The sequence below is a fragment of the Talpa europaea genome, assembly GCF_964194135.1.
Source record: "Talpa europaea genome assembly, chromosome: 4".
In the NCBI taxonomy this organism is placed as follows: Eukaryota; Metazoa; Chordata; class Mammalia; order Eulipotyphla; family Talpidae; genus Talpa; species Talpa europaea.
Window position 1 is genome coordinate 15,402,158 of NC_140070.1, and position 120,546 is coordinate 15,522,703.

Sequence of the window (120,546 nt, forward strand, 5' to 3'; positions counted from 1 at the left end):
AACCTGGAAACAACCCAAATGCCCCAAAACAGATGACTAGATCAAGAAGATGGGGCATATATACACAATGGAATATTATTCAGCAATCAAAAAAGATAAACTCATGCCATTTGCAGCAACGTGGATGGAACTAGAATGAATTATGCTCAGTGAAATAAGCCAGAAGGAAAAAGAAAAATATCGGATGGTTTCACTTATAGCAGAAATATAGGGAAACCCAATAAGACATCAGTGTAAAAAAATAGTAACACTGCAAAACACAACAAAGCAAAAACAGACAATGATAAATCAGAGACATCCTGCTGGGGAGGAGGAGGGAGAGGGATCAGAGGGAGGGAGGGAGGAGCACAGGGGACTGAGGTGATGGTGCACGGGTGCATTGGGGAAGGAAACTATGGGGCCTGCACCTGAGGGGGTGGGGGGAAGCAAATGTTGTTTAAAAATGAACAATGATGTAAAAAATAAAAAAAATATAATTAAAAAATTAAAAAGAAAGACTTTTGGGTTATTTCCATTTTGGGTTTGTTTTTATTTTCCTGCCTTACACATTTTTTGGATTCCATTTTTATTTACAGTGTTTTGAAGAGTATCACCTCCTATAGATTTTAGCACTTAAGCTTTTCTTCCGTTCTTTACCCTCCTCACTTATGTAGTTGTCTTAAGAATACACGCCTGGAGCTCCGTATCAGATGATGTTCAAAATTTCACTTCAGCATCAAATATGATTTAAAAACTCAGGAGACTATCCTATTTAGTCCTATTTTCACCCATCTGATTTTCTTTACTTCCTGAAAGGCCAGGTTCTTTTTTGTGATGCTTTCCTCTCTATTTAGAGAAATTCCTTTACCTCATCTTGAAGAGTAGTTTTGCTAGTGAATTGGTAGAATTGTAGAATTTCTGATGACAAACTTTAAAAAATTTCAGGTTTTGAAAAATGTCATGACTCTTTCTATGACCTGCCTGGTTTCAGGTGAGAAATCTACTGTCATTTTTGTTGGCGTTGGTTATATGCTGCTTTTCTCTGTGTGCTTTCAATACTCTTCTGTCTTTAGTTTCAGAAGCTTAGTTATATTTCCTTAGTATGTTTTTTTTTAACTTGGGATTTACTTCATTTTTTCAATCTATAGCTGTATATCTTTTGCTAAAATTGGGATGTTTTTCTGAGTATCTTTTTCAACTCTGTATTTTCTCCTACTTTTCAGGCTTCTATCAAATAAATGGTAGCTGTTTTGTATTGCCCTGCAGACCCCTAAAACTCTGTTCATTTCTTTTTTCAGCCTACTTTCTCTTTTTTAATCAGATTAATGAATTCTACTGAACAAGGCCACTGACTCTACCCTATGCCATTTCTACCCCACTGTTGAGCTCTTCTAGCCATTGAAAAAAATTCCTTACTATATTTTCCATTCTAAAACTCTCATTTCATTGTTTTAAATATGAATTTTCATCTTTGCGGAGATTTTCTATTTTTTAGAATGTATTTCCAGAGAATGTGTAATTGCTTGTTGAAACAGTTGAATGATGGATGCTTTAAAAACCTGTCAGATGACTCCAATATCAGATTCATCATGGGATTGGCATCAACTAGTGGTCTTTTCTCACTCAACTTGTGACTTCCCTTGTTATTGGTTTGAAGATTGATTTTTTTTTTTAAATTGTATCCCTTTGGACATTTTGGATGTTATGGAACTGATAATTCTATTTAATAGACTTTTTAGAAGGCAATCTCTTTAGTGAGGTCTATACATATAGCATGAGATCTGAGGGGTGTTCAGCTTCCTTCTGGTTCTGCTGACACCTCTCTGGCAAAAGGAGCACGGTTTAATCTGCCCCGTGTGGACTAGTGTCATTGTTCAAGGTCAGCCTCCCTGGCAATCCCTCTATTACCTTCCTGGTGAAAGTGGAGCAGTGCCACCACTGCCTCTGAGTGGAGGTTTACATGAGCTCCCTATGGGTCTTGCTGACACCAGGGAGGGGGAAAAACCAAAACTGGATTCCCACTGCTCTGTTGTGTCAGGGTGACAGCTGTTACAGGAATGGGGTGAGGGAGGGGGCAAAGTTGATCAATTCCACTTTGCATGACCTCATACTTCCTTAAAGATGTTGGGTGGAGGTGGAGGCTCTGTCCACCATTGTCTCAGCCATAGATGCACAGGGAGAGGGGACAGTGCTGATAAACACCACCTCACTCTGCTTTGTTCATTCTCATGGCTGCCAGGTAAAGGAGATGCTCAAAAATGGTCCCACTGACACAAGGGGAGGGTGAAGCACAGTGGTTATCAGGCCTTCCTCACACTGCCTGGGTAACTCTCCATGCTGTCAAGTGCATGGAGACTCCGCTCCTTGGGCCTCACTGATACTGTCTTGGTGGCATCTAAGCAAGACTTCCTTCTGCCGGGCAGGGGATGGAACATGAGCTTCCTACTCTGTCCTGCTGAATTGGCAATGGGGGAGAGTTGCTGTTTTATCCTGTTAGGGTTTAGAAGGAGTAGGATAAATTATCAAAAAACTTTTCTGTTGTTTGAGTCCTCTTTTCAGATCCTTTGACTGGGAAGAATATTGTTCAGGGGCTGTAATGGATAAGCTTTTTTTTTTTTTTTTTAGAGTTTTTATTATCTGTGCCTGTTAGCAGATATGCAGAATATAGGCCAGAATGTATGGGCAGTAAGAAGGAAACCCAGATGTCACGGCCATGTTCTTCTGGGAGTCTGAAGGTCCACTTTTCAGTCTTCTTTTTGCTGTTTATTTTCTGTTCAAGGTGCTTTGTTGTGAGAAGGAAGACCTAGAAAGAATGGGGTTGCTTGTCTGGGTGAGGTCTGGAAATCCTCTAACTGGATTTTTGTTACATGTAAAGAAGGTTGGAATATATCAGGAAAAATTTGTTTCTATACATTTTGCACAAATCAGTTATTGGGTCCAGGGCATGCTCCACCTCTTCAACCTGATATTATGATTTCGACAATAATTGGTGTCCAGTTCAGGAATTCTTATGCAGGTGGACAAGGCTTCCGTAACCCAATTATTTTCTAAAAGCCAGTTTCTGTTCCTCTCAATATCCTGTTATCTTCCTGATGAATGAACCCCACTTCTGTCAACTTTATGACATCACAAGGGACCAAAGTCCTTAGTAATTTGAATGATTATTAAATGTATGTCTTTGCAATTCTGAAGTTGATAACGCCTTTATTAAGTAACTGCAGCTGATCAATGTTCTAGAAACCAAAGAACACAGATTATTTCACTGTAATTCTTAAATTCATTCATTCTTATTCTTTTGACACAATTCTATGTAAATATATAGTGCTCTGGGGAAGAATGTATGATCATGCTCTGATCTTGGCTGGTTTTACCAAGTTGCATGTGGAAAGATTTAACATTGAGCTAAGATAAAAATCCAGCTTAACAAATGATATATTTGGATAGCATTAGTTTTGTTTTGTTTTTTTTTTTTAGATACCTATAATAAATATTTCAAATTTTATTGCCTTTTGTCATAGCCTCTGAGCCATAATTCGTTACAGTCAACAACTCTGTCTTCTTTCCTTTCTCTTTATAGCTTCCCAGGTTTTTTCATCAGATTGCCACATACTTTGAGCGATTATAATGGGATCCAATGAAGGATATATAGCATCCAGGAAAAAAGAAAGCATGTGAGAGTATTTCCTGTGTGCATTGCAAAATAGATGTGTGTGTGTGCGTGTGTGTGTGTGCGTGTGTGTGCATGCATGCATGCCTTCGCTATTTCCTTTGGTTTGCCTAGGTATTGTCTGGAGAAATAAAAACATGTTAACAATCTGTGATAAGCTGTTTGAACCACTTCCTCTCTGCTTCTTCAGGAAATGAAACCGAAAGTCAGATGACCTAGCTGTTGTATAAAAGGAGTGCCAGTGCCACCTCAGTGACTTAGTTTGGAGGATTGTGCAGTTCTATTCATTTCTAGATCTTCTTTGAGGACTTACTTCACCCATCTTGTGACTTCTGGTGGCTGTTGGACTGTGATTAGGAAATTATTGACCACAGGTAGGAGGGAATTTTGTGCCTTTTGTATAAATGCTGCAGTGAGAAAAAAAAGGGAGTGTATGTTTAAGAGGCCACTTAAGAAAGAAAATTAACTAAAAGGGTCAAGTTAAAATCAAAAGTTAGACTTGGGACACAGTAGTGATGGTGGTCTCAGTCCCAAGACAAAATAATTTATTTGAAAATAAATTAATTTGAAGATCCATTTGAGACTGATGTTAAAGTGGCCCCTTTGAATTGAATTCATATTTTTAAAACATGCAAAGAGTTTCTGGTACCAGTTTGAGTATTTGAAAAATTGTGATACACAATTTTGCATAAAAATGGCAAATATGCAAAGGACACAGTCATATATATTTCTCTCTATATAATCTTTTAGTGAATATTTACATTTTGTTACGTCAATGATTGTACAATAATGAACTTGGCAGGATTAGGTAGAGAAACAACAGTGTTAACATCTACCTTAAATTGTGGATTGTCAAGTTGGATTTTAAATTGCTCTTGATTTTAAATTGTTATCTTGATTATTTCTCAGTTTAGTAGTTGAGAATTGTATTTTACTTTAGGGTAGGTGGTGATATAGGAGTCAACTAAATTGGGTTTCTCTGGACAATTAAGGCTAAGTTAATGTCATATTTTAAAAACTGGAAAGGAGAAAGTTCTTGTCTCTATAGTTATGTCTAAAATTTAATTGTGAGATTCATGGAGTATCCACTTTCCATCTAATGGCCACAGTAGTATTGCTACTGTTAGTATTAGTACTACTACTATTAGTAGTAGTAGTAGTAGTAATACTACTATAGTACTACTACTATTAGTACTACTACTATTAGTATTGCTACAATTAGGGAACAACAAGGGTCTTGCATCAGTTAAACTCATCAGTCTATTAACACATGACCTTGTGCAAGCTCTAAAACCTCTATGATTCTTTGATTAATCATTTGTAAAATTAGAGACAATTCTAACAACATGGAATTATTCAGAGGGCTATAGGATTGTGCAGAAAATGCTTTCCAGAAACCACAAACTTACATATTTAAAAATATTGATATTGTGTGGAAGTAAGCAAAGTCTAGATGCATGTTTATTAAAAAAATCAAGAATGAGAATTCAGTGAGATTTGTTTTTAGAGTTTTCCCTAGATCTTTGTGGTTGGGGTGCATCAGGAGAAAGAGTTACAGAAAAATGGCATTTGCACTCCCCATTGAGACAACTGCGATAGTCTAGAATATGGTTCTGGTTATTTCTTGGTACAACTGACAAATGGACAAATAAGATTTACACATAATCTATCTGCAGACTGGGGAAGATATTGATTGTCTTTAAGAGACGCATCCTGAGCGCTTGGTAGGTGCTCTATTCAAACACTGCCTTCCCAGGTCAGCTGTTGACCTTTGAAAGTGCTGCTGTGTTCCTCTAGAAAATCCTTTTTCTCTTTTTATCTGTCAAATTCCCGGTAAGCCTTCAAAACCAAGTTCAAATATTATCGCCTCTGAGAAGTTTATCTCCTACTTTATGCTTCTACCCCACCTAGCTCACTCATTAGCGTTAGTATAATCCTCCTGAAACCGGGGCTGCCTGGCAAGACTGGCTTTTTCCCAGGTCTGGCGGAGGGAGCCTTGGGGACCACAGGACTGCACCCGAAGTTGCTGCCTACAGACAGCCCCGCCGCCAGGCGGTACCAGTTTCAGTATTTGAAAAATTGTGATACACAATTTTGCATAAAAATGGCAAACCCGCTGGGGGGTCTGGGCTTAGAGGTTTGAGCTGTGGCGAATGTGAGGGTTTGGAGCCGGCCGCCCAGAGCTCGGCCTGCAGCCGCTCGCAGCAGGGCAGCAGCCTCCAGGGCGTGGCAGGCAAGGAGGGCCGGCTCTGGTGGGGCTTGATGGCTGGCCTGGCACTGGCCTTTTCTGGTGTTGATGCCTGGATTGATGGTAGAATGGACCAATGAGGTGCAAGCTAAGTGAACCACTCTAGTTCTTCAGCTCATTAGTTAGTTATTAGACACCAGGTGGGTTAAATGGACCTAGCATAGTACTGTTGGTCACTTAGAATTCAAAATGGTCTAACCAGTCGGCTATTAACTAGCGTGGGGGACCCTGACAGAGGCTATAAGGCCTGGCAGGACCCAGCTTGGGGCTCTCACAGTTTCTGGCCTCCTAAGAGAAGAAAGAAGCACCCAGCTGCTAACCTCCCAAGAGAAGCCGAGCAGCTTTGCAGTGACTGGGTGGCTGCTCCGACTATGGGTCCTGCTGCTGTCAACGCCTGAAAAGAGCAAGAAAGGCCCTGGGGCCTGTTTTCTCAAATTGCTGTTTATTGTTGTTGCAGCCAACCACTCACAAAGAGCTGTGTCCTGGTGTTACTAACACCACCTCTGGTGACCGGGTGATTGGCATTCTGAGTTCGAGTCACTTTTGAGAGCTGATAACAAGGTATGTCTACTGTCCAGCTGCTGTTATTGTCTGGTCCATTGCGACCTTTAGACTGTTGCTGAGGGCACCATCTCAGCAGCCCTACCTGTGAGCACCTCCAGTTGGGTGAGTTGGAATCCGCCCCACTACTTGCTGGCTGCTGGGAACTTCAGGCCAGAGCTTCAGGCCATCGTTGTGAGGATGGTGCCATCTTGGATGAGTGCCCTTTTTGGGAGGACTTCTGGACACTGTGGACACTATCTGGGGTGAGATAATGGGTCACCTGTGGCCTTAGAAACTTTTTGTATTCCCTGTTTGTTAAATAAACCCCATTATTCCCTGAGTCTGAATGGTCTTGCAACTGTGCGTGCAGGTGAAAACCCACAGTGACCTGTGCTCTATTGGACACTGTCTTTGGCCAAACCCCACCCACCTCATAGCACTGTTTCAATCCTATGACCTTTTTGTAATTAATCTGCTAATTTTTCATTCTTTTTCTAGACTGTGTGTTTCTTGAGACTAGTCATCTTGAGGATAATTCCTAGGGTAGTATTTGATTTTTAGATGGTAAAAAATGATTGGGTGCATTCATTAATGAATGAAATAAATAATCATCAACATGAAATTATATTTATAGGAAGTGAAAAAAGCCAGAACCAGGAAATGCTGAAAATATTAGGATTTGTGACAGATGGGGCCTACACTTGTACATCTCATTTTATAGTCATACTTTTACACTTTCTAAGGGAAGTTTATTCATTACTATTTTTAGAAAAGAAAACTGAAATGCAGTGAGATCAAATGATTGTCCAAATAATTATCACATTCTTCTTTGAAAATATTAGTGTTTGGTAGAAGAATGATAAAGACTTTAGATAATCCTCTCCAAAGCTTCATGATACATGATTCTGTGTAGAAAAGGGAGTGGTTAGTATCTAGAGGAGTGTGATAATGGAGTGAAATAGTTACAGAGGAGAGTAGAAAAAAGAGATAAAATTGAATGAATGAAACAGAGATAGCAGTAAGATTGTAGGGTAGAAGGAATGGAGTTCTATTTCCACACAGGGGAAGAAGCCAAGGCAGAGAGGTGAGGGAGGAGAAAATGGGATGAAGGGAGGTAATCTTTGGAAGAGTCCAAGAGAGAGTAAAAATGGATAAATCTGTAGCATAGAACAAATAAATCATGTAAAACTGGAGACAGTATAATTCTATTTTAGATGTTAGGGGGAGGAAGAGGTGGTTGGTGCACAAGTAGTTATAAATTAGGGTGGCAATAGAAAATTGAGCATTAAAACATGTACTTTAATAGTGCCTGATATGATCAGTGTGGAAAACTACCAAGATAATCGCTAGAATTTCATGTAGATCAGAGTACAGACTTTGAGAGAGGGCAGGAAATTTGAGTCCTGAGACAAATTAGTATTTTTTCTAGGCAGGTGCTAACCGCTTTTGATCTGATTGAAAGAGATTAAAAACAAATGCATTTACCAGTTCTAAAGCTCCATGCATAGTATCTGAGGCTATAAAGTTTTGGTTCAGTCATGATGCTAATGTTGAGAGAATAGGAATGACTGATTAGAGCCCACCTGGTTAAGTTCTTTAGCAGATCATCATTATCTGATATCAATGAATTATGCCCTTTACCCTTTCATTTGCTCCCCACATGCTAATAGTTTCAAAATCTACTTCCATACATATTTCCCTGGTTCCTGAACGTACATATCAACCATTTCTGTTTGTTGTTTGTTTTTGGCATCTAATCTCTTTCCTCCTGGCACAGACTAAATCTCTCTCCACAGGCTGTGTAAAATGTGGACTTTGGTTAACTGCCTGAAATGGTAGGGACTGATATCAAGGAAATAAATATTGCTTGTGATACACTTACTTTAGGTAAAGTTTTCAAATTGTTTCCAAGAAAGCAGAGGCTATTACCCTCTATAAAGGAGGAAGATATCACTTTGCTAGCTAGAGGAATTGGGGAGCTTTTCACTGTGTTGGAGAGTCTTGGAGCAGGTACTGCTTAAATATGTACTTTTTTATCTTCTTAAATGTATATCTGTATATTTATATCTATCTGTATTTTTTTCAGAAACATGTTTTGCCCTACCATGAATCTCTACCTTCCCTTGCTACTTCCTTGCAAAGAAGTTAGGGGAAAGTATAATGAAAAATTATCCTCATTAGCAAACTAGAGGTTGAGGAGATTTAGAGAGAGAGTAATCAAACATCTTTTGCCTTTCAAAGGAGTAAACTATATTGTGATAAGGTATTTTAAATAAAACAATAATTAAAATCTTTATTTTTATAGATCATGGCTTCGGCACATGCTTTGTTGAACAGACAATTAACCCCTGGTACCAGTGACAGTGACAGTGAAAGTGATACTGAAAGTGAAAACTACCATGACTCTGAAAGCTCAGAGAATTCATCATCATTTGACAAATTTGAAGACGCTCTTCTAAACTCAGAAGAGCTAGATTCTAGACAATCACCATATAAGTCTGAAATCAGTAAAGACAATAAAGCCACAGATATTAGACGCCAAGGCTTGGGAAAATCAGGTGAGGCTTTATCTGTATATGATTTTTCCTCTCATATAGAGTCTTCGACTTTTCATCAGTTCAATAGGATCAATGAATCCTTGGGGTTAGAGACTGAGAATGGTAAATTTTAACAAGTTTCTCATATGACTCTATAGGACTACAATATTATTGAATATTATAGGCATATATATGTATAAAATATAAATACTCAAAATTAGCTAAAGCAGTCATTAATTGGGATTAATTTAAAATTGAATATAAAGTCCTTGTTTTTTATTTTTAAAGGATTGGCTGACTGTAGGTTAACTCCACCAGACCTCTCATCATTGATTTTGAAAACTCTATTAAAATCTACGTAAGTAATCTATTCAAAGAAGTAATTAATTTAATATGTATGGCATATTTTCAAATTTCTTCTTGCTATGAATCATCTTGTAGAAACTGCCAATTTGGCAAGACATTTCTATTTTTGAAAATAGGTATTGTCTTTTCCTGGGAAAGGGTATGGTGTATGTCTTTTCAGTAACAAGAAATAAGATATAGAAAACTTTGAAGTTATAAGTAGAAAAAAGATCAACTTCCTTTTGAATATTGCAAGATTAATGTATCAATTCAATTGGCATCATGTCGCATATCAAAAAATTATGCAAATCTCACAAAATTATCTTGTATATTTTAACTCATGTCAAAGTATTATGTAATACTGTCCAGGATGAATACCCTAAATGAATGCATTATTTCATTCTCTTTATAATTATTTTCGGTGCCTGTTAATATGCTAGATACTAGCAATAAAATAGTAAAGAAAGAAAAAAAATCTGCCATATGTGATTTGTTATGCCTAATGTTATGTCATTTATCTCCATATTTCTATTTTCTAAACTATTGTAAGATATACTATAATATCTATGGACTACAGTTTCAAAATAAAACAAAAATTCTAAAACATCACTTAAAATAAGCACATATGACCTAAGCACAGTTTGGTTCTAACCAATTTGTAGATATCTATTTCATTAATTATCACAGCAACATTATGAAACATTAGCCCATTTCTCAACTGGAGCACAAGATAGGAAAGCAACTAATTCAAGTCCTAGAACTTGTAATAGATCTAGGAATCTTAACCTAGGTAGCCTGACTTCAGAATGAAGTACTACATTATGTGTTAGAATACGCAGAGTAAATCTGAAAGCATACACAGTGGAATTAATACATCTCTGCAATATTTCAGCTTTTAAGCAGCAGCATGTCATATTTTCCTGAATCTTAGTCAAAACAATTACAAATTGGGTAAATTATGTTGTTCATGTTTTATACAATAGCAGATGTTAGAAATGATGTAGATGAATTAAACTTCTGACATCTACTAACACAGGTGTAATTCTATACAGTTGCTTCGGGAAATTATTTGGTATGAGTTTATAACATAGAAATTGGTAATTTGTATGTCTATACCCTAGAATTCACCCGTGCATTAGAATATATCCACAAAAATGACCTTTGCTGCATAGTTTGCAATAGCAAAAAAAAAAAAAAAGGAAAGAAAAGAGAAAGATGTGGAATATATTATGATGTATACATATAATTGAATATTATGCAGCAATAAAGTTATTCCTGTGTAGCCTTCTGTAACCATATGCTAGAATTTTAATAGCATTTGGTGATCACATTTAAAAAGTTTCAGAGTACACATATGAGATACCATCTTACACCAGTGAGAATGGCACATATTAAAAAAACTAGCAACAACAAATGTTGGCGAGGGTGTGGAGAAAAAGGAACTCTTCTGCACTGTTGGTGGGAGTGCAAACTGGTCCAACCACTGTGGAAAGCTGTGTGGAGATTTCTGGACCTACTAAACATAGAGCTTCCATATGACCCAGCAATTCCACTCCTAGGTATTTACCCAAAGGACACAGAAACATCAATTCCAAAGAACACCTGCACCCCTATGTTTATAGCAGCACTGTTTACAATAGCTAAGCTTTGGAAACAACCCAAATGCCCCAAAATAGATGACTGGATCAAGACGATGTGGTACATATATACCATGGAATATTACTCAGCATTCAAAAAAGATAAACACATGCAATTTGCTGCAACATGGATGGCGCTGGAAGGGATCATGCTCAGCGAAATAAGCCAAAAAGAAAAAGAAAAATACCGGATGGTCTCACTCATAGCAGGAATCTAGAAAACTTAAATAAGGGACCAGGAAAATGAATAACTATAAGAAAGTGAAAATCAAAATCAACAAAAAACTATGAACCAGAGACACTTTTAGGGGGGCGGGGGCGGGGGCGGGAGGGGAGGGATTGGGGTCAGAATGGGGGGCTGCAATTGTATGGGGAATATAACAATAAAATTTATAAAAAAAAAAAAAAAAAAAAAAGATGTTGTTTTAATAATGAAACAAAACCAGGCAAATATTTATCATCATAAACACTTAAAAATTTAGGAAGACAATGATGAAAACAATTCAAGGCTGTGGTTGCCCTCAAGGAGAAATGTAGGGAAGTATATTTTGGGAACTTGGTTTGGGTGAAGCGTTCTTTTTTTTTTTTAAGATTTGTTTATTTATACAAGCTCTGGGGTACAGGCCAGAGGCACGGGAAAGTGGAAGAATTCACCAGAGACAGAGCGGGGAGCAGAACAGGCAGAAGGACCGAAAACACTGCTGAGGGGAGCAGCGGGAGAGACAGGAGAGGTCTGCCGTGCATTGTGGGTATCTCGCTGGCTGGCCGGGAATCAAAGCCATGCTGTGGTGGCCGCGGACAGCTTTACAGCGCTGTGCTCAACATGCTGTGCCACCGGGGAGGCCCTCGGTGAAGAGTTCTCACCTGTTTATCTTTCATTAATTTAAAAACAAAATGAGGGCCTCCCCAGTGGCGCAGGGGGTTGAGGGCAGCGCTGTGAGGCTGTCCACAGCCTCCACATCTCAGTTAGATTCCCTGCTGGCCAGGGAGAGTCCCACATGGCGTGGCAGACCTCTCCTGTCTCACCTGCTGCTCCCCTTAGCAGTGTATTTCAGTCCTTCTGCCTGTTCTGCTCCCTGCTCTGTCTCTGGTGCATTCCCTCAAACTCCCTTGCCTCTGGCCTGTACCCCAGTACTTGTATAAATAAATAAATCTTAAAAAACACAAAACAAAAATGAGGTGGTTTCATGCATATATTTGACCAAAGATAATACTTGTTTTATTTTTATTTTTTTAAAGATCCATTTATTTTATGCATACAAGAGCTGGGGTAGGGGCCAGAGATGTGGGGGGTGAGAGGATTCACCAGAGACAGAGTGTGGAGCAGAACAGGCAGACTGACTGATATACACTTCTGAGGGGAGCAGTGGGTGAGACAGGACAGGTCTGCTTAGCCATGTGGATTTCTCTCTGGCTGGCCGGGGATCGAACTCATGCCGAAGAGGCTGTGGATTGCTTCTTAGTGCAATGCCTAACCCCTTTTGGCAACAGGGAAGCCCCATAATGATTGTTTTAATTGTTCACACTTACAGTACAAATACAGTCAGTATCCAAATTTAAAATATGGGATACACTTTTTGCATAAATTTATTCCTACACCAGTGAAATGCAGTTTTCTATAGAATAAATCAGATCTTTTGCTGACGGGTTATTCTATTACTAGATGGGAATGCCTTGGATTGTTGTTACTGAAATATGGAATTTTATAATTGTTTTTCTTTAAATTTCTGAAGCTAGAAGAAAATTTGAATAACCAATTGAATGTGGAATTATCTCTCAAATTATCATTTTAAAAAATTTGCATTATGTGTTTTATGTTTTTATTCAGCATGGTTAGCTTGCTTAAAGACTTTGTTGAATCTGAATTTTTTTTGATTGATGGAGATTCATTATTCGTTGCTTGTATTTCGAATATGACCTTAAAAAGAGGACAAACTCTTCACTTCTTCTATCTTGTGGAAAAATTTCTGCATGATTTTATTCAGAAGGATGCAAAATTCGTTGTAGTTTTTTTTAAGGTAAAAAAGCATTTAATTTTCTACTCTTGTAGAGTCTAAGAAAAAAAATTAATAATGATTTTAAAATTTTATCACTTACTCTTTTTCTCTCTCAGCAAAATTATATCTCAAGTTTTTATTAGTAGGAAATTATACAATGTATTTTCAATAGGAAATTAGTGAGTGAATATTTATAAACATTTCTGCAGGAAGCTGAAAAATACATTTTAATCACCTTGAACAACTTCTGTATCATGTTAATACAATTTATACACAATACTAATCTTTAGGAAAATTTCTAATTACTCTGTTTTATCTCTAAGGTTAACATTTGTTTCTTTTTCTACAGGATGCAGAAAATTTATACATTAAATCCCCCGAACTCCAGGCCCTTCGTACCACACTGATTCAACATTTAGAGAACAATACCGATGTCAAGATTCGTACAGAATTTTCCAATTGCCTGTCTCCAGAATGGGAAATATTTCTTACAGAATGTTATCCGTTTTACCTAATTGTCTTAGAAAAGGGACTAACACCTCCTCAAACAGATTTTTTACACATTTTTATCCTTCATGCTCTTCAGAAGAAAATCAATATTGTACTACCTTTGGGATTGGAGTCAGATGTCCTGAGAATTTATGGATTTTGTGCCTCTAGTAGCTATTTGCACCAAGCATATTTTGCAAAGGTACGTTAGGTTAAATTGCCTAGAAAAAAAATAAGTAATGGAAAAAAATTAACCAATTGCATACCCTTTAATTGAAAAGGCTGGGCGTGGGGAGACTCTGGAGTGTTCCAATGTAGAAAAAGAGGGAGGCTTTTTTTTTTTAATATGGTTTTATCAGGAGAAAGGATTAAGTCTTGCTATGGGCCATTTTGAGAGATAGGGAGGAAAAGTATTGGCTACATAAGTGTAAAGGGAACAACAGGGAGGAACAATTCAGAGGGTTCAAAGATAAATGAGGACCACAGAGGAAATTTCTCAGTCAATGTCTTGTATATAAAAAACATGTATGTATGTATCCACACATTCCTATACACACCCATTTATAAACTCTCATATGTCACATGTATATTTTTGTGTATATATTTTAAGCTTACTTAAAGACTGTTGAGTCTGGGATACTTTTTTGTCTGTACTCTTACTTTTAAAATTAAGAGAGAGAAAATATTTTTACCATCTTATTTTTGAGTATATATATATATATATATATATATGTATTTTAAGATTTATTTATTTATTTATACAAGCACTGGGTACAGTCAGAAGCACAGGAGGGTGAGAGAATTCACCAGAGCCAGAGCGGGGAGCAGAGCAGGCAGAGTGATGAAATACAGTGCTGAGGGGAGCAGTAGGAGTGGCAGGAGAGGTCTGTCATGCTATGTGGGACCCTCGCTGATGGCTGGGGTTCGAACCAGTGCTGCAGAGGCTGTGGGCATCTTCGCAGCCCAGCGCTCAATGGCTGCACCACCAGGGAAGGCCCCTTATTTTTGAGTATATTCATGAAAATATTTGAAGTAGTTGCACCATTAAAAATAGATAGTTATGCATATTAAGGCTTGAGAACCTCGCTAAACAGGTTTTTTTTTTATTTTATTTTAAAAATAGGACAAAAGATCAGTGTGGAGCAATATAAAATACTACTACTAATACTAGTGGTTGGTTTTATTAAAAATAAATGCACTATAGCATTTTATATCCTAATTACCTCAGAAATGAATAGTTCAAACAAAAGGAAAGTCTATTTTACGAATTTACTGATTTTTATGTTTTTTCTATAGCCAAATGATTATGAATGTCATTTTCCATCTTGTGTTTAGTTTACCTAGAGGTTTGCAATTTGCATTTTTTGAACCATTTACTTATGTGATTGTTTTATAGCATAAGAAACAACTACGTGCCTTACACGTCCGCATAATAGACTATTGCCAAAAGTCACAGGAAACAGAAATACTTCTGTATGATCATTTGAAACTAAATTTGGAAGACTTGCAGAAAGAGGTAATAATACATGGCAACTAAAGTTCAATCTCTGGGAAACATACTGTTAATGATTTGTTGCTTCTTGAACACACATGCTTCCTCTACAAGCTTTCAAGTACTCACTGATTTTGTAGACTTGCATCTTTGGGATATGTTCTTCAAATTGCATAGCACTGTGACAAAATTTATTGTTTACTAAACTGTAGGTGTTTCATACAAAAATCTGTACAAAATACACAATAGTAGGAAGACTACTACTATGATAATTTTAAGATCTCAAACTTTTATTTTTGCAATTTGTGCAGTGATGACTAGATAATCGCATTTTTACAAAATAGGAATTTTTCAATTTCCTGGGGAGGAATGGTATCTGTGTAGCTAGTAGGTGGGAGTTAATTGATCCTTTGGTTATTTCTCATGAGGAACATGGCCTAAGTCAGTGGTTATGTTACCCAGCTGACTTCTTCAAACATGCCATTTGACATTGTTTTCCCTTCTATAGGTCATTCTTTTTGGAAGCCTAGGTATGAAGTGATGTAGTGACCAGGATCATAGGACTCTGGAATCAGTATGCTTACATGCAGGATATTTAGTTTCCCCAGCAGTCTGTTGGATACCTCCATGTGAACTTTTAATAGTCATTGCAAAGCTATCGAAGCTTAAATAGACCTTTATCCTAAACTCATTTCACTGGAGCCTCCCCCTTGTCAGTTAACGGCATGTCTGTTCCTTTGGTTGTTCAGTACAAAAACTGCGGGGGTTTCTTTGACTTCATAACTTTTTTTGACTTTTTCATAACTTTTTTTGACCTCATAAACTTAAAAACTATTTTGTTTTATTTCAGATACATGAAACCTTGTCCTTACTTCAGAACCTGTGGCCAGAAGTAGCTGATATAAGATGTATAGTCTGTGCTGTTTCATGCTCTGTGACACTTAAATTCTATGAAAAAATGCTACTTGATGCACAAGACTATGAAAACCTAAACACAAACACAGAAAATGACAGCACCCAGGTGGGATTCTTTCAAATATTAATTTAATTATTTAATGCTACTTCTAAAGATGTAGAAATGCTTACAACTTGTAGCTATAGATGTAAACTCATTATCAAATAGGAAATGTGTGCTTGTCATGTCTATGTTGACTAAATATTGAAATAAATGCATTGATCATAACCTTTTTGATTTTATTTATTGGTTTAAATTGTATTTTTAAAAATTGAGATAGTGTTGGTTTATAGTACTGTTTATGAATTAGGGGTATAGGTTCATACTTCTTCAGATGTATGCTACTACACCATGTCCACCATCTAAGCACAATTAATCCTCTATTATAGGCCATTGAACCTCTCCCTATTTTGTCCCCCCTACTTCTTTCCAGAAGCCTCAGTTCTATAGTCAGATTTGTAAGGTTTGTTTTGTCTGTTCCTTTATAGTCCACATAAGTGAAACATCTGGAGTTTATTTCTCCTTATGACCTATTTCACTTAGCATCATCCCTCCAGTTCTATCCATGTTGTCACAAATGGCAACAATTCATTTTTTCCCCCATAGCTGAGTAGCATTTCATTGTGTATATATATCATATCATATTAATCCACTCATCTGTCCTTTGATACTTGTTTCCCTATCTTGGCTGTTGTCAATGGTGCTGTAACACTATATGTCTTTTTAAATTAGTATTTTTTGTATTGTTAGAATAGACACCTAGGAATGGAATTGTTGCATAATCTGGTAGATTTGTTTTTAATATTTTGAGGCACTTCCATGCTGTTTTCCATTGTAGCTGGACCAGTCTGTATTTTTGGTTTAGTGATCATTTCTTTTTCGTGCAAAAGCTTTTTAGTTTGAAGTAACCTAATTTGCGTGTGTGTATGTGTGTGTGTGTGTATATATATATATTTAAAGATTTATTTATTTATGCATACAAGAACTGGGGTACAGGCCAGAGGTGCCAGGGTGAGAGGCTTCACCAGAGAGGGAGTGGGAAACAGAACAGGCAGATTGAAATACACTGCTGAGGGGAATAGCAGCTGAGTCAGGAGAGGTCTCCTGCACCATGTGGGTAGCTCTCTGGCTGGGGATCAAACTCATGCTGCAGTAGTTGCAGATAGCCTCATAGGTTGTGTCTTAACCCCTTGTGCCACCACAGAGGCCCCAATTTGTATATTTTTGCTTTTGTTTCCCTTGCTGTTGGAGTGAAGGTCCCAAAGATAACTCCGAGGCCAATGTTACTGTGTTTTGCCGGTTTTCTTCTGTTTTTATGGTTTCAGGCCTTATATCTTTGATCCATTTTGACTTAATTTTTGTATATTGTGTGAGATAGCTTAGTTTCATTCTTTTGTGTGTGACTGTCTAGTTTTCCCAGTACCATTTGTTTAAAAAACCTTCTTTCTTTAATGTATATGCTTTACTGATTTGTTATACATTAACTCTCTTTGTAAGTGTGGGTTTATTTCTGGTTCTCAGCTCTATTCCATTGATCTCTGTATTTTTATCCAGTGCCATTCTGTTTCAATTATAATAGTTTTACAGTATAGTTTGAAATCTAGACGTGTGATATCATTGTTCTTTTAAGTCAGGATTGCTCTTATAATTTGGAATCTTTTGTGGTTCCATTTACATTTAAGTAGTGTTTGCTCTATTTCTTTGAAGAATGCTAACAAACTCTTGATGGGGATTGCAATAAATCTGTATACTTAGCTTTAGGAGAGATGGTTGTCCTACGATTGTTAATTTTCAGATTTATGAGCAGGGAATATCTATCCATCTCTTTGGGTCTTCTATTATCTTTAATTTCCTTTAAATGATATCTTGTATTTTTCCTTGTTTAGGTCTTTCACCTCCTCTGTTATGTTTATCCCTAGGTATATAATTCATTTGGATGTGATTGTAAATGGTATAGTTTTCTGATTTCTTCCTCTTCTAGTTTGTTATTTGCATATAAAAACACCACCTATTTTGTATATTTGGTAGACTGCCATTCACTAAACTGCTATATTATTTTTTTAACAGTTTTTAGGGTTTTCTATATGTATTACCATGTCATCAGCAAATATAGATAGTTTATCTTTTCTTTCCATTTTGGATTTATTTTACATCTTTCTTTTGCCCAATTGCTCTGCCAGGATTTCTGATGCTATAATGAACAGTAGTGGAGAAAGTGTGTATCTTTGTTTTGTACCTCATCTTTGAGGAAAAGATTTTATTTTCCCACCACTGAATATGATATTAGATGTGGATCTTTATTATGTTGAAGTGTGTTCCTTCAATCCCCATTTTATTAAGATTTTATATATCATAAATGGAAACTGAATTTTGTCATTTTCTGTGTATCTAATGATGTGACCTTTGATTTTTATCTTTCTTTTTGTTAATGTGGTGAATTACATTGATTTTTGTAGGCAGGTCATCCCTGAATCCTTAGACTAATTCCACTTCTTCATGATACTAATTTATGATCTTTTTGATGTGGGTTGAATTCAGTTTACTAAGATTTTGGTTGAGGATTTTTGCATATACATTTATTAGGCATATTGGTCTGTAGTTTTCTTTTTTGTGTGATGATGTATTCTGAGTTAGCAGTTTTATCTTGATTATGTTATTCCTATCTACTTGCTTGTAGAGTTTCTGCTTTTAACTGTCTAGTCACCTTCAATAATCTTTCTTTTGAACTCTTGATAGCTTCACTTCTATGTCTCTTGGTCAGGTCTCATTATCTTAGATAACCAGGTTATCTAGTTTTATGGACTTATTTATTTAGTTTCTTCCCCAGAAGAAATTCAATATTTCTTTGAATAAGTTCTCTGTTCCCATTTCTTACTTCCCCTTCTGGGAAACCCAGAAGGGTTGCCTCTCTTAATAAATTCAGATAGTCCATAGTTCTTGATGTGTTTCTTCTTTTTCTTTTTCTCCTTTTTCATATCTTATTTCTCGTCTTTCACCTGGGTCTTTTGTGCCTTACTCTCTTCAAGATCATTGCTTTGATCTTCCACTTGTTTTCTTCTGCTTTAAAGCTTTCTCAAGCTGTTTGCTTCCTGAATGTCTATTATTGTCTTATTTAAAGTTTCACTACATATCATCTATTCACTGATTTTATTTCTGAGCTTATTAATTTTTTCAAATATTTTTTAGCTTTTCTAAGTTCTCTTGTATCACTTGGACTTGCCTTTTTGCATGTTATCCCTGAATTGCTTTACTATATCAATTTCAAAGGTTTCCTAGTCATATTCCACAAAAGACTTAGCATTTGTAAAAGCTGATAGGGATGGTGCTGCTGATGACCATGCTTATGGCTATGATAAAGATGAAGCTGGATAACTATCTATCTACTGTGTTGCTCAGAACCATTGTTTTCTTTAAAGAATACCGATAATGATGGTGATTTTACTAATAAATAATAACAGCTAGCTTTTTTCTGAATCATTATCATTAATATTAAGAACCATTTTACAAGATGGGTATTGTTATTCAACTTTGCAGATTACCAAGTGTTAAACAAATTGACTAGGATGCTTAGTATGCAGATTGTACTCCAATTCAGACCTGGTCTTTTTTGTAGGAACAGATGTGACAAAGCTTATTACCTTTCTTGTACTGTTGCTTTGAATCTGTAGTAAATAGATATCAAACAGGTGACTATCCTCTATCATTTTATAACATGACTATATTAAATCACAATGAATTTTGTGGGATATTTATTTTGAAAAAGTTATACTCCTAGGCAAAACAGCTAAGTGTAGAGTCTAGAAAAATAAATCATATACTTACTGAAATTTGTCTTTAAATGAAATCACTGAAAAGAAATCTATCATATGGCAAAATTGTGGATAAGATACTTTAAAATACTGTTATTACATATCTGAATTTTTACTTTTCCTATTGATCCTTTTTAAAATTCATGTTTTCTAGGACTTGAAGGAAATACCAACACTACGTGAAGTAGCAGATCTTTGCAGAATGCACTGCCTTAGTGTTATTTTCCTTCAACAGTTACCTCTGTCTCAAAGAGCTAAGAGTAGGATCATTACCTGTGTTTGGGATAGAAAGCTTACACCATTTCTAGAAATGGTAAGTGAAGCACAGGAAATTAATAAGTATTGTAAATCAATAAGGTAAAATGTAGAATACATAATACCTTGCTTTTTGTACTATCACATTTATTTTTGTATGTATTTTAAAAGCTGCTTCTAGGAAACAATACATGTTTCTAGGAAAAATAGTCACATTGTATATATATATATATATATATATATATATATATATGCTCAACAAGAAAAAGTACTTCAACTGCATATAAAATAATGCATAGTCCTAAGAATTCTTAGTAATCATGCAATTTCTTCAAAGAAACAATGCTCTATATGTATATGTATATATATTCATACATATATGTACATATATAGACAGTTATACATATATATTAATGTAGTAGGTAAACAACTGATATCAATTACATTTTATATTTTATTATTAATTTAAACAGGAAAAGGAATGTAAAAGATAATTGTCTGCTATTGTGCATCTTTAAAAATCTTAGTTTCTGTATTTAGCATAATGCTACCTAGTCTGATATTTTGTATAGTCTGTTGCAATTATTGGATTAATACCTTAGCTCAAGAAAAATACATAACCTATGAGCATTTTGGAGCAACTTTATTTAATCAAACTGCACATTATATCATCTCATTTATGAGATTTTAAGCCTGTTAAAACTAGAATTATTCCCATTACTTTTAGGATGGTGCAAGACAAAGGGATACTAAATTACATAAAGATAAAACAATGCCATTGCAAGAGATTAAGAAACATAACAAATTAAGGCATAGTTGTGTACTTGTAAAACTGCATTGTTGATTTTATTTAATTAATTAATTTTTTCCCCCCACCAGACAGACTCATTTTGGATTTTACTTATTTTTTTCTTTTATGGTCTTCCCCATATTGGATTTTTTTTGTTCATTTTCTTTTCTTTTTTTAATTATTTAAAAATTTAAAAAAATTTTTATTGTTTGCATCATTTCTCATTTTTAAACAAAATTTGCTTCTCCCCACGCCCTCAGGTGTAGTCCCCATAGAGTTTCCTTCACCAATGCGCCCGTGCACCATCACCTCAGTCCGCTGTGCTCCCTCCCTCCCTCTGATCCCTCTTCTGCCTCTTCCCCTGCAGGATGTCTCTGATTTATAATTGTCTGTTTTTGCTTTGTTGTGTTTTGTACTGTTATTATTTTTTTACACTGATGTCTTATTGGGTTCCCCTATTTTCCTGCTATAAGTGAAACCATCCAATATTTTTGTTTTTCATTCTGGCTTACTTCACTGAGCATAATTGCTTCTAGCTCCATCCATGTTGCTGTGAATAGCATGAGTTTATCTTTTTTGATTGCTGAATAATATTCCATTGTGTATATATACCACATTTTCTTGATCCAGTTATCTTTTTTGGGCATTTGGGTTGTTTCCAGGTTTTACCTATTGTAAATAGTGCTGCAACAAAACTAAAAATGGAGCTACCATATGACCTGGCAATTCCACTTCTAGGGATCTATCCAAAGGATGCAAAAACATTGATTCAAAAGAACACCTGTACACTTATGTTTATTGCAGAACTATTTGCATTGTTGATTTTATTACCTAGTCATTGTCAACTCAGTGGCATTATGCATGCAGGTGACATTTCTACTATGTGGTTACGAAACCCCATCGGGTATGTGAATGTGTTTTATTTGGCCCTTACTCATAAACAACTTTTAATTAAAATTCTGTAGTAATGACAATGAAATACCCACTTTTCTAGTTTGAATCCATTAAGGAATATTTATTGAGCTCAGGGCTGTGATGAGTTCAAAAGAATATTTTCATTTTCAAGCTGCAAGCTACTATGCAGAGTATAACTTAACTATGTTATTTTATAATGGAAAAACTGCAACATAAATATAATAAGTCATCTGTACATAGTCATTTATTTTTGTCAAAGCAGGGAAATTGTCATTATCTTTTGGTATTTACTCTAGTTCTTCTTTCTTAGTATAAGTCATGCATCCTATTGAGGGATACAAATAAGACCTCAACATTCTGGTGAGCTATTATTGTATTAGAATAAGCCTCTCTGCTTCTTTTTTCCCCCCAGCTAATGAAAAATAGATTTTTCATCCTAAAGCAATTAAAGGTTAAAGATGATTGGAAAGTGGATTTTGCTGGCCTACCTGACTTAACTGATAATATGTTATGGAAAAACATTGCTTATTACTATGAAGTTGAATATACAAGAGGTATGTTTTAGTTGTTTTTTATTCATTTTTTGGTGGGTAGGTAAGAGTTGTGTCTGACTAATAATGGCAATGGGCTATTTATCAGTTAAATGCAATTGGATAGGAAGTTTTCTAGCAGATTATTTCATGAGACATCTGCATTTTTACTAGAGGTAAAAATTCCTTTTTTCAAAATTAACAATGAGATAATGATCAGCTATTTTGTGGGAAAATGGAGAGTAAATTGAAGGGAACAAAGAAGCTATCCCAGAACACTGTGATGTTGCCTTTTATTATTTTTTTTTTCATATTTCAAATGTGTTATAAAATGGCACAAGAGTTTTGGTGTCGATTATTTTTAACAAGGCATTGTTCCTGTGGAAACTGAAAAAGAGTGTCAGATTGGAGTATTTTCTGGAGAAGGGAGATGTATGGTGTAGGAACTCTGCACCCTAATTTGCCTCACTGGGGTATGTCCCCCAGAAAGACCTTCTGAACCCCTCAGAAGGAGTCTTAACTCTCCATTTGCCACAGTGGAGCCATAAACTGACTTCTAATTGACCCAACTGCTGTGTTTTCTTAATAATAGAAAAATTTAAATATGTTTGGGTATTTGATATTAGGGAAGTACTATGAATTTTCTTTGGTGTGATTGTGACATTTGCTTTTATAAGGGAATATATTTTTGGAAGCTATAAACTGAAGTGTAGGGCTAAACTGTCACATGATTTGTACTATTCACTCTTAAATGGTTCAGAGAAGAAAAGATAAAAAGATGAGGCAAATATGATAAAATTTTCACTGTTGAACTTAAATGATGGATTTGTATAATGTAATTCATTATACTATTTTTATAATAGTATTTATTTTATACTATTAGATACTATTATACTATTATTATATGTTATACTATTTTATAATAGTGTTATTTATAATAAAATAACACATTGTTTTACTTTTTCTGTATGTTTGCAGATTTTACAATAAAAAGAAAAAAAAATTTTTAAAGATTTATTTATTTATACAATCACTGGATACAGTCAGAAGCGCGGGAGGGTGAGAGAATTAACCAAAGCCAAAGCGGGGAACAGAATAGGCAGACTGACAAGTACACTGCTGAGGGGAGCAGCAGGTGGCAGGAGAGGTCTGTGCACCATGTGGAACCCTCGCCGGCGGCCAGGGATCGAACAGGTGCTGCAGAGGCTGCAGGCAGCTTTGCAACCCAGCACTCAACCTCTGTGCCACCAGGGGAGGCCCAAGAAAAATATTTTTAAAAAGAAAAACATACCAGTAACTAAATTTGAAGATGCTTCACTTTCTTATAACAATAGTTACAGCATTAATATGTGCCAAAATCGATTCAGCATTTTTAAGCTTTGTTGATACTCACAGACGAAAACTTAAGTAACAACTTGAGTACTTGTAAAACATAAAGTATGGTTGACTATCAGTTAGATTTTAATTATTAATTTGAGTATATTTTCTTTTTCTACATAGGAACAAACTTGGAAATGGGTGACACTTTGATGCAGGAATATGTGAAGTTGTGGGACATAATTGTGACACTATCAGAGATTGACAATGTTGGTGAAGCCATTCCTGTGAGAATAACATCCAGACCGTTTCTTACACAGAAAGGATTGTCTAGAGGTACTGACAATCTTTAAATGTTGACTCACTCAGCACGGAGAGAGAGATTGACAGTATGATACTTGTTCAGAAAATAAACTGGCCTTTGTTTAAGTTTTGTTTTTTGGAATGGTTAGTCTTCCTTATTAGTGTCTACAACTTAAACACCTTCTTTGTCATCCCACTGTTTTGTTTGTTTCTATAAGTGTGCACACACTCACATACACACATGAGAACACAGGAAAGGAAGCAGCTAACATTTATGAAACACCCATTCTGCCATGTATTGTGCTTTGTCTGGTTTTAGAAAAGCCCTGCTTGTGGTTTTATCAATCTCAATTTACAGATAAAAACTTGGGAAGGTTTTCTTGAGTCATTTAGTGATTTCAGGATAGAGAATAGCTTTGAATTTATGTGAAATTGTGTTTGTCTCCATGTTATGCCTGTCTTACAAATTTCCTATGGAGAAACCAGTTTGAATTTAAGTAGTCCTCAGGAGATTGTAGTTGACAGATTTGACAGTCTATTTATGTAGAAAAATTAGGACTTAAATGAAATATATAAAGTTTCTTTTTAAATGTCAATCAGAGGCAGAGATTACTCTATTACAATACCATTTTAATATTGGTGATTAAATGTAGGTAATTTTTATTACTAGAGGTAATTTTTATAAGCTTTATAATATTTCTTTTGGTTTATAGAAAAATTGCACATTTTTTACTGTGGTTCAGAATAAATATTTGTCTTTTCTGATTGCATGGTGATTTCCTTCCTGATTTTATTTTTCAAATTCATTCAGCTTCAGTTCAAATTAAATTCTAACTCAGTTGAAGTATTATTTGTTTTGTAATAAATGACACAGATGTTTAGCTTTGCTATTCCGGAAATAGTTGCAGCACAATGTCAGATTATTAGTAGAATTTGATGTTCAGATATTTATTGTATTCTTAATTGCCACCAGGGTCAAAACAAGAAATTCATCAATCAGAACTCATTCCTCTGAAATCTGAGCTTGTAGTAGATTTTGCTGGAGATGTTTTGTCAAAATTATCTTTCCTAAACAGGTATTTATAAAAAAAAAAAAAAACTTTTCCTGTTTGTGACATTTGTATTTTCCTATTACTGAATATAGTGAGCTGCTTATTGTTGTATTTGTTGTGAATATATGATTAAAATTTCACACAGGAAGATTAATTTGATAAGAATTTTAGTAATTTTCTCTTGATGTTTGATTATTATGATTTAAAAATATACTTGCATATTTTGAAAACAACTTTCCTTAATTCCTCACAAATATTTCCTTAACATTTATTCTATAATAGATATGACAGGTTCATAATTAAGAGAACAGGTGGCTCGCTTTGGTGGCAGCCAGATATACAGATTAAAGACCAGATGCAGATTAATTATGTACATGAATCTTGAAATCATTAAAAATACTCCAGAGTAAAAAAAAATTTCCACGCACATATCAATGTGTGTGAATATCAAAACCATATTTTTAGTGCAACAAAGCAAGAATGAGGTATTGACTGTGATATCACTTATGTGCAATTTATTAAGTGACAGATATGAAAATGCATGGACATGACTAATGCAGTAGCTGTTACTTTTTAGAAGGGAGAAGAATGATATTTCTGATTAGTATCTAGGAGGCTTGAAATATATCTACAATGTTTATTTCTTTAAATAAATAAGGTCTGAAGAAAACCTGAAAAATCATTAGCATATAAGAAGTTGAGTGGTCCTTCTCTCCATTGTTCAATGTTGTGAGTTTAAACATCAGTTTTTTGCTAGCAGTTTTGAATTTATTTTTTCAACTTTCCTTTTGCTATAAATTCCCCAAATTATATTTTGATTCAATGCTCTGAATCCCTGGTTCTAATTGAAAATCTCTGAGACATCCCAAACTCTATGTGTAAATGCCAAACTTCTAATTTTTTTTGCAGGAACTTAATCTTCCTTCAGTGTCTCTTTCTGCACGCTATCTTCTAGTTTCTCAGGCCACAATTTTTGGAATCATCCTTGACTTCTCTTTTTATTTCTTAGCACATATCTAGATGTCAACCAAACTCACTTCTCTTCCCTCAAAAGAAGGTGGAGTACAACCTTTTCTTCCTTCTGCACAATCTACCATGCTCTCCCATCATTGCAATAGCTTCATAATCGGTCTCTTACTTTCCTGCTTCTGCTCTTGCTTCCTTCACTGTGTTTTCACCGTAATAGCCAGAGCGATTGTGTGTGTGTGTGCGCGCGTGTGTGCGTGTGTGTGTGTGTGTGTGTGTGTGAGAGAGAGAGAGAGAGAGAGAGAGAGAAGGGAGAGATATAGGTATCAGGTTACTTCTTTCTGCTTAAAACCTTCCAAGGAGTTTAAATTATTCAGATTAAAAAGAATGTCAAGGATCTCATGTCCTCTGTCTATCCAATTCTCCCTTCCCTTGCACCTCATTTCCTACTAAGCTCTTCCAAGCTCTCTTGCTCTGTGTCTGCATGGACTCCTTTCCTTCTCACAACCGGACTTATTGAGGAATCATTGATATATAATATTGTGTGTCTTTTTGGTGTACACCATGATGATTTGATACATGTATATATTGCAAAATGATTATTTCAGTTACTATTACAAAGTCATAGTACAGTTACTATTAACAAATCCATCACCTTATCTATTGCCCTTTTTTGTGCTGATAACATATAAGATCTACTCTCTTAGCAACTTTCTTTTTTTTCTTTTTTTTTCTTTTAATACTTTATTCTTTATTTTTCCCCAATTCTTTTTTTTATAATAAATTTTATTTTTATATTCCCCATACAATTGCAACCCCCTTATTTTGACCCCAATCCCTCCCCTCCCGCCCCCTTCTCTTAGCAACTTTCAAGTATACAAAGCAATACAATATTGTTAACTAAAGTCACCACACTGTACATTACATATCCATAACATAGTCACCTTATATCTGGATGGGGGTATCCTTTAATAACATCTCCACACCTCCTAAACCTGGCAACCGTCATTCTAATCTCTGATTCTCTAAGGTTAGCTTTTTTTTTTTTTAAGATACAACATATAGGTGACATACAGTATTTGTCTTTTTCTGATTTATTTCACCTAGCACAATGCCCTCTAAGTCCATGCTTGTTGCCACAACTGGCAGGATTTCTAAGGTCTAAACAATATTCCAGTTTGTGTGTGTGAGTACATGTCATTTTCCTTATGCATTCATTCATCATTTGGGCACGTAGGCCATTTCCGTGTCTTATCTGCTGTTTTTTTTGAACATGGCAGCTTAGTTCTCTCCCACCTTACAGTCTTTCTACTTGCTTGAAATATTATATTTGCTTGAAATATTATGACTCAGACAACCTTTAACCCATTGTTCAAACATTTTTTTAGCAAATCCTTCCTGATCATCTTATTTAAATTATACCATTTCTTTTCTTCTCTCAGAACTCACTCTCTTGTCTGTCTGCCTTATTTTTTTCTCCTTGGTTTTCATCATGTGGCATGGTATATATTTTGTCTTTATATGTCATTGTTGTCTGTAACCCTCTGTTAGTATATAAACTCCACAAAGATTTTTTTTAGGTGTACAACTGGATGGAATACAGTATTGTTAATTATATTTTCACTGTTTTTTTTTTTTTTGTTCACTGACATATCCTCAGCATTTAGACTAGCACAGCAAGCTTTTAATGAATATCTTGGAATGAATGAATAGTAGGTCCACGGGTGCCATTTATTCTCTGTCCTTGAAATAAGTACCTGCGTACAAGTGCATAAGACAAAATAATCCAGAACAGTCTTTTAATGTCAGAAATACCTTTTATATGTGGGGCTATACACACTTAATTATTATTTGGTACCTAATTTGATCCTCTATACAAATAAATTCTTGACTGGTAGTTTTTATCTTTATAAAAATTACAATTCTATAAATAGTCTTCCCACTTCTTGATTATTTCCTTATGGTATATATTATTTCTTTATAGTATATATAGTGTATATATATTTCCTTATGGTATATGTTATTATTTCCTTGTGGTATATATTAAGTTTTTAAAACTTTAAGTTTTATAGAAGTTTTGCTCATTTACATTTCAGGATGGAGACCTTGAAATAAGTCATGGCTTACAGTAACAACTTGAAAAATTGCATGTGTATTTATAATGTATGCCTTTGTTTCTTTCTGCAGTGATGACATGGCTCTTCTAGATCTTTCTAGAAGAGAATTTGATGACTGCAGACACTGGCGTTCTTTTAAACCTCTCAGTGATGAATTTGAAAGGACCAAGTGCATCAGTAGTGGTAAACAAACTAATATTAAGAAACATTTTCAGCATTCTCATTTAAGAATTGTATCATGTCTATAAGAAGCAATGACTCATTTAAGATTAATGAAGTTTAATTTGTCATATCCTTTTCTCCTTTTCTCTCTGATGTCATAAAATTTCTTTTTTTTTTTTTAAGATTTATTTATTTATGCATAGAAGAACTTGGGTACGGGGTGGGGGGAGGTGAGAGGATTCACAAGACAGAGTGGGAAACAGAACAGGCAGGTTGACTGAAATACATTACTGAGGGGAGCAGTGGGTGAGACAGGAAATGTCTGCTGTACCATGTGGGTCACCTCCCTGGTCGAGGATTGAACTTGTGCTGCAGTGGCTGCGGATAGCTTCACAATGCTGAGACTTAATCCCTTGAGCCACCAGGGAGGCCCTACCATACAAATTTCTAACACCTTTCATTGCAGAACTGAGATGAAGCTAATTCCTATGGTATGAAAAATGAGATTCCATTTCTTAGATTGCTACACTAGCTTATTTACCCTTATTTTTAAAGTTCCTTTAGTTCTTTGTTCTTCTTGGTTAGAAACTTCTGTTGTATTATTTAATAAGATTCAATGTTTTTATTAATAAGGTTATATTGGTCATGTTTGCCCACATTAGTAATTGTATTAATTACTTGTTCTAAAAAATTATTTAGCTATTTTATTTATTGAGTAAAATATCTTAAATATTCAAGTAATCTAGTAATTGGGACAGTAAAATATTATGGGCCAATATAGTTTTATAATCTTGGTATTTTCCTGGATTTCAAACTGGTATAGGAACATTATTAAAGGAAAATTAAAAATCATTTACACACATTGGGACTCCTTATGGCATGGAAAAATGGCAACCAGCTTAGTGTTGCAGATCTCTGACATACGTGTTCTGCATGTATCCTGTATATAGAGTCCTACTGTGTGCTCTGATTTATGCTATTTTCTGGGAGTATATAGGAAACATGAAAGGTATATTTTCCTCCTCACACAGTCCAGTAGGGAAAGAAGATATATAAAAAAGCATCACAGAGAGTTTTTTTAACTTTTCCCTATTATTAAGGTTTTGACATAACGCATATTTATTTATTTATTAAAAACTTCCTATTAAATTAGCATTGCATTATATTACTTTATATGTTTCAGGTGATTTGTTCTTGACCCTATGAGTAATGTCATCAACAATACCATAGAGCTGGAGTTTTTTCTTGTGGTTTTGTTGCACTGGATGAAAGTAGGCATAAGATCATCATTGACTTTTTCTATGGGCTACATTCATATGCCTAGTGTATCGTAATTAAATGAATATACAAATAAAAGAAGCTGGTCTGGATCCATGATATTGTAATATGACTCAATAATTTGAATTTCTATATCTCAGTCACTAATATTTCTATAATTAGATTAATGCAAACTTTAAGATTTAGTATCAAAGCCTTTCTCATGAGTCCTCTCTTAATAGAACTCTAATTTATAGATAGCATTGTCAACATATTTTTAATAGCTTGTTTTTAGCCAAATTCAAAGATTCTAAAAGAAGAGAAATACAGGTATTGCATTACTTTTATCATGCCTTTGAAAAATCTTTGACAGGAAGTGGATCAGCAAGCATTGTAAGAGACCGAGCTCGAGAAAATTCTGTGCAAAAGATGAGAACAAACCAGGTACAGTCTTGATCTAACAGGGCTCAGTCATGGTTGGGGTGTGGGGGGGGTCCTTAGGCTCTATTCTTTTCATGTAAGACTCTCATTAACAATATTCCGCATTGTATATATTTGTGATTTCATGTGTTAGCAAAAGAAAAAAAATTTCTTAAAAATTTATAATTGTCATAAGAAGTATACTCTAAATACTATGTATCATAAAAGATAAAACAATTTAATCTGTTTAGAAGGCTTATAAAATTAATAAAAGTATAAAGAAGAAACTAAAAATTCTAAGAAAACCTTCACACAAAGTTAAGCACTGTTAACATTTTGATACATTTCTCTGTAGATATTTTCCCTTTCATATTTTATTTATTTATTTATCAATTATTGAGGCAATATTGGTTTACAGTGCTGTATGTGATTTAGATATACAGGATCATATCCTTCAGATGTATGTTACCTCACCATTCCTACTACCAACACACCCATAGTCTTCCACAATAGTTCACTGCCCATTCTATTATTAAAAAACTTTTGAAACACAATTAATTACTTGAGACCCTTAATGTCCTATTTGATGTGCTTCTTTCATATTAGGAATGATAAACTAATGACGAGATACTAAATATTTCTTGCAAAAGTATGTGTTGTTCTGGAAACAATTATTTTAATTGCTGCATGGACATTTTTCTTTTTCTTTATTTTTCAAGACAAATGCAGGAACACATATTGAAAAAAATCAAAAGAGACAGGTGGCAAAAGAAGAAAAAAAAGAGGAAGAAAGATGGAATAACTTGTCCCCAAGTATTATAAAGGAAATTAGAAAAAATCTTAATTCTGGCATAAAAAAATTAGAAGACTTTCTCCAAACATGCACTGTTAAATCTGTAAAATTTATTGCAGAGATGGCAGGATTACGTGCTTGTTTCAAATTATGGAAAAAAAACTGTTTAAAACCAGGTATGTAAAAATACTAATTTTAGAAATTCCTTAAAAAATAAAATGAGAACAGAAGAATTGATATGTACAACATATTCTGATTCTTACTCCTTATACTGATTTTGGAACTCTGATGTCTAAAGAACAAAAAAATTCCTTTTGTTTGATCCAGTAATAGCTTCATAGTCATTTTATATGTCATAATTTTATGATTATTTTCTTTAATCCTTAGGATAATCATGTGATATGAGATCTATTATTAGTGTCCTTGTTATGCATACAAAGACAATGAGGATTAGAGAAGTGATTTTCCAACTTCTTAAATCAAACATGAGCATGTTAAATTTGAATTTTTGATAAACAACTTTTTATTTAATATGTGCCATCAATATATGCTACAACTGGATCTCTTGTATTTTTATTTGCTACTTTAACTCAGGAGACCTCACTCTTAAATGCGGTATAATATTGTTATTATGAGCTCCTCAATTATTAAGAATGAGTCATGTAAATATGCTTTCTAAAAAATCTGAACAGTAGAGTTAAATCAGCTTTGGGGGCTTGATTAATATCTTGTTTAACTTATGTCATCCATACCAATGTTTTATTTCAACAGAAGCAAAGTCCAAAGATATAAACATAATAATTAACTTGATGAAAAGGATTCACATAATCCATGAAAAATATTCAGAACAATTACAAAATACACATCGACGAAAATTAGCCAAATATTTAAAATATATTGGATTTGGCAACTTGGCATACTCATTATGTCATCAGGTAGATGCCATAGGAAATATTACATGACATTCATATATATATGAGTGTGTGTGTATGTGTGTTTGCATGAAGTATATTACGAAATATATTTGGAATTAGTATGTATTAAATTATATTAAATTAACCAAATGTTAGCCATGTATTATCTTATATAGACATGTCCATATAGGATATATTTACCTAGAATAAATTACCATATATTTACCTATATATATATAAAACCTTATATTTACCTAGAATAAATGTTTTATTGATACTAGAGGTGTTAAGGTCTGAAGGTCTATGTTCCCTCCAATTCATATGTAAAAACTTAAAGCACCCCTCCCACCCCCCGAACGATGGTATTTTTTTCTTTTAACATTTATCATTTTTTACATTTTTTAGACAATATTTGCTTCCCCCCACCACCTCAGATTGAGTCCACATAGAATATCCTTCCCCAAGGCACCCATGCACCATCACCTCAGTCCCCTGTGCTCCTACCTTCCTCCCTCTGATCCCTCTCTCTCCTCCTCCCCTGCAGGATGTTTCTGGTTTATAATTGCCTGATTTTGCTTTGTTGTGCTTTGTACTGTTATTATTTTATTTACACCGATGTCTTATTTGGTTTCCCCATATTCCTGTTATAAGTGAAACCATCCGATATTTTTCTTTTTCCTTCTGGCTTTTTTCACTGAGCATACAAATGATGGTGTTTTGAAATGTGGCCATTGCAAGGTGACTAAGTCATGAGAATGGAACCCTCATGAATGGAATTAGTGCTCTTATAAAAAGACCTCAGAGTGTTAGCTCATCCCCTCACCATGTGAGGTTGCAATGGAACAATGGCTGCTGAGGGACAGGCTTGAGCCAAGTCTGTCAGGGCCACGATTTTGGTCTTCCCAGTCTTCAAAACTATGGGAGATAAATGTTATTTATTTATTTATTTATTTATTTAAAAAAAATATTCATTTATGCATACAAGAACTGGGGTATAGGCCAGAAGTGTGTGTGTGTGGGGGGGTGAGAGTATTCACCAGAGACAGAGAGGGGAACAGAACAGGCAGACTGATGAAATACACTGCTGAGGGGAGCAGTGGGCGAGTCAGGAGAAGTCTGCTGTGCCATGTGGGTAGCTCCCTGCCCGGGGATTGAACTCATGCTGCAGTGGCTGCAGACAGCTTCATAGGTTGTGTCTTAACCCCTTGCGCCACCAGGGAGGCCCAAATGTTTGTTTTTTAAAGCCATCTCATTCATGGTATTTTTGTTGCAGCAGGCTCAATAAAATAAAACACAGGAGTTGCCCATCTTACTTAGAATAAACAAGGTTCCACATATTTGATCCCTATTGTTTTTGTATCTGTTTTTTTTGACTGAGTTATTCCACGGATGACTTTGGGCTTCTCCTCAGGTAATGCTGTAGCATCTCTCTGGGGAGCTTGAGGCCACCTTAGCCAGGGAGCCTTGTTCACCCCCATCACACTTAGTGCTCGCTATGGTCCTGCATCTTGATTGTCCAAGTGCCGTACTTAAAATGCCTGGCACTTAACACAGCTTTTCAGCCTTGCAGATATAGAAATGACTTAGACTGCAGAAAAACATCTTAAGGCAGAATGTGATATGAACTCATAGTCCAAATCTAACAATAGTATGGGCTAGACATCTCTTTATGTGGTCATTCTATATCTACTTCATATTCTAAGAATTTTATTTCCTATAAAGGGAGAGCTATGTTTCCTCATTCCTTTGAGGGACCTGAGAAGTGAGGAATAAACAATTTTCCTAAACTAAATTCAAAAGTTCTAGGCAAGGGGCCTCCCCGGTGGCGCAGGGGTTGAGCGCTGGGTTGCGAAGCTGACCGCAGCCTCTGCAGCGCCAGTTCCATCCCCGGCCACCTGCAAGGGTCCCACATGGCACACAGACCTCTCCTCCGCGCCCGCTGCTCCCCTCAGCAGTGTACTTCGTTCCTTCTGCCTGTTCTGCTCCCTGCTCTGGCTCTGGTGAATTCTCAGACCCTCCTGCGCTTCTGACTGTACCCAGTGCATGTATAAATAAATAAATAAATCTTTAAAAAAAAAAGTGATAAAAAAAAGTTCTAGGCAAGAAATTATTTCTCTCTTTAAAAAAATGAGGATGATGTACAGAAATTGGCTCCCCACAATAGCCAACTCTTCCAGATTTGAAATAAGATATTTTTTTGTTATTGCTTGACCAGAAGCTTCTCTTAGAGGTTTTTTTCCCCCTCCTTTTTTTTTTTTAAACAAGAAGGTAAATAGAAAAATATCATGGGTAGTTAAAATTTTTATCTCTATTTTTGACAACTTTTAAATGAAAGTTTTTCTTGCTTTAAGTCATCAATATTTCAATGCATGTTTGTGGTTGATTCTCAACCATAACATCTCAGTATTGACATTTATATTTTCCGATGCTTTGCTAATAATATCATAATTGTGTTATCAGAACTTCAAGAAGAAAAGCCATGTGAAATATGTGAGTTCTTTAATGATAAGAGTTTTTTGTCTATTGGTAGAATTCTTTGAATAAAATAATTTTAAGATAATATATATTTATTATATAGATCCTTATGAGAGTATTTCCTTAATTAAATATGTCCTTTTAAGATTGAGATGTGATTCTTAATTGAAACACACTTTTATTGTGTCTTTCTATGTATGGGGGGATTTTTTCCTATTTAGGAATTATTGAAGATTACGCAGATTTGTAATTAAATGATTTCAATTTTTATTTACTTATATTCCTCCGAAACATGGTATGATCACATAAAATGACATTTCAAAAATTACAATGATGATATAGCAATAATTTGTGTCTCAGGTATCAGAATTGATAAAGAGAATAGAAATCTTGTCCTCCTTTGCTTATTTTGATATTGGTTATACAATACTAACTTGTTCATATTGAAAGAAACATGAAATAATAATCTCATTAAAGCAAAGAAAATCTTACATGATTGGTAATAATTTCTTTGTCCAGATTAAAAAATTATGAAATAGCGTGAAAATCTAATATTTTGTGTTTGTTTTAGGTGAAGGAGTCAGGTACCAAGAAGGATATTTCTAAATATTCAGTTGACATGGGAGCAGCTCGGTTTCAATTAACATACATGGGCCCTTACTTATTTCGAGAAGAAAGACGTGATTCAGATCCCAGGGTGAATCATTTTATACCAGACATGTGGCAGGTATTTATTTATTTTTTATTTTTATTTCTTTAAAGATTTATTTATTTATGCAAGAGCTGGGGTGCAGGCCGGAGGGACTGGGGTTGAGAGCATTCACCAGAGACATAGCAGGTAGCAGAACAGGCAGATTGACTGAAATACACTACTGAGGGGAGCAGCGGGTGAGACAGGAGTCTGCTGAGCCTTGTGGGTCAGCTCCCTGGCCAGGAATCAAACTCATGTTGCAGTGGCTATGGATAGCTTCATAGTGCTGAGACTCAAACCCTTGCACCACCAGGGAGACCCATGGCAGGTATTTATTGAAAAGATCCATAGTTTGGAAAACTTGATAGGAGCCATTGGTTCTGATTTCATAGTGTGTGACAAATTTTGGAAATGTAAACCACTGTATTTAGAATGTAACATAATCTGAAAATATACTATGTCTTGAGCTAAGAGATAAAGGAATGCCTCTGAGTCAGTTAAATGACCGACTCCATAAATATATGGTATATTTTGCCTGTATAGATACATATACATATATCTGCAAGCTTTTAAAAATACATTGATATATATATATATAATTGTAATTGTATAACTGTAATACATATATAGTTGTAATACATAATTGTAATTCAGCCATTAAATCCCAGTGTGTCTCAGAAGAAACTGTAAATACTAATTAGCCTGATGTATAGTTGATGTTGTATTTGACATGAAATTTATATTTGCAAAATAAAATGTGATATCTTTTTCTCCTTTAGAGGGAGCTCCTTGATGTTGTAGATAATAATGAATCTGCTGTGATTGTTGCTCCAACCTCATCAGGGAAAACCTATGCTTCTTACTACTGCATGGAGAAAATCCTGAGAGAGAGTGATGACGGGGTAGTTGTATACGTTGCTCCAACAAAGGTACTGTGTCCATGTGGCACTCTGTGGCTTATAGTGTTTTCCTCCAGTGTAGCTTGTGCTCCTAATCGTAGGGAGGTACCATGGTGTGCAGGCTCCAGGACTGAGGCCCAGGTTTGAGTACCAATGTGCTGTGTGATCACCTCAACCACATTTGGTTCTCCTTAGTTTCTCACCTAAAATTCTCCACTTGCACAGAAAAGATAATAGGTTTACTTCATCTGATTGTTCTTAATATTAAATGTGCAATACATATAAAACACCTAATATATTGTCTGGGTGGAGATAATGATCAACAAGTGGTACCATTTCCAATTTTTAATTTAATTTAATTCCTTATTTAATGTTACTCAATTTATTACTCAAACCTTCATTGGCCCAACACTTATTATTATATGGCAAGACCTAACACTTTGGAAAATTTTGCTGAAGGAAGACATTTGATATTTGTACCAGGATTACATGACTTAAGAGAGTATAGACAAGTTCTTGAAAGAGTCGGAGAGAGAGAAGTAGCAGTCCTTAGTTTTACCACCTCTGTAGTTGGACATACATTTAGGAATAATCAAAGACTGTTGAAAGTGCTACAGCAATGTGAATAAAATAAGTCAACATGCTCTTGCTCAATCCGAATTCCCTCATCACCTAGAAAAGGATTCGGGGTATGCCTTTTGCTTTCCCTATGACTTAATTGCAGGCCTGAAAGAAGAGATTAGGAATGTTAATGTTGAGTGGAATCTATCATATGATCCATTTCTTTCACTAAACAAACATAGTGACCTTTTAACTGTGCTGATCATTGAGTAGCCAACTAGACAATTGCAGAAGAACATCGTCTAATTTCTCCCGTATACACGCCTATCACACTGATGGGGCATAGAATTGTTGGTGTTTGTTTTCTGGCCATCACGACAATAAACACTGCATGATAAATATAATATTTAGCAAAACTTGAAAGTGGAGCCAGTAGGAAGCATTTGCTGCAAAGTAATTCTTTTATCAAGAACTATACAAATTGCTATTGTGGTATCTTGCATGTAGATTATTCCAGACATTGCTTTGCTTTCAAAAGTTTTTTCAGTGTTGTTAGTAATGTCTCAATATTAGATTATGTCTTTTATTACTTAAGGCTCTTGTCAACCAAGTGGTGAGAACTATCAATGAATTATTTACCAAAGCACAGCCCAGTGGAAAGTCATTGTGTGGAGTTTTCACAAGAGATTACCGTAATGATGCCTTAAATTGTCGGGTACGTCACAGACATGCACACATACTGAATAATAACATACATCATGGCATTCCAGTAGGCACTGTAATGTATTAATATAGGATAAAAAAAATTTATAATTATCCCCATAAATGTACATTTAAATAAATTATTTATATGATTTACGTACTTAATAATTTGGTCACTATCCAAATAATTGTATTTTCTATACAAAGTAAAGTGTTTTTCTATTCTGAAATTTCAACATGAAGCAACTTTCTTCAAGTGTGATGTTTTTATATTTTCAATGTACTGTATGGTAGAATATTTCCTTAATGAAAGCAGGTTAACTTCTTTTGAATGTATCAACAATACATATATTACATAAATCTAATTTAATTTTCCACAAATGAGATTATTGTTTTAATGGTAATGTCAACCTAAACATTGTGTCATGTAAAATATTTAATGAATGTTTAGAAGTTAAAGCTGCAACTTTTATAAAAAAATCAAGGCAATGATTCCCTGAATTTTTTTCAACAGATATTGGTGACAGTGCCTCAGTGTTTAGAAATACTCTTATTAGCTCCTCAATATCAAATGTGGGTGAAAATGATGAGATATGTCATATTTGATGAGGTATGCTGCCTTACATTACTTTTACTTGACTACATATTTTTATGTATATAAAATATGTAACTTGTATATTTCAATAAAGATGGCATTTGTGTGGGTAGTTATTAAAATAGCCATTAATTCCACTTATGGAGGGCATAGATTATGTGTCATAAAGTGGCAGATTTACAAGATATTTGGAAGGAGAAAAATGGGACAAATATTAGATTAAGAGGAATAGTAACTGAGAAAATTATCTTAAAAATCATTGGAGATGCCAATGATTAGCAATAGGCATTTTTTTTTTTTTTGAGGCGGAGAACTTCTGTCCCTCTAAGCCAATTTTCTTTTAAATGGCACTTTTCTATTTACTTTTCACCATGTATGCACTGATGACTAAGCCACAAAATGTTTGTGTAAAATTAAATTTTATCTTTTGCCTCTTTGGTTAAAATACTGAGTGTCTCCTAGCAAGGTTTTCATCCTTGTAAATTCCTATATTTATCTCTGAGTTAATCACCCTTTAGCACAATGAATACAACTCATGTATTTATTAAAGAGATCTTGTTATCAGTGTATTTCTGATGTCCTTTATATTTGTTTTCCTTTTTCTTCTGTTTTGACTGAAAATTCCCTGAATGCTTTCCCTTACCTCTCCACAGTGCCTGCTTCATAGCGATCTATAAAGGATAAATACTTCAGGGAAAATCAGGGCTTTGGAAATTGAGTTATTTAATTTTTCCTCATTTATTATTATGTGAAAGATAGTGTACAACACGCACAAGGATCTTATTTTACTAAAAAGTTTATTATTACTTTAGAATTTTACAGACATTTATTTAAGACCAAGCCTTACAAAGTTGTTCCTCCCATATATTTTTGAAATTGTGTATATCATTGTGGCAAACTAATAAATACGGTCAATCACTGCTTTCATTTTGCCCCCATTACAGGCAGGAGCCTCCTGGCTTCTCTATATTTCTAACTCATGTTGAAAAAGTTTTGTATGTACCTGATCAGACTGAAGACAGGAGGAGTTAATTTATTTCCAATATTTTTATTTCTATTGCAGTGATGAGATTAGTGACAACACTTCTTTACTTTTAGAGATGTTATATCTATGAGAGTCTTCATAATTTAACCAATATTTATTTGTAAATAGATAATATATGTTCTTTCATTTACTTATTCTTGTATCTGAGGATTATTACCATGGCATGTAATGCTCTTTTAAAATTCAGCCTGTTGTAATACATAATAAAGCAAGTCATCTCTAGATATTTTATGGTTGAAGTCTCAAATTTATTTTTTAAAAAGATTTATTTATTTTATATATGCATACAAGAACTGGGGTACAGGCCAGGTGTACAGGAGAGTGAGAAGATTCACCAGAGACAGAGTGGGGAACAGAAGTGTATTTCCACTGAAATACACTGCTGAGGGGAGCAGCAGGCGAGATAGGAGAGGTCTGCAGTGCCATGTGGGAATCTCCCGCGCCAGCCGGGATCGAACCTAAACTGCAGAAGCTGCACAGCTTCACAGCGCTGCGCTCAACCCGCTGCGCCACCAGGGAGGCCCTCAAATTTACTTTAATGCTTCTCAATTATGTTGGACCCTGAACAACTTTGTCAGTGGGTAAATAAACTTTCCTGAATGTGGGAGAAGAAGGAAATAGAAATTTCTGGTAACACAATCTATTAACATTTTGGGGAAAACTTTAACTGGTTTTCTATTGAGGCTATATAACCGTCTTGCCAGGTTCACTGTCTTGGGGGAGAATTTGGAGCAGAAGTTTGGGAACATCTTCTAGTTATGATTCGGTGTCCCTTTCTGGCACTTTCTGCTACTATCAGTAATCCTGACCATCTCACTGAGTAAGTCTGAGTTTTATATTCATTATTGTCTCCACTGATAGATGGAAAATTTTACCCACTCATGGATTATTTAAGGTAATATCTAAAGCAAACAAACACCACCCCCTACCCACACACAAAGTAACACTTATTTTCTTCAGTTATATTTAATTAGAAAACATTTCCTTTCACCCTTTGACTAAATGTAATTTACACAGTTACCTGGCAAGAATTTTATTGAGAGTTACTTAATTTGCCTGTCTATATTTTGATGTTTAGATTCACAGAGAATTTTCAAAGGCAGTTTATACCTCTTCTTCCAATATACTATACCCATGACTTTCCTATGCAAAATACCAGTAAATGTTTACAAAATTGGTTAACACCTGTAGTAGAAATAGATATGACTGCTATATTTGGTAGTGTATTTCATGGGGGAACTGCAAAATATCAGTTCTTGATGAATATATAGCAGTAGGAACTGAGTAAACTATGTGAATATAAATTTAATTTTAATATATTCAAAGTTTAGGGAAAATTTTTATTTTTTAAAAATCGCATTTCAGTGATTTTTCTTAGAAAGTGATTTTTTTTTTTCTGTGACAATATAATACTTTTCTCTTTTTAATAACTAGGTGGTTGGCGTTAACAAAAAGATACTGGCAACATGTTGAGAGCACAATGGAAAATTCCAGACCTTCACAAAATGTCTCAAAAGGTTCAAAGAAACCAGTAAAAAAAAGAACTGTTGCATCATACAGAGTTAGACTGGGTATGACTATTTTAACATAAGAGAAGAAGAACTCAGAATTCTTGAGCTCTGGACATGCTTGCAACATATTAAAGTTTTATATATTAATACAAATTGTTCCTTACTCTAACTTTGAAATCAATTTTATTTTCCCCTAAAAGAAAATAAAGTAAGAGACTTGGCCTTAGGAGAAATAACATACTAAAATCCACACAGGTAGTAATTAGTGGATGTATTAAACTCGAAGTTCCAAATTTCCCCAAAATTATCTATTTTGAAATAATGTCAATTTCTTGCATTAAAAAAAGTGATAGACTACGGTTGAAGACTATGAGCAGGAAAAAAGTAAAGCACAGATACGCAGATACAGTATAAGTACATTGAATCCTCTTTCAAGGTTTTTCCCCAGTGCATAGCTCTGTTTCCAGTGGGTTCCTTCATAATTCTCCCTATGTCTGCTTGCAGTTGTAAAATCAGATTACATCCTTGTTTTGAAAGTAAACAGATCTTATTGATCTTTTCAATTCTGTATTTACAGTGTGGCACAAAGAGCGATACAATGATGTTGAAAAGTATGTGTGTTCCCTAAAGGATAATAAATTTCTCATTGAACATTATCACCCATTTGCTGCACTTACTGTCAATCATGTAAGTATCAACCACTTTGGAAAATGGCTAATTATCTATATTGTTAAAAATCTGCATATGAGATACAAAATTAGTAATTTCTTATTTTATGTTTCTTAGATAAAGAAGCGTGGAATCCCTTTAGACCTTGGATTTTCCCCTCGGGAAAGTATACTGTTTTATGATGCTATGGTACACATTTGGCCAGAATGGCCAAGAATGCAGGTTTGTGTGTGTTTGTGCATGTTTGTGTGTGTGTGTATGCACACACTCACTATACACTATGACATCTCTAATTCTTTGACTATGAGAGTTCATCTATAATGAGCAAGTTGATGAAACACATTTATTCTGATATAGCTAATGGCAGCATATTTCATTGTTAAGATTATAAACTAGAGGCAAATTAAATTTTCTCTCTATCTACTTTTTCTTCCTGCTGAAAAAGATAAGCTTTACTTTGTAGAGTTTGTATGAAGACTAACTGAATTTTTATTTGTAAAATGCTTAGAATAGTGCATTGCAATGGGAAGAAAATGTATTTTTTAAAAATAAACATATTAGACAATTTGATTTTTTACCTCTAAAACAAACTGCAGTCTTAAAAATAATTGTATGTAGTAGTTTCTAATAAAACAGAATAATATGTTACCATTATATAGAGAACAAAACTACCACCTTATAAGCAGTTAACTTTGTTCCTGAATTTGAATGGGTATTGATCACTTGAGGAATTTGCTTTATAGTGATGTAGATGGAAACTTTAAAGGGGTGATGACTTCATTTTCCTGGGGATTTGTGATTCTTCATTTTCAAGGAATTAGAACCTGAAGAATTCAGCTGCTTCAAAAATAAATTAGTCATCAAAAAGGCTGATGTGAAGAAATATGAAGAGGAACTTAAAAAGGAAATGATTTGTTGGGTTGAGCGGGACCCAAGCAAGGTAATTAAAACCCTTTAGATTCACTTAAATAGTAAAAAAAAAAAATATATGGAATGAATTGGACTTCTTCACTACTGGTGAATCACCCAAAAAATACGTGAGGATTTGAAGATGGCTATCTCATAACCACGCACTGCAATTTTACCCTAAATTTTGTTAGCTACATGTAGAAAAATGCAAACAGTTACTACTTGACCTCTAGCTTGGACAACCCACACATGCTGGTACCATGTTCTTTTTGAGTCACATTGAGATAATAAAACTAAAGTTGGGCAATTTTTTTCATAGAAGATAGGAGTTCTCCAATTTCTGACACTACTAGGTTATTTCCTTGTTTTTTCCCTGCTAGTATTTCCCCAAGCGTGACCATTCAGTTATTTGATACGTGAATGCCCACTTTCTCACTGTTGCCAACAAATTAGATAGGAGAAATTTGAAGCATTATTTATCTTACTATTTTAAGATATTTTCTGTGACAATTTTTTTCTGATCATAGAAAAACTTGATGATAATTCATTTTTTAAAAATTATTTCTTTCGCATGAACAGTAGCACATGTCCAAAGTTACCTAGAGCTAATTAACTGAACAGTTATAAGGAAAGCAATATGGTTCAACTCATTCACATATACTAACATGCAATTGCAAATAATTTTAACGTTTTGGGTCCTAAGTCTTGGTTAAGATCTGATCATTTCTTCATTAGCACAAGCTCAGTTAATAAAAATAAGATTTCAATCTGTTCCTATTTCCTGTCCTCTCATTCCTCTTAAAAAGCAACCCATGCTTTGCTTTAAATTTTAATTGCACACTGACTTTGGCTGACTACCGGATTTGAAAGTCTGAAAACCACTTAGTGCCGTAAATGCTATTTTGTTCAATGAATCTTGTCAACATAATTGCATTTTGAAATCACCTGTGGAGTTTTGTCTCATCTTTAAAAATTCTGATTCGATTGGTATTTTAAAAAATATTTTGGACAAAGCACTCTGCATGTGGGCCCCTATTTTTTTTTTAAAGATTTACTTATTCATGCATGCAAGAACTGGGGTACAGGCCAGATGCGTGGGAGGGTGAGAGGATTCACCAGAGACAGAGCAGGGAACAGAACAGGCAGACTGGCTGAAATACACTGCTGAGGGAAGCAGCGAGCAAGACAGGAGAGGTCTGCCGCGACATGTGGGTAGTTCCCTGGCCGGCCAGGAATCGAACCTGTGCTGCAGAGGCTGTGGACAGCTTCACAGCGCTTAACCGCTGCACCATCAGGGAGGCCCCCCCTTTTGTTTTGATTGAGGTAACATTGATTTATATCATTATAACTTTTTTCGTTGTTTATATCATTATAATTTATATCATTATAACTATATCATTGTAACTTTTTTATGAGAATAGGATTTCCCACATACCACACTGCACCCACCATCAAAATACCCATAGTCAACCACCATAGTCCATTGTACTCCATCGCCATTTGGTTCACTTCTCTTCACCAACTCCTCTTGGGTAGCCTCAGTTCTTCAGTCACCTTTCTAGGGGTAGTTCTTGCTTTGGCTTTATCTGATCCTTTGGTTTCTTTATGTTCCACATACAATTGCCACGGTTGGGTATTTGTCTTTCTCCTTGTGATTTATTTTGCTTATGATCATCCCCTCCAGCTCCATACATGCTGCTGAAATGGCAAGAGTCTATCTTTTTTTGATTGCTGAGTATGTATATTTCTTTGTGTATAAATATCACACTGATCCACTCATCTGACTTGGGGAGGTTAAGGTTGTTTCCATAGCTTGAGTATTGCAAATAGTGCTGCAATAAACATAGGAGTACAGGTTTCCCTTCTGATTTGATTTGTCTTACAAGGGTCTGGGGCACTAAAAATTGAAAACATTATCTATAATTTTAATGTTTAGTCAGGGCTAAGAATCTTAGGTGTACCAATGATATTACCTGACTTTTAACATACTTGGATACTTAAATGCCAGCCTAGATTAAACTAAATTTTCTAAGGGAAGTCCTCTTAATTACAATTTCTTGCAAAGCAGCAAACCTCTGGGCTCCAACTACTTCCGTTCATTACCCTCTGCAGCAAGCACTAGGATTTCCTTCCTTATGAGTTTATGACATGGCTCATGGCAGCCAGCAGTGCCTTTCATAATTAGAAATCCTCTTCTCATTTACTGCTTTTTAAAAATTTCTGTCACAGTCTTGAAAGTCCAGGTAACATATTCAAAAGGATTACTATAACTTTCAGGAAATTCCATATTTTTCTTCTGTACTGACATATCTCTTTCCATTCCATTTTGTCTACAGAATAACTACATAACAGATAATTTTTTTTCTCAAAATATTAGACAACAGTATTACCAAAAAAAAAAAAAAAACCCAGCAAAACAGCCCTCTATTTAAAGGCAGAACAAACTGCACCTCAGGGATTTCCTTTCATATTTCTGCTTTCTCTACTGAAGCTAGAGATACTGAGGTCTGGTGGAGGTCATCTCACAGGCCACAGGCTCAGGGCAAGGAAGGTTGAAATCTCCAGCTTCTTGTGGTGTTGATCAACTTCTACCTCACAATAGCATGGATGACTCTGAGAGGGGCTTCTTCAGGCTGATGCAGCAGATGGAGGAGAGGAAATAACAAGATTGTGTTGAGCTTATTTGAATTTATAAGATGCATTTAATTATTCAATAAATTGGTAAATTGTATAAATCACATAAACATAAGCAAAAAGGAAAAATGACACATATAGTTTGGATAATTCAAGCAGTTGTATCTCATTCCTTCTTGAGGTTATATTGTACTACACACAGCTTTAGACTATCATCAGTAGACCATCTGGTTCAATACTCTATCTGTCATGTCTCTCAGGGCTGGAATCCTAAATGCTTGGGAAGTTAGCTAAATTCTCCTTTTAAATAATACTATTCGTTCATGTTTCCTGGTTTTTCCAGACACCCTGGTTTGCAACTGCCATTTTTAGTTTTGTTATTAATACCTTCTTCAATATGTCCCTTTCAATACTGGTTTGGGTGAAAAAATAAAATGACAAATTTGGAAGACATATGATCTGTGATTTGTATTTTAGAATTCTGAGCAATGTTAATTCTACTTATGTGAAAGTAATGCATATTGTACCCCATATGCACCCTGGTCATAACTAACATCTATTTGTGACAGTCTTCATCCCCTTCAATAGACTATGCAATGGTATACAGACTTGCTTACAATAATATGGAAATATATCCTGTGAGTTTTCTGAGATTTTAGTTTTATTTAAAAATATGTAGTGCATGATGTAGATAAAATTCTAAACTTCTTCCATAGAAAATGCACTAAGCCTTGTCTATTGGATTTTCAGTCTCAAATGTCAGCTGATTTTATCTTTTATCCACATTTACAAATATTTACTGATCTGCTTGTTACCTATAATTTTATTCAGGTGAATCAGTTACTGAATTTCCTTAAACCGCAAACGTTTGACTGTGCAGAAAGTGACAAACAAAAAATGTTTCCACGTTTTGTGGAAAAACTGAAAACAATGGACAGGCTGCCTGCAATATTTTTTATGTAAGTAATGTCTGTGGATATGATATTGAAATTCAACTTAATATATTATATTTTACATTGTGGGAATTGAAGTCTTTTGAAAAGAATAATTGATGAAGTATTTATAACCTGATTCATATTATTAGAATCTTGAGGAATTTTAAATCTGTTTATATTAAAGTCAAATTATTGTACCAAGTTGGCTATAATAGTCTGAGAGGAAGGAAAACTTCTTTGATTAAATTATATTTCAAATTCTAATTCCATAGTTTAGTGCCATAGAATTCTCTAGCCCATTAGTTATTAGAAATAATGATACAATCCTTGGTTTTTCTTTTCTTTTTTTTTTTCAAAGATTTATTTATTTATGCAAGAACTGGGGTACAGGCCAGAGGTGTGGGGGGGTGGATGGGCATGTGTGTGGGAGAGGATTCACCAGAGATAGAGTGGGAAACAGAACAGGCAGATCTACTGAAATACACTGCTGAGGGGAGCAGTTGGCAAGACAGGAGAGGTCTGCTGCACCATGTGCGTAGCTCCCTGGCTGGTCAGGAATCACCGACCATGGAACCAACTCGTGCTGCAGAGGCTGCGGACAGCTTCACAATGCTGTGCTTAACCCCTTGAGTTACCAGGGAGGCCCGGCCTGGGTGTTTCAAACACATTTTCATGAAAGAACTGGTCTCAAAGTGTAGTTATGCTAGGCAGAGAAAAGAGGGAAGGACTTGGCACTTAGATCTAATTTATTCCACCCAATTTGAAACCAAACATGACCTTTTCCTACACAAACTGACACATGAGAAACTTATGAACAAAATGTACATGATTTTATGTAAGCTTTCTTCCTCATTTCTATTTATTATATAACTTATAGATCTCATATATATCATGTAGGATAGAAAAGAATAACTATGGGTTGAATTTACTTTCATTTATGAATTTTATATAATTTATCTGTATATGTATATATACCCACCCTTTTATAGGCCTTATATGTATATAAATGAAGTGTGTGAATGTTTATATCCATTTATAAAAGATATTGATTAAAATATCAAATGCCAAATTAGGCAGAACAAATTAACTAACAGCCATCTTTTAACATAATAATCACTAAATATTATTTTAGCAGGTTTTGTTTTTATTATCTTAAAAAGCATAAAATATGCTAAGAAAAATCTTTTTTGGCTTTAGTTTAATGTACCACTTTAATGGGGAGAAACAAAATCAATAAATATGCAAACTTTATAATTAAATGAGTAATCTCAGGTCATTTAAGTCCTATAGGAAGAATAAGCATTTCATTTTACCTGTAATGAATAGGAAAGCCTTTGAACAAAGACAAAAGATTGAGCAGAGTATGAAGTACAAAATTATTTATCAAAGGTATCACAAACAAAATCCCTAATTCAAACTGCATTTAATAGGTGAAAATGAATACTTACTAAGAGCACAACAAATCACTAATCTGCTTCAGGAGTATTTTGTGATCTTACGATAGGGAGTGTCTTAAAATGGAGAAGGAAGCAGTTTTTATCCAGTAAAGAAAAAACCCTTACATAAACAGTCATTTTGTTCATTATAATTTAAAAATGAACCTGTTTGGAAAATTGTAATCTCTTCTTCTAGTCACACACTCTGAATTGGGAATTGAAAGGGCAAAATAAATATAAACAGAATAATATTACCTAAATATTATTGCTGCCAAAAATTTATTAAAGCGAACAGGTTGACGGTGATATGAACTCACAATTTTCAGAAACTGTCCCATGTTTTTAATCCAGATTCAACATTCGTGGAGTAGAAGAATTAGCTTTAGAACTTTTTCGCAATTTGAAAAAACGGCAAAATACTAATAATGGTCCAAATTCTAAAAAACGGAAAAAACGGAAAAGTTTGAAAATGGATGTATTGACAGTGAAGAAGTCTCAAAAAAGGAAAGATGCTGTGTAAGTGTTTCTATTTGAATTGTGAAATTAAATATTTAATAAAAAAATGAGTGTTCAGCTCTTTTTATAATTCAGATCTGTTTCCATAATGTGAAGATATGGCTTTATGGTTTTGTGACGTAAATTTAATTGCACTTCACTTTTGGGGGCACACGCAGGAGAGAACTGTTGAATATTTTGATAATTATGCAATGTTTTAAAATAATTTTCTTCATTGTATTAACCTCCTTCCTTTATTTTAGATGTACAAATTACAAATGTTTTTTTTAAAAATTGCAAATTGACTTTTTCATCAAGTTTAATGTCACAAATAGAATTTTATTGGATATATAAAATAAATATTTGTTTGGCATGAGAGATAAGAGAAGTAGACTGTTCTTGTTTCCTGTTAAGTACATGTTTATGCATACATTTAAAATATGCTTATATGGTAAACAGATATGCAAGTAATTTAATTTAGCTTAGTTAGGTTTAATTTATTTAAGGCCTGATAAATATCATCTAATAGAGGTAATTTTGTTTTGGGTTTGAATAATTTGACATTTTTTTACCTGATATTTATAGACATAATCTTATATTAAAAAAATAAGTGCTATAACCAGTATATTCATTGATTTTCCGGATACTTTATATTCAGTTCTTCACATTTAGGTTCAGATGCTAAGTACCATAGAGAAATTATATCGAAGGCTGAAAAGAAGGAAACACAAAAATATCTTGAAACACACACTGAAATTTCTCCAGATTGTAGCTATGCTGATGATACTGCTGTGGATGATGAGGTAAGAGAAAAGAAACTGAGATAAATTTGGTCGTGAGTATTGGTTTGCTAGCACTATTGTAACAAAATAACACATACTAATTGACTTAAACAGAAATGTTTTTTCTCACAGTTATGGAGGATAAGAAGTTCAAGAACAAAGTGCTAGTGGGACAGGTTCTTTCTGAGGGCTGTGAGGAAAGAACTGTTTAAGTCTCTCTCCTTGGCTTGTAGATGACCATCTTCTGTCTTTATCTTCACAGTCTTCTCTCTGTATGTATGTGTCCAATTTTCTTCTTATAAGAACATGAGTCATATTGGATCAGGGGCTACTATAATGACTTCATGTTAACTTAATTACCTCTGTAAAGACCCAATCTCCAAATACAATCATATTTTAAGGTACTGGGGTTTAGGAACTTTCCAGATGAATTTTAAGAGGAACTCAATTCAGCCCATAAAAATATGTGTATGTGTCAATATTGACACCCAATACACAATTTTAAAGGTGCACAACACACTTAATGCACATTAGCCTTGAAACAATAGATGGGAAACTAGAGTTGGAGATTGGAGAAATTTAGAGAATTTGTGTAAGCTTACCTAGCTGTTAAAAACAGCATGAAGAATCCTGCAGCGGTATGATTCCAACATCTAGAACTTTTTTACCTTGTGAGATTTCCGTCATTAATTATAACTATTCTTTATGTGGATGGAAGTACAAAAATTAAATGAAAAATCTCTTCTGAGTTACCGGATTGAGCAGCAACCTTTCTCAAAGTCAGATGCATCTGTCTTCTGAAAGTTCTTCCTCTGTTTGTATCTACCTTGTACATAGCTTTTCAAACTGGTATCTCTAGAGTAATTATTGTATTTTACTTCTCCTGTACCCCACATCTCCTTCAAAAATTTAATTCTAGAACCTCCTAAACAATGTGTGCTCATAAATTTGTTGGTTAATATCATCATTCATGTAGTAGTCAGAGAACTGTGCTCATTACTTGTTTATGCTTGCTTCTTTAACTCATAGGAGAGAGGGAGAAAGAGAAGCAGAATGTGGGAGAGAAAAAAGAGGGAAAAAGAAAAAAGTGAGAAAGAGAAGGAAAGAAGAAATAACAGGGACTGACATAGAGAGACAAAAAGAAACAGACATAGGAGATTTTAATGAAAGAGGAAAAAATAGGGGAAGGAAACAGTGAATATACACAAAGATAACAAACACAGAAAGACAGGAACACAAAGAAAGAGCAGGGGAGAGAGGTGATAAAGGAGACATATTAAAATAGGTACAAATCAACAGCAAAAATAGAACAAGTGGGGGTCGTAGAAAATCAGTCAAAGCTGAGAAGTTTGGCTGGATGGTTTTGGTAATTAGGCTCAGAGCACTCTGGACTAGCCTCACCGAGCTCAACCACCTCTTAGAATTCGTAACTATTCCATTCATTGTTCATTGCCCAAACTGAGTTGGAGGCCTTAGTCAGTTCCTTAGAGCTATGACCAATGCTTTAACACTTTGGGAGCAAGGTAGGGCTTCCACCACTCAGTGCATAGGGGGGACAAGATGGGGTATGTTTCCAATGAGGAAATGAAGACACGATCATCACATAGGAAGTTGGATTGTGTTCCCTGTATCAGATACCAAGCATGAATGCCAGGCCCTGTGGAATTATTCTGTTTAAATGCCACATATCAGGCATTTTATTATTCAGATAGGCTTCAGGTTCTGGGATAAAACACAACTACTCTTTTTAAAAGTGTGTCTAACTCTGCAGTGATTTCTAAACAATCTTTTAACTCTTACCTCATTGTTAAAGTCAAAGATACATAATTTCATTTATTATCTTAAACTCTTTGGTGATTTCAGACTTTAACGGAGCTCTTAAATAAACTGATGGAAACAAGACAAGGCTATAAGCTGCGCGATCTATTAAAAAGGGGCATTGGATTTCATCATGGTTCAATGGAACATGCAGAAAGAGAAGTTGTAGAGTTGCTTTTCAGACAGCATTACATTAAGGTTGGTGACATTTGAGTATAACTGTACTAACAGCACCCCCTTCTTTCTTTGGACTGAGTAGGGGGAAGAAATATACCCTACAGCATTCAGGGAACACACGCTATCTCATGTCCCTGTAATTTCTCCACTTACAGTGATACTATACTAATATTTTAGCATATAATACTTTAAAATAAATGTTTAAATCACTATATATTACATATAATTTAGGATACTCCTTACTCTGCCTAATAGTATATAATTAGCATTTTATTAGTTGACATGATAATAAGCATTATACAAATGCTCCATTTTATGTATAATATACATATATATGATTTATGAAACATTCTGCAAATATTAAATTGTTTTGAAATGACATTGGCTTATAATTTTGCATATAAAGGTATATAATTTTACATTTCAGCGTCTGTATGTGCAACATTGTGATGAACACCAAGAGTCTACTTTCTATCCACCACCATACAATTGACCTCTCTGTCTGTTTCACATAACACCCATTAACTCTTCCCCTCTGGTAATCATCATTCTGTTGTCACAATATACAAATTGTTTTTATTTTGTTGTTTGTTCATTTGCTTTGTTTCTTTACCTACCACATATGAATAAACTCTTATAGTGTTCATTATTCTCATTTGACTTATTTCACTAGTGTAACTCTCAGTCATCCACGTTTTCACCAATTGTGAAACTCCATCTGTTTTTTTTCTAGAGCTGATTAGTTTTATTGTGTGTATGTATTGTGTGTATGTGGATATATGTGTATATACACACACACATATATATACTATATATATATATACACATATATATGCATGCACACACACATTACATACTGCATTTTCATCCTTTGATCCTTTCATCCTTTCATCCTCTTAGGTTGTTTCCAAATGTTGCTTGGCTATCATAAATAATGCTACATTGAAGATAGGAGTGAACATAGCATTTCAAATTTGTGTTTTTGTGTTCTTTAGAAAAATACCCAGAAGTAAGATAATTGACTCATATGATATTTCTTTTCTTGTTTTTTTGAGACATCGCCATACTACTTTACATAGTGTTGACACCAATTTGTGTTCTCACCAACAATGTACAAGGATTCTGCTTTGTCTACATCCTCACCAATACTTGTTCTTTGCTTTTTGTTAATAGTCATTCTGACAAGTACTAGTGATATCTAATTTTGGGTTTTGTGCACATCTCCTTAATGATAAATGATGAGAACAATTTTTCATGTGTCTTTTGACTATCAATATGTCTCTAGTGAAATGTTTATTTAGATCTTCTTCCCACTTTTTAATCACTATAATGTTTTTGATGATTTATATGAATTACTTATAAATTTTGGATGTTGACCTCTTATAAGTTATATGATTTACAAATATCTTCTCCCATTTAGTAGGTTGTCTTTTTGTTTTGATGATGACTTCATTGTGCAGAAGTTTTTCAGTTGGATGAAATCCCATTTGTTTCTCTTCTTATTGGAAAATATATCACTAAGACTGATGTCAAAGAGCTTGCTGCCTCTGTTTTCTTCTGTGTTTGATGGCCTCAGGTTTTATATTCAAGTATTTAATCCATTTTTGATTAAGATTTGTGTATTGTGTAAGAGTGGTTTTGTTGCATTCTGCAAGTGGCTGTCCAGTTTTCCCAATACTATTTATTGAAGACTGCTCTTACTTCATTGTGTACACTTAGCTCCTTTGTGGTGAATTGTCCATGCAAGATGATGATTCCTCTCAATACTGTTCCATTGATCTGTGTGTGTCTTTTTATTATAGTGCTCTGCTATTTAAATCACTATAGTTTTATGGTACAGATTGAAGTCAAGAAGCATGATACCTCCACTTCTGTTCTTTTTTCCCCCTCAAGATTGCTTTGCTTATTATAGTTATTCTGTGACTCCCTGCAATTTTAAGATTTTGGGGGCTCTATTTCTGTAAAGATATTATTAGGATTTTTTTCTAGCAATATTTTTTCTTTGTTTTTCACCTACCATCTATAAGTTCTTTGAGCTTTTCCCTTCGTTTCTCCCTTGAGAGCGCACAAATTTCATTTTGTTTATTTATTTTCTGCTATTTTTAGTAGGTATTTTGCTTTGTAAAGTGTCATACAGATATCTGTTAAGCCATTTGGTCTCCTCAATTAAGGTTAGTTTCCTTATATATTCTGTTTTGTTGATCTATCTTTATTATCCTAGTATATTGTGTTGTGTCAATATCTTTCTTTAGTTCTATTAGTAAGTACAGTTATAGTATTTTTTTTTAAATCTATTCATTCTAGTTGTAGCAGTGTCACATTTCTGCCATCTTTGTGGTGTTCTGTTTTGTATCATTCATTATTATTATTTTAAAAGATTGATTTATTTATGCATACAAGAACTGGGGTGTAGGGCAGAGGCATGGAGTGGGGGTGGGAGGATCCACCAGAGACAGAGTGGGGAGCAGAACAGGCAGATTGACTGAAATACACTGCTGAGGGGAGCAACGGGTGAGTCAGGAGAGGTCTGCTGTGCCATGTGTGTTGCTCCCTGGCCGGAGATCGAACTCGTGCTGCAGTGGCTGTGGCTTGCTTCATAGGTTGCACCTTAACCCCTTGCACAACCAGGGAGGCCCCTCAATATTTTTTCTGCTAAATTGAGACTTCTTAAAGGATATCTTTTTTTGCTTGAGCATTTTTGATTTGCTCTTTTGATTTTCTCATTTTTTAGTTTTTATGGGCTGTACTAGGGAGTTTCCTTACATTAATAAATAGGCTATATCACTCCTATAAAAAAACGTTGTAATCCTAGATTTTTTTATATAGGATATTTAGGTGTCTGTTTTTTTTAACCCCCATAGATTCATGCCTTTGTATCTGTTGATGACTGCAGGAACTGGGGCAGTAGGGCATGAAAGCTTACTTCCAGTTAGCATCATTGTTTCAAATTTCCTACTGCGCTGCAGGTAACCAAATTGTGCGCTGGGTATCATCAGTGATCCCCACTCCTAGCCAATTTCTCAGCGAAAATGTCTCCCATTGTGTCTTGTCAGCCTCAATGCTCAAGTTGGTTGAGCACAAGATATAGTACTGGGTGAGGACTATAGTTGAGACAGGACCACAAGCTGTGTGTTGAATTATCGGTGCTGTAGGCCTGGTCCAGCTGCAAAGAACTGTTTCTCATGGCAAGTGGGTGGAGTAACGTCAAATCTAAATTCCATAGAGTTTTGTTAATTGAAATAAAATTCACATGAGTTCAAGGTGTGCAAACTATTGGTTTGTTATATTTGTACATTGCAATATGATTATCACCATGGCATTAGGTAACACCTCTAAAAGGTACCATAGTTATCGTTTCTTTTTTTGTGTTATTAATGATTACAATTTAGTTTCTCAGCAACTTTATAAAGTTTATAATACAGTTTTATTGGCTATAATCATATGAACAGGGCATGAAATTTCCAGATTTATTTAGGTACTAGTTACAAGTTTGTACCATTAAATATCTGTCTAAATACCCCGCACTCTCAGCTGGTGGCAAGGCCACTCTACTGTCTGTTTACACAAGTTCAACTTTTTTAGATGCCACATGTAAGTGATACCGTATGTACTTGTCTTTCTCTGACTCGTTGCAACATACTTTCTTCACGTTCCATTCATATTGCCACAAATGACAGGATTTCCTTCTTTTTCACGGCTGAATAATACTGCCCTGTGTTTTGTGTATAAGTATATCACATCTTCTTTATCCAGTCATCGATTGATGAACACTTAGATTTAATGCTTAATATGACCTGGTTACCCTATCATTTTTTCTTCTTAAGAATTAAAAAAAATATTTATTTATGCATACAAGAACTGGGGTACAGGCCAGAGGTGTGGGAAGGTATGTGAGAGGATTCACCAGAGACAGAGTGGGGAACAGAACAGGCAGATTGATCGAAATACTGTTGAGGGGAGCAGTGGGTGAGTCAGGAGAGGTCTGCTGTGCCATGGGGTATTTCCCTGGCTGAGGATAGAACTTGTGCTGCAGTGACTGTGGATAGCTTCATAGGTTGCATCTCAACTCCTGGTGCCACCAGGGAGACCCTTAAGAATTTTTTAATGTAAAAGTAAACCTCCTTTTATTTAAAACTAATTGCCTTTACTAATGGAAAATAAATCCAAAAAATGAATCCTTACCGAATAGCTTTGATTTCACATCATTTTATAATCTGATAATGTTAGATAATTGTAAGAGTAAGGACATACATTTAAATGAATGCATATCTCTATGAGACGTCTATTTTTTTCTTACAAAAGAAAATATGGAGTTTGAATTTTTCTGTCACATTAGATTCCAGTGGTCTTTCTAAGCTAGTAAATATGTAATGCCTATGTGTACATCTATCTAACCTATGTGATTGTTTTCTAATTTTTTTTAATATACACCCACAGGTGGTAATAGCTACCTCATCCCTTGCATTGGGAATTAATATGCCATGTAAATCTGTTGTTTTTACTGAAGACTCTTGTTTTTTGGATGCCTTGAACTTTCGTCAGGTATTTATACTACATGTCTTTTCTTCTTGTATACATAGGAATCTGGAACATCCACTCACTAAGCCAGGATATTTATTTTTATATAAATATCCTGAAACAGTGACTGTAAAAATATTTGAAAATGAGCTCTAGGTTATATAAGAGGTATATAACCTCTTATGAATACTATTGTATTTAAAGATGTCTTAAGCCATCATTTACAAAGCAGATTAATTTACTTGAGAATAATCCTGTTTGATAAATATTATTCAACTTAAACAAAAATACTCTGAAGAGATAACCACATCTTTTGAGGATCCAATTTGTGCCAGATGGTGTTTACACTGTTCTTAGTTTAGGCTGGTTTCTAGAAATATATTTATAAATGAGACTAAAAATTGACCCTCCCAAAAATTCATCATCTTTAAACATAGGTATTAATAAACAAAGATATATACAATTTAATAATGTGTTCACAAGATAAAATAACATTTTAAACTTTTCTAAATTTACTCTATCAAACAACAGAGAACTCTTTCAGGATTTTGGAAGTTCAATATTTTATATGATTTATACAAATTAAACACTAACCATTTACAGAGACAAAGTCTGAAATTACTTAAAAATTATGTCATCTTCTCTTTAGATGTCTGGTCGGGCAGGAAGACGTGGAGAAGATCTTGTGGGCAATGTCTTCTTTTATGGTATACCTTTACCCAAGGTAGAAAGACTCTTAAGATCTGATGTGCCCAAACTGAAGGGTCAATTTCCTTTAAGCATATCATTCATTCTCAGACTTATGATGCTAGTTGCCAAAGCAGATGACAAAAAGGATGCCAAAGCAAAGGTACTTTGTTTCATGTTATTTAAAGTACTTTTATAAATATAATGATCACATCATCTTTATTCTAAAATAAATTGCATAAACTGAAGGGACTAAATAATGTGCTATAAATAAACTGTAATATTTCATTTTATTTTGCAATACTCCTACTCAACAGAAAGTCACTTTTATGTTTTCAAATATATGGGAAATTAGCCTATGATCTCCTTTTTATAATTATTCCTGGAGTCCGTGTACATTAGAAAACTTTTTTCTGTAAATAGCCATGATCTATAAACATTAAAAAATTGAATTTTAAAGAAATAATTAAGGGTTGAAGAATGTTTAAGATGAAAATGCTAATAATTCTTGTGTTCTACCTTATGTTTACCTTTTACCTCCATACATTAAGTTGTAATTATTCATTTATCCATCATTTTTGTTAACATTTTTTATTACATACACATATAATGAAAATACTATGAAATATCTCAAGTAAATATTATAATCTTAATAAGTAATATAATAAAGAAATCTGCAATATCTAATTTAAAATGCAAAAAATATATCATACTTTTTATATATAAACCTATATATGTGTGTGTGTGTGTATATATATATATATATATATATATATATATATAGTCCCATGATCTATAATAGAAATATTTCATTGCCCTTTTGTTTATTATATTTGGAAGACATACTATAAATTAACATCTAACTTGGTATTTTGATATCTGCATATATAGGCAATATCAGCTCTCGAACATTCATTGATATCCTTCAAGAAACCAAAGATTAAAACCATTATAAAATTATATTTTATATATGCTTTGCAATTTTTGGTCACAGAGGTAAGATTTATACCTATTTTCATTAAACTGTTAGCATACAGTACATATTTAATTGTACTGTACTGAACTCAGCTTTATTAATAACTTATTTGTTTGATATTTCTGAGAACTAAAAACTGAGGTTAACCCTTTAAAACTGATTTATAGGGTTACCTGAATCAGCAATGTATTCCCATTGGATTTTCTGGATTTGTGTCTCATTTGCACTACCATGAACCTTCAAGTTTTGTTTTTGTAAGCTTACTGAAAAAAGGTTTATTTCACAATTTGTGTGTTCCAGAAAATAAACAAGGTAAGTAAATATTAATTTTCCAAACTTCTACTCATTAAATTGTGTACACATACACATATGCACATGTACACACATGTCTGCACACACACAGACCTAATATGTGTATTAACATAATCCCACTCATTCCCTAAGACTACATTCACTTTGGATGGTGTCCCATTTTCTAACTGCTTTTTCTATTAATGTATTTTGACTTTTTTCTTATTTTTTATATCATTAAATATGCTTACTAAAATTGTAATGTATAATTTTTTGTGGAGAATAATAATGCAAATATATTTAATGATCATTTAATATTTAATAGACTTTAAATATTTCAAAATAAATTCTTAGGATAATAAAGGCTGTTCTTCTGAACACATGAGACATTTTTAGTATATATAGCTATTGAAATAAATTACAGTAATATATGTAAAATCACTAATTTTGTCCTTTTATATATGGTCATTAACATGAAAATTAGGTTTCTTATGATATCCTGATATTTAGGTTCTGATTATTAGCTGCATCATAACATATGGAAGTGACACTTCAAAGTCAAATATAAGCTGTAGGGTTATAGTGACATAAAGATTTTGCCATCTATAACTTTTTCCCTTTCTTAAATTATAAACTATTTTCCCTTTACTATAATTATTACATGATGACATAAACTATAGAGAGAAATGAAATGATATTATCCAAACTCAATGCAAATAGCTGGGAATAGCATATATAGGTAATAGTCCACTGTATGTTATACTTTTGGTAAATTACCCACTTTATTATAATAATGCAAGAATAAAGTAATATAAAAATAATTAAAATAACATCTGATATGCCTTAGAACTTCTAAGAGATCAAATGATAAAGCCTAACCTATTGGAATCTTTATATTTCCATGGAAGGATCACAGAAAGTAGTCATTATTGAAATTTACTAATTCCACAATTATTGTGTGTGATATTTCACAATATTAAAGAATAAACTGAAAAAAATTTTCTATAAAGCTGTTAGTGTAAACGCACGAAATTGACTATTTTTTAACTTGAAATTGGATATTTTGGGGCCTCTCTGGTGGCGTAGGTGGTTGAGCGCAGTGCTGTGAAGCTGTCTGCAGCCTCTGCAGCGCGGGTTCAATCCCAGAAGGCAGTGGAGATACACACATGGCATGGCAGACCTCTCCTGTCTCGCCTGCTGCACCCTTCAGCCGTGTATTTCAGTCAGTCTGCCTGTTCTGTTCCCTGCTCTGTCTTAGGTGAATCCTCTCACTCTCCCGCACATCTGGCCTGTACCATGGTTCTATAAAAACAAATAAATCTTAAAAAAAAAAAAAAAGAAATTGGAAGTTTCACTCTTAATGCTCTGCATTTCTCCCATAGTGTGAGGCAGGTGTGTCCTGTTTCAAGTTCTCATGGGTAATGTGTCACTTTCTCATTTGTTTCTTGACTATGATAACTGTGATGAAGTGGTTATCAGGGTGGGCACGACTCTGTCAAATACTGGGGCAGATAAAAATTTAGCAATCAGATGTGAGTTTTTCCTCAAGGACACTTAGTTTCTAAAATGCTACAGGATTTGGACACATCCAAATGTGGGAGTTAAATATCCCAGGGAGTGAAAGTACCAGAAGCAAAGGCTTGTCACTGGAGCAGAAGTCAGCTCTTTTTGGATTGTAGTATGTGCCAAAGAGAAAAAAAATGTAGGTTAGCCTATGGCCTTGAGTGGCAGATAAGGAATTTGGAAAGCAGTGTAAACCCTTTCTTACTTAGCAGTTTCTGAACAGAGATGGAAAAACAATGGAACAAAGAAGCAAAGGAAGGTTTAAAGCCAATGATGGAATCCAAGATAATTCTATAACTTCAAGGCAAATGTTTGTTTTGTTTTCTTTTAGAGTATTTTTTTATTAGATTCTTAAACCTCAGAGTAGGTAGAAGGATACCAACCATTTATAGCAATGGGGAGTGAATTTGCTTGTATTATGATACGAATTATTATAATTTATTAAAAATTCACTAAACATCTGCAAAATAAATTTTTCAAATGTGTCTTACCTTAAAATTTTTAGAGTGGATATTAAAAATTGACTCAGTATTTTCCTAATAAAATGATGATTTTTCTTTCTGTGAAGTTTTGGAAAAATAAACTTTTTATTTTAACAGGCCCAAAGAAATTTTCTGAAAATGTGATGGAAAAGTTAGTGATAGTGTTGGCACATCTTTTTGGAAGAAAATATCTTCTTCCCTGTGTGGAAGACTATAAAAAGCAGCATTCTGATTCAGTGGTAAGGAAAAAAATATATTATAGTTGTATTATTCTAATATCAATTTTTTTATTATCACTCACTGTAATTACTTCTTTGTCATTGCTTTGTCAATTCTTACATATAATGACATCTCAGATGAGGGAAGTATTGAGGTCTTATTTAAAATTGGAAAGCCTTATTTCTGATACAGAATTTTTTTTTGCATGCTACTAACAATTTATTATTACCTTGAAGAGGATTTCAAACAAAATTACATTGAAGAGTAAAATTATGGCCACTCTAACAATTAATTTGAAACAAAAAGACATGAATGTTCAGTTTAACAACCCTTTGAAAATATTGTTCTGGGAATTCCACTCATTCCCAAGTGACAAGGAATAAATATCTATTGGAAAGGTAAACAGAGTGGGAATGGCATGTAATAGAGTATGTTAAAGGCACATTCCTAGACTCCCTCCCTGCGTGGCTACTTAGCACATAGATGTTCTTAAGAAAATTCATTTATTCTTTTTTAATTAAACTTTTTTATTTTCTTCCATAAAATTCATTTATTCTTTATCCCATTTACTAACTGTATATTGGAAATCAAAACATCTAATTCAAATGTTTGCTATATTGCTCCACATGAAAAATAATAGTGGTTGGCATGTGGGATATACTCAATAAATGTTAACTCTTATTTTCATAATTGTTATTTCTGGATGAAACCACTGGCTACTGAAAAAATAAAAATAATCAACTGGAATACGATTACAACTAATGACAATTTAATAAATGTTCAAATGTAAAACCACTGTAATAGTTATGAAAATTACAAAAAATGTAAAATAATCTCATCAACAGTAGAAAATGGAAATGAAAAAGATACTGTAATTCACCTGTTAATCTGGCAAAGATTGGAATTAGCAGTTTTGTTGCTAGGACACTAAATAGCTACAAACTTTAAAATATTCTTTAATTTTAGTGTTTCTACCCTTATATTTAAACTAATTATATAATCAAATATACAAATAAAAGTGATAAACATATATTAATTAGTTTCCTCAGACTGCTATAGCAAATTACCACAAAATGGGAGATTTAGACAACAAAAAATTGCTGTCACACAGATCAGGAGGCCAAAAGTCCTGGTAGGCAACAAAAATTTGCCTCTGAATACTGAGGAGAAAATCTGTTCAAAACTCCAAACTTCTGGGGGCTTGTGGGCCACCTTTGGTGTTCTTGGCTTGCAGATATAGGGCCTGATCTTTGCCTCAATTTTCAAATGGTATTTTTTGCCTGGGTCCAAATGTCCCCATTCTTAAGATTACCAGTCATGGTATGAACTTCTCTTAACCAATTATGTCAGGTTGCATTCTGATGTACTGGAGCTTAGGCTTTTAGCACATGTTTTTTTGAGGGATGCAATTCAACTTATAACATTAATTGTCCATAATTGAAGATTGGATGCCACCTATATGTCCAGCAGTAAGGGAATAGTTAGATGAATGTTAGCTTATTTATCTGGTAATATTATGCAGCCACTAAAATTCATTTGTAAAAATATTAGTCTATGACATGGTCCAGATATAATGTTGATTATAAAATTAGACCATCTGTCTGAATACTACCACCTAAACTGTACATAAAATTCTGGAAGAGAAAACTATGTACCAAAATCTTCACAACCTCTCTGCCTGGATGAGAAGATCAGAGACTTTAGGTTTTATATTTACACTTTGCTATAATAAGAGAATTTATACTGAGAAATATATTTCCATTCAGACTTTTAAAAATATTTTGTTTTATGTCTCTAAGACTTTGGTGATTCCTGCTTCTGTTTTGAATTGTTACAGTCATCTGTTTCATTCCTAGGTGATTCTAGAGAATCTTCCCAAGAAATATACTAGGATGATAGAAACATACAACAAAAGAATTCAAAATAATTTTGTTTCCTATCTCCTAATGATTTCTAAGTTGGCCGACTTGAGAAAAGAATACCAACTACCTCTCTCAGAAATTGGTAAGATTGTGAATGTACATAAATAGAATGTGAAGTCTATTAAGGAAAACAAATATAAATGTTTTGAGATAAACCTAAATTTTAGGAAATAATTAAAAACTATTATAAAAGAATATATAGGAAACTCACTTAATCCATCAGATCTCTGGTATAGAAATTTTATACTGGAAGCATCCTATGTTATTTGGAATTAGATGTCACCATTGATTTGATTTGATATGAAATGCTCAAAATATTTCCATATTTTCTAGTGTTATGAACTATCAGAACATTTATTTTAGAATTTTTCTTTTCCTTTTGATTCCATTTGTCATTCAGTAGATATGGCACTCTAGTTAAATTTTCAAATATGAATAAATTAGGAAATACAAGAAATGGAACATTAGCATATTTATTAAGGGTGATCAGTATGTTTTACTTTCTTGAATGTAATCTATGACAACAAAGAAGTTACTGACAACAAAGAAGTTAAGGCATGCTCCATGTCTTTGAAGAAAGGACAAAATGAAAAAGAAAGTAACAAAAGTAAGGGAATATTCAGTAATCTATGCCAGATAAAGTAAAAACATTGGAAGCTGAAAATACACTCACTGCCCCAAGATGGAAAGAGAGGAAGAAGAACTGAGGTTCATGGGAAGGTGACAGAATTCTGTTTTCCCTTACTTCCATAAGAAGCAAGAAGAAAACGTGGAGCAGTAATAGTGGTTTATGCATATTTCCTGGGGGGGATTATTATATGCTAATATAGAAGGCTTATGAAGGATAAGGAGTAAGTGCTCCTTTTATTCAATCATGGAATTAGAAATTATTTAGCAATGGTTCAACTTCATGGAAAAGAAAAAGTTCCCAAGCAATTGCCTGCATTTGTAACTTGAAAGAATGAGTATAATTATCATTCGTCTCTATCTTTCTTTGTATGATTTCTATGATAGGGAGGATAATGGTTCACCCAAAGATGGAATAAAGGTATAAGCAAATATGTTTGTTTTAAATATTTTATATTTATGGGGATGCAGTTTTCAAATAATTTCTATTTATTTATTTATTATATTTATTATTTATTTATATAAGCACTGGGTACAGTCAGAAGCGCGGGAGGGTGAGAGAATTCACCAGAGCCAGAGCAGGGAACAGAACAGGCAGACTGACGAAGTACACTGCTGAGGGGAGCAGCAAGCGTGGCAGGAGAGGTCTGCGTGCCATGTGGGACCCTCGCCAGTGGCTGGGGAACAAACCAGCGCTGCAAAGGCTGTAGGCAGCTTCGCAGCCCAGTGCTCAACGGCTGCACCACCAGGGGAGGCCCCTCAAATAATTTCTAATTTGATTTTCCAATGTATTTTTATTAGAATTTTCAGGTGAAGGATGTGAAGAGTCTGAACTGGTCTCTCATTTAATGCCTGGGACTGAAAGCAGAACTGCTGTTTCCCCTTTTGCATGTTTGTCCAACATAACTGACCAGGATTTATTTGATATTAATATAATAAGTGATGTAAGTGAATTTTGATATGAACCTTGTCTTTTGTCCTGTTTATTTACTTAAGAGAAATCATTTTCACATGATTATATTTGTCTCAGTGAAACAAAACCATGTTACTCTTAATCCATAATAGTATTAATTTCCACTGAAGTAGAAAAACAAATCTTTAAAAATATGTGAATAGTTTATAATAGACAAATTGAATTAGATAAAGAAAATAATGCTAGTTTCTCAATTAGCCTTCATGAATGAATCATGTCTTTCTCTATGAATTATTGTATTGTAAGCCTTTGCAATTCAAAATGTGAACCATATATCAGCAACTCAATATCATCTGCTGGATATGCTTCATCTTGGGAGTCATCTCAAAATAATTAAGTTTAGAATGCACAGTAATGTATCATAAGCTGTGCTATAAACCATTTGAGGACAGTTTGTATTTTTCCCCCTTTCTGCCCATCTAATGGTGGTGTATGGTAGAGTGAAAGGAGACAATCACATGATTAAGGATAGAATTAGACTTTTAGTGGTGAGCTTAATGTAGTATATACAGATGTTGATTTATAGTGATGCATATGTGTAGCTCATTTAATGTCATAATACAATATACTTAGAGAAAAATAAAACAAAGATGCTCAACAAATATATATTGAACACTTTAATTTCTAAAACTAGTATATGAATCACTTCATTTACTGCCTCATGCTTGGAAGTAGTGAGACTAACCCCTCACAGTTTATCTATGATATGTTGATGGGAAATAAATTCTAATGATTGTGATTATGTTATTGCCAAAACCAGATCATTGTATTCCTAAAGGCAGTTTAATAGAAAAAAAGATGTTTATGGAAATGGAAAGAGCAAGCACTATTACATTATGTATAGCTGTTGACATATGTCTGTAAACTCAAAAATAGTTTTTCAGAAAAAAATGGTTTTACAAAATTATAGTTTGAGGGTTATAAAAGAGACAATTCAGACAGTTGAGTTAATTAGAAATATTTCTGTGATTTCAAAAATAGTTTTAATGTGTTTAGTTTGATTTTTTTTTAACTGATTTTTTTTGTGATTTATATTAAAGACAGAACTTTTTTTAGATTTATTTATACATATAAGAACTGGAGTATAGGCCAGAGGTCCAGGGGGTAAAAGGGTTCACCAGAGACAGAGTGGGAACAGAACAGGCAGATTGACTGAAATCCACTGCTGAGGGGAGCAGTGGGTGAGAGAGGAGAGGTCAGCTGTGTCATGTGGGTCAGCTTCCTGGCCAGGAATCTACTGGTGCTGCAGTGCCTGTGGATAGCTTCACAGTGCTGAGACTTAACCCTTTGCACCAACAGCGAGGCCCAAAGACAGAAGAACTTAAATGTATTTTTTGAATATTTGACTATACTTCCCTAACATATTGGGTTATTTTTTTTGAGTAGCTAGATGTAGATGTAATACGGCATTATAATCAAATTTTACAATAGATTAGGGTGCATATCAATAGAGAAATGCTAACGATCTAAAATCTCTGCGTATCCTCAGGTTATGTTACGAACAATTAATATGAATGTAAGAAACATTCCTTTGTTTCCCTTGAATAAATATGATAGTACTGGAAGAAAATATCCATTGAACGCATACTTACTGGACTTCTACAGATGTGGTTCCCTCTTTGAACTGACTGGGGGTAATCGGTATGGATTTTTCTGTTTTGATATATTTTTAGTATATGTGTGTTTGTATAATGAATGTTTGTTATGATGTGGCATTATGATTTGTGAGAGTAATATTAAGAAGCAATAGTTTAAGATGAGTTACTAGGATATAATTTATTTGGAACTATTTTATATGCTTTTTAATTATTACTGAGATGTTCACATAACATGAAATTAACCATTTTAATGTAAACAATTCAGTGACATTTGCTGCACTCATAGTGTGCAGCCATCACCTCTAGCTGCTAAATATTTTCATTAACCTAAAGGGAAAGTCTATACCCATTAAACAGTAACTCCTATTCCTTTCTTCTCCCATTCTCTAGCAGTGCCAATCTGTTCTGTTTCTTTTTTTTTTTCTTTATTTTTGCATTGAATAACTGGGGTAATAATAACGTGCAATAATGTGCTGCTATAAAAGAACATTAAAGTCATATTTTTTAGTCAAATGATTAGCCTTCTTACTAGTTTAGGACTAAATTGACAATTGTAAAATAGTGGCATGAACACTCCTTTGTAATCTTCATATCTTGTTTATTTTGTCTCTGGTAAGGTCAGAAATACAGTAGTAATTAATTATTTTCTTAAATGTTATTTTGTTTCCCTCCCCCACCCCACACAGTTTACATATGGGAGAGGCCTTCAACTCAGTCAAAGACTTTACAATTGTTCTTCAGTCCATCAGGTGTAGTAATTATTTCTTGTGTTTGAAGCAACAGTACCTCATGCATAAATAACAACATTAATTTAGGCATTTATTCTTTTACAGGGTTTCCCTAAGAGAATTAGGTACAAAAGAAGACAACAATGTTGTGCTGGCATTTCAACAACTATTTGAAAAATTCAGGGAACAACTTTGGTGAAAAAAAATATTGACAAAGTTAAACAGTCCCCCGGTATTGTGCTCCTCAAAAACTGAGCTGGTCAAGAAATGAACCTCCCTTTTTGTGGGCCTCATCTATTATGTGTCTTTGCCTTGCCTATTTTTTGTTTTGATTATTTTGTGTCTCTCAGTGTGTAGAAAAAGGGAAAAGTTGATAAGGAACTTCTAAGGACATAGTTATATTGTTCTTTCTATTGTATTAGTTCTATTATTAGGCCCTCTTTTTCCTATAGCAACAGACCTCTCCACTTATTGCACTAGCCTCTCCTGATCTAAGTTAAGATTTATTTTTGAATTGATTTTCATGCTGTGCCAAAGAAATAAAATGTATTAATTAGCTGAAGCATATATTTCACTATTTATTGAACAACTTACAGATGTATGTCCTCGTGTGGAAAGTTTTATTTAAATATCTAAATTCTCAACAAGAATAGTAACATTTTAATTGTAAGAATTTTAGCTGGTATAATAACTTTTGTAAATGTCTCAATTGCAAGTTTTGATTTGGTGAATTTTTAAAAGATAGAAATTAAACCTAATTTAATATAATATTCCATTGCACATTGATAAGGATCATAGCAGTTGGTTGGATTCTTGAAAGTAATTTGAAAAATTTAATTATTCTTGAATATTTCATGTTGGGCCTAATCACAATAAAAGCAATAAAAATCTTGTATCATTCATTCAGTTCTGATTACCTTTTCATTTCTCCTGAGACCCTTAGAAGCAGATAAAAGGTCTGAGTTGCAGGTTATTGAAAATTATTTCGCGTGGTATAAAGAACTTCTATCAACTTCACTAGTTCTTCTAGATTTTTTGCATATGTGTTTTCATTTTCCTTGCCTGCCTTTACTAACCACTGCCTTCCTATGATGTCAGTTTTTGTGTTTCCACTTGTTTGTATTGGGAGCCTTCTGTTGTGGACTCAATGAACACTTTCTCTGCTTTAATTCTTGGTTAAATTTGGGCATCAATGTGGATTTGCTCCCAAATCAGACCTCAGTGAGTAATTAATTAATTGAATCTTGAGACACATATAGGACCAGGCTCTACTGATGACACCAAGGATGTCATCATCCTTGACAAGTCTTCCAAAAGACTTGATGTTGATGATAAGGAGTGAAGATATTAACAATGAGAAATTACTTTTCTGTCATTGCATGGGCAGGTGGTTAGTTAGACACTGACATGCACACACAAACTAGCTAGAGATAAATTGCCTTTAATAGTGCAGTTGTTGAATGTGTGTATGGACACACACACACATACACACACCCTATTTTTCTATACAAGTCGCCTATATATCGAAGTCTGACAGGCATATATCTGACTGGATTTTGCTGTTTTGCATCTTTATTTCAGAGACAGCTTTAGATATCCACTTTAGTTTTATTGCATTTGTACAATTTAAAATACCTCTAGGAGGGATGGACTCAAGGTGTGCTTTCCTTGGTCTTCCAAAGCATGCTAAGAACACCTGTAGCTGTAAGCAGACTCTTTTAGAGGAAATCAGTGGTTCACATTTAAATAAAATACATTCCAAAAACATTTTTTGTTATTCTCTTATATACAATTTAATGAATTTCTGATTAAATAATAAATGAAAATCCAGTCATACATTTATTTATAGATTTTTTTTCTTTGGCTTAGAATAATTTTAAAGATAAGAGAAAATTCATGATTCTATAGTTTTGCTCCAATGCAACTAAGAATGCGAATTTATCACAAAATCTATATTTTGACATGTCTATAAAGCAGACTGCACAGTCCCCTAACTCTTTCTTTTAGTTTAGTAGTCATCAGCATCCCCAGCACAGATGGCAAGCAGAGCTTTCTCATAATGTCCTGAAGCAAAATTCTGAAAAGAAAAAATACAATGTATTTGAAATAAAATGTCATAGTGTTTCTAAAAAAGAAACAATTTCATCTGAACTACAGTTTGACAGACCGATGTGTCATTAGCTTTTCCAAAATTATTTACTTTTTTCATCTAAAGATTTAATATGTCCTGAGAACTGTTCCCACTGGAAGTTATTGAAAAATAATACTATGGTTATAGTCAATAGAATGGGTTTTATATAAAGCTGATTGGATCCTACTGTATATTTATAAGAATAATCTGCAGTAGAATTAAATTTTCTCCTCAACTTTAGAAAGAGGTGTCCTTATAACATTGCTATAAATTAGTATATTACCTAGATGCAAGTTGACATTTGCCTCAAAAGATTTCAGTTTTTATACTCAATGTAGCAATTCTACTTCAAGAAATATATTCTAATAATGATCAATTATTGATAAGCACACAGATTTATGCTAAAAATGTATATCACAATATATGTAATAGTGAAAAGGTAAAGTATAATATCTAAATAGGTGGGGCAGTTTATGCACTTTTTATAATTTATACAACCATGATTTAATAAAAATATTCCTTTAAGTAGTAAACATATTAATTTTTAGATATATTTTAATGGACAGAAAGCAACTACAGCAAATTTTATTACTGGTTATCTGTGCTAGAGAATTAGAATTAGAATTCCAATTAGAATTAGAGCAATTTTCTTTAATTTTCATGGTCTTCCATGGTTAAAAACTTTTTCAAAATAAATATAGTAATAAATGGAATTATAAAATGTATTTGTTAACAATGAACTATCATATTAATGTTCTGTTACACAAAGTTATATAATTATAATTCACTGCTATTTTTTTTTTTGATGCCAGAAATTTTATTTTTTGTACTTGTTTTTAGTGCTCTAGCTATCTACATTTTATTTATTTATTTTTAAAATAATATTATTTTTATATTCCCCATACAATTGCAGCCCCCCCATTCTGACCCCAATCCCTCCCTTACAGCCCCCACCCCCCAAAAAGTGTCTCTGGTTCATAGTTTTTTGTTGATTTTGATTTTCACTTTCTTATAGTTATTCATTTTCCTGGTCCCTTATTTAAGTTTTCTAGATTCCTGCTATGAGTGAGACCATCCGGTATTTTTCTTTTTCTTTTTGGCTTATTTCGCTGAGCATGATCCCTTCCAGCACCATCCATGTTGCTGCAAATTGCATGTGTTTATCTTTTTTGAATGCTGAGTAATATTCCATGGTATATATGTACCACATCTTCTTGATCCAGTCATCTATTTTTGGGCATTTGGGTTGTTTCCAAAGCTTAGCTATTGTAAACAGTGCTGCTATAAACAGAGGGGTGCAGGTGCTCTTTGGAATTGATGTTTCTGTGTCCTTTGGGTAAATACCTAGGAGTGGAATTGCTGGATCATATGGAAGCTCTATGTTTAGTAGGTCCAGAAATCTCCACACAGCTCTCCATAGTGGTTGGACCAGTTTGCACTCCCACCAACAGTGCAGAAGAGTTCCTTTTTCTCCACACCCTGGCAAACATCTGTTGTTGCTATTTTTTTTAACATGTGCCATTCTCACTGGTGTGAGATGTTATCTCATGGTAGTTTTGATTTGCATTTCCTTGATGACAAGTGATGTTGAACATTTTTTCATATGCCTGTTGGCCATTTGCATTTCCTCTTCAGAGAAGTTTCTTTTTAGCTCTTCTGCCCATTTTTTGACTGGATTATTTTCTTTGTTGTTGCTGAGTCTCATCAGCTCTTTGCAGATTTTTGTGATCAGTCCTTTATCATTAGTGTTGGGTGCAAAAATGTTCTCCCAGTTGGTGGGGTTTCTCTTTGTTTTTGTTATTGTCTCTTTTGCTGTGCAGAAGCTCTTTAATTTGCTGTAGTCCCAGCTGTTTATCTTTGCCTTCACTATCACTGTTTTGGGTGATGTGTCTGTAAAGATGTCTTTGATTGGCAAATCACGTAGTGTTTCGCCTATATTTCCTTCTATATATTTTATGGTTTCAGGTCTTATGTCTAGTTCTTTAATCCATTTTGAGTTGATTTTTGTGTATGGTGTGAGGTAGTGATCAAGCTTCATTCTTTTGCATGTAGCGACCCAGTTTTCCCAGCATCATTTATTGAACAAACTTTCTTTGCTCCAATGCATAGTCTTTGCTCCTTTGTCAAAGATTAGTTGATCATAAATCTGTGGGTTTATTTCTGTATTTTCTATTTGATTCCATTGGTCTGTATGTCTGTTCTTGTTCCAATACCATGCAGTTTTGATGATTATGGCTTTGTAGTGTAGTTTGAAGTCTGGGAGTGTGATGCCTCCATTCCCTTCTTTTTTTTTCAGGAGAGTTTTGGCTATTCGGGGTTTTTTGTGATTCCATATGAATTTCATCAATAATTGTTCTATTTCTTTGAAGAATGACATTGAAATTTTGATTGGAATAGCATTGAATCTGTATATTGCTTTTGGTAGGATGGCCATTTTAATAATGTTTATTCTTCCAATCCATGAGCAGGGGATGGTTTTCCATTTTTTTGTGTCTTCTTCTATTTCTTTTAACAGTGTTTTATAGTTTTCTTTGTATAGGTCCTTTACCTCTTTTGTAAGATTTATTCCCAAATATTTGATTTTTTTTTGTTTCAATAAAAAAAGGGATTTTTTTTTATTTCTTCTTCTTCAGGTTTATTGTTTGTGTATAGGAAGGCTACTGACTTTTGCGTGTTGATTTTGTATCCTGCCACTTTACTGAACTGATTGATGAGTTGAATTAATTTTTCTGTGGAGTTTTTGGGGTTCTCTATGTATATTATCAGATCATCTGCAAATAGTGATAGTTTGACTTCTTCTTTTCCTATTTGGATTCCTTGGATGTCTTTCTCTTGTCTTATTGCCCTGGCTAGGACTTCCAGTATTATATTGAAAAGCAGTGGTGAGAGTGGACATCCTTGTCTTGTTCCAGATCTTAATGGAATTGCTTTCAGCTTTTCACCATTGAGAATGATACTGGCTGTTGGCTTGTCATAGATGGCCTTTATGATGTTGAGGTATGTTCCTTGTATCCCAAGAATTTCAAGGGCTTTTATCATGAATGGGTGTTGCACTTTGTCGAAAGCTTTCACAGCATCTATTGATATTATCATGTGGTTTTTATATTTCTTTTTGTTGATGTGTTGGATAACGTTGATTGATTTTCGGATGTTAAACCATCCTTGTGTCCGTGGAATGAATCCTACTTGGTCGTGGTGAATTATCTTATGGATACATTGTTGGATTCTGATAGCTAAAATTTTATTGAGGATTTTTGCATCAGTGTTCATTAGGGAGATTGGCCTGTAGTTTTCCTTTTTTGTGTTGTCCTTGTTCGGTTTTGGTATTAGTGTAATGTTGGCTTCATAGAACGTGTTTGGTATTGTCCCTTCCTTCTCAATTTTTTGGAAGAGTTTGTGAAGGATAGGCACTAATTCATCTCTGAATGTTTGGTAGAATTCATTTGTAAATCCATCAGGTCCTGAGCTTTTGTTTTTGGGGAGGTTTTTGATTACCATTTCAATTTCGTTGCTTGTAATTGGTGTGTTTAGATGTTCTATTTCTTCTTTATCTAGCTTTGGGTGATTGTAGAGTTGTAGGAATTTGTCCATCTCCTCTAGATTGTTAAACTTGTTTCCATATAACTGTTCATAGTAGTTACTGATTATTCTTTTGATTTCTGCTGTGTCCGTTGTGATTTCTCCTCTTTCATTGATGATCCTGTTTATTTGTGCTTTCTCCCTTTTTTCCTTTGTGAGCCTGGCTAGGGGTTTGTCTATTTTATTGATTTTTTCAAAGAACCAGCTCTTGGTTTCATTGATCTTTTGGATTGTTTTTTTAGTTTCAATTTCATTTATTTCTGCTTTGGTTTTTATTATTTCTTTTCTTCTACTGGTTTTGGGGTTTTTTGTTGTTCTTTTTCTAGATCTTTGAGCTTCAAGATTAGGTTGTTTCTTTGAGTTCTTTCTTGTTTCTTGATGTGAGCTTCTATTGCTATATATTTTCCTCTTATTACTGCTTTTGCTGCATCCCATACATTTAGGATATTGGTGTCCTCCTTGTCGTTCAATTCAAATAATTTTTTAATTTCTTCTTTGATCTCCTCATTAGTCCAATGGTCTTCCAGTAGTGTGGTTTTTAATCTCCATGAGGTAGGAAAGTTCCTTGCCTTCTTTTTATAGTTTATTTCTAGTTTGATGCCTTCATGGTCAGAAAAGATGGTTGATATGATTTCAATCTTGGTGTATCTGTTGATGTTTGTCTTGTGCCCCGGTATGTGATCGATCCTGGAGAATGATCTGTGTGTGCTTGAGAAAAATGTGTACTCCTTTTTTGTGGGTTTAGTGTTCTATAGATGTCTGTTAAGCCCAATGGCTCTAGGTCCTTATTTAGAGCTTTGGTTTCTTTACTTATTTTTTGTCTTGTTGATCTATCCATTGTTGATAGTGGTGTGTTGAAGTCTCCCACTACGTATGTGTTTTCTCTGATGTCTGTTTTCAGAGAGGACAACAGTTGTCTGCTATATTTTGGTGCTCCTTCGTTTGGTGAGTATATGTTAATGAGTGTTATTTCTTCTTGAAGTATTGTCCCCTTGATCATAATGTAGTGACCATTGGGGTCTCTTTTTATCTTTTTGAGTTTGAAATCTGTTTTATCTGATATAAGGATAGCTGTTCCTGCTTTCTTTTTTGGTCCATTTGCTTGTAGGATTGTTTTCCATCCTTTAACTTTGAGCCTATTTTTATCTTTTATAGCTAAATGTGTTTCCTGGAGACAGCAAAAGGTTGGGTTTTGTTTCTTAATCCAGGCTGCAACTCTGTGTCTTTTTATTGAAGAGTTTAGTCCATTTACATTTAGAGTTAATATTGATATGTTAGCATCTGTATTTGCCATTGTGTTTGTCTTTCCTTTGATTTTATTTATTTATTCTTTTAATAACTTTTTTTTTTGGCCTTCTTTCATTGTTATTCATTCCTCTGAGGTTCTGGCTTTAGGACTCCTGTAGTAATTTTTGGAGTAGGGGTTTAGTCGTAATGAAATTCCGGAGTTTCTGTTTGTCTGGGAAGGTCCATATTCTTTCTTCAAAGAGGAAGAAGAGCTTTGCGGGATAGAGTATTCTTGGTTGGCATCTGTTTTCTTGGAGTCTGTTGACTATGTCCCTCCACTCTCTCCTTGCCCGTAGTGTTTCTTCGGAGAAGTCTGATGTCAACGTGATTGGTTTTCCTTTGAATGTTATCTGTTTCTTCCCTCTTGCCAGCTTCATTATTTTTTCCTTGTCCTGGAATCTTGGGAGCTTTACTATTATGTGTCTTGCTGTATTTTTCCTTTCGTCGTGGAAGTTTGGTGTTCTTCTTGCTTCTTGTATATCAGTTTTCAGCTTCTTCTTCACATTTGGGAAGTTCTCTTCAATTATCTCTTTGAATATTTTCTCTGTTCCTACATCTCTCTCCTCTTCTTCTGGAATTCCTATAACTCTTATATTTCCTTTCCTCATGGAGTCAGATAGTTCCCGAAGTCTTTCTTCGTTCTTTTTCCTTCGTACTTCTCTTTCCTTTTCTGTTTTGGTTCTTTTTATTTCTGTGTCTTCAAGAGCACTTATTCGTTCTTCCATTTCATCAATTCTGCTTTCATTGTTTTTCCCAGAATTCTTTAGTTCTTTGATCTCCTGCATTTCTTTTACTTCCCTCTTAGGGACTCAATTTCATTCTTCTGATCATTGAATATTTTTCCCTTATCATTGTTTTCCTTTATGACTTCTGTCAGTTTTTTAATCACGGCATTTTTAAATTCTCTTTCTGGAAGGCTCAGAAGTTCTTCCAAGTTACTGTCATTGCAATCTGGGGGCTGGTTTTCATTTTGTGGTGTGCTTTTTCCCTGGGGAGTTGCTCTGTTGCGTGTGGTTCTTCTACTCCCTACTGTCTGTTTTCTAATTGCCGTATGCGTTGGGACACTGTGTTGCTGGCACTCGCCGGCATCTTGGGTGAGCTTCTCTGCTCCCCTCTGGTTCCTCCAGGAGCCATATGTCAGTTTCAAGCAGTCTTTACTGGAGAAAGTTCCCTGTTCTAAATTGCCGATGTGGGGACACACTCCCCTGTGTGCCTGGTCTGCCCCGGCGGTGGGTTCCTGCTCTCCCTCTGGGCTTGGACTGCAGGCCAGAAGGGGCTGGTGTGGGCGAGCTTCCCCGCTCACCTCTGGCTCATGAGGGAGCCTTCTGCAGGCAGTCTTTACTGAAGAAATGTCCCTGTTCTAAAATGGCGATGCGGGACGCACTTCCTGTGCGTCCGGTCTCAGGCACACTCTTTTGCGCGCCCGGTCTGCCCCGGCCATGGGTGCTCCCCCTGTGGGCTCAGACTTCTGGTCTGAAGGGGCCTGGTTTGGGCTAACTTCCTAGCTGGCCACGGGCTCCTCCAGGAGCCTTCTGCTGGTTTCAAGCTAGGTGGCGCCAGAGATCTCTCCTATTGTTCCTGGGGAGCTCTTTTTTTCACCCCGTGGGACAGAGAACAGAGTGGGAATGGTAGGGAAAACCTCAAGGCTTTGGGGTGCTGTGTCTGCCTTGTGCCCTGCCGACATGGATGACCCGCACCCTGAATTTCGTGCCCAGGTCTCAGTTCCAAAGCCCTCAGGTCCAGGACATGGGCTGTAGCCCAGCTCAGTGGCCACAGGGATGGCGCCTTTTGCACCCCGCTCCTGTGTCCGGGCGCCTGGTTTCTGATTACTCAGTGAGGGACTTTCACCTCAGTGAGGGCCCCCGCGCGTCTCCCCACAAGCCTAGGTCAGAGGCGCGGGGACCTGGGCAGCCGCGATCCCGATCCACGTTTGCTTTTCAAAGCGCGCTGCGCTGCTTTTCTGTGCAAGCTTACTGGCTGGCCTGGGGCTGTTGTTCTCTAATGGCGCCCGAAGCCGAAGCCGTTTGCTCACCGCCACGGGGAATCCTGCAGGGTTCTCTGTAGCGTAGCTCCCGTTCACGGGGTGTGGTGGCTGCAATAGTTCCTTTCCCCTCACAGTCCTGCTTGATGCGTAGTTTGTTCTTGTTGGTAGTTTTAGTTTGTTTTTTTTCCTCCTCTCTGTTGGTTGGAGAGTGCAGACTCTGTGGGTGGGGGAGGGTAGCAGGGTTCTGTGCTTTCCTCCCTTCTAGTCCTCTTTTATGACAACTTTCTTGTTCGGGTAGTTTGCTGGAGTCATCCGTTTATCTTCTGTGTCCCAGTTCTCACTGGGACCTGCCTCTTTTCCTCCCTATTAACTTTTTTTTTTAATGGGAGATCTTACTCGCAGCGTCTCCTCGCCGCCATGTTGCTCTGCCCCAACTATGAATTTTCTTCCATAATATTTAAATATGGCTCAATGATTTAAATTTCTATATAGGGCCTCCTTGGTGGTGCAAAAGGTTAAGCATAGCACAGTGAAGCTTTTCCCAGCCTCTGCAGCACGAGTTCAATCCCCAGCCAGGGAGCTACCCACATGGCACAGCACACCTCTTCTAACTTGACTGCTGCTCCCCTCAGCAGTGTATTTCAGTAGATCCACTTGTTCTGCTCCCCACTCTGTCTCTGGTGAATCCTCTCACCCTTCACAACTCTGGCTGTACCCCAGTTCTTGTATGCATAAATAAATAAATGTATCTTAAAAAATTTCTATATCTTAATCACTAACATTTCTATAATTAGATTAATTAATGCAAACTTTAAGAGCTTGTGTCAAAGCCTTTTTCAATAATGCTCTCTTAATGGAACTCTAATTTAGAAATAACACTGTCAATATGTTTTTAATAATTTGTTCCTGACAGACAAATACAAAGATGCTCACATAAGAAGAGGTATACAGAAATTACATCATTTTTATCATGTCTTTGGAAAATCGTTGATTGGAAATAGATCAGTACGCATTGTAAGAGAGAGAGAGTTCTGCCTCCTCCAGAAAATTCTGCTTTGCAAAAGAAGAAAAAACTTCAGGTACAGTCTTGATCTAGCAGGACTCAGTCATGGGCTGGTCCTAAGGCTCAACTCTTTCATTGAGACTCTCATTAACCATATAGTATTATATATATTTGTGATTTCATGTGTTACTAGAGAAGAAAAAAGCCTTTAAAATATGTAATTGTCGGGCCTCCCTGGGTGCACACGGGGTTAAGACGCAACCTGTGAAGCTATCCACGGCCACTGCAGCAAGAGTTTGATCCCTGGCCAGGGAGCTATCCACATGGCTCAGCAGACCTCTCCTGTCTCACCCGCTGCTCCCTTCAGCAGTGTATTTCAGTCAGTCTGCCTGTTCTGTTCCCCACTGTCTCTGGTGAATCCTCTCACCCCCACCACCCCTCTGGCCTGTACCCCAGCTCTTGTATACATAAATAAATAAATCTTTAAAAAAAATATGTAATTGTCAAATTACATACTCTAAATACTAACGATGTATACCAAAGAAAAAGCAATTTAATCTCTGTTTAGACTGCTTATAAAATGAATAAAAGTGTAAAAAACCAAAAATCCTAAGACAACTTTTGCACAAAGTTAAAAACTGTTCATAGTTTGATGTATTTCTCTGTAGATATTTTCCCTTTCATATTTTATTTATTTATTTACTTATTTATTATTGAGGCAAACGTTGGTTTGCTGTATGGGATTTAGAAATGTAGGATCACATCCTTCAGATGTAGATTACCAAACCATTTCCACCACCAAGGCACCCATAATCTTTCTTGGTAGTCCATTGCCATTCTACTACTAAAATCCTTTGAAAAACATTTAATTAGTTGGAGCCTTAAATGTTCTGTTGGATGTACTACTTTAACATTAGGAATGATAAACTAATGACTTGAGATACTAAATATTTCTTGCAAAAATATCAAATGTTATCCTGGAAATAATTGTTTTTATTGTTTGATTTTTTTTCTTTTTCTTTGCTTTTAGAAGAAAAATGCAGAAAAAATTATTGAAGAAAATCAAAAGAGACAGCTGGCAAAAGAAGAAAAAAAAGAGGAAGAAAGATGGAATAACTTGGCCCCAAGTATTGTAAGGGAAATTAGAGAAAATCCTAATTCTGGCATAAAAAGATTAGAAGATTTTCTCCAAACATGCTCTGTTAAACGTGTGAAATTTACTGCAGAGATGACAGGATTAGATGCCTATTTCAAATTATGGACAGAATACTGTTTGAAACCAGGTATTTAAAAATATTAATTTTAGAAATTCCTTAAAGAAAATGATCAATAAGATGAGAACAGAATTGATATGGGCAACATATTCTGATTCTTATTTCTTATACTGACTTGGGGACTCTGATGTCTAAAAAACAAAAAATTCCTTTTGTTTGATATAGTAATAGCATAATAATCATTTTGTATGTGATTAAGTATCATTGGATAGAATCAATTTGAAATTCAATTCAGCTAGCAGTTTTTCAAGGTAAGTCACAAGCTATGTTAGGTGCCTGTGGGGCTTTCGAACAGTATGGGCCCTGTTCAGAAGAACTTAACCCTTCTCTTAAGGAACTTGAATATATGCTGAACTAACTGTAATATGGCATGATATTCATAACCAAAAATATATACAAGAATATATAATAAATATAATACACAATTTTTTCACCTTTAATTCTTACATTCTTTGATTTAGGCTCCATTACCTTGATGTTGATGCAAAAAATTAAGTTTCCAGAAAACAAATTATTTGCCCAAAGTCAGTAACAGAGCAAGAATACTCATGCATCCTTATGTATAAATGAAGTAATTAGTAAATTGGGGCACCACAGTATTGTGGATGAATGTCAGAGAATGACATATTTTGATTAGAGGAAAGATGAAAAATATTTATTAATTGTGGTAACAGGAAAATAAATATTAGAAGAGTAAAATATAGAATGGGCATTTTTAAAAGAAGAATGTTAATTAGTCCATACTCCATATTAATCCTGATTATTCCTAATATCTACTGTCATTATCATACATTTTTAGGATTATTGACTTTCATCCTTCGAATAATCATATGATAGAGATCTATTGCTAGTATCCTTGTTATACATATGAAGAAATGAGGAATAGAGAAGTAATTTTACAAGTTCTTAAATCAAGAATTGGCATGTTAAATTTGAATTTTGATAAATGATTTTTTAAGTGTAAGTATGTGCTAACCAATCTATGCTCCAACTGGATCTCTGATATTTTTATTTGCTACTTTAACTCAAGAGACCTCGCTCTTAAACATCGTGCAACATTGGTTACTATGAGCTCCTCAGTTACTCTGAATGATCTGAATATGCTTTTTATAAAAATCTTACAGTAAAATTAAATCAACTTTGGGGGCTTTGTTAATATCTTGTCTAATGTACGTCATCCATGCCTGTGTTTTTTTTTCAACAGAAGCAGAGTCCAAAGATAAAAACATAATAATTCACTTGATGAAAAGGATTCACATAATCCATGAAAAATATTCAGAACAACTACAAAATACACATCGACAAAAATTAGCCAAATATTTAAAATATATTGGATTTGGCAACTTGGCATACTCATTATGTCATCAAGTATGTGCTATAGGAAATATTATATGAAATTCATATATATGAGTGTATATATATGTGTGTATTTGCATGAACTATTTTATGAAATGTATTTGGAATTAATGTATATTAAATTAAGCAAATGGTTAGTTATGTATTATCCTGTATAGACACAGATCTGACATTTTTTGTGGACATGTATTTACCTAGAATAAATGTTTTATTTATACTAGAGGTGTTAAGGTCTGTATGTCTGTGTCTATGTTCTCCCTCCCCCAATTCATAGGTTGAAATTTTAACCCCTGTTAAATGATGGTATTTTGAAGTGCATCCTTTAGAAGTTGAGTGTGTCATGAGAATGGAACCCTCATGAATGGAATTAATGCTCTTATAAAAAGACCTCAGAGTATTAGCTAATCCCTTTACCATGTGAGGTTGCAATGGAAAGATGGCTGTCTATGGGCAGGCTCTATCCAAGTCTGACAGCTCCATGATTTTGGTCTTCCCAGTTTCCAAAACTGTAAGAGACAAATGTTTGTTTGTTTGTTTTTTAAAGATTTATTTATTTATACAAGAACTGGGATACAGGCCAGAGGCGAGAGAGAGTGAGAGGATTCACCAGAGACAGAGCGGGGAGCAGAACAGGCAGATGGACCAAAGACACTGCTGAGGGGAGCAGTGGGCAAGACAGGAGAGGTCTGCTGTGCCATGTGGGTTTCTCCCTGGCTGGCCAGGAATCGAACCCACGCTGCAATGGCTGCGGACAGTTTTACAGCGCTGCGCTCAACCCGCTGTGCCACCAGAGAGGCCTCAAATGTTTGTTTTTTTATAAATCACCTTTTTCATTGTATTTCTGTTGCTGCAAGCTGAAGGAATCAAAACACAGGAGTTGCCCATCTTACTTAGAATAAACAAATCCCTACATATCTGATTCCTGGTTACCTATTTTCCTGTATCCGTTTTTGACTGAGGATCACAATAGCTGTTTCTTCCATATGAATGCTTCCCTTGATAGAAACATGACTTACTCCTTTGGTTTTTAATGTTTTAAATGAATCATCATCTTACCAAAACCATATATAACAGCTTGGCTTGAGACCATCCAACCTCAATATTTCCTCTATTCCTCCTTTCCCCTCCCCAGTAAAGTCAAGAAACTTCCTTGTTTTTCAATTTCACAACATATATCACCATCTAAATTTTTTTTTGTTTATGATTTATTTGTTTCTTGTTTGTTGCTCAACATTAAGATGCAAGTTCTACAGAAGCAGTATCTTTTCCTGTTTCATTTCTTGCTGTACTCCTTAGGCAGTAAATTTTAAAATATCTGTTCAATAAATGGAAAGAAGGAAATAGAAAGGCTAGAAGGATGACTGGAAGGAGAAGATTCTGTAGATGGTGATTGTTGCCTGTAAATTGTCTTTTTACATGGGAGTTTTCTGGAAATAATTAAAATTTACTCTCAGATAGATAAACTTAATTTTGTCTTATTCTAGGAAAATTTCATTTATAGTTATTTCTGTAGACTATTCTTACATATGCTGACTCTGTTAAACTTATTTGTTTCAAGTGTTAATTTGAAAGAATATGAAGAAAATAGATTTTTAAGTAAAAATAGTCCTCAAAATAATGACTTAAGAATCATAAAGAGAGTACATTTAGAAAGAGAGTAGCTGTACTTGCCCTTTTGCTTGGTCTTATTAAAGTAAAGTATGGAAAGGATGGAGGGAAAATATATTAACTCAGGAAAACTAACCAGGAAAAAGGAAATACAGCTTTTTTCCACTTCCTCTTGAAAACTAGTCTTTCCTCAAATGGTTCCATAACTTTCCCAAGTTTTCATATTGACCCACCACAGAGATCTCTTCTCTGTTTCCATTTCTGAAGAAAGTTAAAGGGTCCATACATTTTTCCTATTGCATCTTGGTCCCATAACCACGGATGACTTTGGGCTTCTCCTTGGGTAATGCTATAGCATCTCTCTGGAAAGCTTGAGGCCAGTTTTGCCCCCATCACACTTAGCATCTACCATGGTTCTGTATCATGATTATCCAAGTGCCAAACCTAAAATGCCAAATGTCATTTAACAATGCTTTTGAAAACTTGCAGATGCAGAAATTACTTAGACTGCAGAAAAATATCTTAATGCAGAATATGATATGATCTCATAGTCTAAATCCAACAATAGTATTGGCTAGACATCTCTTCATTTGGTTATTCTATGTGTACCTATTATTCTAAGAGTTTTATTTCCTATAGAGGGAGAGCTATGTTTCCTCATTCCCTTGAGGGACCTGAGAAGTTAGGAGAAAACAATTTTCCTAAAATAAATTCTGTTCTAGAAAAATTATTTTTTTCTCTCTTAAAAAAATAAAAAAAAAACATGATGATGATGGAAAGAAATTGGCTCCCTACTGTATCAACACTTTAAGATATGATCTAGGTTATTTTCTTTACTATTGCTTGACCCAAAACTTCTATTACAGTTTATTCTCATTTTTTTTGTAAACAAGAAAGTAAAAAGAAAAAATATCACTGGTTATTAAAAATTTTTTATTTACATTTTTGACAACTTTTAAATGAAAACTTTTCCTCCTTCAATCCATCAGTGTTTCAAAACATGTTTTCTGCTTGATCTCAGCCGTTGCGTCTCAACATATAAATTTATAATCCCCATGCTTTTCTAATAGTATCATAATCAAGTGTTATCAGAACTTCAAGAACAGAGGCTATGCCAAATACATGAGTTCCTTAATGATAAGAGTTGTTTATCCAGTGGTAGAATTCTTTAAATGAAATAATTTGTAAGATAGCAAGTATTTATTTTATAGATCCTTATGAGAATATTTCCTTAAATGAAGATGTCCTTTTAAGATTGGGAAGGGTTTCTTAATTGAAACACAACTTTTATTGTGTGTTTGTGTGTGGGGAAAGTTGTTCATATTTAGCAGCTATTAAAGATTATACAGGAATTAGTTAATAGCAAATGATTGATTTTATATTTAATTTACTTATATTCTTATGAAACATGATACTACCATATAAAATGGCATTTAAAGCATTACTGTGAAGATACAGCAACAATATGTGTCTCATGTATCAGAATTGCTTATTTTCAGATTGTGTTATACAATTTTAAGACTTGTAAATATTGAAAAAAGCATGAAATAATCATCTCATTGAAGCAAAGTAAATCTAATCATTACTGATGGTTATTTCTTTGCTAAGATTAAAATATGATAAAAGAGTATGAAAGCCTAATATCTAGTGTTTGTTTTAGGTGAAAGAATCAGGTAGTGAGAAGGATACTTCTAAATATTCAGTTGGCATGGGAGCAGCTCGGTTTCAGCTAACATACATGGGCCCTTTCTTATTTCGAGAAGAAAGAAGTGATCCAGACCCCAGGGTGCATCATTTTATACCAGACACATGGCAGGTATTTATTGAAAAGATCCACAGCCTGGAAAAGTGAAGAAACTTGATAGAAGCCATTAGTTCTGATTTCATGTATGCAACAAATTTTTGGAAATGTTAATCATTATAGAATGTAGCATAATATGAAAATACATCATGTCTTGAGCTAAAAGATAAAGGAATGTAGATAAAAGTCAGTTTTAATGGAAAAAAGAGTTCATTCTACTAAATGGGAGAGGCTGGATTAAAAACTAGTTTCTCTAACTCCACTTAGACTGCTCTTAATTGCTATGTGATGTGATTATCAGATACATCTGCTTAACTTCATACCTGAGATATAGTGTCTGATGTTTAGTGATACATGATTAGTAATAGCTCACTTTTAAAAACTAGTGATTTCAGTTTAATTCAAATGTTAATCAGAGGGGTCATTTGTAATATACCATAAATATATGGACCCTTTAATATACATGTATATATATAGGCAAAAATTGTTCTTTTCCACCATATTTATTTGCTGATCTTTAAGTATCAAAAAAGTAAGTAGATGCAATTACTTAATTAACAAAAAAAGGAAATAGATGCAAAAGCAGATTTTTGGTAATTCTGAATTCAGCCTAAGAATCCCTTATTTAAACTAAGAAACTTCCAGATTTGGGCTGTATGATATCCTTGCAATGCAATGATGGCAACATACTAGGATATTTTTGACTAAGTTTTAGTGAGAAGTTTGTAGGAGATGATGCATTGTGAGTTATTTCCATATAACAAAAAATGGTTATTTTCTCAAGTTACTGTAAATGAATACTAGTGTGTCTCAGAAGAAACTATAAATACTATTTAGCCTTAGATATAATTGATGTTAATTTTTTTTTTTTTAAAGATTTATTTATTTATTTATTTATACAAGCACTGGGTACAGTCAGAAGCGTGGGAGGGTGAGAGAATTCACCAGAGCCAGAGCGGGGAGCAGAGCAGGCAGAAGGACCGAAGTACACTGCTGAGGGGAGCAGCGGGTAGCAGGAAGAGGTCTGCGCGCCATGTGGGACCCTCCTCTGGTGGCCAGGGAGCAGCCGGGTATCGAACCGGCGCTGCAGAGGCTGCGGGCAGTTTTGCAACCCAGCGCTCAACCACTGCGCCACCGGGGAGGCCCTAATTGATGTTAAATTTGACATGAAATATATATTTTAAAAATGAAATGCTATTTCCTTTTTTCTTTAGAGGGAGCTCCTTGATGTTGTAGATAACAATGAATCTGCTGTGATTGTTGCTCCAACTTCATCAGGGAAAACCTATGCTTCTTACTACTGCATGGAGAAAATCCTGAGAGAGAGTGATGACGGGGTAGTTGTATATGTTGCTCCAACAAAGGTACTCTGTCCATGTGGCACTCTGTGGCTTACAGTGTTTTCCTCCAGTGTAGCTTGTGCTCCTAATGGTAGGGAGGTACCATGGTGTGCAGGCTCCAGGGCTGAGGCCCAGGTTTCAGTGCTAATGTGCTGTGTGACCACCTCAGCCACCTTAGGTTCTCCTTAGTTTCTCACCTAAAATTCTCTACCTACACAACAGAGATAATAGGCTTACTTCATATGATTGTTCTTAGTATTAAATGAGACAGTACACAAAAAAATCTAATATATTGTCTGGGTGTTGGTATTGATCAGTAAGTGGTACTGTTCACTATTTTTAAAATTCAATTTATGTTTCTAAACCTTCATAGGCCCGGTACTTATTATTATGTGGCCAGGCCTAACACTTTGGAAAATTTTGCCGAAGGAAGCCATTTGATATTTGTTCTAGGGTTACGTGACTTAAGAGAGTATAGACAAGTTCTCAAATGAGTGGGAGAGAGGTAGCGGTCCTCAGTTTTACAACCTCTGTAAATGGATATTCAGGAATAACCAAAGACTGTTGCAAGTGCTATTGCAATGTGAGTTAAGTAAGTCAACATGCTCTTTGCTAAATCAGAATTCCCTCTTCACCTAGAAAGTATTCAGGGTATTCCCTATGAGAACACTGAATTGCAGGCCTGAGAGAAGAGATTCTGAATGTTAACATAGTGAGGGATCTATCCTGTGATCCAGTTTTTTCACTAAATATATTGAGTAGCTAACTAGACAAATGCACAAGAATGCCATCTAATTTCTCCTGTACATGCACCTATCACATTGATGTGGCATAGAATTGTTGGTTTTTGTTTTCTAGTCATCACATCAATAAACACTGCATGATAAATATATTATAAAGCAAAACTAAAATGGAGTAGTAGGAAGCATTTGGAGCAAAATAATTCTTTTATCCAGAATTCTACAAAATTGGTACTGTGGTGTCTTGCATGTTGATTATTCCAGACATTGGTTTGCTTTCAATAGTTTACAGTGTTGTCAGTAACATCTCAATAGCAGATTGTGTCTTTTATGACTTAAGGCTCTTGTCAATCAAGTGGTGGGAACTGTCTGCAATTTATTTACAAAAGCACTGCCTAAAGGAGCTGTGGTGTGTGGAGTTTTCACAAGGGATTACCGTCATGATACCTTAAATTGCCAGGTACGTCACAGACATGCACACATACTGAATAATAGCATACACCATGGCATTCAGTAGGCACTGTCATGTATATTTAAGTAGATTATTTATATAATTTATCTTATTTAATAATTTGCTCACTATCTAGATGGTACCTTCTGTAAAGTGCTTTTCTTTTCTTAAATTTCAACATGAGGAAGCAACTTCCTTCAATGGTGATGATTTCAAGTTGTGATGGTTTTATATTTCCATTGTGTCACATAAAATATTTGATAACTGTTTAAAAATTAAAACTGCAACTTTAAAAAAATATCAAGACAATGTTCCCCCCAACTTTTTTCAACAGATATTGGTGACTGTTCCTCAGTGTTTAGAAATACTCTTGTTATCTCCTCATCAACAAAAGTGGGTGTAAAGGATGAGATATGTCATATTTGATGAGGTATGCTGACTTATATATCAACATCTGTAGATACTACATTATTCTAGTTTCCATCCATCATCATATGGTTGACCCCTTTTACCTGGAATAAAATAAATCTTACATTACTTTTACTTGACAACATATTTTTATGTATATAAAATACATAGCTTAGGTATTTTAATAAAGATGATGACTACAACTAGCAAGGAATTAAAAAAGCAATATACAAATATGCAAAGAAAACAGACTAAAACAAACAAAATAGGTAGGCTGTAAATTTAGGAAGATAATGTAATTTAATCATTAACTTTCAGTTCTTTTCTAATATATGAATATTATACATTAATCTTAAAATACTTCTTTAGCCACACTTGAAACATTTCATTCTTTAATGATACAGCTTAAAAATATCTTTTAATTTCCATTATCATTTGTTTTTTGGCCCATTTGTTATCTATAAGCGGTATATCATGTACTTTATAACAATTATACCTTATTTCTAAGTATGCTTTCTTTTTTACTATCTTTTTTGGTACTTCAGTCATAGCTACATTTAGGTCAATGACATATCCTTATGTCTTTCAGCCTTTAAAATTCAAATTAATAAATATTTTATATCAGCAACATGTGAATATGAAATAAATAAGGATTTTATATTGCATTAAGATAGTGTAAAATAAATTATTGGTACTAAATCTTTGAAAGATGATGGGACATTTATAAATAAATTTTAAACTTTACTAAGCTATATTTAAAAAGAAAATTTGTTATTTATTTTAATGAAGTAATGTTTTCTAGTGTTATATAGGCTTCTTTCTGGTATACAGAATTGTATATAGACGTCTATATATACTACATTATTCTAGTTTCCATCCATCATTATATGGTTGACCTCTTTTACCTGAAATAAAATAGAGATACATAGAGGAATAGTTTAAGTTTTTGAATCAAGGGATATTATGATTATGATTGCCCTAAACCTGTAGACCATTTGGGGATACATATTAGGCCCTCAAATTTTCCTATATATTCAGTACAATTATAATAAAAGAAACTTCAGATTTTTTTCCCTGAACTTTCATGATGTGTGTGTTTGTGAGTGTTTTCTTGCCTGATTCTGAAATTTACATGAAAGTTCAAAGGACATAAGTAATTCAGATGCATTTGAAACAGAAGCTCAAAGTAGGCAAAATAGATACATTTGAAAATAAGATGATCAAGGTGGACAGGTGGTAATCTTTTTTAATATTCAGCCTGTTGTACTACATGGTAAAGCAAGTCATCTCTAAATGTTTTATGGTTGATGCCTCAAATCTACTTTAATTCTTGTCAGTCATGTTGGACCCTGACCAACTTTGTCAGTGGGTAAATAAACTTTACTGAATGTGGGAGAGAAGGGAATAGTTAGTTCTGGTTACACAATCTATAACCTTTTGGGAAAAAATTTAACTGGTTTTATAGTGAGTCTATATAACCATCTTGCCAGGTTCACTGTCTTGGAGGAGAAATTGGAGCAGAAGTTTGGGAACATCTTCTAGTTATGATTCGGTGTCCCTTTCTGGCACTTTCTGCTACTATCAGTAATCCTAAACATCTTACTGAGTAAGTCTGAGTTTTATATCTACTATTGTCTCCACTAATGGATGGGAAATTTTATCCACTCATGAATTATTTAAGGCAATATCTAAAACTACAAAGCATTTCTTCTCATGCTTTTTGACTAGGCATAATTTACAGTTACCTGGCCCCTCAATAATTTTATGTGAGAATGACTTACATTTCCTGTTTTAGTATTTAGATTCTCAAAGAATTTCATTATTTATTTATTTATTTTTTAAAAAAGGATTTATTTATTTATTTATACAATCACTGGGTACAGTCAAAAGTGCGGGAGGGTGAGAGGATTCGCCAGAGCCAGAGTGAGGAACAGAACAGGCAGACTGACGAAATACACTGCTGAGGGGAGCAGCGGGCGGCAGGAGAGGTCTGCGCGCCATTTGGGACTGTCGCCTGGCAGCTGGGGATTGAACCAGCACTGCAGAGGCTGCGGGCAGCTTCGCAACCCAGTGCTCAACCCGGGAGGCCCTCTCAAAGAATTTTAATAGGCAGTTTAGAACTCTTCTCCCAATATACTACACACATACCTTTCCTATGCAAAATACTAATAAATGTTTTCAAAATGGGTTAACACACATAGCAAAAGTGGATATGACTGCCATGTTTGATCGTGCATTTCATGAGGAACGTCAAAGTATCAGTTCTTGATGATTATATAGCAGTAAGAACTGATTAAACTATGTGAATATAAATATAGTTTTAATGTTCAAAATTTAGAGAAAATTTTTATTTTTTTAAGTCCATGATTTTTCTAAGAAAATAAATGATATACTATTTTTTCTGAGACAATTTAAAACTTTTCTCCTTTTTTATAACTAGGTGGTTGGTGTTAGTTAAAAGCTACTGGCAACATGTTGAGAGCACAATGGAAAACTCTGGTCCATCACAAAATGTCTCAAAAAGTTCAAAGAAACAAGCAAAGAAAAGAACAGACAAAGCATCGTACAGAGTTAGACTAGTTTAACATGAGAAAGGGAGCTCAGAATTCTTGAGTTCTGTGCATGCTTGTAACATGTTAAAGTATTTGATATGTTAATAAAAATTGTTCCTTACACTAACTCTGAAATCAATTTTATTTTTACTTAAATGAAAATAAAGCAAGAAACTTGGCCTTAGGAGAGTAAACTAAAGTCCACACAGATAGTAAATAGTGTATCTATTAAACTTGAAGATCCAGATTTTCCAAAAATTTTGTTTTGAAATAATATCAATTTATTACATTAAAAAAGTGATAGATTATAGTTGAAGACTATGAGCAAGAGAAAAAGTAAAGCACAGTGCATAACATAGTATAAGTACATTTATCAAGGTTTTTTTCCCAGTGCACAGCACTATTTCCTGGGTTTGATTGACAGTGTATTCCTTCATAACTCTCCCTATGTCTGCTCACAATTGTAAAGTCAGATTCCATCCTTGTTTTGAAAATAAACAGATCTTATTGATCATTTCAATTCTGTATTTATAGTATGGTACAAAGAGCGATACAATGATGTTGAAAAGTATGTGTGTTCCCTAAAGGATAATGAATTTATCATTGATCATTATCACCCATGTGCTGCACTTAATGTCAATCATGTGAGTATTAACCATTTTGGAAAATGATTAATTATCTATATGGTTAATAATCTGCATATGAGATACAAAATTAGTAATTTTTTATTTTATAGTTTTTAGATTAAGAAGTATGGAATCCCTTTAGACCTTGAATTTTCCCCTCGGGAAAGCATACTGCTTTATGACACAATGGTACACATTTGGCCAGAATGGCCAAGAATGCAGGTTTGTGTGTGTGTGTGTGTGTGTATGTGCATTATATAATGTGTGTGCATTATATAATGCATGACCATTTTTTATATATATGTATACACTATGATATATATATGTATACACTATGATAGCTATATATATGTACACTATATATATGTGTGTGTGTATATATATGTATATATATGTATACACTATGATAGCTATATATATATATATATATATATGTATACACTATGATAGCTCTAATTCTTTGGCTATGAAAGTCCATCAGTAATGAGCAAATTGATGAACCACATTTATTTTGGTATAGCTAATGGCAATATATTTGATTATTAAGATTATAAAGTATTGTCACAGTGTTACAGTTTTGGTCATATTAAATTTTCTATATCTACTTTCCCGCCCCCCCAGAAAATATAAGCTCTACTTGCAAAGTTGGTATGAAGGTTAACTGAATTATTATTTATAAAGTGCTTAGAATAGTGCATTTCAATGGTAAGAAAAAAGTATTTTTTAAAATAAACATTTTAGAAAATTTTTTTATCTCTAAAACCAATTGCAATCTTTAAAAAATTGTGTATTGTGGTTTCTAATGGAAGCAAAACACTACACAACACTACACAACCATTACATTACACTACACAACCATTACATAGAGAACAAAATCACCATCTTATATGCAGTTAACTTTGTAATTGAATTTAAATGGGTATTGACCACTTGAGGGATTTACTTCATAGTGACGTATATGAAAACATTAGAAAGGATGATGACTTTATTTTTCTTGGTTTGGGGTTCCTCATTTTCAAGGAATTAGAACCTGAAGAATTCAGCTGCTTCAAAAATAAATTAGTCATCAAGAAATCTGATGTCAAGAAATACGAAGAGGAACTTAAAAAGGAAATGATTTGTTGGATTGAGCAGGGCCCACGCAAGGTAATTAAAGCCATTTAGATTCATTTAAATATAAAACAAATATTGAATGAATTTGACTTCTTCAGTTACAAATAGGAGAATCACCCATAAAACTTTTGAGGATTTGAAGATGGATATCTTCTAAGCATACACTGAGGTTCTACTCTGAATTTTGTTAGCTAGATGTGAAAAAATGCAAAGGGTTATTACTTAAGCTGTAGCTTGGACAACCCACACATGCTGGTACCATGTTATTTTTTGAATTACATTTGATATAATAAAGCTTAAGTTAGGTTATTTCTTTTCATAGAGGGTAAAAGTTCTCCAATTTCTGACACCACTGGGTTATTTTGTTGTTTTTTTTTCCTTAATATTTCTCCAGGCATAACCATTTATGCATTCACTTATTTGGATAGGTGAATGCTTAGTTTCTCTTGTTGCCAACAAACTAGATAGGAGAAATTTTAATTAATATTATTTCTCAAAATATTGGACAATAGTATCACCAGAAAAAACAAGCCACTTTTTAAAGGCCAAACAAACTTCACCACAATTTTCTTTAACATTCTGCCTCCTCTACTGAAGCTAGAGTCATTGAGGCCTGTTGGGGAGTCATATCATAGGCAAAATGTTGAATCACCAGGTTCTTGTAGAGTGGCCCAACCTCCACCTCACAACAGCTGCAGATGACTCTGGGAGGGGCTTCTTTAGGCTGAGTCAGCAGATGGAGTAGAGGAAATGGAAAAAAATCGTGTTGAGCTTATTTGAATTTTGATAATGTAGTCAATTATTATATAAATCGATAAATTATATAAATCACAGAATGTAAGCAGAAGCAAAAAGAACATGGCACACACAGTTTGGATAACTTAAGCACTTGTGTCTCATTTCTCCTTGAGGTTATACTGAACTATACTTGGCTTAAGACCAGCATCAGTAGATCTTCTGGATCAACAGACGATTTGTTCTCTATCTTAGGGCTAGGCTCCTAAGCACTTGGGAATTTAGCTAAATTCTGCTTTCAAATGATTCTATTTGTTCATATTTTCTGTTTTTTTTTTCCTGGGCATTCTGGTTTGCAACTGTTTTTTTAATTTAATGATTAATACCCTCCTTGATAGTTGCTCTCTCAGTGTTGATTTGGGTGATAAATTTTAATGATTGTATAATCTCTGGTTTGTATTGGTAGAGTTTTGTGGAAGTTATGAATATTGTACCCCATAGAAACCCTGGTAATAATCAACATTTTGTGACAATATCCATCCCCTTCAATAAACACCATGCTATAGAATATAGACTTACAACACTGTTTATCACTTGAAATATATCACTTGAGTTTTCTGAGATTAGTGCATGATTTGGATTAATTCTCAGCTTCCTCCATAAAAACCCAATCTTACAAATTTGATTTTCAACCTCAAATGTTAACTGATTTTATTACCAATTTTTATTGATAATTATAAATATTTTATGATCTACGTTTTATCTATGATTTTACTCAGTTGAATGAGTTACTGAAGTACCTGAAGCCTCAAACTTTTGACTGTGCAGAAAGTGAAAAGCAAAGAAAGTTTCCATTCTTTGTGGAAAAACTTAAAGAAATGGATAAGCTGCCTGCAATATTTTTTGCGTAAGTCTGATTTCTGTAGATAACATTATACTTAATGTTATATTAATTTGAGGTCTTCTGAAACAAATAATTGAAGACGGATATATAGTATATGATTCATGTTAGTAGATTTTTGGGGAATTTTTACTCATATTAAGTCAAATTATTATACCAGTTTGGGATTAATATGAGAACGAAAATCTCCATTATTAAATTATACCTCAAAATCTTATTGCATTATTTAGTACCATAGAATTCTCTGGTCCATTAGTTATTAGAAAAGTTACATATAACGTCAAAGTCAGACAAGAGTAAAAGAATAAACCTGTGTTGGGCCGGGCTGTTCAAAGACAATTTCACCAAGTAACTTGGTCCCAAAGTGTAGTCATACTAGAGAGGGAGGACCTTCTCCAAAACAAACACAGATTATGAGGAAAAACTTACATGATATATATATTTCAACTCTTTTCTATCTCTGTCATATATATTGTGTATATCTTCATATATATCATATGTATATGGGAGAGAGAATAGGTATCCTTTGAGATTATGCAACTTCATTTGTATATGTATATATACACCCATCCTCTTATAAGTCTTACATAAATATACAAATTTCATAGTCAAACCTGTAATTCCAGGCCAAATTGTGAACTCCTTCAAATGCTAACAAAAGGAATTTTCATTTTTTTGTGTGGTAATAGGAAAAATTTTGAGCAAAGATAAAAGGTTGAGTCAAGAATGATGAAGTACAAAATATTCATAGAAATCCCCACAAAATAAAATTCTTCACTCAAACTGCTTTTCATAGGTGAAATAACTAACTGGCATTATAGAAACAAACAAACAAAAAACCCCAATAGTTGTTCTTAACAAATATTCATAAATCTTAATATAGGGTGTTTTAAAATGGAAAAAAGAGCAGTTTTGATCCAGTAAAGCGACTTAACCTAATTAACCATTTTCTTTTTTCTATTTATAATAAAAAATTGACCCTGTATAGAAAATTTTTGATTCTTTCTTTTACTCATACAAACTGAATTGGGACTCCAAAGGGTCAAAATGTCTCTACAGAGAATATTACCTAAATAAATGTTCTTGCCATGAATTCTGATTATTAATGCAAACAAATCTAGAGTGACATGAACATGCAACTTTCAAAACCCTCACATTTTTAAAAAAAATCTAGATTCAACATTCACACAGTAGAAATATCAGCTTTTCGACTGCGTGATAATTTGAAAAGTAAACAAAATACCCATAATGATTCAAATTCTGAAAAGGAGAAGAAAATTTTGATCAAGAAACTGTGGAAAGCAAGAAGGGTTCAAAGGAGAAACTTTGCTGCGTAAGTTTTCTTCTTGAATTGTGGAATTAGACATTTAATAAAACGTGACTAATTGGTTAATTTTATAATTCAAAGTTGTTTTCAGAATGTGTTGATGTAACTTTCTCTTGTTGTGATTATAAGTTGATTATATTACTCTATTGGGGGATCATAAAGGAGAACATATTGAGTATTTTTATAATTACACAGTGTTTTAAAATAATTTTCTTCTATTAGATTCTTTCCTTCCTTTTCCTTAGAAGCACAAATTGTAAATTTGTGTTTTAGAAATTGCAAATTCGTTTAGAGTGTATGAATTTTATACCTATTTTTGAAGGATAGCTACTAAAATATCAAATATCTCCTTAGGCAAGAGGGGTTAACTAATACATTTATCTTTTAATACTCAAGAAATACCATTTTAACATTTTTGTACTTTTATTATCTAAATGTAAAACATAGAATTATGTGAAGAAATGCCTCTACTTCATGAATATCTTTTAATAGGACAATTGTGTTTGGCTTTGAATTATCTGGCATTCTTCTTACCTGGCATTTATAGACATAACCTCAAACAAAAAAAAATAAAGGAACATGTTATAATCAATATATTCACTGATTTTTTCCTGATTATTCAGTTTTATAAACTCAGGTTCATGTGCTAGAATTCAAAGATTGATTTTATGGTCAGCTGAAATAAAGGAAATGAAAAAAAACCTTAATAAGCTTTGTGAGGCTCCTGCAGACTGTACTTATGCTGATCGTTCAGTTGTGGATTACCAGGTAAGATGAAAAAAATAAACATATTCATTTGAACATGTGTATAGATTATTAGAGATGCTCTAATAAAATACCATAGACTGAGTGGCTTAAACAGCAGAAATGTTTTTTCTTACAGTTTTGTAGTAGAGAAGTCCAAGATCAAGGTGTTGGTGGGTCTGGTTATTTCTGAGGGCTGTGAGGGAGGGACCTGTTCACGTCTCTCTTTTTGGCTTGTAGATGGCCATCTTCTCTCTGTATCTTCAACATTGTCTTCTCTCTGTATAGATCTATGTCCAGATGTCTTCTTATAAGAACACCAGTCACAACAGATTAGGGTCCATTTTAATGACTCCATTGTAATGGTCCAGGTAATTTGATGTATTTACCTCTCTAATGAGCTTATCTCTGTGAAGTCATATTTTGAGGAATTGGGGTTAGGACTTTGACATATGAACTTTAGGACAGACACAATTCAACCTGTAAAAATGTGTGTGTCTATAGTAATATTCAATGTATAAGATGCATAAACATTTAATGTGAATTCATCTCAATATATGGTACTAAAGTTGGAGGCTGGAGAAGTTAAGATAGCTTTTGTCAGGTGGTACAACTATTAAAATAGCTTGCATATTCATGCTAAGTTACAACTCTAACATCTGCAGTTTTCTTCGGTTTTCTGCAGTTTACTTTGCTTTGTGAGATTGCCTCCATTATTTGAAGTTAACTATTCCTCTTTATTTATTTATTTATTTATTTATTATTTTTAAACAATATTTTCTTTCCCCCCACCCCCTCAGGTTGAGTCCCCATAGAATTTCCTTCCCCAAGGCACCTGTGCACCCTCGCCACAGTCCCCTGTGCTTCTCCCTCTCTTCCTCTGATCCCTCTCCCTCCTCCTCCCCTGCAGCAATTATCTGTTTTTGCTTTGTTGTGTTTCGTACTGTTATTATTATCTTTTTACACCGATGTCTTATTTGGTTCCCCTATATTCCTGTTATTAGTGAAACCATCCGATATTTTTCTTTTTCCTTCTGCCTTATTTCACTGAGCATAATTCCTGCTAGCTCCATCCACATTGCTGCGAATGGTATGAGTTTATCTTTTTTGATTGCTGAATAATATTCCATTGTGTATATATACCACATTTTCTTGATCCAGTCATCTGTTTTTGGGCATTTGTGTTGTTTCCAGGTTTTACCTATTGTAAACAGTGCTGCAGTAAACATAGGTGTGCAGCTGTTTTTTTGAATCAATGTTTTTGTGTCCTTTGGGTAGATCCCTAGTAGTGGAATTGCCGGGTCATATGGTAGCTTCATTTTTGGCAGGTTGAGGAATCTCCACACAGCGTTCCACAGTGGTTGGACTAGTTTGCACTCCCGCCAGCAATGTAGGAGAGTTCCTTTTTCACCTCATCATCGCCAACATTTGTTGTTGCTAGTTTTTTTAATATGTGTCATTCTTACTGGTGTAAGGTGGTATCTCAGTGTGGTTTTGATTTGCATTTTCCTGATTATGCCTGTTGGCCATTTGCATTTCCTGTTTGGAGAAATGTCTTTTTTCTGCCCATTTCTTGACTGAATTGTATTTTTTTTGAGCCATGTGAGTTCTTTGTATATCTTTGTGATCAGTCCCTTATCAGTTAACTATTCCTTTTTATGGATAAAAATATAAAAATTGAATGTAAACTCTCTTCTGAACAATAGGCTTACAAAGCAGCTTGCTACAAAAGTCTCAAAGTCTCAAAAAGTCAAAATCAGATGTGTCTGTCTTCTGAAAACTCTTTTTTATTCTATATCCACCATTTACCTAGCTCTTCAACCTGGAAACCGTGAAGTCATTTTTGTCTTATACTTCTTTCTTACACCACATCTCATTCAAAAAATAATTCTAGAACATGGATAGGCATCCTGAGCAGTGAGTGTTCATAAAATGCTTTTGGGTTGACTTCATGATTCATGTCCTATTCAGAGATTCTTGGTATTACTTGTTTATGCTTGTTTCCCTCCTTAAGATACAGGAGAGAACAAGAGAGGCAGAGTGAGAAAAAAAGGAGACAAAATGAAAAGAGTAAGAAAAAAGACAGAGGATCAATAATAGTGACTGACAAGAGAGAGACAAAGAAATTGTATAGACATAGACCAGGAACTTTCAAAGAGAAGGAGAGAAAGAAGAGGAGAACAAGAAAGAAGAAAGGAAAGAAGGAAAGAAGGAGAAGTAGAGAGAGGGGAGATAGAAGGTAGAAGGGAGATCAAAGATAAAAAACAGAAAGACAGACAGGAAGACACAGAGGGAGAGCAAGGTGATAATAGAACTTACTTACCAGTAAGTTAAGTTTAAATCAACAGCAAAAATTAGAACAAAATGTGGTGGTAGAAAATCAGACTAAACTGAGAACTTTGGCAAAATGGGTTGGGTACTAGCCTCAGAGTACTCCATTCCTTTACTCAATTCCCTGTTTCTTAGAATACTTATCCATCCCCTTCAGTGTATCCTCATTGCTGAGGCTGTTCTGGAGACCCTAGTACTTCAGAACTATGACCAGTGATTAACACTTTGGGAGCAAGTAGAGGCTTTCATACTCAATGGCGTGGGGGGCAGAAAATGGGGCATATGATCTTGATGAGGAAATGGATGAAAAAGGGATCACCCTGTATGGGGTAGATCACATTTACCTGTATCAAATACCAAACATGACTGCCAGGTTCTATGGGATTGTTCTAAAACACCTGGTCTAAAATAGAACTACTTATTTTTAGAAGTGTGACTCTGAAATAATTTCTAAGCAATCAAATGATATCTTTGGTAAGTTAAAGGGTAACTTCTTTAATATGATATTGAAAACTCTTTGGCTATTTCAGACTTTAATGAAGATCCTACGCAGACTGAATGGAACGAGACAAGGCTATAAGCTGTACGGTCTGTTAAGGAGGGGCATTGGATTTCATCATGGCTCAATGGAATACAGAGAAAGACAAGTTGTAGAGTTGCTTTTTAGATTGAGACATGTCAAGGTTGGTCACATTTGAGGATAACTGTCCTAAAAGCACAACCCTTTATTTCTTTGGACTGAGTAGGGAAGACACTCTATCTGCCTTCCCTTATAATCACTCCACTTAGAGGGTTGCTCTGCTATCGTTTTAGCATATCTTACTCTGTTCTTTTAAGCACATTTTTGCATAGGTAATCTAAAACATATACAGTACATTACATATAATTTGGGAACTTGTCTAATTTGCTTAATAGTCTGTCATTAGTATAGTATTAAATATCGTGAAATAAATTGTTTGGAAATATATCATAGTACATACACATGTAGTTTATTTAAACATTCTTCTATTGTTGATTTTTTAAATTTAAAAATATGTATCAGCATTTCTGCTTGTTCACTTGGGATCAAGTGCCAGATATCACATTCTATTCTATGTTTTCAATAGTTCAACTTTTAAAATTTTCACATGTGAGTGATAGCACACAAATTTCATCTTTTGGTCTGATTTATCTCATTTAGCATAATGCTTTTTAGATCCATCCATGTCACAAATTCAGTGTTCTTTTCTTTCTCATAGCTGGGTAATGCTTCATTTTTATATATACCTCAGCTTCCATATCCATTTAGGTTAATGTTTGATGTAAGCTTGTTTCTGCTCTTCTAATGATTTTTATCACTTTGTTTTCTGTCCTTAGAAATTTTTATGTAAAAAGAAAAATTTAATGTAAATTTTACTTCCAAAAAAATTTAATGTAAAAAGAATGCATTTTAACTTATTGTTTTTACTTACACACAAAAAATCCAATGCTTAGCAAATGACTTTGATTTCACATCATCTTCTAATTTAAAAATGCTAACTGTAATATTAGGGGAAAACATCCAAGTGTATGTAAATTTCTATGAGATACTTATTCCAAAGAAAGGTTAAGTTTCTATTTTTAGTGACATTGCCTTTGCATGATACTTTTATTTAAGAAAAGTGATTTGGGGCGGTCTAATCTACTTAGCATTTAGTGTTTTATGTAGTCTAAGTTGTTTGTTTTCCTTATTTTTTTTTAACCCTTTAACATAGGTGGTAACAGCTACCTCATCTCTTGCTTTGGGAATTAATATGCCATGTAAATCTGTTGTTTTTACAGAAGATTCTGTTTTTTTGGATGCCTTAAACTTTCGACAGGTATTTATATTACATACTTTTTGTTATATTTATATATGTGGGATCTGGATCATATCAAAATATGGTCAACCATGTTTATTCTGAATCATTTGGTCACAGTAAACATGGGTTCTAAATACATGAGATCTCTCTTTTTTATTTAGGCATACAAGAACTGGGGTACAGGCCAGAGGTGGGGGAGGGGTGAGAGGATTCACCAGAGACAGAGTGGTGATTGACCGATGTACACTGCTGAGGGGACCAGTGGGTGAGCCAGGAAAGGTCTGCTGTGCCATTGTGAGTAGCTCCCTGGCTGGGGATCAAACTCATGCTGCAGTGGCTGTGGTTAGGTCTTAACACCTTGCGCCACCAGGGAGGCCCCATATGAGATCTTTGAGTATGATTATATTTAAGTACATGTATTGATTAAATAAATTAATTTTCTTGAGGCTAGCCCTGCTTTGGTAAATATACTGAGTTTGAAGGGAAAGTAATGTGAAGAAGTAGCAACAACTTTTTAATACCCAAAAGGAGCCAACAATTATAAATTATAGAGTATCTACAATGTTCTTAGTTCATTCAGGTTAATTTCTGGAAACATAGTAGTAAATAAGACAGAAATTGCTCCTGCTTGAAAGTCATCGTCTTTATATGTAAGCATTACTGAAAAAGCAAACACATTTTGATAGTGTATAATTAAAATAAAATATAATTTTAAAGTTTGTTAATTTTTTTAAGTTCCCCTTATCTTTGAGATTTTGTTTCATTTTTAATTTTTTTGTTGTTGAGGCAACATTGATTGATGTCATTGTTTGTATTTTGGAAATAAAGGATCCCCACCTTCAGGTGTTGTTTCTATAGTGCACCCACTACCAAAGCACCCATATTCCACCACTTTGTGAAATTTAATATATAAGAAACAAAGAACTCTTTTGGAGTCTTTGAAAGTTTAATGTTCTACATGACAAAATAAGTTAGACATTATTTATAAGGATAAGATTTGAAATTATTTAAAAGTTATGTGATCATCTCTTTAGATGTCTGGCCGCGCAGGAAGACGTGGAGAAGATCTTATAGGCAGTGTCTTCTTCTATGGTATTCCATTACCTAAGATAGAAAGACTCTTAAAATCTAATGTGCCCAAACTGAAGGGTCAATTTCCTTTAAGATTGTCTTTGATTCTCAGACTTATGCTACTTGTTGCTAAAGCAGATGACAGAGAGGATGCCAAAGCAAAGGTAAACTTTCATGGTATTTGAATTAATAAATAAAATCATTTGAGCTCAATTTTATAATGTTACATAAATTGAAGGGAATAAAATAATGTGCTCTAAATGAATTCATTGTAATGTTTAATTCTATTTTATGGTATCCTTATTCAAAACAAAAATATAATTTTAACTTTCATGCTTTGAAACATAGAAAAGTAAGCCCATGATTTCCATGTTATTATTATTCCTGGATTCTACATAATTTAGAAGGAAACTTTTTTTCTGTATATATGTCAAAGAATTTCAAAGAAATAATTAATGGTTGAGGAATGCACAAGAGACTAAAATGTTTGTAATTCTTGGTTCTATAATTTTATACCTTATGTTTGCTTTTCATCTCATGCATAGAGTTGTGTTTATTACTGTCACCCTCCAAATTTTCCTTAACATTTTCTATTACACACATATAATTAAAAAATAAAAGATAGCTAGTATAATGTAGTTAAAATAGATAACAAAAGAAAATGCAATGCCTAATTAAAATGCAAACGTATCATTCACTATATATATATCTCATATGTAGTACATAAATACATATATTTTGCTATGATCTATAATAGAAATGTTTGATTGTCTTTTTATATATTACATTTGGAAGACACACTGCTCAATTTCTTAATGTCTGACTTGATATTTTGACCTATGTGTATATAGGCATTATCAGTTCTTCAGCATTCATTGATATCCTTCAAGCAACCAAGGATCAATAGAGTGATAAAATTTTATTTTGTATATTCTTTGCACTTCTTAGTCACAGAGGTAAGATTTAACCCTATTTTCACAAAATGAAGGTGTTATTACAATTATTTAATTGTAGTATACAGAACTCCTTTATTAATGACTTATTTGTTTGATATTTCTGTGATACAAAGACTGAGGTTAACATGTCACAACTCATTTATAGGGTTACCTGAATCAAGAATGTATTCCCATTGGATATTCTGGACTTGTGTCTCATTTGCACTACCATGAGCCTGCAAATTTTGTTTTTGTAAGCTTGCTTTTAAAAGGTTTATTTCACAAGTTATGTGTTCCAACCTACATACATGGTAAGCAAATATTCCTTTCCCAAACTTCTGCTTGTTAGATTGTTTGGCCAACCATTACGCACATATGAGTATGCATGTGCATACACACACACACACACACAGGCCACACATGATTTACATATACCCACACACATTCCCTAGAACTTCATTCACTTTGCTTTTTCTCTTATTGTATTTTAAACATTTTTCTTATAATTTTGTATAAATAAATATATTTATAGAAATAGTACTCATATATTCATTGTGTATTCGTAGAGAACTGTGAAGTATATCAAATTGATTTTTTTTAACTTGAAATCTATACGTGTTCTGCATTCTTCCAAAAGTATGAGGCAGTTATGACCCATTTCAAATTCTCACATGAGATGTGTCATTTTCTTTTTGGTCTGCTGACTATGATTATTAAAGTATTACAAGAAAATATCAGAAGCAAAGGCAAGTCAGCCAGAGCAGGAGTGAGCTCTTTTGGACTGTAATACATGCTAAAGAGAAAGAACTGTGCACAAGGAATTTGGAAAGTACCATAATGCTTTCACTCTCTAGTAGATTTTAAACAGGGGTGAAGAAATGGAGTGGGATGGAGAAACAAAGGGGAATCTTTGAAACTAATGATGGGATCCCAAAGGCTATTCCAAAACTGAAGGGCAAATGGCTGTTCATTTTTCCCCAGATTCCTACAGCTAAGAGTGGACACCATAAATAAATAAGTTAAATTAAAAAAAAAGGAACCATATAAAAATAGAGTAGATACTAGGACACCAATCATCAGTGCCAGCAGAGGGTACATTGTATGCATTATTATAAAGCAATATTGTAATTTATTAAAATTTCAAACAACTGGAAAGTAACATTTTCTTTTTTAATATTAATTTAAATTTTTTTTACATCATTGCTCATTTTTAAATAATATTTGCTTCCCCCCCCAACCCCTCAGGTGTAGTCCCCATAGAGTTTCCTTCCCCAATGCACCCGTGCACCATCACCTCAGTCCCCTGTGCTCCTCCCTCCGTCCCTCTGATCCTCTCCCTCCTCCTCCCCTGCAGGATGTCTCCGATTTATCATTGTCTGTTTTTTGCTTTGTTGTGTTTTGTACTGTTATTATTTTGTTACAGTGAAGTCTTGTTTGGTTCCCTTATATTCCTGCTATAAGTGAAACCATCCAATATTTTTCTTTTTCCTTCTGGCTTATTACACTGAGCATAATTCCTTCTAGTTCCATCCATGTTGCTGCCCATGATATGAGCTTATCTTTTTTGATTGCTGAATAATATTCCATGGTGTGTGTATATACCACATCTCCTTGATTCAGTAATCTATTTTTGGGCATTTGGGTTGTTTCCTTTTCCAGGTTTTACCTATTGTAAATAGTGCTGCAGTAAACATAGGTGTAAAGGTGTTCTTTTGAATCAATGTTTTTGTGTCCTTTGGGTAGATCCCTAGTAGTGGAGTTGCCAGGTCGTATGGTAGCTCCATTTTTAGTAGGCTGAGGAACTTCCAGACAGCTTTCCATAGTGATTGGACCAGTTTGCACTCCCACAGCAGTGCAGGAGAATTTCTTTTTCACCACATCCTTGCCAACATTTGCTGTTGCTTGTTTTTTTTGATATGTGCCATTCTCACTGGTGTAAGGTGGTATCTCAGTGTGGTTTTAATTTGCATTTCCCTGATGATAAGGGATGTTGAACATTTTTTCCTATGCCTGTTGGCCATTTGCATTTCCTCTTTGGAGAAATGTCTTTTGAGTTCTTCTGCCCATTTCTTGACTAGATTGTTTATTTTGTTTTTGTTGAGTGGTGTGAGTTCTTTGTATATCTTTGTGATCAGTCCCGTATCAGTTGAATGGAGTGCAAAGATTTCCTCCCAATCAGTGGGGTGTCGCTCTGTTTTGGTTAATGTCTCTTTTGCTGTACAGAAGCTTTTCAGTTTGATGTAATCCCAGGTGTTTATCTTTTCCTGACTATCTTTGCTTTGGGTGATGAGTCTTTAAAGATGTTATTGTGATGTATGTCTTGTAGTGTTTTACCTATATTTTCTTCTATGTATTTTATGGTTTCAGGTCTTATGTCTAGTTTTTTTTTTATCCATTTTGAGTTGATTTTTGTGCACGGTGAAAGGTAGTGGTCTAGTTTCATTTTTTTGCATGTGGTGGTCCAGTTTTCCCAGCAACATTTATTGAACAAACTGTCTGTGTTCCATTGCATAGTCTTTGCTCCTTTGTCAAAGATCAGTTGTCCATATAAGTGTGGTTTTATTTCTGGGCTCTCTATTCGGTTCCATTGGTCTGTGTGTCTGTTTTTTGTTCTACTACCTAACTGTTTTTATTTATTATTGTAGTACAGCTTGAAGTTTGGGAGTGGGATATCTCCTTTCTCTTTTGTTTTCATCAGTAGGGCTTTGGCTATTCGTGTTTTTTTGTGGTTCCATATGAATTTCATCAGTATTTGTTCTATTTCTTTGAAGAATGTCATTGAGATTTTTATTGGAATAGCGTTGAATCTGTATATTACTTTTGGTAGGATGGCCATTTTAATAATGTTAATTCTTGCAATCCATGAGCAGGGGATGTCTTGGAAAGTAAGATTTTCAAATGTGTTAAGTTTAGCTGTTAAGAACTGGCTCAGTATATTTCTGAAATGATGAATTGTATGCTCTAAGGTTTTGAAATATTAAATTCATTATTTTATTATTATTTTTTTACCTTTCCACTGAACTTTTATTTTATTTTATTTTTTGGTGGGTATCTGATTTTTGTTTATTCCAAAGTCTCTCAGCACTCACCTACTAAAGAAGAGATGGTAAGTTCAGCTGATATCTCTATTGTTTTTCTTTTTATTATTTTATATATGTTTTCCATTTTTGTACAATGTATGCATTTTCATCTTGGTTAGTCCATGTGACATGCCTGCCGCCCATTCACCTGTGAACTATCACTATGGTCCCTTATGCTCTTCCCACCCGTTTTGATCCTACTCTCTACTCCCCTCCCTGTAGAATGTCTCTGGTTTATAGTTGCCTGTTGATTTTGATTTATTGTTTTTCTTAAGAATGTGAAACAAGCATAACTAACTTTCTCTTGTGAATGTTTTATAATTTTCGGTGTACAAATTAAATTCATTATTTTAAACAGGCTGCAAGTCATTTTCCGAAGATGTGATGGAAACTTTAGTGGTAGTATTAGCCAATCTTTTTGGAAGAAAGTATTTACCACCCTGTGTAAAAAATTTTGAAAATAACTTTTCTCATTCAGTGGTAAGAAAAAACTATTTTAATTATTGCTATTTACAGGTGAAACAACTTACTACTGAAAAAATCAAAAAGAATCAACATAAAAATTATTATAACTAATGAGAGTATAGTAAGTTTTCAAATGCAAAATACATCTCATAAAATATATAGCTTTCATACATGTTGAAGTTACAAAGAAAATAAAATGTGAAATAATCTCATGAATAAAGATAATAAAAATTAACAAGATACTATCATTTCACTGGCTTAATTTGGCAAAAATTGAACTTAACAGTTTTGTTGATAGGGCTGTAATATACAGATATATACTTTAAAATAATCTTTAATGTAATATTTCAACCTTTTGAAATTTAAGTGAAAAATACAAATAAAAATGGTGTAAAATATGTAAAAAATTTACATTAAAAATAAATTTGCTGTCATAATTCTACAGGTCAAAAGTTCCAAATTTTTCTCCCTCTGAAGACTGTGAGGGACAATCTGTTCCACAACTCTTCCCTATCTACCGGTGGCTTACTGGCAACCTCCTGATTTCCTAATAAGGTTACATTCTGAGGTGCTGGGGTTTATACTTGAGGGATGCAATTCAACCCATAATAGCAAAATTATTTATGATTGAAGATTGGATGCTACTTATGAGATGCATTTTAGCATATCTCTATGTGATAATATTATGCAGCCACTAAAATTTATCTTTTAAAGTAATATTCTATGATGGGAACAAATGCTCCAGCTATAATGCTGATTTTAAACATTAGATAACATAGTTGAGCAAAACACATTTTCTTTACAACCTATTTCCCTTGATGGTAACTTTAGATTTTGTATTTGTACTTTGCTGTAGATAATAGAATTTATTCTTAGAAATATGTTTTCTTCCAGACTTTAAAAATTTGTCTCTATGTCTCACAGATTTTGTAATTGGCTGCTTTTTGAATAATTTCATTCATTTCTTTCATTGTTCCTAGGTAATTCTAAATGCTCTTCCCAAGAACTTTGCTGAAGTGGTAGAGGAATACAACAACAGAATTCAGAATAATTTTGTTTCCTTTCTCTTAACAATTTCTAAGTTGGCTGACATGAGAAAAGAATGCCAACTACCACTCTCAGAAATTGGTAAGATTGTGACTGTGCATGAACAAAATGTGAAGCTAATTAAAGCAAATAAATGTAAATGTTTTGAGGTAAAAATAACTTTAGAAAATAAGGGCAAAAGTACTTCAAAAAAAGGAAATACAGGAAACTATCATAATTGTTCAGATCTATACTTTGGAAATTTTATACTGAAAACTTTGAATTAGATAAACCACCATAGACTTGATTTGACACTAAATGTTTAAAATATTTTTATATTTTCTAGTGTCATTATGAGCTAGCAGACCTTTCTATCATAGTCCCTTCTCTTTTATTTTTTATTTTATTTTTATTTATTTTATTTTTTTATTAACATCCATATAATCATTTTATTTTTTATTTTTTTTAATATTAAATTTTATTTTTATATTCCCCCATAGAATTGCAAACACCCCATTCTGACCCCAATCCTTCCCCTCCCGCCCCCCACCCCCCAAAAAGTGTCTCTGGTTCATAGTTTTTTGTTGATTTTGATTTTCACTTTCTTATATTCATTTTCCTGGTCCCTTATTTAAGTTTTCTAGATTCCTGCTATGAGTGAGACCATCCGGTATTTTTCTTTTTCTTTTTGGCTTATTTCGCTGAGCATGATCCCTACCAGCGCCATCCATGTTGCTGCAAATTGCATGTGTTTATCTTTTTTGAATGCTGAGTAATATTCCATGGTATATATGTACCACATCTTCTTGATCCAGTCATCTATTTTTGGGCATTTGGGTTGTTTCCAAAGCTTAGCTATTGTAAACAGTGCTGCTATAAACATAGGGGTGCAAGTGCTCTTTGGAATTGATGTTTCTGTGTCCATATAATACTGGAAGTCCTAGCCATAGTCCCTTTTCTATTGATGCTTCTTGTCTTAGTAGATATTGACACTCATAGCTAATTACGTTTTCAAATTTGAATAACTTTGGAAATAAAAGAAATGTTAACAAATGTATTAAGGGTCATCAGTATGTTGTACTTCTTTGAATACTATCCATTACAACAAGAAGTTAAGAAATAGCTCATGTCTTTGAAGAAAGGATGAATGAAATTAAAATGAAAATAAAGGAAATTTCAGTAATTATGCCAGATAAAATGTAAGACATTGGAAGTAGATAATATACTCAGTGCACCAAAATGGAAAGATGGAGAGAAGGGATGCTAAGAGGAAAATGGGAACAGAATTCTGTTTTCTTTTACTTCTATTAGAAGCAAGGAGAAAACATGGAGTAAGAGGAATGCTTTGGTATATTTATGTATTTTTTTTATACATTTTGGAATGTGGGAGGCTTATGGAAGACAAAGAGAAAATGGTCAGTCTATTCAGTCCTGGAATGAGAAATTAGTTAGTAATGAGTTTACTTCATGGAAAAGAACTTAAATGTTTCCAGGATTGCCTACTTTGAGACTTGGAGCAGTATAATTATCTCTCTTTATATTTCTTTAGGATCATTTTTATGGTGAGCAGAATAATGGCTTCCCCAAAGATACCCAGATTCTAATACTGGAAATCTTTCAGTATGTTATGTAGTATAGAGACAAACAGATGAGACACAAATATAGAAGACAGGAAAAGATAGACAGAAAGAGAAATAGAGAAAAAGTAGAGAAATAGAAACAGAGACAGAAGGACTGAGAAAGACATAAAGGAAGAGGGTGATTTACAGGGACAATGGTAGAAAGAAAACCAGACAGCATTACAGAGAAAGCAGAGAAGTAAAGAGGAAAAAATATGATAAGGAGGCAGAAAGACCAATAGAAGATGAAGTGATTCAGTCAAATAGAAATGAGCCATTAATAAGAGTGTTACTGAAGAGAAAAAAGAAAACAAGTATAAAGGAAGGAATTTAGGGAGGCAGGGGGAGATGATAGTGTTATAGGACAGGGAGAGGGGCAGCCCAGACCCCGCAAACCTGCCTGTTCTGAATGGGTTCTGCCATCCACCACATCAACACAAAACACATGAGACTTTAATGGGAAGGAACTTTAATAAAATTAGGAAACAATACAGGAAACGCAAAGAGTCTAGTTTCTAAATGAAGCACCCAGAGTTACCCGTCCCCTCGTGGGTAAAAGTCCATCCATATGGGATCGGCCCAGAACAAGGCCCCAAAGCCTGCCACAAGTCTAAAGCATCTTCCAGTGGGGACCCACAGAAAAGAGTCAGAAACAACTAGACAAGCCCGGAACGAAAAGAGCAAAATCAACATCAAGATAAAAGCTGCCATTGTCACCTCCCAATGGGTCTCACCCACGTCTGTGTCACCCAGTCCACAACCAAAATACAAGTGCAGTTTCTTCACTCTAGGCTCCATGCGCCTCCTCCAGGTCTCCTGGCTTTATCCTCCTTCCTTCCTCAGTCTCTTCTGCAGCTTCTTCTCTCCCTGCTCAGCTCTACCCTCCCTTGGGTGGGGCAGGGAACCTGGAACCTCCCCCTTTCCTGGGGACCACCCTGTTACAATAGAACTATTGTGTAACACATATCCCTTGTCCTTCTCCAAACTCACCACTCAGGAGACTTGAATGAGCTCCACAGTGCTAGAAATATTTCTGACACTTTTGCCTCCAAGTGATTGTACTAGGAGATTTTTTTGTCCCTTTTATTGGAATAAGAATAGTAGAGTTCCCAGAAAGTGAGCAATTATGTCAACTTTATCAGTTATGAGAAACATTGCAGTTTTTGTAGCTCAATATCATCTTGATAATAAAACACATTGTAAAGATCAGGTAGATGGCTTTGTCATTTGACCTGAGATCGCAAAACAATTGGTGTTTAACGAAGCCGTCTTCACACTGTAAATGGTGTTTATCTAATTGCTAAGTGGATAGATCTGGAGTTGCCAATAGGATCAGTTGATGGCTGCTTATGGTGGTATTACTAACAGTGTCCAGAATGAGACTAGTTTGGGAAGAAAACCCTTTCAGCAATGATCTTGCAATACAATTCTAAAATTTTCCATCTTAAATATTTCCCTTCTTAAACTTTGTTAAGTAAAATGATATTAATAAGCCTGATTTGTTTTAAGTAATTCATGTTTAATAATGGTTTTGATTTTTGTTTTTTATTTTCTAATTCATTTCTTATTAGACTTTCCGGGTAAAGAGTATGAAGATTCTGAACTGGTCTTTCATTTGATGCCTGGGACTGAAAGCAGAACTGCTGTCTCCCCATTTGCTTGCCTGTCCAACATAACTGATCAAGATTTATTTGATTTTAATGTGCTAAGTGATGTAAGTGGATTTTGGTATGAAACTTTCTTTCTCATGTCTATTCACTTAAGAGAAATCAATTTTACATGATTATAATACTAAGTGCTTTGCAAAACAAAGCCATCTTAATCTTACTCCACAGTAGAGGTATACTTCTCACTATAGTAGAAAAGAAATCTTTTAAAAAACTACTTGAATAAATTTAAAACAAAAAATTGGATTAGATAATACAAAAGGGTGGTACTTTGATTTAATCAGCATGTATGAATTATTTCTTTTTACTATACATCACCATAAGTCCTTGCTATTCAAAGTGTAAACCAAAGTTCAGTAACATCAATATCACCTGCTGGAAATGCCTCATCTTGGGAGTCCTCTCAAAAATGTTAAGTTCAGAAGGTGCAGTAATTTTTGAGAAACTCTGCTATTAGCCAATTGAGGGCAATTTGTATTTGTTTGTCATCATTTTTCTGATCCCTACATCTAAAAAAGTGATGTGTGGTAGGATACAAGGGGAAAATGTATAGGGATGGATGGAACTAGAATTTCAGTGGTGAAATTAATGTAGTATATACAGATATTGATTTATAAAGACACATACCTGAAATTTATATAATGTTGAAATGCAATGCTACTTAAATAAAAATAAACAACAAAATAAATATCAAGTATTTTAATTTATAAAACTAACACTTGAATCATTTCATTTATTGCACTACGTGATTGGGAATAATGAATCTGACCCCAGACAGTTTATACATAGCATGTTAATAGGAAGTAAATTCTAATGACTGTGTCTAAATCATAGTTAAAATGAGATAATTATATTCTGAAAGGCAGTTTCAGAAAAGAATAAATGTATATGGAAATGGGAAAAATAAGCACTATTACTGTAGTTGTTAATAATTCAAGGTTATAAAATCAAGAATACCTCTTCAGGGAAATTGGATTTGAAGAATATTTATAATAGAGTTCTGAGGTTATAGATGTAACTAGGCAACTTCAAACTTTGAATAAATTATTAGCATCATTTCTGTGATTTCTAAAATAGTATAAATATTTTTAGTGTTGATTATTTTTACTCATTTTTTTGGTTATATATATTAAAGTTTAGAGAGCCTTAATACACTGTACATTTGATAATATTTAATTAAAATATATTGGGTTATAGTTTTAGTTAGCTAAATGCAATAAACAATAATAATCAAATTTTATAATAGAGTGAGGCATATGTCCAAAGAAAAATGCTAACAATCCAAAACTTCTGCATATCCTCAGGCCATGTTACGAACAATAAACATGAATGTAAAAAATATTCCTTTCCTATGCTTGAATAAACAAGATGGAATTGGAAGAAAATGCCTATTGAATGGTTATGTATTGAACTTCTACAAACATGGTTCCTTGTCAATGCTGCATTTGGATAATTGGTATTACCTTTTCTATTTTAACATTCTTTATGGATGTATGTGTGTTTGTGTAAAGAGTGTTTATTATGCTGTGGCATTATAAGTTATTAGAATATTTTTGAGATGCAATAATTTAAGAAAATTAACATAAATTTTGCAATTATTTAAAATGTTTTAAAAATTATTATTGTGGCCAAGATCATATAAGATAAAGTAACCATTTTAAAGTGAACAACTTAGTGACATTGTACAACCACCACCACTACATAATTACTGAACATTTTCATTAACCCCAAGTCTGTACCTATTTAAACAGTAACTCACTGAACATTGGGTTCATTTGGCTGTTGTGAATAATTGTAAATAGGTCAAATATGACCATGTGTGTACATGTATTTGTTTGAATACCTGTTTTCATTTCTTTTTATGTGTATACCTATGAGTAGAATTCCTAGCTTGTATAGTGACTCTGTGTTTAAGATTTTGAGAAATTACTGCAATATTTTCTATAAAAATTGAGCCACTTTATATTACCAGCAGAAATATTCAAGGATTCAAATTTCTCTACAAACACACCAAATTTATTTTCCTTTATTATTGTTATTATCATTATTACTATTGTCATTCTATTGCATGTGAAGTCATCCTAACTTATTATGGTTTTGATGTGCATTTCCTTAAGCACCGGTAATGTCCATATCTTTTTATGTTTTAAAAAGAAGGTGTACATTCTCTGTAGAAATATCTATTCAAATCCTTTTGTTAGCACACAAACAAGGGGTACCCAGGGGCCCCAACATGCACACTCTAAAGGGGGTTCTGCCATCTACTGCATAGGACAAAGGAAGCAGATTGTTAATGTGATAGATATTTAATAGCATTAGTGTGCTGAGAGAGAGAGAGAAGAAAAAAGTTCCTATCAAGAATTTCCCAATAAAATGCCCCAAACTACTCATTCTCTCATTCCTTCCCTCATGGGTAAATGCCTAGTCAAACAGTATTGACCTCAACCAGGTTCATTAAGGTCCAAAAAGTTTGCCATAAGTCTAAGCCACCTTCTGGTGGGGAGCCATAGGGAAGAGGTTCTGAAGCAGGTCCCAGAAAGCTGGGACAAGAGAACAGCTGCCATTGTCAGCTTCCCCATGTTTCTCTCACCCACATGTCTCTTAGAATTGTCTCTACATGTTTCTTCACCATATGTCTCCTTCCCAGTAGTACCAGGTTGCAAGTGGGGCTGCAAAAGCATAAGCTCTTTTTCTTCTCCCAGTCCACCTGCCTTTCATTAACCTGGCCCTGCCTTTCATTAACTACCTGCCTTTCATTAACCACCTGCCTTTCATTAACCTGCTCAACTCTGGCCATCAGTCCCAACAGCTAGTACAAGGTGGCTGCTTGTAAAGGGGGTGGGGGAACATGGTATCTCTCATTGCATGGACCTGTGTCTGTAACACTGACCTTTTGTAAATTGTGTTGTTTTCTTTGTTGTAGAGTTGTGGGGATTCTTTATATATTTTGGATAGTAGGCCTTTATCATATATATGAATTACAAATATTTTCTCCTGTACATTATCATTTCAATTTCTTTATATAATGTTTTTTTGATGCACAATAGTCTTTACTTTTGATGAAGTCTGGCCTATTAGTTGTTGCTGTTGCTTATGCTTTGGGTATTATATCCAAGAAACCATTTCCAAATTAAAGATTATGAAGATTTATCCCTGTTTGTACCCAAGAGTGATACAGTTTTAATTCTTGTGTCTAGGTCATTGATTCATTTTAAATAGAGTTCTGTAAAGGGTGAGATATAGAATCCAGTTTCATTCATTTGCAATTATCTCAACATTTGTTGAATTATTTCCCCATTAGGTGGTCTTGACATGTTGTCAAAAATCATTTGGCCATAGATGTATGGGTTTATTTCTGAATTCTCTATTAGTTTATTCTGCATTAACTGAAGTGATCGTGTGGCTTTTTTCCCCTTCCATCTATCAATGTGTTGTATTACATTGGTTGATTCTCATGAAGTTTGAATCATTTGTGAATTCCAGTATAATTCCCACTGGGGCATAATTTATAGTCTCTTAAATGTGCTGTTGGAGTCAGTTTGTTAGTATTTTGTGGTGGAATTTTTAATATATTCATAAGTAATATTGGTGTATCTTTTTTTTTCTTGTGATGTTCACTAAACTAAAAATAGTGAAATATTGACTGCAAAGAACATGAACACTTCACTATAGTCTTTCCATATCTATTTTAATTTTGTCCCAGAAAGGCCAACAATTCAGTGATGATAATTTATTATTTGCTTTACTGTAGAGTAGGAGCCCACTAAAACTGAATGTATTCTTTTAAATATTAGTTTGTTTTCTTTTTTTCTAGGCTCAATATGGGAGATGCCTTTAATTTTATCAGAGACTTTACACTTGTTATTCAGTCCATCAGGTATAGTAAATATTTCCTGCATTTAAAGATCATGTAACCAGTATAAAATTATTAAGCACAAATTAAACTGATAATAATTTAAAAACTTAATCTTTTACAGCATTTCACTAAGTGAATTATGTGATGATGAAAATGATAATGTTGTGTTGGCATTTAAACAACTAAGTGAAGCATTCAAAGCAAAACTTTGGAAAAAAAGAAGATTCAGAAAATATTAAAGTTTACCTAAGTACTATGGTCCTAGAAAACTAAATTCAAGAAATCACCCACTTTTTTTGTGTGTGTTTTAGGAAATGACTCGATACGACCACCCCTTCTTATGTCTTGAAGATGACCTCCTTGTTGATCTATCACAATGCTCAGATACCCTCCAAATTCTTATTCCTTGTCATAAATGATTAGCTGTACTGGCTTCCCCTATGGATCCATCTGGAAAAACTACCTGTAAACTTGACTTGATCAAACTTCAGTCAGGCTTGCCTTTTCCCCACAGGTCCCTGACCACTTTTTGGTCTTCTGAATACTGCCTGGAAACATTCCCAGATCAACTGTCCCTGACCAACTGTCCAATCTCAGATCAGCTATGACTGGAAAGGTCACCCAAATTCATTCTCAGGTCAACTGCACAGTCACATCAGACATTCATTCATTCCCTCGCCCCCCACCTTGTTCTTTCTGCCTTCTTTTCTCATCCTTGTAAATCAAAAGTCCATTTTTGCCTGACTCTTGTGATGGCTATGAATCTCACAGTCAGAGTGTTCCCCCTATTATATTCATCTCCTGCCCCTTTTCCCTATTGCAATAGGCGCTCCACATATTGTAGTAGTCTTTCCTTATATCAATCTGGGTTTGTTTTGAATTGAAATTCATGTTGTGCCAAAGGAATAAAATGGATTAACTAGATGAAGCTTAGTTTTCATAAATTTATTGAATTTATAGAAATATGCCCTGGTGAGAATGTTTTTATTTAAATATCTAAGTTCTCAATAGGAATTCTACCAACAGTTTTCTTCTAAGAATTTTAAATGGTATAATAACTATGCCAAATATCACGAACAATTTGGCTTGAAATGGTAGTGATTTTTTAAGAGATAGAAATCAAGCCCATTTATCATAAAATGATATTACATCATACACCATAGCAGTATGTTAAAATCTTGAAACAGATTCCCATAGTCTAATGATTCTTAAATGGTTCATGTTGTGCCCAATCACTGTCTTTTAAATATCCTATATCATTATTCCTATCAAATATCAGACCTGAGTATATTTTCATTTCTCCTGAGTCCAGTAGAAGCAGAACTAAAAGGTCTGGGTTACAGGCTATTGAAATATGTTCCATGTGGAATAAAGTACTTCTATTAACTTTACCAATTCATCTACATATATTGCATATGTGTCCTCATCTGCCTTGCATGACTTTATTAACCACTGCTTCCTATGCTCTGGGTTTTTGTGTTTCCCTGTGCTTATATTGGGAGCCCTCTGTTGTGGACTCACACAAGCCTATCTTTACTTTTATTCTTGGCTAGATTGGGACAATAGTGTGGTGTCTCCCCCAAATCCGACACATTGAATAGTTTTCCTAATTTACCTAACTAGGAGTTGTGCCTAATTTACTAAATATTGAGATACACAAGAGACCAGATTTTACAATTGAAATAAAGCATATAAAAACTTCCAAAGACTTTGATGTTGATAGTATGGAGTGAGGGAAAAACAATGACTGTTCTGGTATTGCTTGGGTGAGTGGTTGTTCAGGTGCCAACACATACACTCAAAATAGCTAGAGATAATTTGCCTTTATCAGAGCTGTTGTCAAATATGCTCCCAATCACATACATACACACGTGCTCACACTAATATACATATACATGCATACCCACTCACTTCTACGTTTACATTCAAGTGTCCTACACATCTAAGCCTGACAAGAATATATCTGCTGCATTTTACTGTTTATATCTTTATTTTGGAGGTCACTTTAGATGTCCACTTTAACTTTATTGAACTTAGAATAAGAAAGAATACAACTGAAACCCCCTCGACGGTGGATAGCCACATAGTGTGCTTTCCTTGGTCTCCCAAAGCATGCTAAGAACAACAGACTCTCTTGTAAAGAATAAAATATATTCCAAAGCAGTAAGTACATTCCAGAATATATCCCAAAGCAATAATTTTTTATTATTACTTTACATACAATTTAATAATATTTATTTAGATAATAAATGCAAATACAGTCATAATTATTAGGAATAGATTTTTCTTTAGCTTAAAAAATTTTGAAGATAAAACATGATTTTATAGTTTTGCTCTGATGTTAGTAATAAAGCAAATTTATCACAAAATCTATATTTTGACATGTCTATTAACAGTTACAGTTCTTCAAATCCTTCTCATGATTTAATAGTCGTCAGCATCTCCAGCAGAGATGGCAAGCAGAACTTTCTCATAATGTCCTGAAGCAAAATTCTGAAAAGAAAAAAAATACAATGTATTTGAAATAAAATGTCATAGTATTTATAAAAAAAAAACATAATTCCTCTGATCTACAGTATAAAAGACCCAAGGGTCATTAGCTTTTCCTAAAATATTTACTTTTTTCATCCAAAGATTTAATGATTCTGAGAACTAGTTCTAGTGGAAGCTACTGAAAAATTATACCATGGTTATAGTCAATAGAAACAGGTTTATACAAAATTGATTGAATTCTACTGTATATTTATAAGAATTAAATGTTCTGGGCCTCCCTAGTGGCGCAAGGGGTTAGGACACAACCTATGAAGCTGTCCGTAGCCATTTCAGCACAAGTTCAATCCCTGGCCAGGGAGCTACACACATGGCGCAGCAGACCTCTCCTGACTCTCCTGCTGCTCCTTTCAGCAGTGTATTTCAGTCATCTGCCTGTTCTGTTCCCCATCCTGTCTCTGGTGAATCCTCTCACACCTCACACCTCTGGCCTGTACCCCAGCTCTGGTATGCATAAGTAAATAAATATTTAAAAAAAAATAAAAGTAAAAACAAATGTCCATCCAAACTACTTAAAATATTGCCTTAGGCTTTTCTCATGTCATATTTTGTGATTCTCCTGCTTTTCGTCAGAAATGCTATATAATGACGTAGAAAGAGCAAGCACAGTGGAGCCAGAGTTGCCATCGAACCTACCGTGTTCTCTCATGAATTCCTTTTTAATATTATTGAATATCTCAAATTTGGTTTCTTTATAAAGTTGAGTGATGCTGCTTATGTGCCAGCTAGTTTATAGATTGCAAGGATTTTTGATGTGATTGAAGAGTCAATTTTTACTCTGTGAGGCCTAAACAAATATTATATTCTCAGTTTTTCTCCTCAATGTCATAATTTGTAAAGTTTATATAAGTTAGAGTAAATGATTACAGTGTCCTGAAATGAAAATATATTCTCTCAGATTAATTTACGTGAGTGTATGTGACTTAGATATTTGGGTATCAGTAACTTCTAGTAAGTGTAAGCTAAATTTTAATATATTTATATAAATAAGAGTATTGGTATAATTTTTAAATGTTTTCAAATAAAAACATACATGATGATTTGGCTTGATTTTAATTGTATCCAAGTGACTGGAAAACCATAAATAAATAAAATGAGTTTAATCTGCTTACTTCTTGTGTCTTTGTGTTAAATCTATGCATCTGTTAACCCATTTGCACACATTTTATATTCAATATTATATACATAATCATTTTCCCTGCATAGCCTTAACCTCAGATAACATTCTATTTTAGACTCTAAACTTGAGTAGAACCTTTCATCCTCAGAGCAAAAGGTCAATTCTTTCTTACTACTCAGATGACATTAATATACATAGGTGATATGTATAATAGATGACACTATTATACATAGATGATATTGGATTAGAAAAATATCTGTGGCTCATTTTGTTTGGAGATGAAATACTCTTATTTCCTGAAACTGATTCATTAGTAGATGTACCATGTTAGGGGTTTCTATTTCTTTTTGCTGAAACAATTTTCGTTGTTTTCAAATACATACTACAAACAATTTCGGAAAGCCAAGAACTAAGAAACCAAAATGATTTCTGTTGCTTCTTAATCGCTGAAACAATGAAAGACAATATATTATCCCATTGGGTTTTTTTTTACCCCAGTAGTTTCATAAACCTGAGGGAGACATGAAGATGTATTGTTCCATATGACCGAGTCAATCTGGCTCTCTAAATTTTAGAATAAGATTATGTCTAGCGATCTGGTATTCTTAAAAGAGTGGGTTATTCCCAGCCCCTCAGAGTTGACTCCTAATGGACAGCCCTTTTTAATTTTTAGCAACAGCACTGGAACTACTCATGAAGACTGAGTTTACATAGGAATTCTGAAGTCATTTTATATTTTAATTGTAATAATTTTATAATGTGATTTTCTTCTTAAGAAGCATACACGGAGACCCTGGTGAGATTTAATGGAGAATGATTAATATGGCCATAATTTATTCCCATGTTTTTTCCCAAGAGAGGAAAAGATGATATTGGCACTGGGCTTCTAAAGGATCTTCTTGAATCGCTGTTTACTTAAAAATTTTATTTTCAGAAAATTGTAGATGCAGATGCAGTAACAAGAAATAACCCAGAAAAATCCCATATAGATATAATCAGTTTACTGAATGGTAATGTCTTGCATAAATAGTATAATACAATATCAGAACTGGGAAATGAATGTAAAAATAATCCATTATTCAGATGTCTTCAGTTTTATATCATTTACTCATTTGTATGTATTTAGATCTATGCAATTTTATTGCCTTTGTAGGTTTGTGTACCTACAATCACAGTCGAGATACAGTTCTTACACCAGCTCTCCCTTCTACTCCCTCCTACCTGATTCTCTACCCGTCCGCAAGTCCCTAACCTCTGGAAACCACTAACTCTTCTCTATTTCTGTAATTTTGTTATTGCGAGACCTCTATAAATGGAACAATGCAGCATGGAATCTGAAATTGGCTTTTTTCCCTAGCATAATTCCCGACACCCCCTTTTCCAAGGTTTTGCCTGTAGCAATAGTTAATTGCTAAATAGGATCCCACAATATGGACGTGTCCAAGTTTGTTAAAAGCCATTCAATGCATTGAAAGACTTTTGGGTTGACTATGGAAAGCTGTCAGGAGGTTCCTCAGTCTACTAAAAATGGAGCTACCATATGACCCAGCAATTCCATTCCTGGGGATCTACCCAATGGACACAAAAACATTGATTCAAAAGACCACCTGTACCCCTATGTTTATTGAGCACTATTTACAATAGGTAAAACCTGGAAACAACCCAAATGCCCCAAAACAGATGACTAGATCAAGAAGATGGGGCATATATACACAATGGAATACTATTCAGCAATCAAAAAAGATAAACTCATGCCATTTGCAGCAACATGGATGGAACTAGAAGGAATTATGCTCAGTGAAATAAGCCAGAAGGAAAAGGAAAAATATCGGATGGTTTCACTTATAGCAGGAATATAGGGAAACCCAATAAGACATCAGTGTAAAAAAATAGTAACACTGCAAAACACAACAAACAAAAACAGACAATGATAAATCAGAGACATCCTGCTGGGGAGGAGGAGGGAGAGGGATCAGAGGGAGGGAGGGAGGAGCACAGGGGACTGAGGTGAGGGTGCACGGGTGCATTGGGGAAGGAAACTATGGGGATTCCACCTGAGGAGGTGGGGAGAAGCAAATATTGTTTAAAAATGAAAAATGATGTAAAAAATTAAAAAAAAATAATTAAAAAATTAAAAAGAAAGACTTTTGGGTTGTTTCCATTTTGGGTTTGTTTTTATTTTCCTGCCTTACATGATATTTTTTGGATTCCATTTTTATTTATAGTGTTTTGAAGAGTATCACCTCCTATAGGTTTTAGCACCTAACCTTTTCTTCGGTTCTTTACCCTCCTCACCTACGTAGTTGTCTTAAGAATGCACACCTGGAGCTCCGTATCAGATGATGTTCAAAATTTCACTTCAGCATCAAATATGATTTAAAAACTCATGAGACTATCCTATTTAGTCCTATTTTCACCCATTCTGATTTTCTTTACTTCCTGAAAGGCCAGGTTCTTTTTTGTGATGCGTTCCTCTCTATTTAGAGAAATTCCTTTACCTCTTCTTGAAGAGTAGTTTTGCTAGTGAATTGGTAGAATTGTAGAATTTCTGATGACAAGCTTTAAAAAATTTCAGGTTTTGAAAAATGTCATGCCTCTTTCTATGACCTGCCTGATTTCAGGTGAGAAATCTACTGTCATTTTAGTTGGCGTTGGTTATATGCTGCTTTTCTCAGTGTGCTTTCAATACTCTTCTGTCTTTAGTTTCAGAAGCTTAGTTATATTTCCTTTGTATGTTTTTTTTTTAACTTGGGATTTACTTCATTTTTTAAATCTATAGCTGTATATCTATTGCTAAAATTGGGATGTTTTTGTGAGTATCTTTTTCAACTCTGTATTTTCTCCTACTTTTCAGACTCCCATCAAATAAATGGTCGCTGTTTTGTATTGCCCTGCAGACCCCTAAAACTCTGTTCATTTCTTTTTTCAGCCTACTTTCTCTTTTTTTAATCAGATTAATGAATTCTACTGAACAAGGCCACTGACTCTACCCTATGCCATTTCTACCCCACTGTTGAGCTCTTCTAGCAATTGAAAAAAATTCCTTACTGTATTTTCCATTCTAAAACTCTCATTTCATTGTTTTAAATATGAATTTTCTATCTTTGCTGAGATTTTCTATTTTTTAGAATGTATTTCCAGAGAATGTGTAATTGCTTGTTGAAACAGTTGAATGATGGATACTTTCAAATCCTGTCAGATGACTCCAATATCAGATTCATGATGGGATTGGCATCAACTGGTGGTCTTTTCTCACTCAACATGTGACTTCCCTTATTATCGATTTGAAGATTGATTTTTTTTTAATTTGTATCCCTTTGGACATTTTGGATGTTATGGAACTGATAATTCTATTTAATAGACTTTTTAGCAGACAATCTCTTTAGTGAGGTCTATACATATAGCATGAGATCTGATGGGTGTTCAGCTTCCTCTGGTTCTGCTGACACCTCTCTGGCAAAAGGAGCACAGGTTTAGTCTGCCCCGTGTGGACTAGTGTCATTGTTCAAGGTCAGCCTCCCTGGCAATCCCTCTATTACCTTCCTGGTGAAAGTGGAGCAGTGCCACCACCGCCTCTGAGTAGAGGTTTATATGAGCTCCCCATGGGTCTGGCTGACACCAGGGAGGGGTAGAAACCAAAACTGGATTCCCACTGCTCTATTGTGTCAGGGTGACAGTTGTTACAGGAATGGGGTGAGGGAGGGGGCAAAGTTGATCAATTTCACTTTGCATGACCTCATACTTCCTTAAAGATGTTGGGTGGAGGTGGAGGCTCTGTCTGCCATTGTCTCAACCATAGATGCACAGGGAGAGGGGTCAGTGCTGATAAACACCACCTCACTCTGCCTTGTTCATTCTCATGGCTGCCAGGTAAAGGAGATGCTCAAAAATGGTCCCACTAATACGAGGGGAGGGTGAAGCACAGTGGTGGTCAGGCTTTCCTCACACTACCTGGGTAACTCTCCATGCTGTCAGGTGCATGGAGACTCAGCTCCTTGGGCCTCACTGATACTGTCTTGGTGGCATCTAAGCAAGACTTCCTTCTGCCGGGCAGGGGATGGAACATGAGCTACCTACTCTGTCCTGCTGAATTGGCAATGGGGGAGAGTTGCTGTTTTATCCTGTTAGGGTTTAAAAGGAGTAGGATAAATGATCAAAAAACTTTTCTGTTGTTTGAGTCCTCTTTTCAGATCCTTTGACTGGGAAGAATATTGTGTAGGGGCTGTAATGGATAAGCTTTTTTTTAGAGTTTTTATTATCTGTGCAGTTTTTATTATCTGTTAGCAGTAATGCAGAATATAAGCCAGAATGTATGGGCAGTAAGAGGAAATGCAGAGATGGCACGGCCATGTTCTTCTGGGAGTCTGAAGGTCCACTTTTCAGTCTTCTTTTTGCTGTTTATTTTCTGCTCAAGGTGCTTTGTTGTGAGAAGGAAGACCTAGAAAGAATGGGGTTGCTTGTCTGGGTGAGGTCTGGACATCCTCTAACTGGATTTTTGTTACATGTAAAGAAGGTTGGAATATATCAGGAAAAATTTGTTTCTATACATTTTGTACAAATAAGTTATTGGGTCCAGGGCATGCTCCACCTCTTCAACTTGATATTATGATTTTGACAGTAATTTGTGTCCAGTTCGGGAATTCTTATGCAGGTGGACAAGGCTTCCGTAACCCAATTATTTTCTAAAAGCCAGTTTCTGTTCCTCTCAATATCCTGTTATCTTCCTGATGAATGAACCCCACTTCTGTCAACTTTCTGACATCACAAGTGACCAAAGTCCTTAGTAATTTGAATGATTGTTAAATGTATGTCTTTGCAAATCTGGATTTGATAACGCCTTTATTAAGTAACTGCAGCTGATCAATGTTCTAGAAACCAAAGAACACAGATTCTTTCACTGTATTTCTTAAATTCATTCATTCTTATTCTTTTGACACAATTCTATGTAAATATATAGTGCTCTGGGGAAGGATGTATGATTATGCTCTGATCTTGGCTGGTTTTACCAAGTTGCATGTGGAAAGATTTAACATTGAGCTAAGATAAAAATCCAGCTTAACAAATGATATATTTGGATAGCATTAGTTTTGTTTTGTTTTTTTATACACCTATAATAAATATTTCAAAATTTATTGCCTTTTCTCATAGCCTCTGAGCCATAATTTGTTACAGTCATCAACTCTGTCTTCTTCTTTCCTTTTTCTTGATAGCTTCCCAGGTTTTTTCATCAGATTGCCACATACTTTGAGCGATTATAATGGGATCCAGTGAAGGATATATAGCATCCAAGAAAAAAGAAAGCATGTGACAGTATTTCCTGTGTGCATTGCAAAGGAGATGTGTGTGTGTGTGTGTGCGTGTGTCTGCATGCGTGCATGCTTTTGCTATTTCCTTTGGTTTGCCTAGGTGTTGTCTGGAGAAATAAAAACATGTTAACAATCTGTGATAAGCTGTTTGAACCACTTCCTCTCTGCTTCTTCAGGAAACGAAACCTAAAGTTAGATGACCTAACTGTTGTATAAAAGGAGTGCCAGTGCCACCTCAGCGACTTAGTTTGGAGGATGGTGCAGTTCTATTCAGTTCTAGATCTTCTTTGAGGACTTACTTCACCCATCTTGTGACTGCTGGTGGCTGTTGGACTGTGATTAGGAAATTATTGACCACAGGTAGGAGGGAATTTTGTGCCTTTTGTATAAATGCTGCAGAGAGAAAAAAATGAGAGTGTATGTTTAAGAGGCCACTTAAGAAAGAAGAATTAACTAAAAGGGTCAAGTTAAAGTCAAAAGTTAGACTTGGGACACAGTAGTGATGGTGGTCTCAGTCCCAAGACAAAATAATTTATTTGAAAATAAATTAATTTGAAGATCCATTTGAGACTGATGTTAAAGTGGCCCCTTTGAATTGAATTCATATTTTTAAAACATGCGAAGAGTTTCTGGTACCAGTTTGAGTATTTGAAAAATTGTGATACACAATTTTGCATAAAAATGGCAAATATGCAAAGGACACAGTCATATATATTTCTCTCTATATAATCTTTTAGTGAATATTTACATTTTGTTACGTCAATGATTGTACAATAATGAACTTGGCAGGATTAGGTAGAGAAACAACAGTGTTAACATCTACCTTAAATTGTGGATTGTCAAGTTGGATTTTAAATTGCTCTTGATTTTAAATTGTTATCTTGATTATTTCTCAGTTTAGTAGTTGAGAATTGTATTTTACTTTAGGGTAGGTGGTGATATAGGAGTCAACTAAATTGGGTTTCTCTGGACAATTAAGGCTAAGTTAATGTCATATTTTAAAAACTGGAAAGGAGAAAGTTCTTGTCTCTATAGTTATGTCTAAAATTTAATTGTGAGATTCATGGAGTATCCACTTTCCATCTAATGGCCACAGTAGTATTGCTACTGTTAGTATTAGTACTACTACTATTAGTATTGCTACAATTAGGGAACAACAAGGGTCTTGCATCAGTTAAACTCATCAGTCTATTAACACATGACCTTGTGCAAGCTCTAAAACCTCTATGATTCTTTGATTAATCATTTGTAAAATTAGAGACAATTCTAACAACATGGAATTATTCAGAGGGCTATAGGATTGTGCAGAAAATGCTTTCCAAAAACCACAAACTTACATATTTAAAAATATTGATATTGTGTGGAAGTAAGCAAAGTCTAGATGCATGTTTATTAAAAAAATCAAGAATGAGAATTCAGTGAGATTTGTTTTTAGAGTTTTCCCTAGATCTTTGTGGTTGGGGTGCATCAGGAGAAAGAGTTACAGAAAAATGGCATTGAGACAACTGCGATAGTCTAGAATATGGTTCTGGTTATTTCTTGGTACAACTGACAAATGGACAAATAAGATTTACACATAATCTATCTGCAGACTGGGGAAGATATTGATTGTCTTTAAGAGACGCATCCTGAGCGCTTGGTAGGTGCTCTATTCAAACACTGCCTTCCCAGGTCAGCTGTTGACCTTTGAACGTGCTGCTGTGTTCCTCTAGAAAATCCTTTTTCTCTTTTTATCTGTCAAATTCCCGGTAAGCCTTCAAAACCAAGTTCAAATATTATCGCCTCTGAGAAGTTTATCTCCTACTTTATGCTTCTACCCCACCTAGCTCACTCATTAGCCTTAGTATAATCCTCCTGAAGCCGGGGCTGCTGGGCAAGACTGGCTTTTTCCCAGGTCTGGCGGAGGGACCCTTGGGGACCGCAGGACTGCACCCGAAGTTGCTGCCTACAGACAGCCCCGCCTCCAGGCGGTACCAGTTTGAGTATTTGAAAAATTGCGATACACAATTTTGCATAAAAATGGCAAACCCGCTGAGGGGTCTGGGGTTTGAGGTTTAAGCTGTGGCGAATGTGAGGGTTTGGAGCTTGCTGCCCAGAGCTCGGCCTGCAGCCGCTCGCAGCAGGGCAGCAGCCTCCAGGGCGTGGCAGGCACAGAGGGCCGGCTCTGGTGGGGCTTGATGGCTGGCCTGGCACTGGCCTTTTCTGGTGTTGATGCCTGGATTGATGGTAGAATGGACCAATGAGGTGCAAGCTAAGTGAACCACTCTAGTTCTTCAGCTCATTAGTTAGTTATTAGACACCAGGTGGGTTAAATGGACCTAGCATAGTACTGT

General features: G+C 34.5%; 1 protein-coding gene across 1 annotated transcript; it reads left to right on the forward strand.

Moving 5' to 3' along the window:
* Positions 1-8,745: 8,745 nt before the first annotated feature.
* On the forward strand, positions 8,746-109,476 carry LOC311169905 (putative ATP-dependent RNA helicase DDX60; the record flags this gene model as incomplete). Its single annotated transcript, XM_084232150.1, is given in 52 exon segments — positions 8,746-8,995; positions 9,263-9,332; positions 12,785-12,974; positions 13,303-13,644; positions 14,839-14,958; positions 15,785-15,955; positions 19,853-20,011; positions 22,071-22,212; positions 23,689-23,792; positions 34,536-34,691; positions 35,435-35,584; positions 36,711-36,830; positions 39,162-39,277; positions 39,892-40,028; positions 40,546-40,655; positions 40,755-40,859; positions 41,452-41,577; positions 45,012-45,139; positions 46,903-47,067; positions 47,705-47,849; positions 49,692-49,844; positions 54,261-54,365; positions 54,991-55,191; positions 56,172-56,316; positions 74,302-74,405; positions 74,408-74,467; positions 75,422-75,674; positions 76,870-77,033; positions 80,290-80,445; positions 81,645-81,794; positions 82,851-82,970; positions 83,296-83,361; positions 83,365-83,391; positions 84,860-84,975; positions 85,810-85,949; positions 86,456-86,565; positions 86,665-86,769; positions 87,568-87,693; positions 89,175-89,302; positions 90,471-90,629; positions 91,247-91,391; positions 94,229-94,381; positions 95,432-95,536; positions 96,553-96,753; positions 97,441-97,545; positions 97,691-97,835; positions 100,963-101,084; positions 102,050-102,197; positions 105,286-105,428; positions 106,686-106,837; positions 109,196-109,258; positions 109,359-109,476. Coding segments are annotated over 52 exon segments (7,194 nt in total).
* Between the last annotated feature and the right edge of the window lie 11,070 nt (positions 109,477-120,546).